The 144179-nt window shown below is 37.3% G+C and overlaps 3 protein-coding genes across 5 annotated transcripts; 2 read left to right on the top strand and 1 right to left on the bottom strand.

Annotated features, from left to right (window-relative positions):
• Nucleotides 1–7692: 7692 nt before the first annotated feature.
• On the bottom strand, nucleotides 7693–27692 carry frs2b (fibroblast growth factor receptor substrate 2b). The gene is made up of 7 exons (XM_073832292.1): nucleotides 27372–27692; nucleotides 24309–24416; nucleotides 23738–23826; nucleotides 18749–18935; nucleotides 13343–13501; nucleotides 11052–11221; nucleotides 7693–9132 (listed from the first exon to the last, which is right to left on the bottom strand). Exons 2-7 carry the CDS (start codon nucleotides 24337–24339, stop codon nucleotides 8158–8160), a joined length of 1611 nt encoding a protein of 536 aa, XP_073688393.1. The 5' UTR covers nucleotides 24340–24416; nucleotides 27372–27692; the 3' UTR covers nucleotides 7693–8157.
• Nucleotides 27693–45525: 17833 nt separating this feature from the next.
• On the top strand, nucleotides 45526–109112 carry wwp2 (WW domain containing E3 ubiquitin protein ligase 2). 3 transcript variants are annotated; one of them, XM_073832288.1, is made up of 24 exons: nucleotides 45526–45600; nucleotides 46247–46341; nucleotides 51956–52112; nucleotides 52313–52434; nucleotides 55540–55677; nucleotides 63748–63826; nucleotides 66352–66500; nucleotides 69064–69259; nucleotides 69339–69428; nucleotides 73063–73237; nucleotides 87136–87190; nucleotides 89711–89792; nucleotides 90595–90723; nucleotides 93155–93233; nucleotides 93319–93390; nucleotides 94789–94877; nucleotides 100355–100514; nucleotides 102409–102542; nucleotides 102891–103031; nucleotides 104647–104767; nucleotides 104958–105062; nucleotides 105146–105242; nucleotides 108072–108144; nucleotides 108232–109112. In XM_073832288.1, the coding sequence occupies exons 2-24, from the start codon at nucleotides 46269–46271 to the stop codon at nucleotides 108329–108331; spliced, it is 2616 nt and encodes an 871-aa protein (XP_073688389.1). In that variant the 5' UTR covers nucleotides 45526–45600; nucleotides 46247–46268; the 3' UTR covers nucleotides 108332–109112. The 3 variants fall into 3 exon arrangements, with proteins under 3 accessions (XP_073688389.1, XP_073688390.1, XP_073688391.1); XM_073832289.1 differs by lacking the exon at nucleotides 90595–90723; XM_073832290.1 differs by lacking the exons at nucleotides 45526–45600; nucleotides 46247–46341; nucleotides 51956–52112; ... (5 more) ...; nucleotides 69339–69428; nucleotides 73063–73237 and adding an exon at nucleotides 86963–87041.
• A 6430-nt stretch (nucleotides 109113–115542) lies between these two features.
• adat1 (adenosine deaminase tRNA specific 1) lies at nucleotides 115543–143825 on the top strand. Its single transcript, XM_073831689.1, has 9 exons — nucleotides 115543–115890; nucleotides 115985–116053; nucleotides 116143–116197; nucleotides 120482–120612; nucleotides 122072–122618; nucleotides 131256–131401; nucleotides 134523–134622; nucleotides 134802–134888; nucleotides 143693–143825. The coding sequence occupies exons 1-9, from the start codon at nucleotides 115749–115751 to the stop codon at nucleotides 143823–143825; spliced, it is 1410 nt and encodes a 469-aa protein (XP_073687790.1). The 5' UTR covers nucleotides 115543–115748.
• Nucleotides 143826–144179: the final 354 nt, after the last annotated feature.

Below are 144179 nucleotides of genomic sequence, written 5' to 3'. Positions count from 1 at the left end.
AAAAGTTGGTAGCATATGTGACTTTGAGGTTAATAAAGTTCCCTTTCAGTTATCAGGTTTTCATAGACAGGCTCTTTTATGTTGGTTTCTTATATACCGTACAAACATAATTATTCCTCCCACAAACAGCTATAAAATGTTAAATATAAAAATAAATCGATTTTGAGTTAAAATTATATTCTAACATTTTCACAATTGATAAACAGTGAAGGATATTTAATAACATCTACTGAATTTTTATTACACTTTACAATAAGGTTCATTGGTTGACATGAACTAAGAATGAACAATACTTATACAGCATTTTTAGTTAATGTTAATTTCAGCATACTAAATGCATTATTAAAACAATAAATGCATTGTCCACTGTTTGTTAGTTAATACATTAGCTAATGATGACAAATGCATCTTATTGTAAAGTGTTACAATGCCAGCAGGTTTTCTGAGACTTTTGCAAAGCACCAGTGAATCTTTATTAAATGGTGTTGATATTAAAAAGACACAGCAGGCAAAAACGCTTTTTCAAGGTTGCTTTTTGGTTTTTCATGAAGTGTTTTTTCAGACTAGTGAAAAGGAAACACCCAAAAGACACTGTTAAGTGTTTCTTTTATAGCACTTTATCTATTTGTGTCAATAGATTTCAATTATAATGCATATTTTTAAAGGCCGTTTTCTCAAAATGAGTTTTTTCTCCTAGACTGAGCCATAAATCTCCACTTCAGCAGCACTTACACACACCAAACTTGACATTTTTATTCCTGTCTATATCCTGCTGGTTTTTACTGAGGGATTTGTTCATATATAATTTGCTTGATTTTATACATTTTATTGATTTTTGTCTGTTCTGTCATTATTTTGTTCCTTTAAATGTTTAGAAATTAAATCAAATAGTAATCAGTTGTTAAACAAGACAAAAAAAAAAAAAAAACAGAAGCATGTTCTTTATTTATTTGTCTAACTTGCCTACAAGACAACCTGATGAGTCTAATCATTTAACTTTGCACAGTAATGTGATTTTTATTATTCAAAATTGCATGAGAATTAAAATGATCTATAATATATGTTTTTTGTTTCTATTGCATTTCACTCCTTTCTCTAACCAATCCTGAAGTTCCTATAGCATCGCACCTACACTTTTAAAGGTTCTTCACAGCAATGCCATAGAAGAACCATTTTTGGTTCCACAAAGAATAATTCAGTCAAAGTTTCTTTAAAGAACCATCTTTTCTTAGGTTTATATAATCTGAAGAACCTTCAGAACCTTTTCTGAAACAGAAAGCTTCTTCAAATGTTAAAGGTTCTTTAAAGAACAATCTCTTTCTTACCTTTTTCTAATCTGAAGAACCTTCTTTCGCCACAAAGAACCTTTTCTGAAACAGAAAGCTTCTTCGATTGTTAAAGGTTCTTTATGGAACCATTCAGACCAAAAAGGTTCTTCTATGGCATCGTGAAGCACCTTTATTTTTAAGAGTGTATTTACATATTGTTTCTTGGTGTGTCTTTTTATCTTACACCTTTAACCCTACAAAAGCATTAACCATGACTGCTGGTTGAAGTTCTTTTACCAACATCCAATCTTTTGAAGTGTTTATGTGTCTGACTTGGATGTGCCACCACAGAGATTTACCATGCTTGCCTTCTTTACTTCCTCCACCACAACAGAGTAGAAGGACAGGTGTGATCAGACACAATGCCAAGTGAGTTGAAATCGAAAGGGAATGTCTCTGGTTATGCAGCTTTGGTTTCCTGAGATAAAGATTTGAAGGATCAGAAAAGCCTGGAAAGTCCATGACATTAAAATTATGTTTTCAGTCAAAAATTTGAGATAAATAAAATGTTCAATGATTTTTACTGACACTGAACCATAGAATAATAAAAAAATTAATACTGCTTTGCAAAACAAAATACCACCGTCAATTATTCCTTATGTTGTATAACATTTTTAGTAGAGAGCAGTGGTGACTTTCTGTGTGCAAATGAGAAAGTGCTTTCCATAGATATTCCATAGTGATTTCAGAATAAATAAACATATTACCTGAGGTGCTTGGCCAGTTTTCTGTTTCTATTGCTATGAAAAACTGAAATAATTTAAGTTGGAACTGTAATGCATTAATTCAAAGACGTTTGTATGATGCTTTTCAAACCTTCTGCTTTTGTGTTCCACAGAAGAATGACAATCATACGAGCAATGGAGTAAATGTTAACTATTTTAACTATTCCTTTAAGATATTCTAAACGCAACATATCATTGTCCTCACTAACTTCCACTTGGGCAACAATAAAAAAAGCCTGCTCGTTTATAAAACAATTTAAAAACCATTAGGCATTTTGGCAGCACTTACACTCTTAAAAATAAAGGTGCTTCACAATGCCATAGAAGAACCTTTTATATCTAACGGTTCCATAAAGAACCTTTCTGTTTCACAGAAGGTTCTTTGTGGCAAGTAAATGTTCTTCAGATTATAAAAAGGTAAGAAAGAGATGGTTTGAAAAAATGATTCTTTGTGGAACCAAAACTCTTCTATGGCATCGCTGTGAAGTACCTTTTGAAACACCTTTATTTTTAAGAGTGTACCAGTAAATGGTAAGAAACTAATAATTATCCATCGCATTCTTTGTGCAGGAGTTTTAAAACTCTCTTTTTTACTGTAATGTCTCTGATTAACATAAAAACCTAAGTTATGAAACATGCTGTCTGTTTCTCGAACATATAAGATCATACTTTCATGGCTTCAAGATTAAACAAGATAAAAAAGGTTTGTCAAGACAAGCTTTGAAAGTTTGAAAAAGATTTCCAAGTTTTAGAAGTTTTAAGTTTGAGGGTTTTCAGTCTGAAATAGTTTAAAGTAGTTTTACAAGCTTAATTTTGATAGATAGAGACAGCTAGATAGATAGCATGTTGCTAGCATGAATGGAAGCAGACAGACTGGCTAAACCGACCGTCTGCTAGCCGCCTCACGTCACAGAAATCAGTTAATTCTCAGCACATAGAGACCCTTTCACCTAGATATCACACTATAGAGACTGTGTCTGTCCCCCGAGCTAGAAAATACAAAAAACGCCTGAACCAAATCAAGACTAACAATTTAATTGATGTTCAACAAATAAAAAATATATATAATACAGAAACAATTGATAAAGCTTGGCCTATTGAATATCAGGTCCTTTTCTACGAAAGCACTTTTTGTAAATGATATGATCACTGATCATAAGCTAGATGTGCTCTGTTTGACAGAAACCTGGCTAAAACCAGACGATTACATTATTTTAAACGAGTCCACCCCCCAAGATTACTGTTATAAACATGAACCGCGTCTGAAAGGTAAAGGGGGAGGTGTTTCTACTGTTTATAGCAATATTCTCAATGTCTCTCAGAGAACGGGCTTCAAATATAACTCGTTTGAAGTTATGGTGCTTCATATAGCATTATCCAGAGAAACAAGTGCTAATGATAAATCCGCCGTGACGTTTGTACTGGCTACTGTATACAGGCCACCAAGGCACCATACAGACTTTATTAAGGAATTTGCTGATTTTCTATCCGAGTTAGTGTTGGCCGCAGATAAAGTCTTAATAGTGGGTGATTTTAACATCCATGTTGATAATGAAAAAGATGCATTAGGAACAGCATTTATAGATATTTTGAACTCTATCGGGGTTAAACAACATGTGTCAGGTCCTACTCATTGCCGAAATCATACTCTAGATTTAATACTGTCACATGGAATTGATGTTAATGGCGTTGAAATTCTGCAGCAAAGCGATGATATCTCAGATCATTATCTAGTCTCTTGTATACTCCAGATAGCTAAAACTGTAAATTCAACTCCTTGCTACAAGTACAGTAGAACCATCACTTCTACTACAAAAGACTGCTTTGTAAGTAATCTTCCTGAATTATCTGAATTCCTCAGCATATCCAATAGCTCAGTAAAACTTGATGATGTAATAGAAACTATGGAATCTCTCTTTTCTAGCACTTTAGATACAGTTGCTCCAGTGCGCTTAAAAAAAGATTAAGAAAAACAGTGTAACACCGTGGTATAACGATCACACTCGCGCCCTAAAGAGAAAAGCACGAAAAATGGAATGCAGCTGGAGGAAAACAAAACTAGAGGTTTTTCGTACTGCTTGGTGTGAATGCAACTTATCTTATAGAAAAGCATTAAAAACTGCCAGATCGGATTACTTTTCGTCTCTCTTAGAAGAAAACAAACATAACCCTAGGTATTTGTTCAATACTGTGGTTAAATTAATGAAAAATATAGCAGCAACAGGTTTAGACATTTCCCAACAGCACAGCAGTGATGACTTTATGAAGTACTTTACCTCCAAGATAGACACTATTAGAGATAAAATTGTAACCATACAGCCGCCCGCTACAGTATTGCATCAGATAATGCGTTGTAGATCTCCTGAGGAACAATTCCACTCATTCTCTATTATAGGAGAGGAAGAATTGTATAAAATTGTTAAATCATCTAAACCCACAACATGTATGTTAGACCCTATTCCATCTAAGCTACTAAAGGAGGTACTTCCAGAAGTCATAGATCCTCTTCTGAATATTATTAATTCGTCACTATCATTAGGATATGTCCCCAAAACCTTCAAACTGGCTGTTATTAAGCCACTCATTAAAAAAACACAACTTGACCCCAATGAATTAATTAACTACAGACCAATTTCGAATCTCCCTTTTCTGTCAAAAATACTAGAAAAGGTAGTATCCTCACAATTATGCTCCTTCTTAGAGAAAAATGGTATCTGTGAGGATTTCCAGTCAGGTTTTAGACCATATCATAGTACTGAGACTGCTCTTATTAGATTTACAAATGACCTGCTCTTGTCAACCGATCGTGATTGTATCTCTCTATTAGTGCTACTGGATCTTAGTGCTGCATTTGATACTATTGACCACAACATTCTTTTAAATAGACTTGAAAATTATGTAGGCATTAATGGTAGTGCACTGGCTTGGTTCGAATCGTACTTATCTGACCGTCATCAGTTTGTGGCAATAAATGAAGAGGTATCATTTAGATCGCAAGTGCAGTATGGAGTACCTCAAGGCTCAGTACTATAGGGCCATTACTTTTTACGCTTTACATGTTAACCTTGGGAGATATCATCAGGAAACATGGTGTTAACTTTCATTGTTATGCTGATGAAACTCAGCTCTATATTTCTTCACGGCCCGGCGAAACATACCAATTTGAAAAACTAACAGAATGCATAGCTGATATTAAAAACTGGATGGCGAATAACTTCTTACTGTTAAATTCTGAAAAAACAGAGGTGTTAATTATTGGACCTAAAACCTCGACAAGTAATGACCTAAAACACAGTCTAATACTAGATGGCTGCTCTGTAAATTCGTCATCATCAGTTAGGAACCTAGGCGTCCTATTCGATAGCAATCTCTCCTTTGAAAGCCACATTTCTAGCATTTGCAAAACTGCATTTTTCCATCTTAAAAATATATCGAAATTACGACCTATGCTATCAATGTCAAATGCTGAAACATTAATTCATGTGTTCATGACCTCAAGGATAGATTATTGTAATGCTTTATTGGGTGGTTGTTCTGCACGCTTAATAAACAAACTCCAGCTGGTCCAAAATGCAGCAGCTAGAGTTCTTACTAGAACCAGAAAGTATGACCATATTAGCCCGGTTCTGTCAACACTGCACTGGCTCCCTATTAAACATTGTATAGATTTTAAAATCTTGCTAATTACTTATAAAGCCCTCAATGGTTTAGCTCCTCAGTACTTGAGCGAGCTTCTATCGCATTATAGTCCCTCGCGTCCGCTGCATTCTCTGGCAATTTGATAATATCTAGAATATCAAAATCAACTGCAGGCGGCAGATCATTTTCTTATCTTGCGGCTAAACTCTGGAACAATCTAGCTAACACTGTTCGGGAGGCAGACACACTCTGTCAGTTTAAATCTAGATTAAAGACACATCTCTTTAACCTGGCTTACACATAAAACATTAACACATTCCTATAATTCAAATCCGTTAAAGGATTGTTAGGCTGCATTAATTAGGTCAACCGGAACCGAAAACACCTCCCATAACACCTGATGCACTCGTTGCATCGTAAAAAGAATGGCATCTACGCTAATATTAGTCTGTTTCATTCTTATTCCGAGGTCACCGTAGCCACCAGACCCAGCCTGTATCCGGATCAGATGGTCACTGCAGTCCCCCGGATCCAGTCCGTACCCAGCTTAGATCATGGATCACCACCTGGAGATGACTTCAATAGCCATGGATGTCAACCAGATGAGCTCCAGAGACGGATCATCACTAAAGACCTCGCCAACCTAGACGGCCATCGGTACTACACCACAGGAACCTGATGAGTTCTCAACAATCTGACATTGGTACAAACTGCTGGTTTCGTCTGGCCAGAGGAGAACTGGTCCCCCGACTGAGCCTGGTTTCTCCCAAGGTTTTTTTCTCCATTTCTGTCACCTGTGGAGTTTGTTCCTTGCCGCTGTCGCCTCTGGCTTGCTTAGTTGGGGACACTTTCCAGCGATATCGTATACTATTTGAACTGAACTGGATGATGATATCACTGAATTCATTGATGAACTGCCTTTAACTTAAAATTGACTGTTTACAATAATGCGTTACTTACACACTATTGTGCTGTTTAAATAGTGTGCAGTTGCTTTGACACAATCTGAATTGTTGAAAGCGCTATATAAATAAAGGTGACTTTGACTTGAATGGATTAGAAATACATAGAAGGGAAGTTTAATTGAGTCTCAAAGGATTCTGGGTGTTTTGACAGTTGGAGTTTGAATAGTTTTGACTCATTTGAACATTGTCAATGTCTATGGGATTTCCCCCAGTTTATTCGTCATTTTTAGGAAAACCGTAAGTCCGATCATTTAGAAAAGATACAGCAACTGGACTCAGATCAGTCTAAAGATCTGGGCTGAGTTTGGAGTTTGTAGAGTTAAAGCTCTAGGATGAGGAGCAGTCAGAAATGCTAGTCTCAGAATAATAATAACTAAGTTTCTCAAGCCAACTTATTTATTGTAATACATTACTAGTGGGATATCATATAATGATGATGCACATTGTGGTCCAGGAACACTAATCTTATTAACCCAATTTTATCATTACTATGTTGGCTACCTAAATCTCATAAGAACTCCCCAAGAAGAGTTTATGTCATAGTCATAGAAACCATTTAGGATTTTTCTGTCAATGTAAGATTGGATGAAACACTTCTTTTGATGAACAGAACCTCTGATATAATATGCAAGTAGTGTTTTCCATTTTTGTGGATAACTAAGAGGATCTCCATCTGAGGACACTAGAGACATACACTCTTAAAAATAAAGGTGCTTTAAAAGGTTCTTCACAGCGATGCCATAGAAGAGCCATTTTCAGTCAAACCATCTCTTTCTCACCTTTTTATAATCTGCCACAAAGAACCTTTTGTGAAACAGAAAGGTTCTTCAGATGTCAAAGGTTCTTTATGGAACCATTTAGACAAAAAAAGTTCTTCGATTCTTCTTTAGCATCGTGAAGAACCTTTATTTTTAAGAGTGTAACGGACACAAGATGGAAATGCAATCCAGCTCAACAGCAACCAGATAATATCAGGATATAAAAAGCATGTTTATGGCAGGTCACAGTGCAATCTGCTGAACTAAAAACCTCCAATGAAACAAAATAGACTTTTATTGTGCCAGGTATTGAAATCTACTATATGAAGCCAAAAATTCAAAATGTAGTGTGTGAAGTTATCTTTAGATACAGGTTTTAAAACAACTTAGTCACTTGATAAAGGGTAAATAAAGGCAAAAAAGCAAACAAACATATGATCAGTAATACTGATTTGTACCGTACGGAACGGACCTGTGGAATGTTGTCCAACCTTGTTATTAACATAATAAAACAAAAATAAACAGGCACTGAAAAACGAGTGTAAGAAAAGTAGTAGTATATTACCATAGGAATAAAATGAAGGTATATGGCGAGCTCCTCTGTTAATTTTCTCAAGCCAACATGAGACAGAGCGACACTCTTTTAACTACATGAAATCCCTACAAGTGTTACAAAAGGAAACGACTTTTGTGATATTCAGTCCGCCTGCCTTTGGAATCGATTGGCAAAGTTTCAGGAGTGTCACATGGGCAGATCAACACTGTTGTGGCGGGTTTTCCTGGAGGTGCCGTCGTAACGGGGCAGTGCTTTCTGCAGGCTGGACATGGCGGCCGTGCGCTCCACGTCGATGACGGCGTAGAGCTCTGTCCTGCGGGTGGGCGTCTGGGGCAGCGGTGAAGTGGGCGTCTTTGGGGTCTGAGGGTTGCTAGAGTTCTCCGTCTCTGTCTCCACCTCAATGTAGTTCAGTCTGTGAGACTCGAAACAGGGGCGGCGGAAATCGAAGTTAAAGAAGGTCGGCGCGGAGCGGTCCCGCCAGCGGGCCGACTCCACCTTGTTAGCGCTGAGGGGGGCCGTCACGTTCTCGGTGTTGATGTAGTAGTGAGTGGGGTCGGGGCTGTACTGCCGATGGTTGTGGAAACCGTTGATGGGCTGCGACTGAAGCTCCTCCGCATCCTCATCTTCAGAGCCGCCCTTCGGATGCTCTCGCAAAGGAGGTAGGGCGGGGAGGTTCTCATAGTCCAGCAAAGCCGTTCTCCGCTGGGCCGAGTTGTTGATGTTGGCATCGGGAGTGAGAGGCGGCGGTCGAGTCCGGCGGCGAGAGACAGCCGAGAGCGAACCGTTGAAGCTCTCCGAAACGACCGAGACTCCGGGAGAGGTTTCCTCGGATCTGCCGCTGTCGGTCGCATCTGTGTTTTTCGGGTGTGAAACGACACTCCCGTTTGAGTTCTGGGTTGAGCTACTCGCCCCTCCCTCCGCCCCAGCGTACTGCTGTCCTGACAAATTGGCCTCTTTCTGCCTCTGTCTCTGCACAGGAGTTGGGCCCAACACAAAGCGAGCACCTTCAGGCTCCAGCTGCACTCGAGGACCAGGATCAGGGGCCTCTTGAGGAATGGCTTCCTCCCCATCAGCTAATGAGACGTTCAGTTCTGCGGGAACCTCTATAGCACTTGGGCTGTGCTGCTCCAGCAGACCAGTGGTGTTCACATATGTGTGCCCCTGAGGAGACATAAGATGTGCTTTAGTGACTATGGTGACATTACATATATATTAATTTTTCCTATATAGAATTTGCTCCTATGTAGAATTTCAGGATTAATTCAAAACAGAAAGTACTGGTAGTAGGTGCTCTGAGTTTGAACGGTGAGATTCAAAATTTACAGATAATTTACTCACCCCCTTGTCATCCAAGATGTTCATGTCTTTCTTTCTTCAGTCGTAAAGAAATTATGTTTCTTGAGGAAAACATTTGAGGATTTCTCTCCATATAGTGGACTTCTATGGTGCCCCCAAGTTTGAACTTCCAAAATGCAGTTTAAATGCAGCTTTAAATAGCTCTAAATGATCCCAGATGAGGAAGAAGGGTCTTATCTAGCGAAACGATCGGTCAAAATTGACAAATTGACAGTCTATATACTTTTTAACCTCAAATGCTCATCTTATCTCAGCTCTGCGCTGCGCATATGTCTGTGTAAAAAAAACTCCCATCTTGTTTTCTTCTTCAACTTCAAAATCATCCTACATTGCTGTTTTACCTTTCTTTTTTTTTTTTTTGTAAAAGGAATTTGATGATCTTTGCATGTTCACTTTGTAAACACTGTCGGTATTTCAGCAAACGATTTTGAAGTTGGGGAAGAAAATGTGATGGGAGTTTTGACATACCCTATTTGTCTTAAACCGGAAAAAATTGTTCACACAGACATAGGCAAGACAAGTGTTTGAGGGTAGAAAGTACACGAATAGTGAGTTTGTTGACCAATTGTTTCGCTAGATAAGACTCTTCTTCCTCGGCTGGGATCTTTAAAGCCCTTTGAAGCTGCGTTTAAACTGCATTTTGGAAGTTCAAACTCGGGGGCACCATAGAAGTCCACTATATGGAGAGAAATCCTGAAATGTTTTCCTCAAGAAACAATTTCTTATCGACTGAATAAAGAAAGACATAACCATCCTGGATGACAAGGATTTTTGACCAATGCTGATCGAGGTGCTGGGAACATTTGCACCTGGACTGCAGATACACTCAGTAATGTTTTTTTGAAGACATCTTTTCTGCTCATCAAAGCTGCATTTATTTGATTAAAAACTGTAAAATATTATTGCAATTTAAAATAATAGTTTTCTATTTTAATATATTTTAAAACATAATTTATTCCTGTCATGCAAAGCTGAATTTTTAGCATCATTACTTGAGTCTTCAGTGTCACGTGATCCTTCAGAATTCATTCTAAAATGCTGATTTATTATCAATGTTGGAAACAGTTTTGCTCCCTAATATTTTTTGGGGGGAATGTGTGATATATTTTTTAGGATTCTTTGATGAATAAAACATTAAAAAGAACAGCATTTATTTAAATAGAAATCTGAAACAATATACACTACTGTTTCAAAGTTTGGGGTGAGTAATTTTTTTCTTTCTGTCTCTCTTTGAAAGAAATTAATACTTTTATTAAGCAAGGATGTGTTAAATTAAAAAAAAAGTGATAGTACAGACTTATATTGTTATAAAAGAATAAATCCTGTTCTTTTTTAACATTTTATTAATCTAGAGAAACCTAAGAAAAAAATATTACAGGTTCCAAAAAATACTAAGCAGCACAACTGTTCCCAACATTGATTATAAATCAGCATATTAGGATGATTTCTGAAGGATCATGTGACACTGAAGATTGGAATAATGGCTGATGATAAATTCAGCTTTGCACCACAGAAATAAACTCTGTTTTAATGTACATAATGTACAAATGAGAAAATATTTTAAAATGCAATAATATTACTGTTTTTTGTATTTTTAATCAAATAAACACTTCTTTAAAAACATTTAAAAAATCGTAGTGAATCCAAACTTTTGAGTGGCAGTGTATGTGTGAAAACCACCTTAATCACCATTAAGGTTTGAGACTGATTGCATTTTCACTCACCCTCACAGCCTCCTCCGCAGCTAAGAGAGGGTGTGTGGACTCCTCGCCCAATGATGGAAGGCACGTGCTCCCAACAGATGGGTGCCGACTAGAGGGGTGAGAGGACGCATCCCCCAATGAGGGATACCGTAAGCTGCCATTTGGTAAAGTAGGGAGGATGTTGCCAGGAGCTAAAGCAATGAAAAAAAAAAATCTCATCACTCTTTTACAATGATTATGCATTTGAATCACCATAAATGAAAGACAATACCATGACATTCTTTATAATTAAATTTTTTTTTTAAGATTTATTTTTAGGCATTTTTGCCTTTATTTTGATAGAACAGATCAGAATTGACCGAAGGCGAAGTGGGAGAGAGATATGGGGCGGGATCAGGAAATGTCCTTGAGTTGGGATTCGAACACGGGACGCACGGAGCACAACGGTGTGCCGACTTAAATAGTAATTTAAATAAAACTTAAATAATTTTTTACACATTGCTGTAATAACTACATTTTTACATTTACATTTTACACTAATGAGAACTGTTTCAATGTAATTTTTGGAGTGGGGAATATGATCTACATTTGTCTCCATAAGATCATCAAAAGGTCACTAAAGGTTACCATTGCTACTTTGCAATATCTCAGCACTATTGTGAAATGTGACTGGGTTTTTCTATGAAAATGTCAACCTTTTCAGAAATATTGCACTTAAAAACACTTTAAGGTTGCAATTTCTTTATATTTTAAAACGAAACAATACGTTATTTAAACAATTACACCTTCTTGAGCCATCAATGTGGCAATATTAATTTAATTATATCGAATTCCAAGCACCACAAAACTGCTTTATTTTTGAGGGTCAAAAAGTTTTTTCTACCATTTCCAATACAATAATGTATCATAACTTTCAAATATATGATGTGAATGGCATAAAAAATGCTGAATAAATATTAATTAAATATATAATGAAGGTAGTGGTGCTACCATTTACCAAAAATCATTTATTTTGAAATAAAAATCACACTGATGACGTTATTTGATCTCCTTCTTCCTGTTTACTGAAGATCTATGAAGAAAGGTCCATGATAAGTCCACCATCTCTTTTTTTAGTTCAAAAATTTTCTCATTTATTTCCTGATTTCACATGAAGCTGTTAGTTGAACTCACTGGTATGACCTACTTTGTTGTTAGGGAATTGTAAAAACACTTGAATACAAATGGATTAAACCACCTAATTTAGTAAGTATACCATGATTTGATACCATGTGGTTTGATACCTTGCAGTAACCATTTTATAAAATGCATTTTTTCATGAAAATTGTGAGTGGTGTCACATTCCTTAAGGGGAGACACTGCAGGCAAAAACACAGTTTTTTCATTCACTGGTCAAGTTTGAGATTTTGGGCTTTTTGGTTTTTCATAGTGTTTATTCAGGCTAGTGGAAAGAAAACATCCAAAAGACACAGTTAAGTGTTTCTTTTATAGCACTTTATCTATTTGTGTCAATAGATTTCAATTACAACATATATTTTTAAAGGCCATTTTCTCAAAATGAGTTTTTTCTCCTAGACTGAGCCATAAATCTCCACTTCAGCAGCACTTACACACACCACACTTTACATTTTTATTCCTGTCTATATCCTGAAGGTTTTTACAGAGGGATTTGTTCATATAAAATTTGCTTGATTTTATACATTTTATTCCCCCAAAATCTATCGTTTTCTGCCTGTTCTAAGTATTTTCTGAATTATAGGCCCGGTTTCACAGACAGGGCTTAGACTAAACCAGGATTAGGTCATAGTTCAATTAGGACATTTAAGTAATTTTTATAAACATACAGAGACAAAACAAAGGCACTGATATATTTTAAGATCAATCAGTGCAATTTTATTTCAGTTGAAACAGCTCAGACTTACATTTTAGTGTAGGACTAGGCTTAAGCCTTGTCTGTGAAACTGGGGGATAGAGTGACAAAATGAGATTGTCTGTAAAAACATTTGACTCTAATGTGTCAAAAAAAAAAATAATTTGAAACTGACTTTATCCAGTGTTTAGATTTCTGTACTAGAAATGTATGCAAATTAGCACAAATTTGCAATTATCGGAATTAAAATGTTCGCAATTATCAATGTAATCAATCAACTGAGTAAGTAAAATGATACCTATTAGTTAATTTTTTTACCCTATTCACCTGCAGTGTCTCACTTTGAGATAAAAAAATCTTTGTGTATTTATAAGGTTAAAAGGTAATCTAATAACGTGGTCTGAGTTTCTATCTTAGAATCTTATTAGTGTTGATGACGTACTGGTTGGTGTGTGCGGTGTGAGGGGAAGGTCTGGTTCAGCTTGCGCGAGGGTGGGCTCGAACACCGGCTCCTCTACTACGCTGATGCTGTTATTATGCATGATGTCCTGCAGCATGTTGAAGATCTCCTCGGCACGTGAACACTTGAAGGCAAATATCCCTGCAGAACGTGAAAACAAACGGTTAACCAAACCCGCTTGCAGCTCCAACGACAAAAAAATGACCAAAAGTGGACACTAACTATTGCAAACAGTGGCAAATAATAATACTAAAAACAAACAAACATAAATCAATATTCTAGTTAACCGACTACTGATGGACAAACACACACAACAGAAAACATGTAGCATAATTCTGATTCTTATCAGGGAAGCAAAAATGTTTGCTAAACCTGCAAGGGGCTGCAGTGTTGAATCTAATAGTTTGGAGCACATCAAGCTGGACTTACCTGATCAAGCATGCAAACGCTCTCGAGCTCATCCTTTCGAAAGCATGGGTTCAAATGTTAACAGTCGTACATTAATAACTGTTCAAATCACCAAATGGCCTTAAAGCATTAGTAAAAAAAACTACAGAATGTTATGTTGTCTAATACACGCACTAATTGTATTTATTCTGACAGCGCTGCAGGAGCTCCTTATCCAGGGTTCAAAAGTCCAAAGCGCAAATCTGCGTAATGAGATTTATTCATAAATCTGCTGCTGTCAGCAAAAAGTAGTACTGAGGTCTTCTTGTGGGTTTCCGCCAAAATAAAAGTCAACATTCATAAATGTTAGTATTGTAATTTTACTGTTGTTCTGTAAAATAAAAAAGTAGGGCTGCTCGATTTTGGCAAAAATCATAATCACGATTATTTTGGTCAATATTGTAATTATGACAGGGTTATGACAGGGTCCAAAACTTCATATAGTGATTAACTTAAAGATAGCAATACAGCATGTAGGGATGCTCATGTTGACCGTTTAACCGTTAACCGACAGTAAGAATTTTAACCGATTATTACTATCAGTTAAACGGTTTAAAAGGGTTTTTTTCTATTCTTTTTTTTTACGTTTGCTGCATGGTGAAAGAAATAATGCTATTTGTAAGTTATCTGTTTACTCGCGCGCGTGTCGACAGGTGCAGTGTGGCTGTACAGACATATTTCGCTTCACCTTTACTTAGTAAACTGATGTAGTATATGCAACTCAGTGGCAAGTGGCGTTATTGGGTTATCAGAGAGTGAATCCGTGAGTGAATGTATTCAAATTCTGAATGAATTATAGTCTAGAACAGTGTTTCTCAACTGGTGGGTCGGGACCCAAAAGTGGGTCGCGGAGTGTGTGGTCAAAAAAACAACAAAAGTTTAATTTTTTACTTATTTTGCTTATACCGGACTTTTATTTTTAAATGCGCGCGCGACAACCATACCCGTTTGACATGTGAAATTTCATTTAATTATAGCAGCAAGTATGTCGAAACGCAAGTAATATTTCTATAATTTGAAACATTTTGTTAAATGACAGCAATAAAATATTGTTTATTTGTAAGTCTTGGTGATTTTCTTATGATTTATCTGTCAATACTTGTGTATGTTAACAAATAAATACAAATTAATTATAATTCCTAAAATTATATTATAGTTTCTTAAAAATTTGGGTCGCGGCTTGATGACCATGTGAAAATGTGGGTCCCATGGCCAAACCAGTTGAGAACCACTGGTCTAGAAAGTGCGCAATAGGCGCTCCCGTTACAGTCACTGGATATCATCCTAGAGTAGTTCATCGGAATCTAATAAAGTTATTAAAAAGTAATAAAATAACCTTTACACTGCACAATTAATCTCTTATTTATATAATGCCAACACTTTCTTTGTTTTAATAAGAGAGTTCACGAAAGTGTAGAAATCAGCAAAACTGAAACCGGCACTTTGGTTGGTGAGTGGATTGTAACATAGCCTCCTCTGATTGGCCACAGTGATAATCAAATCAACATACATGTCTGTGATTGGCTATTGCTGAACGCTGTAAAACACGCGCTTCTCCACACGCATATGACAGTGGATGGAAGTCCCGAACCGCAAATTGAAAGGGTTTTTGTGATGGTGTTTTTTTTCGCGGATCTAAGAGTTACAGTTTTTCTCAATTGCTAAAACACTATAACCAGTCTTTTGAACTAAAATTTCAAAACTATAACGCCATTTTTGAAAAAGCACACCCATTTCCCTAAACTATAAACACTATTCCCTGCTTTGACACATGAGTTATATTTGGTGAACTGTTACTTCAAAACTCTACACACAAATCCCTACATTTCTCAGTGCTTACACCATGTGCTCATTTAGAAAGCACAAGCATTCAATATTGTTCACTCAAGTCTGCGAAGTTTGAGCTCAATTAGCACACAATTACCCAAGTGGAAACACTAGGAGTCAAAATTTAGCACACACCAATCAGAACCTTCGATGGAGATAAAAGGATAAAAGTTTTTCTCAGTCACTTTGGTGCATTTCTCAGATCAGAAATGAAATATACATTTGTCTGCAGTTTCCTACATTATCAGTTGCTATTGTCATGTTGCTCAAAATGTATTATATACTGTAGTTCTCTGTGCAATAGTCTTACCCCTCAAAACATCAAGTCATTAGCTCATCGTATAAATTACCTAAATGCAAAATTTTTGATCTAGTTGTCCTAAACTGTCAATCATATATTCTACACATTTCTATTAGACTTTTTGTAAATTTGCCATGAATTATTCAAGTGAATCTTGACTTTCACTAATGAAGATAATATAGATCAACCAATGATAAAGCAGTTCTCTGAAATAGATCAAAGGTACATCCCATGAACCTTCCATTGGAAAGCATATAGACAGAGGACAACACAGGAGTTACAAATTCTGACAGTGGACATTCTTATTTTTATTTTCACCTTTGTGCCCATATTTCCTTTTTTTTTTCTGTTTCACAATGACGCTGTGTGCTTTTAGTTTATTTTTTTATTTTTTGTCAGACCACTAGTACAAGTGTAACTGTGAATCCTATCCAGTCTTTTTCAATCAATATCCCACATACAGTAATGTGTAATTTTGAAGAGGAAGAGTAGGAGGTGAAAGAAGAAGAGGAGGAGGAGAAGGAGGACGATGACGACAACAACATGGAAGAGACAGAGGAAGAGCAAGGGCAAGAAGACAAGCAGTCTCATATATTTTAGTTGATGAGTGCCAGGGTTGGATCAGGCATACAAGAGGATTTTACCCCTGCTGCCTGGCCAGGGCTAATTTAGCCTGTGATGCTGAAGAGGTTCTTTGGCCTGTCCCAGACCAAAGACAGGATGCTGGGCAGAATAATTATTTTGTTGTTTTTTGCTGTTTTGTACTGTACTCTACAGTACATTAAATTAAGGAATAAAACACTTGCAAAGGAATAGATTTGTTGTGTTCATCATGTGAAAAGTTTTTTATTTGTATTGTTTTTGTAGTATTGTTTTGAATTTATCTCATCAGTGTGTAAAACTGTGTTGTAGTGTGTTTGTTTTTGAGGATTTGTGTGTCATGTCTGAAAGCAAAGTTTGGTTTTTCAGCAAGATTGAGTTGTTTTGAGTGGAGAGCTTCATTTTGACCTCAATATAGGAAGTTTGGGGAAATGAGTTAGGAGTTGTGGATTTGTGTTTAGAGTTTCGCAAATAAGAGGCATAATTTCAAGAAATGTGTTTAAGCAATTGAGAAAAACTGTAACAGGCAGCGGTCCTGCCTATCTGTACAGCATGTGGACATGTTAAAAACTAGGCACACTGAGGTATTGGCTGGCCTGCTATATATTTTTATGTCCAATGAGAAGAATAAGACCGGTACAGTTCTTCAAAGCGCATAAAAGGATTCAGTGTGTTTTAGTTTTGTCATCTTAATTAGCTAGTTATTTAATTTATACATATTTAGTGTAGGCCTATTTATATTATCCTTTTTTTTTTTCCATTCAGAACCGCTGCTGATGCGTGAAAATTTAAGTATATGTCAATACAGTTTTTGTTGTTGCTCTGTATGCTGCTGTTTGCACGTTAAAATAAAACATTTTCTTGTATTTTTAATGTATCATCACAGATACTCGTGCATTCTATTTTTATTTTAAACTAATTTATTATTCTAATTTTATCAGTTAACGGTTAATGTTCGGATAACGAGCAGCGGTTGTCGGTCAGGAAAATTAACCGAAATGAGCATCCCTAACAGCAAGAAAAAAAAAAAAAAAAAAAAAAAAAAAACAGTGCTTTAAAAAAAATACAGTCTAACAATACTACAGAAATTGAATGTAATTATTTGAATGTAAAATAAAACAGCGTCTTCACTGTAATAGTTAAACATGCTTTGTTTCTTATTAAAACAAATTCAAGAGCAGTAAGTGATTTTTCTGTTTGTATTTTTACATTATTCATATTAGGCACAGAGACGGCAGAAAGAATATTATGTGTTGTAGCTTTAACAGCCACACGGATCCAATATACTGTTACACACGTATTGTCATTCTCAACTGTTTATGATCATTTACGACATAACTGACAGGGGTTTATATGAATAATCACCAAGACCGTTTAGGCGCACACCTTGAGCTAAAAGATAACTTCACATGTCCGTGTTCTGCTCCGTCTCTGAGCGCATACACAGAACAGCATAAGTTTTCTTATGCGCTATTACAAACACAACATCAAAGAAACATTAATAAATCGAGCACGTCCCATTTTATGAAAGTCATGTTACATGATTTTGCTGATTGCATGTGAAATTAGGCTTTTATGGAGGAGTGCAAGCGCACCACTGGTAAGGGGGTGAAATGGGGCACAATAATCGTTTCATCTCCATTACTGCATTTTCATGATCGTTTGAAGCAGAAATCGAAATCGAAACCGAATTTCAATTAATTGCACAGCCCTAATAGTAAAATAATGATAACAATCATTACAACAGCTCTATTAATACATTTATTCTAACATTCTCCTTTGCTCAGCAAGACTGCATTTATTTGTACATTAAAAACACATGCCTGATTCAAGAAGGGGGTCTTAAAAATAGCCAAAAAATATTTTTTTACTAACTTTTAAATTAAATTAAAGTTAAATTGTGGTTTGTTGGCAGGCTATAATGTCTACTAGGATGTTTTCAAATTGTTGTTTTGTAATTGATTTTTTTTCTTTGAAAAGCAAGACAAAACTATAAAAAGCACATTTTGGCTATGTAATTTATGCAATGATGAAAAAAATGGCAAAATACATGGGGAAAAAACTCGAAAAAAACTGATTCGGTAATTGGCCTTCGGACCAGTGTTTAATTTTGTTCAGTTTCAGTCCAGAATTTTCATTTCGGTGCATCCCTAGTGTGTACATTCATTCACGTCGATGTGCAAAAGCGTATGAGATGGAGATTTTAACCTTACCTTGACCTGTCTGGCAGCGACGGCCGCTCTCAAATGAGAAGAGGTTTGAATCGTAGCCATAGCGTCGCAGACACAGGTAAGGCCACTTGACAGCATCACATTTCCGCGTGCGGAGGACCAGCTCATCCTCCGTCAGCTCCATGACACCTGCTCCCAGCTCATTTCCATCATCATCCACGTTCACCACCTGCACACATCAAACAATCCAAACCTGACTCAATACAAATCAAATTAACTCAACTAGGGGTGAGCAATATGACGATTTTTGATTGTGGACGTCTCAGTATGCTTTACATTCACTTACGGGACACTGCACTGATTAGCAATCACAATACGCAGTTAAATAACGTGTGCTGTTCTGGCATGTGCTTCATAAGTGAAGCGTGTGCACTAAAAGCCTGTCAAACTGATTACTGGACTAAGGCTGCGTTTACACTGTAAGTCTTAATGCACAGATCTGATCTTTTCCACATATCCGTTTGTTTGACCCGTCTGTTTACATTCACTTTAGACATGCTTAGTATCCAATATCCGTGTTTACATTAATCTCTAAATTAAAATCATTCCACTGGCTTTCATGACAATGAGCGCAACGACTGACCCTCAAATTCTGGATGGACTTTTGCTTATTCATCTTTTCCAAAGTCTGCAAAAATACCCGACAGCACATAACTGAAACAAACAAAGAAAGCGAAGGCGGCTGTTAATGCTGCCATCATAAGGATGGCGTTAATGCTTTTTCTACATCAGTGTCACAGCTACAGTGGGAAAGACCAATGAGACAGGAGTGCTGGAATCAAGTTGACTCATTTTATGAAAAGGAATGCGTACAAATTTTTTGCGTAAACAAGACTAGCTTCGAGTTTCTATGGACTGGCAGTCTCTGTCATAAGAAAAGTGATCCCAGTGCACAAACGTGTCGCCCCTGCCTTTTGCCACGAGGACCGGCAATCACTTTCAAGCTTAAAAGTGCCATGCGCATTTTACTTTCACGTTCAAAGTAGCGGCAACTCGACGTAAAGCAAGTGTTCGATTTGAACTTTCCCTCTTTTCCTTCGCTTTTAATGCAATTGAAACAACAAAATACAGCGCCAAAATCACTTAGCCTATATATAAATCATATAACTATTATTAACAAAACGATTGCTATAGGCTATGCATAATATAAAATAAATAATTACTTTCAAAGTGTAAACAGGTACAAAACTAAGTAAATACTGTGGCTCCAAATAAGAAACGTACAAAGTTTATTAGCAAAACGAAAAAAAAAAAAGAAGCTTGGAGACCTTGATGTCAAATAAAATAAATTAAAGTAAAAACCTGCAAAAACTGGGAAACCAATGCAGGTGAATAGGGTAAAACTCTGACAGTTTCTTACTTTTCCAGTTGATTGATTACATTGATAATTACAACAACATTTTTTGTATTACAAGTTCTCTAAATGTTTGGTTTAAATATGCAACTGAGGCAATATTTAATGAAATATGTGCTAATTTGCATACATTTCTAGTACAAAAATCTAAACACTGGATAAAGTCAGTTTCAAAATTCTTGTTTAATTTTTTGACACATTAGAATAAAAAAAAATGTACAGAGGGAATTTTACCATTTTTTGGGGAATAAAATGTTTTTGCCTGCAGTGTCTCCCCTTTAACGAATGTTTAAAAAAAAACATTCCAGTATCCCCTTAGATAAACAGCAAACTCAACAGGCTTTTTAAAATCCAAAATATTGCCAAACAGGCGCTTTTGCATTTCGTTTTGAAACTAAATCATCTATCGTCTATTCTTTCTCACCTCTGTCTTCTTGTCAGTCAGCTCGACTCATTCCCCTCAAGTGTTAAATCTGATCAGTGATGCGACTGTTTTTAATTGTACTGTCTGTTCTCTAACTGAACTAAATTATTTTTATTACTATAAAAAAAATCTGGAGAGAGAGAGAGATACTTCAAAATGTGATCAGCTTGTTCTACGCTACCTAGGGTTTCCATCAATGTCGTGGAACAGTTATGTGATCAGATATGCGTGTTTAGACGTAGGTCGGATGTCCAGATATCGGATATGTATCTGATTTAACACCACATTTGGAAACGGCTCAGATTGGATACTAAAAAGTCGGATCTTGTGCGGATTTTTGTGTTTACGTGCGTGCCAGTGTAAACGCAGCCTAAGCTATCTTTGGCGTCTGATTCGCTAATACTGTCAAAAACACACAAGGATTACATATAAACACAATTGGTTATGTCTAAAGTGAAAGTAAACAGTTGACAGAAAAGCAGCTGTATATTAGATGCGTGCAGCTCTTAAAGCGACAGAACTAAACAAGCTGCCGATTGTCATTAAAGAGACAGTTCACCCAAAAAAAAAATTACTCACTCACATGTTGTCCCAAACCTCTATTCATTTTTTTCTTGCGCTGAGCACAAAAGAAGATATTTTGAAGAATGTGGATAACAGTACAGTATCTGGTCCCCACTGGACCCAGCAACTGTTTGGTTACCCACATTCTTCAAAATAAGTTATGTTCAATATGTTTTTTAAAGGTGCCATAGAATGCATTGAGAGAATATTTTAAATTGTTCTCTGATATCTACATAGAAGGTATTTGGCATAGGAAAGGGCAAAAAATCTCCAGAAATGGTTTTACAGGTCCATTTACAACCCTAGGATTTGCCCCTAGAATGAAATGCTCTGTTATTGCCTTATTTGGAAGCTTCGTGAATATTAATGAGCTCTGCTCTGATTGGCTTCACAGAGCTCAATAGCTCGCACATGGATAAAAATATATATTTAATTAGGAGCTCTAGCCGCTTTTAATATGCGGTTTGTTGAATCTGCCGTTTTGAATCGCGGACATTTTAGTCTGATTACTGTGATCGCATGTGCTCTGTGTAAAGTTACAATGCAGAGGGAGTGCTTCTTACCACACAAGTTGAGCAGCTCGTCAGTGATTCTCAAGATCTGTAAATCAGTCGCCATCATCAGGCAGTTATTTCTCTGTTTATGTGGTAAGTGAAATCCTATGAATTAACAGGCTAGCGCTAGCATTAAGCTAACCGTGTCCCTTGAGTGGTTTGCCTTGTTTAACTGATGTGCTGACGTTAGTGATGATTGGGCGATGCAAATATTGGAGGCGTAACTATTAACGATCTCGGGAAAGTTTCGTAATAGTCGGTGTTATGTTGGAATTGACCTATTTTTCGGTGGTCTTTTGCAAACACTAGATTTATATAAGAAGGAGGAAACGATGGTGTTTGAGACTCATGGTATGTCATGTCCATGTACTGAACTGTTATTATTTAACTATGCCAAGGTAAATTCAGTTTTCCATTCTATGCACCTTTAAAAAAATTCATTTTTGGGTGATATTACGCTAATAGAACAAAGCACAAATTAAAATCACTGACTGCTCTTGACTAAAGAACTTCTAATACAGTTGCTTTTGTACAGAGTCAATGTATATTTTATGTATATAGTGTTTTATTTTTATATTTGTTAATTAAATTTCTTGAACGCTACTGATAAATACACCTACTATACCAGAAAGTTAAAGCACTGTTTGTTTTATTTGTATATTATTAGGGATGCACCGAAATGGAAATTCTTGGCCGAAACAGAAAACCGAAAAAGAGGAAACCAAGGCCGAAAACCCGAAAGAATTATGGCAATTATTAGTACCATTGAATTTATAACTATGATTACTATGTGTACTAATCTTACTAAAATCAAGGCATTGCAATTGCATAAATTAATATTAAAGTTATAAAGAATAAACCAATTATATTAATTTAAACAATTATTATCAATCAAGTATTATATTACTTAAATAACATACATATATTTTACAGCCTTTGTTTAAATTGTTAAAATTTTTAAAACATTATCTTGTGGATCCATCAGTTCACATTTACAACTCTATGCGTTTCTCTTCCAGCAGGAGGCGCTGTCATAATGGTACACAAAGCAGCGCAGCATATGACTTTGAAACGTGCAGCGCTCATATTTATTCAATGGATAGCATTTTGAAGTTTCATCGCAATTCTTGTCTTTCAGTCGCCACATTTAAGACCACCTGAAATCATAATTAAGACTTTATTAACCCCTAATAACACTGCAGTCATCAATGAAAATGAAGAGCTTTATTTCAAGAACCGACTTTCAAAAACAAACCTTACACAAAATATGTTTCTTTTTATTTTTTCCCCACCATGTTCAGGGCACAAGAAAAATATTAGGGGGCTTTAATATCAGCATATTAAATATAATCGTCTCTCATTGTATCTGAGAGAAAGCACATTAGATGCTGAAAGAACGGTCAGTTTTTACTTTGTCTGCGTGCAATGCGCCGATCTCTGTTGTCATCACTGGCTGCCCGCACGACAGCAGACACACCCCCTCTTGAAATTTCGGCATTACATGTTTTGCAAATCGCTATCCGTGGGTCTTTCTCTCAGATATACTGAAATACGTCCACACCGTAGACGTGGAGCTTCAGACAGGCACGTGCAGGCCGCGGTTTCTGTTTGCATCAACATACTTGTTTCGGTGATAAAAGTCTTTTTGGCCGAAAACCGAAAATGCCCTTTTGGGCCATTTTCGGCCGAATATTTTCGGTGGCCGAATATTCAGGGCATCCCATAGTGTATTGTAAATATGTAGCCTATCTTTGTTCTTATTTTTGAATAAAAAATAAGAACAAAGATTTAATGACAAAGATTTTTATCTTCGCCCACTTTGGCCTGAACATCTGCCATTCTTTTTATTTTTTATTTTGTTACCTCGTAATGCCTTGGTTTTAAAATAAGGAAATAAGTTTGGCTGTACTGCTTAGACAACTTGCAAAATAGTAAAACCAACATGAGAAAAAATCGTGATAAAATCATGATATGATATTTTTGCCATATCGCCCACCCCTAAACTCAACTAACAAAGGCGACCCACCACCAACAAGATCATCACAATCTAATGCATGCACGCTGAAAAAACTAACCTTAAATTTACTCTGGTGATTGTCAGGGATCGATTCTTTATCTGGACAGCTAAAACAGCTTCCCATGGCTTCTTCAGACCATTTGATACCTAGAGCACAAAGACAAAATTCAACACTGTACAACTGGATGCAAATAACTATACCTTTTTTACATATGCATCTAGTAAACAATAGTTTCAATTTTAAAAATAAAGTTTTCATTTCATTAATGGTCATTGTGACTGATAATAATACTAATAATGTAACAATAAAACCACTATATTCCTGTTACAACTGTAGTGCTCTATTAGATCAGACAGTAATGCTTCACCACACAAGGATGAGTAACCATGTTAATTCCAATGCTTTATCTGTTATAGCTTGTTCGATATTTCCTATTCAAAGTTGTTACGCAAGCATAGAAGTGGGCGTTTACACTATAGTCTGAAATGAGATATGATCCTATAAAATGTTTAAATCAGAAGGCTAAAAACAAAGTAGAAAATGTGCAATTATTCTAAATTATAGAATGGTTTCTGATGTAAAATACAATGCAACACCCCTTAAAAAGGTAAAAAATGACAGTTCTTACCCAGATCCAGCCACCAGGGTTCCTGGTTCATTCCCCAGCCCAAAGCAAACAGTCATTCTCTACATGTAGAAAGGGTTTACAGATATGATAGCGGCGTCTAAAGCAATTCTATAATGTAAAAAAAACAGAACAAAAAAACAAATAAGAAACATTTCATATGAATAGCACTGGCAAAACAAACACGGTTCTTGGGTTTTGTTGGTCAGTGTGTTCGCACTGTTGGAGTTTGTTCAACCAGTGATGTTTTCCAACATTTTAAACCCAACGATCAACTCAAAACTGTTTTAAATGATTTAAAACATGGCCCTAAAAACACATCACATGTTCATCAAAACACTACGTCAACCCAGCATCTTCCTAATACAATAAATCCTTCAGAGGCCAAGTTCGACTGTACATGATGCCTACAAACATCCCTCATCTTAAAGTAATTTTTATGAAAATGAAACATTCCTAGAATATTTTTATAAAGCAATCCTGTTGTCACACTCAAGCATGCATGGCAACTGATTATAAATATATATATTAAAAAAATATAAAAAAAATTTAACAGCCTTTAAAATAGTCCTCTATGAGAAGGTGTGAAAAACAATGTAATTTAAATTAATGCCTTGTTCTTCCAGGTTTACCTTCACAATTACAATGTTACAAAAAATTGAGTGAGCATTACAGTCATTATTTTAGTTAAAAATTAATGGTACAGACTGGTGTGTATATTCATTTTAACTAGGGATGTAACGATATTTCGTGGTACGATATTTCGCGATACAAAAATGTTACGATATGTATCGTAGAGTGATGACGATACATTTACGATATGACGACAGTCTATTCCTATTGGTTGAGCTGCCGACGGTTCCTACTCTGCTACAGCTGCTTGTGCTTGCAGAATCAGATGCAGAAATCATTTGAACTGGATATTAGTAGAGCAACATGAGTTCGGCTGAAATTGAAATTAAAGGTACTCCGTCTTCACGTCCGACAGCATTTTGGTTTTACAGTCACGCGACAGTACGACGGTAGAAAAAAAAATTACAAACAAAACATTATTACAGTCACGATGCATGTTAACACGGAGTGGGAAATGAAAAGTTTCGTGCTTCAGACTCACCCGCTTTTCGAGTCACACATTGGAACAAACATATTAAAGCTTTTATGGCTCTTAGCGACAGGAACCTCCGAAGATGTATTGTAATCGTTTTATAAGCAGCAGCCACGATTTAAGCAGTTACCGCACAGATTATTAACAACCAAAAGAACATTTCACTGAGCGCATGTCAGAGTGTTGAAAATATGATCAAGATAATTTAAAATAGCCTATAATGTAGATGTATGATGATCCATAAAATACGGAGAAAGGCTATAAATAAAGGTGAAAAAAAATCCAGAAAATGCGTGTAGACTGTGTCTGATATGAAAACTACGCTAGTCATTGTCCCATAAAATGACAAATAGCAAATAACACAGTATTTTCATTAAGTTTCATTTATTTTCTTTTTGTAAAGTAAAATGAGACCTTGTTGTTTGCAACTACGTCTACCCCGAGACCGCGCGTCGCGAACACCAGCTCGACCGCAAAACACTTTCACTATGAAAGAAAGCTGCAGCCGCGCAGCGAGTCCACCGCTTTACGCGTCCCATGTGAAAGGGCTTTTAAACTGTCTTCAGACAGAGCGTGAACACAAGAACGGGACCGTTTGAGAGCAGCGTCAGCGTGTACCGGATTGAGTCCAAAGAGCAAATACCCGTGCCTGTCACCCGCACTGTACCTGACAGATAAACATTATTCCACCCGTTACGTCAATTTTAGCGGGTCACCCGTCGGGTAGGACTCTGTTTCGCACACACATAGAATCTTGCATCGCTAGCAGGTTTAAAGAATTCGACATCTTGACAATTTTATCACTATCATGTTACATTTAAAAAAAAAAAAAATAATTCAGTGACAGACAGAACTATTCAGTTGTTAATTTTAATACAGAAGGTTTTTATTAAACCTTAAAATGTGACCTTGTATGTAAAACTAAGAATGCTATAGAAATTTGTTTATTTTTTTAAAATAAATCTGTTGTTTGATTTTCAGTTTCATGTTTTAATTTTTGTTCAAAATATCGTGATACGTATCGTATCGTGAAGCCAATATCGGGATACGTACCGTATCGTGACCTAGGCATATCGTTACACCCCTAACAGACCCACACCACACTGTATCATAGAAATAAAAAGTCATTTCACATAACCATGTTCCCTATATAGAAATGAAATATTTGTATGTAAAGTATGATTGCATTTCTGTTACTCAAACATGGCCTGCAGTTCCCAGACAATTCATGAACTGACCAAATGTATATCTTGAATGCAATCTAAGTCACTTCGGATAACCACATGCATAAACTTGGTTTTCAAGAAATGTACATTGCATTTTTAAGAAAAGTTTTCATTTAATGACTTATGCATTATAACATATTTCCCTTAAACCTTAGACATTTGAGTGCACACACCTTTATCATTATTTACAAACAAACGTTTTTAAATATATATATACATATACATATATATATATATATATATATATATATGCAACCTGAACTATTTTTTTCTTGCCTTGTCATAAAAATGATATTTAATCGACTCTGACACACAGGCATTAGGGGCCACAGGGGTCTTCTATGTATGACATATATTCCTGTTTGTGTTTTGCATGTTGGTCACACCAAATAACCTTCATTAGGCAAACGAAGTGTTTTTAAATATTAACAAGAGTGATAAAGCAAACTGTTTATTTAAGATGGGATGGTTTTAAATGAGTACATTAACTCATCTACATCGAAACATCTATCAAATGACAAGACTCAACCTGAAAACAAACTAGAATTGATTGTTACTCAATCAAATCCTAGTAAACCAATTAAAGTAACAAATAAAGTTTGTACTCGCACTTTTTTGTTGTTCATTTCACACAGCAGTTTGACTCCTAAATTCTGGATTAACGTAACCCAGCTAACATATACAGATGATAAAATTAGTTTAGCTGTTAAATAGATAAGAGAAAAAAATACTTACGACAAGCTTTTGAATAAGTCAGGATGAGTATTTTTTCATCGCTTAATATTCCACATATTATCACGCGTTTATAAGTTAACTTTCTGAAAAGTAAGAATCATTAGCCGAACTAGCACAGGTCCGCCCGAGCGCCAAAATAATCTACCCTCTTTCACTTAGTAACCGAACATTAACTACATAAAGCGCGTTTAACTGACCGCCGTAGCGCATTATGGTGTAAAGTAAAAGTTCACATTAAAGAGTAACTTCGGAATTAAAGTTATTTGCTCATTTATTTCGTTGCTATCTAGGGCCGCTACAAACCAGTGTGTGCTAGCGTTAGCATTTAGCTAGGGGGTCCTGCGCATGCGCGAGTGTTAGTCATTTTACGTGGGTTGCATTGGGCGAGTGTTTGCGGCTCTGCTGCGCGGAATGGGTGGTCTGTCTGAACTCTGAAGTGGCCCAGAAACTATCCTGGCATTATTGGATGTTTCTTAAACTATGGCCAGTTTAAGCCCTGTGGACTTTTAGGTAACAAACTCTTTTAAACACACTTTCTTACCGCCACTAGTTCAGTTTCAGACAAATTAATTTAAATAGGCGAATGCCCAACAGATAAACTGTACATTCAGGGAAATTCTGTAATTTTATTGAAACGACATTTTTAATGTACACCATTTATCAAGTTATAGAATAGCATTATGTGGTGAAAAACGAATATGTTGCCTATAAATACACACAATTAGGAAATATTTTCGTTTTTGCTGAATTTAACAGAATTACAGCTCTGCTGGAAGTTATGCATAATAAAAATATCCATAAGTAATATTTACCTTGATATTTCTTTGTTTTCTTCAAACATCACACAGCTATCACTGTAGTCTTCAAGTACAATTTGGTGGAGAACTTAATTATCTTTAAATATAGTAAACACTTGCGATCTAAAAAGCAGTACAGTGTATCTGTACATATTTATTTTGCATATTAATGTGCTGTTGGGAATAATAAGTAAAAATAGGAGTAATAATTGGCCAGATTTTCATAATAAAAATAATGATAAAATAATAATAAAAAAAATGTGCCTTTTTAGACCTACACTCTATTCATTGACTTAAAAAAAACACTAGCTTCTCTGTTCTTGTTGTATTCTATCTATCTATTTTTAGGCCTCTAACACTAGCTTGCTTTTTCTTTTTTTATTCTATCTATTTTCTAAATGACTAAATGAGACTTGTCATAGCACTTGCATGTTATTGCTCTTTTGTTGATTTTGATTGCTTCCATTGTCCTCTTTTGTAAGTCGCTTTTGCATAAAAGCGTCTGCTAAATGTCTAAATGTAAATGTAAATAATAATATTTCATAAGAATACTGATACATGCTTTTTTTCTAATTAAATTGTTTTGTCTTTCAAAATGCATAATAAACATGCTTTTAGTTTTGCTGTCCTCTACAGTGGACGTGTATGAATTTATGTCCTGTTTCATAACAGGAAGTCATATTTTAATTTAAAACCCTATAACAGTTTCCTGAGATATTGATTTATGACAAACAATTTGAAAATGAATCAGATTTAAATTATAATTATAATATTATCATATTTCCATTAGGATGCAATTTTATTACCAAATTATTGTCAGACATATTTAAAAACCAAGGCGAGGGAGTGGTCACAGTGAAATATCCAAGCATTTGGTATCTCTGAAAAGCCCTGAATGTGCTCTTTATAGGACATCCAGATCCTTACAACTGTGACATGTGAGTTCTCAGAGAAATTCACTAAAATATAATGTCATCTACAGAGGCAAAAACTTCATAGCTTGGTTTCAGGAGGTTAAAACCGGTTAAAACAAACCTTAAAAACTAGTATTTAATATTTAGTATTTGAGGAAAGTATTCATTTATTTCAAAAAAAGTTTGTGTGTGTGTGTGTGCATGTGTGTGTGTGTGTGTGTGTGTGTGTTTAATAACATTGGGTTCATAACATCTGCCTGTGTGTGGCATTTATAGGATTTGAAAACATGTGCTATGGGATTTGAAAACAAGGGTTAATATGTGTTCATTATCCAAAAGAGGCACAGTCTCTGTTGTATAGAATTTGAAAAATTCTCTGTTGTATAAAATCAGTAAGCCACCTTTGCAAGAAGCAAATTTGATCAAATCAAATAAAAATGACATGATATGAAAAATGCAGCCTGTATCTCCAAATGAGAGGTCAGAAACAGATCATGTGTTGTCCAATATATAAAAACTGTTTAGCAGTTTTTGCAGTGCTACATTACATTTTTATTTTATCTCATGCACATTAAATATGGTAAACAGAAGAGAATTAATATAATTAGTCACAAATAATTATTTATCAATATCTGCTGAGGAAAAAAAACTCTAAATGCCCCAATTATACAATTAAAAGATTAATTATCCTTTTAGACAGTGACGTTGACTCAACAAGAGTGGCCTTTCAAAATGTTAATGTTGTATGTTTTAATTCTATGAGTCTTCTCATTAATTCAACACATGCATCGCATGCAATGCATCACATCTTGCTCTTCAAAGGGATAGTTCACCCAAAAATGAAAATTCTCCCATCATTTACTAAACCTCTGTCATCCCAGATGTTTATAACTTTCTTTCTTCAGACAACAAGCTTCAACACAAGATTTTTAGTCTAAATAATCCAAGGGGACAGGACCACTTCAGAAACCACACAAAGTGAACACAACGGTCAAGTTTAATATATTAGCATTTGTATTCTTCTTACATATGCCTATCGTTTCACTTAAGAAGACCCTGATTGATTAACAGGGATTGCATGAGTAACTGTCTGTCATATTCATTTGTGTGTAGTTTTTGAAGTGTAATTTTTGGATGCCCTATATACAGGTATGTGCCAAAAAAATTTAATATCGGGGGAAAGTCCATTTATTTCAATAATTTGTTTAAAAAAGTGAAACTTGTATGTTATATTAGTTCACTACACTCAAAGTGAAATATTTCAAGCCTTTATTTGTTTCAATTTTTATGATTATGGATTAAAGAATAAAAAAAAAATAAAAAATCCAGTATTTCACAAAATTAGAATATCATGACAAAGTTCAACATTGTAGGCTCCCTGTGTCCCGATCTAGTCAGCTAAATAATGCAAAACACCTGCAAAGGTTTCCTCAGCCTTTAAATTGTCTCAGTCTAGCTTTAGGCTTCAGAATCATGGGGAAGACTGCTGACTTGACGCTTGTGCAGAAGACCATCATTGACACCCTCCATAAGGAGGAAAAGTCTCAAAAGGCAATTGCAAAATAAGCTGGATGCTCACAGAGTGCAGTATCAAAGTATATTACAGTTTTTCTCAATTGCTTAAACACATTTCTTGAAATTATGCCTCTTATTTGCGAAACTCTAAACACAAATCCACAACTCCTAACTCATTTCCCCAAACTTCCTATATTGAGGTCAAAATGAAGCTCTCCACTCAAAACAATTCAATCTTGCTGAAAAACCAAACTTTGCTTTCAGACATGACACACAAATCCTCAAAAACAAACACACTAAAAAACAGTTTTACACACTGATGAGATAAATTCAAAACAATACTACAAAAACAATACAAATAAAAAACTTTTCACATGATGAACACAACAAATCTATTCCTTTGCTTTTTGTTTTATTCCTTAATTTAAGTGTTTTATTCCTTAATTTAATGTACTGTAGAGTACAGTACAAAACAGCAAACAACAACAAAATATAATTTTTCTGCCCAGCATCCTGTCTTTGGTCTGGGACAGGCCAAAGAACCTCTTCAGCATCACAGGCTAAATTAGCCCTGGCCAGGCAGCAGGGGTCAAATCCTCTTGCATGCCTGATCCAACCCTGGCACTCATCAACTAAAATATATGAGACTGCTTGTCTGCTTGCCCTTGCTCTTCCTCTGTCTCTTCCACGTTGTCGTTGTCATCCACCTTCTTCTCCTCCTCTTCCTCTTTCACCTCCTACTCTTCCTCTTCAAAATTACACATTACTGTATGTGGGATACTGATTGAAAAAGACTGGATAGGATTCACAGTTACACTTGTACTGTACTAGTGGTCTAAGAAAAAAAATAAAAATGCATTACAGTGTCATTGTGAAACAGCAAAGAAAAAGAAATATGGGCACAAAGGTAAAAATAAAAATTAGAAAGTCTACTGTCAGATTTTGTAACTCCTGCGTTGTCCTCTGTCTATATACAGTATGCTTTCCAATTGAAGGTTCAAGAGATGTACCTTTGAGCTATTTCAGAGAACTGCTTTATCATTGGTTGATATACATTATCTTCATTAGTGAAAGTCAAGATTCACTTGAATAATTCATGGCAAATTTACAAAAAGTCTAATAGAAATTTGTAGAATATATGATTGACAGTTTAGGACAACTAGATCAAAAATTTTGCATTTAGGTAATGACTTATACGATGAGCTAATGACTTGATGTTTTGAGGGGTCAAACTATTGCACAGAGAACTATATCATACATTTTGAGCAACATGACAATAGCAACTGATGATGTGGGAAACCGCAGACAAATGTATCTAATCAGTTGTATGAATGTACCAAAGCAATCACAACTTGATCAGAAGAATGAGAAGCTTTTTATGATGTGCACAAGAGACTAGATGATGTGGATGTTGAACAAGTAGTTTTGACAATTTCATTTCTGATCTGAGAAATGCACCAAAGTGACTGAGAAAAACTGTAAGCTGACTTTGGCTTCTTTTAGGTTCTGATTGGTGTGTGCTAAATTTTGACTCCTAGTGTTTCCACTTGGATTATTGTGTGCTACTTGAGCTCAAACTTCACAGATTGAGTGAACAATGTTGAATGCTTGTGCTTTCTAAATGACCACATGGTGTAAGCACTGAGAAATGTAGGGGTTTGTGTGTGAGGTTTTGCAGTAACAGTTCACCAAATATAACTCATGTGTCAAAGCAGGGAATAGTGTTTATTGTTTAGGGAAATGGGTGTGCTTTTTCAAAAATGGCGTTATAGTTTTGAAATTTTAGTTCAAAAGACTGGTTATAGTGTTTTAGCAATTGAGAAAAACTGTAACAGAGTGTTAAGAGGAAGGGAAAAATGTGGCTGGAAAAGGTGCACAAGTGACAAGGATGACCGTAGCCTTGAGAGGTTTGTCAAGCAAGGGAGGTTCAGAAATCTGGTGGAGCTTTATAAAGAGTGGACTGAGGCTGGTGTCAGTGCATCAAGAACCACCACATACAGATTTCTGCATGACAGCGGCTACAGCTGGAGAATTACATGCGTCAAGCCACTCCTGAACAAAAAAACAACGTTAGAAGCGTCTGTGCTGGGCTAAGGAGAAAATGTCCCAAGTCCTGTTTTCAGATGAAAGCAAATTTTGCATTTCATTTGGAAATCAAGGTCCCAGAGTCTGGAGGAAGACCGGAGAGGCACCAAAGTCAAGCTGCTTAAAGTCCAGTGTGAAGTTTCCACAGTCAGTGATGGTTTTGGGAGCATGTCATCTGCTGGTGTGGGTCCATTGTCTTTTATCAAGTCCACAGTCAATGCATCTGTCTACCAGGAAATTTTAGAGCACTTCATGCTTCCTGTTGCCGACAAGCTTTTTGGAGATGATGATTTTATTTTCCAGGAGGATTTGGCACCTGCCCACAAAGCCAAAACTACCAGTACTTGTACTTTTTACCAGTACTTTTTCCGTACTTGATTGGCCGGCAAACTCGCCTGACTTAAACCCCATTGAAAATCTGTGGGGTTTTGTCAAAAGGAAGATGAGGGAACAGAGACCCCGAAATGCAGACGAGCTGAAGGCCAATATCAAAGTAACTTGGGCTCCATAACACCTCAACTGTGTCAAAGGCTGATCGCCTCCATGCCACGCCGCCTTGATGCTGGAATTAGTACAAAAGGAGGCCCAACAAAGTACTGAGGACATAATACAGTACATTAACACACTTTTCAGAAGGCCAACGTGTTTAAGATCCTTTTATATTGGTCACATGAAATATTAAATACATTTTGTGAAATACTGGATTTTTTTTTTGTCTTTAATCCATAATCATCAAAATTGAAACAAATAAAGGCTTGAAATATTTCACTTTGTGTGTAGTGAACTAATATAACATACAAGTTTCACTATTTGAAACAAATTATTGAAATAAATGGACTTTCCCTCGATATTCTAATTTTTGTCACATACCTGTATGTAACACCCCTGTCATTCTGTCTATGTTGGTATGTTACATATGCCCTTATTTGGAGTTCCTGTCTCGTTAAGTGTATTCACATCACCGTTTGTGTCTGTTCATTCTTTCCTTGTCCGGCTTTGAAGTTACCTGTGTGTACGTGTGTTCCTGGCCTGCCTTCTACCTGTGAATTAACTGTCTTGTGGAAAAAATATTAAAAGAACTTTACTTCATTTCATCTTCGTGTTCGCTCTTCAATATGTGCACTGTGACAGAAAGCCAGACCAAAACAGTTATACGGTGATTTACCCTGCGTTTATTTTTCCCCAGTGTTTGTTTTTTCTGTTTGATCCTTGCGCCCATGACGCACTACCCGGACAGCTGCCTTTGCACATTCTATCGTGCTGGACTAAACACCGCCACCAAAGTACAGCTGTCCGGGGATGGTCCTCGGGAGAGCATCACTGATTATATTAAGTGGGTGCTGGTGTCCAGCAGAGCTTTGTTGACCACGAAGGATGACACCAGCCCCACTCAAGACCCAGTCAACCATCACCCCGACATGCGAAGCATGAGCCCGAGCCTAAGCCCACCGCGGACGGAGAGCCAGAGCCACGAGCGACAGAGCTGTCATCGCACGGAGCGACAGCAAGAAGAATCGCCCATCACGTCCGACCAGGTGCGAGAGCCGGCTACAGCGCCCGCGACAGTGGGAAGCCAACGTGGAACGAGAGGAGGCTATGGAAGGCCCCGTCCACTGCACCACCACTGAGGGTGAGCAAAACTGCATCTGGGACATTTAAAAATGGATTACAATACTGAACGATCTACCTGTTATGAATTACCTGCCTGGATAAAAATTTGACTTTCACAGAGGATATATATGCAGACATGCCTCTTCTACCACTATCTGATGAACTGACTGTCTGCCCTAAACTACCTGCCTGCCTGAGTTTCCTACCCACCCTCCCTCTTCTGCCCATTTCTGTCTGCCATGCTGTATCTGCCATGCTTCCTCCACCATGGCTCCTCCCTGCATCGGCTCCACCATGGGTTACCATCATGGCTGCGGCCTGGGTCTTACCTGGCTCCTCCTGCTCCGGATCCCTCCTGTCTCCTCCCTGGCTCCTTCCTCCGTCATCACCACCTTGGACTCTGTTTTCGTCGTCCTCCCGGGAGTCGGTCCTCTGCTGAAACCTCCTCCCATATGGACTTTGTGTTATCCAACCAGTATCCATCTCTATGTTTCCTTCCTCCTTGTCTTCCATCTATCTATGGAGCGGAGCCATCCGGGAGGGGGGAGTAATGTAACACCCCTGTCATTCTGTCTATGTTGGATTGTTCCATATGCCCTTATTTAGAGTTCCTGTCTCGTTAAATGTATTCACGTCACCTGTTTGTAATTTGATTAGTGTCTTTGTAAGTTTGTGTCTGTTCATTATTTCCTTGTCCGACTTTGAAGTTACCTGTGTGTTCCTGCTTTCTACCTGTGAATTACTTGTCTTGTGGAAAAATTATTAAAAGAACTTTACTTTATTTCAGCTTCGTGTTTGATCGTCAGTACGTGCACCGTGACGATATACTTGCGTTATATGAAGAGAGATGATTTTTTTTTTCTAAAACTCTTAGTTTGTGTTCATCTGATAAATTCTTGTGGCACTACTAGATATACCTGTTTGACCTGTGCCATTGCATTTTGCATCTTTCCCTCCTTTTAACCATAATTCTTAATGTCTGTCAGAAAAAAAGTACTTCTACTTTTTTAAATACTTGAGTACAGCATGGTGGGGGAAGCATTATGGCAAAATGGATGGTGCCAACTACATCCAAATTCTTAAGGAAAAACCTGCGTCCAACAAATAACAAAGTAATGGCTTAAAGATATGGAGGTGAATGTCCTTGAGTGGCACAGTCAGAGCCCTGACTTATATACGATAGACTTGTGGATGGACTGGAAGAAAGCAGTCCATTGCTGCTCACCATGGAATTTGAGTGAACTTGAGCAATTCCGTAAGGAAGATTGAGCAAATATTCTCCAAACCAGATGTGCATACAGACATATCCAAAAAATATGAATGGCTGTAATTAATATTAATGTAGCTCTACAAAGTATTATCTCAGAGGACTGATGACTGTTGCCACATTATTTAAAATCAATCCATGGAGTATCTCTGTTGGGATCTCTTCATGGCGATGAGTATGCATTCTGCGTTTGATAGGCCTGGGGTTTATCTGCTGTAACGTACCAGTATTAGTGAGAACTAACCTAAGCTACTTAGCTGATAACAAAAGCATGATGTACTCAAGTGCTGAAAAAGGACTGATGACAATTCGAATAAATGTAACCCGGTGAAAAGCTTTGTCTTCTTGAAAAAACAAACTAATAAAATCTGAAGATGGCACAACCAAACCAAGTCAATGGTCTTGAGAATAAAGTGTTGTGTCCACTGGCTTGGAGTGAGCTTAGCTGAGGGGGCATTTCAATTCACCCCTAGGGATGCCACACTTGCACATTGTGGATTTGTGAAAGTTTAAAGGCCTTTTCACATGGAGCGTGAAAAAGTAAATCGAATATAGCACACAATGACGCGCTGAAATAAAACAACATATTCCCAGGGAAGCTTTCACATAGCCCGCAAACATTCGCGCCCCAAAAAAGCAAATGTTTTTTTAAACAACCAGTCCGACAAATCTTTTATGTTTCGCAAAGCGAAAACACAGCCGTTTAATAAGTTTAATATTTGAGCTTTACATCACGTGCCCAGAGCAGCTGCTGCTGCACAAAAGGACGAGAGTGGTGACGCTGTTTCGAAAACCAGTGTAAACAAACACAGAAGAGGAGTATTCCTAGAGAGAAGAGAATGCACTCTTGTAATCATTGCATCTGTTTTTAATATAATTTATATTAATTCTCCACTGAATTATGTGATCTGGAGGAGAACACTGTCCGTTTTCTATAACGTGCACGAGTGTTATGTGAGTCAGAACGCGTTCACTCTCTAGATCTTTTGTATTTAAAAAAATGATTTAAACATTTTTCTGTCAAGCCCAAAATTATTCACACCCCTGGCAAATTCTGACTTAAAGTTTATTCAACCAGCAAGTTTTTTTTTGACCGGAAATGACACAGGCTTCTCCCAAAAGATAATAAGACGATGTACAAGAAGCATCATTGTGGAAAAAAATATTTCTCAGCTTTTATTTACATTTGAACAAAAAGTGGCGTGTCCAAAATTATTCATACCCTTCTCAATAATCAATATAAGCTTTTATTGGCTATTACAGCAATCAAACGCTTCCTATAATTGCTGACCAGCTTTTTGCATGTCTCCACTGGTATTTTTGCCCATTCATCTTTAGTGATGCGCTCCAACTCTTTCAGGTTGGAGGGTCTCCTTGCCATCACCCTGATCTTTAGCTCCCTCCACAGATTCTCAATTGGATTTAGGTCAGGACTCTGGCTGGGCCACTTCAAAACGTTAATGTTTTTGTCTGCTAACCATTGCTTCACCACTTTTGCTGTGTGTTTTGGGTCGTTGTCGTGCTGAAATGTCCACTGGTGCCCAAGGCCAAGTTTTGTCTGCAGACTGCCTGATGTTGTTGTGGAGAATTTTTGATGTATTGCTTCTTTTTCATGATGTTGTTTACTGTGATTAGGTTCCCTGGTCCACCGGCTGAAAAACACCCCTAAAACATTAGGTTCCCACCACCATGTTTGACAGTGGGGATGGTGTTGAAGGCTTCGCCTTTTTTACGCCAAATGAAGGCTACATCATTGTGGCCAAACAATTCAATTTTTGTTTCACCTGTTTTGTTGATTAAAACAGCTGTTCCCAATGAATCAGGGTAGTTAGGATGCTTTAGAACAGCTTGGACTATTTGGAATGGTATAGAACTTTGGATTTTCCCATAGACTGTGACAGTTTGCAAGTATGAATAATTTTGGACATGCCACTTTTTGTTCGAATGTAAATAAAAGCTGAGAAATATTTTTTTTTCCACAAATGATGCCTCTTGTACATCGTCTTGTTATCTTTTGGGAGAAGCCTGTGTCATTTCCGGTCAAAAAAAATCTTGCTTGGTTACAGTTTTTCTCAATTGCTTAAACACATTTCTTGGAATTATGCCTCTTATTTGCGAAACTCTAAACACAAATCCACAACTCCTAACTCAATTCCCCAAACTTCCTATATTGAGGTCAAAATGAAGCTCTCTACTCAAAACAACTCAATCTTGCTGAAAAACCAAACTTTGCTCTCAGACATGACACACAAATCCTCAAAAACACACTCACAAAAACACAGTTTTACACACTGATAAGATAAATTCAAAACAATACTACGAAAACAATACAAATAAAAAACTTTTCACATAATTAACACAACAAATGTATGCATTTGCAAGTGTTTTATTCCTTAATTTAATGTACTGTAGAGTACAGTACAAAACAGCAAACAACAACAAAAATAGTTATTTTTCCCAGCATCCTGTCTTTGGTCTGGGACAGGCCAAAGAACCTCTTCAGCATCACAGGCTAAATTGTTTGCTTGTTTTCTTGCCCTTTCTCTTCCTCTGTCTCTTCCACATTGTCATCGTCGTCCTCCTTCTTCTTCTCCTCTTCTTCTTTCACCTCCTACTCTTCCTCTTCAAAATTACACATTACTGTATGTGGGATATTGATTGAAAAAGACTGGATAGGAATCACAGTGACACTTGTACTAGTGGTCTGACAAAAAATAAATAAATAAATAAAATAAAAACTAATTACAACATCATTGTGAAATAGAAAAGAAAAATAAACATGGGCACAAAGGTGAAAATAAAACTTAGAAAGTCCACTGTCAGAATTTGAAACTCCTGTGTTGTCCTCTGTCTATATATGCTTTCTAATTGAAGGTTCATGAGATGTACCTTTGAGCTATTTCAGAGAACTGCTTTGCTAGCATTGGTTGATCTATATTATCTTCATTAGTGGAAGTCAAGATTCACTTGAATAATTCATGGCAAATTTACAAAAAGTCTAATAGAAATGTGTAGAATATATGATTGACAGTTTATGACAACTAGATCAAAAATTTTGCATTTAGGTAATGACTTATATGATGACCGATGAGCTAATGTCTTGTTTTGAGGGGTAAGACTATTGCACAGGGAACTATATAATACATTTTGAGCAACATGACAGTAGCAACTGATAATGTAGGAAAATGCAGACAAATGTATAAAATCAGTTGTATGAATGTACCAAAGCAATCGCAACTTGATCAGAAGAATGAGAAGCTTTTTATGATGTGCACAAGAGACTAGATGATGTTGATGTTGAACAAGTAGTTTTGACAATTTCATTTCCGATCTGAGAAATGCACCAAAGTGACTGAGAAAAACTGTAAGCTGACTTTGGCCCTTTTATCTCCATCAAAGATTCTGATTGGTGTGTGCTAAATTTTGACTCCTAGTGTTTCCACTTGGGTAATTGTGTGCTAACTGAGCTCAAACTTCACAGACTTGAGTGAACAATATTGAATGCTTGTGCTTTCCACATGGTGTAAGCACTGAGAAATGAAGGAATTTGTGTGTAGAGTTTTGCAGTAACAGTTCACCAAATATAACTCATGTGTCAAAGCTAGGAATAGTGTTTATAGTTTAGGGAAATGGGTGTGCTTTTTCAAAAATGGCGTTATAGTTTTGAAATTTTAGTTCAAAAGACTGGTTGTAGTGTTTTAGCAATTGAGAAAAACTCTAATAAAAGTAATAAAAGTTTATAATAATAAGCAGTGTGGCATTATTAAACATACAACGAGTGCATGTCTGCCTATTATAGAATTAAAATCAACTGCAGATCACAATCAGAAGTTATTACAAGCACTCAATGGATGATGTTAAATCCATATACAAGATACACATCTGAGGTAAAATGCATTGTAGTTCGCGCTTGGTGTGAAAGTACCATTCGTCAGCGATTCGCCTCGCGTTTTCTACAAAAGTTGAAAAATACAAATCTACAGATTGTGCTTAAGTTTCTGTCAGATTATATATTATATACAGTGCTGCTTGAAAGTTTGTGAACCCTTTAGAATTTTCTATATTTCTGCATAAATATGACCCAAAACATCATCAGATTTTCATATGAGTCCTGAAAATAGACAAAGAGAACCCAATCAAACAAGTGAGAGAAAAATATTTCTTGGTCATTCATTTATTGAGAAAAAAATGATTCAGTGTTACATATCTGTGCATTGCAAAAGTATAAGAATCTTTGCTTTCAGTATCTGGTGTGACCCCGTTTTGCTGCAGTACATGAAGGTAAAGTTTCTTGTAAATGCTGATCAGTCCTGCACAATAACATGCAGGAGTTCTAGCCCATTCCTTAGTGCAGAACCACTTAAACTCTGTGATATTGGTGGGTTTCCTCCTATGAACTGCTTGCTTAGGTCCTTCCACAACATTTTAATTGGATTAAGGTCTGGACTTTGACTCAACTATTCCAAAACATTAACTTCGGTAGAATGACTTGTGTGCTTGGGGTTGTTGTCTTGCTGCATGATCCGCGTTCTCTCGAGACTGTTCTTAAACAGATGTCCTGATGTTTTCCTTTATAATTTGCTGATATAATTCAGAATTCATTGTTCCATCAATGATGGCAGGCTGTCCTGGCCAAGATGCAGCAAAACAGGCCCAAGCCATGATACTACCACCACCATATTTCAGATGGGATAAGATTCTTAAGGTAAAATGCAGTGTGTTCTTTTCTCTGAACATAATAGCTTCTCATTTAAACCAATACATTTTGGTTTCATCCATCCATTATACCATTCTCCAATAGTCTGGCTTGTCTACATGATCTTTAGCAAGCAATTTTCTTTTTTAAGAACAGTGGCTTTCTTCTTGCAATTCTGCCATGCACACAATTGGTTGCTCAGTGTTCTCCTGATGGTGGGCTCATGAACATAAACATTAGCCAATGTGAGACAGGCCTTTAGTTGTATAGAAGTTACCCTGGGAACTTTTGCAACCTCACAGTCTATTACACGTTCTGCTTTGGAGTGATCTTTGTTGGTCGACCACTTCTCGGGAAGGTAACAGTGGTCTTGAATTTCCTCCATTTGTACACAATCTGTCTGACTGTGGATTTGTGTCCAAACTCTTTAGAGATGGTTTTGTAACCTAGCCAGATGAGCAACATCAACTCTTTTTCCGAGGTCCTCAGTAAACTCCTTTGTTCATGCCATGATTCACTTCCACAAACATGATCAGACTTTGATAGATTCCTGTTCTTTGACTAAAACAGGTCATGTACTGACATTTGATAGTCATTGCACTGACTGAAAACACATCTCACAATTCGATAGACTCCAATTTCACCTTTAAATTAACTGCTAATCCAATATATTCACATACTTTTGCAACGCACAGATATATAACACTGGATCATTTTTCTCAATAAATAAATGACAAAGAAAATATTTTTCTCTCAATTGTTTTATTGGGTTCTCTTTGTCTACTTTTAGGATTTATATGAAAATCTGAGGATGTTTTGGGTCATATTTATGCAGAAATATAGAAAATTCTAAAGGGTTCACAAACTTTTGAAGCAGCACTGTATATTCTGCATATATTATATTGTTTAAATATTATTATATTTATTCAAAAATCAAATCCAGTTTGGACACTTTCATTGTGATTATACTGCCTTAAAAATAAAGGTGCTTCACAATGCCATAGGAGAACTTGACTAGAGGAGCTGCATTCAACTGCATTCAATCATCTAGATGAAGGAGCTGGCTACGAGTTAGATCTGATGAGCAGTACTAGACATTGAAAAAGAGTTGAAGGCTATATCATGCTCTCATTGTCTTTGCCCTTGGGATTGGCCATCTTCTCCATAACAAAAGAGTGAAACTACACTTTGTGGAACCTGGTGAAGGGAAGATGCTGCGTGCTTCTGCAGATACGTGTTCCAAATTACCAGAGATGTTAATAATGTCCATAATCACCTCAGACCCTCAAAATCTTGTGAGAGTTGTTTTCACATTATGGACTGCCAGAAAAGATGTTCAAGGATAATGATGCTTTGTTTGAGTCTCAGGCAAAAAATGCACAAAAACATATATACTTTCCACCCATACATCTTTCCAATAATAGACTGGCAGAACATGTGATGAAAACCATGAAACATTCACTGAAGACATCTAAAAGGTTGAAGGCTACTTTAACAAATATTAACCATCTTCTTACTCCATCACCGGAATGCATTTTTCAGTATTTACTGTCACACTGATATTTTAAGATAAATCAAGAAGGTTGTTATAGTATACCTCTGGAGGGTGTTTGAAAGAACAGAGTGGTGCTAAGGGGGAGACATTTGTTTCATCTAAAGAGAAAGAGGCCCAATTGTTGGGACAAAATGGACTGCAAGAAATCACTGAATTCTCTGACCAGCCAAGGGGAGGATTGTGCCCTGCAAGTTGAGGATGTCCCAACACAATAGGCTTAAAAAAGTGACTTCATAAGTAACTACTAAATTTTCATGTCATTTCCAGAAAGAAGAATGCGGTGACCAGACATTTATCCAGCGGTGTGACCCTCAGCAGTAGTCTCCTTCCTATTGGCGAGTGTAGAGTAGAGCTGTAGTAATTGGAATTTTGCCTCTTCTTAGGGAGCCGGATCATTTGGCTCAGCTCAGCAATAAGAACTGGCACTTTCGGCTTCCAAACTGGCTTTTAACAATGGCTGCAGCTTTCTTTATATGTTTATATGTTATATGTGTAAATTTTGCACTAATATCGTGTTTATTTCTTCAGTGGTTGTTGCCATTTCCTGGCTTTGCCTGTTATTGAATTTGTAGAATTGAACTCTCAAATCGCCTAGCCTCACTCTTTGACTATATCTGTTATAGATTGCTTTCTGGTTATTGATATTTGTCTTGCTCTCTGCTCTACCCCTAATGTTCTCTGGTAAGGTGTTGTGCTGATCATCTGTTGGCACTGTCCTAGACTATACTTTATTAATTTCTTCTTGTTTTTCTTTCTTTCTTTATTTTTTCATTAAAACTGACTGGCACAAATAGTAGTTACGAAGTGTAGAGTACTGAGTACAGTAGATGTCATGACAGATGGACCTGGTTATCCTGTGGTGAACGTTGCGACAGCACTGCTCTGACACCAACAATAGATGCGTCAGCCTCCGCCATGAATTGTCTAGTGGTGTCAGGAGTAATAAGAACAGGGGCGGAAGTAAATAATTCCTTTAGACGATCAAAAGCTTCTTGAGCGGTCAAAGACTAAGCAAAACGGGACTGGGTCGAGGTGAGGGAGGATTACGGATACAGCGCCAATAAAAATGTGCAAACCCTAAAACCCTTTGGAGAGCCGTGCGGGTATCAGGGATAGGCCAATCAATAACTGCGTGCACCTTGGCCGTATCCATACTGATGCCTTCGGCAGACACGACAGAACCCAAGAAGGTTACAGAACTGGTATGAAAACGCACTTTTTGGCTTTAACGAAAAGACAATTCTCTAACAGATGTTGCAGTACCCGACGCACATGCTGGACATGATCTTGGAGGGAGGACAAAAAAATAAGAATGTTGCTTAGGTAAACAAAAACGAAAATATTAAGCATGTCCGTAAAGATATCGTTCACAAGCGCTTGAAAGACAGCTGGCGCATTGACAAGCCCGAATGGAAGGACCCGGTATTCAAAGTGACCTAAGGGGGTATTGAAGGCCGTCTTCCACTCGTCTCCTTCCTTGATGCACACAAAGTGGTACGCATTGCGGAGGTCTAATTTAGTGAAAATCTTTGCTCCCTGCAAAACTTCGAAAGTTGATGACATAAGTGACAACGGGTACTGGTTCTTGACAGTTATGTTGTTCAAGACACAATATTCTATGCAGGGATGGAAAGAACCATCCTTCTCTTTTACTGGACACCTTGTGGCGAAATGCCCCTTAGCGCCACAAATACATACAAAGGCTCGACATTCTGTAGGCTGTCCAGAATAACAGGGAGGGTTGTTAATTGGTGGTTCCGGGTGGTAACGAAATGGAGGCATAGCGGACATTCCTCCTGATGCTGCCCCGGCATAGCACCTTGGAGCTTGACTGTGGAGCGAATGGGAGTCTCCTTCGCTGGGTCCATGGTTTGGCCAGATTATTCTGTCATGACAGATGGACCCAGAGGCAAAGGCAAGTCAAAACAGAGGTTTTTATTGTCCTTCAAAAAAAACAACTAAGGCAGTCTACAGTCCACAGCTGTATAGGTTGCACAGATCTGGATAAAACTTGACTTGCATGGAACAATGTTATAAAATATGTCTATTTTTAAAGCACAGAGTAACGTTTGCAATGATATATGTTACGTTTAACAATCATAAAATAATAATAAGCTATTCATTGTAGAAGGAACATGGTGAAATTAAAATCTCACCTTGGAAAAAAAAAAAAAACTTTGTTGATGTCTTCTGAATGGAAAGACGCAAACATTTCAAATGTCCCACTATTAAAGAGAACACTAATACACATGTGGAGCAAAAATGATGGCTTGGGGTTCCTGTGTATGCAAGTTATTTAAGGTGTTTCAACTGTACACATGTCTCAAATGTACACCTGTGTCTACCTACATTTGGAAAAATATGTAAAATAAGCCATGAAAAGTAAAAAATAAATATACACCATAATTCCCATAAATACATTTCTGCATTTAGAAAGCTGAACGTTGTTACTGAAAGTGCCTGAATACTAAAATACTTAAACTGATTTCTTTACGATTGGTTTGAAATTATTAGTTATATTATTTGGACAAAAGTGTCTGAAATAAATACAACACTGTTTTTATTTTATTTGTATTACAGTAAAGGAATAAACATATTGTAGGTAAAAGTTTAACATTTTTAATTTGATTTACACGATTGCATTTAAGATCTTCTTCTGTTGAAAACAATAAAAAGGTTAAATAAAAACCTTTGAAATACTGCTGAATATGAAATGAATGCTGCAATAAACTGTGTATTTTAATGAACTAAAATTTTAAACTAAAAATGTTTGAGTGTTTTTTTTTTTTTTTTTTTTTTTTTTTACACTAAATTAAATGTTTTGATGACAAGCTACCATATGATTTAATTCCATTTGTGTATTTATGCAATGACTAATTCCAATCTGTGAACATTTCAACAAAAAAACATTTAGGTCTGAAACTTATAAAACCTCTGTAGGTCGATTAGTATATCACAATGCTAACATTTTGTCAACAACTTATGGGCAGTTCTGAACTTGTCTGATATAAAATATAGGATACCCAGGACTTTATTTGTATATAATGTGAAAATACCACATTCACAAAGTACTATGCCCAATGTATTTTTTGGTTTCTCTTTGAATTTCGACCCTTCTTTTTATTATTATTTTATTATAAATGTATTGTTTATTCCTTGCTAAATTTTACATTTATGTAAATTTACAAAGAAAACTTACTTTTTTATTTTCAGGAAAGATTTTGATATGTATGTGAACTCTTTAAGAAACTAATAATTCCATTGCATGTAAGAATCTTTCATGGTGTAAATCCTAATATAATATGCTTTGGATTAATGTATGTAACCAAATGTCTTTTTGTTAATTTTTATTTTTATTTTTGTAGTTGTAATTGTTGTTGTTTATTGCATTATAATAATAAAAAAGCACCATGCCCTTAACTTTAAAACGAATTGTAAAATATTCGCTTTTAATTTAATTTTACTTTTCTCATCATTTCAATGAATCTCCTCCAAAAGAAAAGCTTTAAAAACATTAATTCTTACAGAAAAAAAATCGAAATATGTTTTTATATTTAGCTATATATTTTTGTACTTACTTGTCTTTTAGATATATTTATTACTGTGTTCCCCACTTATTCAGATTCCTGTTTTGTTCTAATGTTACGTGTATCCTTATGACATTATTAATAATTATACAAAAAAAAAAAAAGTATCCGCACCCATGATCCACCGCGGCGCTGGTCACATGACCCTGACATTAAAGCGGAAATGACAGTTAGCGCTTCACAGTCTCACGGCAGATAAAAGGTAGAGATCAAAACATTTTTGTGTGTTATTATAAACAGAAAGCCGGTTAAATCACATATATGTCTGTCCGCTTTTATTAAGCGCTCTTCTTGACGATTTCAACTATACTGCGACTTTTGATCGTAAAAAGATGTGCAGCTAACGTTAGTCAAACAGCGTCACTGTCTCACCCATCATGAGAAATCAAACTTAACATTAGCAATGATTATAAACCTTTAATAACTGCAGAAATCATCTTCTGCTGAGTGTTTCTGGTGTCTAAATCCGAGGCGAATATAAATGTGATGTTATGATCAGCTGACCCTTCTGTATAGCGTACGTTTTAACACTTAGATTATTGCTGTTTGTTTGTGTCTGCTCATCAAAACCAGTTACTGACCTTTGAAGCTGTCAGACTGGGATATTCGCATATTTCCTGATGACACATTTTTATGAAGCGTATATTATGGCTTGCTCAGCATTCTTTCAGAGTTTGTGTAAAATCTTCCTGATTTGAACTGTATTGTGTGTCTGTGCTATTTCTGATCACTGAAGATCTCAGTGCACACACATGTGTGTGGTTTGTTGTCTGCTGGTTGTAATATACAGTGGCTGAGTAAATCTGAATGTTATTGAAGTTGATGGTGTATATGTGTGTTTGTTTCAGGGCTGTGATGTGATGTGATGTGATGATGGCAGCTGCCAGTGTGTCTCAGTCTGCCAACGTCCAGGCCACAGAGAAATCACAGTTGACCTTGAAAGGTAAGAAAACCTGTCTTTTCTCATCCAGTCCCATCAAACATCAGCGCTGTGTACTGTGATTGATTTATCAGGAATTGGTGAGAGAAAAAGCTGAAATGACGCATCAGCTTGCAGCATCAGTCCTGTGTTTTTGCACTGTGCTGTGTGTCCTCTAGAGGGGGATGTGTGCTGAATAATAACTTTAGAACTGCGAGCTGCTAGATCAGCTGGTGTTCATGTCCGGACACATTCGCTCACATTTCCTGTTTGACAGAATATTCTCTACAGGAATCCAAATCATATGTTTTTCCTGGCGTCTTGATTCTTTGATCTTGGCTTATTTAATTTTTGTTATAATGTAAATGCTATCCACACTAGCAGTAAGATGTCTTTCTGTATACTAAAACTATTCATGAAAGTTTTCTGCTTTTGAAAATAAGTCATTTCATGAAAGAAGCAGTTTGTGCTGTATATATTTTTGTAATGTTATCAGGGCCGGCCCTACTACAGTGCCTTGCAAAAGTATTCATACCCCTTCATTTTTTTTCACATTTTGTTTTGTTGCAGCATTATGATAAACTGCTTTAAATTAGTTTTTCCCCACATCAATTTACACTCCATACACCATAATAATGACAAAGCAAACACCAGATTTGCAGATTTTACAAATGTATTAAAAATAAAACACTGAAATAAGTACATTGCATAAGTATTCACACCCTTAACTCAGTCCATAGTTGAAGCACCTTTACAACCTCAAGTCTTTTTGGGTCTGATGTGACAAGCTTTGCACATCTGCATTTGGCAATGATCTGCCATTCTTTGCCTCACCTCTGTCAGCTTGGATGGGGGCTGGCAGACATTTTCTAGAGTCCTAGTTGTTCCAGTTGTCTTCCATTATGGAGAATGCTTCTGTCAACCTTCAATGCAGCAGATTTGTTTCTGAACTCTTCCCTAGATCATCGCCTTAACGCAAGTCTGTCACTGCCACAGTTTAACTCCACTCAAAGTGTAGTAACATCTAGAAAAAGGGTATGAATATTTATGCAAGGGGATCTTTTCAGTTTTTTATTTTTTTAAAATTTGCACAAATGTTAAAAACCTATTTTTTGCTTTGCCATTATGGAGTAGGGAGTGTAGATTGATGTGGGAAAAAAAGTCATTTAAAGTAGTTAAATTAAAGTAGTTAAAGTAGGCAGCAACATAAAATGTGAAAAAAATGAAGAGGTATGAATAATTTCGCAAGGCACTGTACATAAGCCACGTAAGTGGGTGCATAAGGCCCATGCCAGGGGTTCATACAGTAAAGCCGTGTCACTCACTTTGAAAATAACAAAAAAAAAGCGTGACTTGTGAGTGCACATTTTTACTGTGTGATGTAGCCTAGTAGAATGCAGTTAGAATGCCTAAAAAATTCAATATATGGGGCATAAATACTCCTGTAAAAGTTGTTGTCTTATATTTCTACATTATCCCCCGGTTTCACAGACCAGGCTTAAGCCTAGTCCCAGACTAAAATGTAAATCTGTGCTTTTTAAACTGAAAGAAACTTGCACTGACTGATCTTAAAATATATCAGTGCCATTGTTTTGTCTCAAGATGCACACCAGTAATATTTTATCATGGGCATGTTTAGAAAAATGACTTAAATATCCTAATTGAACTATGACCTAATCCTGGTTTAGTCTAAGCCCTGTCTGTGAAACCAGGCCTATATGTTTAATTTGAGACACTGCAGGCAAAAACACTTTTTTTATGTACCTGTCAAGCTTGAGATTTTGGGCTTTTTGGTTTTTCCTAAAGCATTTTTTTCAGACTAGTGGTAAGAAAACACCCCAAAAACACTGTTAAGTGTTTCTTTTTTGGCACTTTATCTATTTGTGTCAATAGATTCCAATTACAATACATATTTTTAAAGGCCGTTTTCTCAAAATGAGTTTTTTCTCCTAGACTGAGCCATAAATCTCCACTTCAGCAGCACTTACACACGCCAAACTTTACATTTTTATTCCTGTCTATATTCTGAAGGTTTTTACAGAGGGATTTGTTCATATATAATTTGCTTGATTGTATACAACATTTTATTCCCCCAAAATTGTAAAAATAAATAAATATATATATATATAATATATCTATCTATCTATATATATATATATATATATATAGTTTTCTGTCTGTTCTAAGTATTTTCTGAATTATGGAGTGACAAAATGAGACCTAAAATTCTCTCTGTAAAAACATTTGACTCTAATATGACTTTATCCAGTTTTTTTTATTTTTGTACTAGAAATGTATGCAAATTAGCGCATATTTCATTAAATAATGGCTCATTTGCATATTTAAACCTACAATTTTAGAAAACTTGTAATACAAAAAATGTGTACAATTATTAAGTAATCAATCAACTGAGTAAGGTCATAACTATTCATATATTTTTTTACCCTATTCACGTGCAGTGTCTCCCCCTTTTTTTTTTAACCTGGATATCAGGACGATTGTGAATGTGATATTGGTTTTATACAGTTTAATAAACTAATAAATTTAATAAATAAGTTAATATTGGGAGTTGTTTTTGCTCTGTTTCACCAAAATAGTTCCAAGCAAATCCACAATGGACCTATTGTTTGCCTCTGATCTGCATAGTTTAGTTTCTGAATTTTCGAACAGATCAACTATTTAATGATCCATTCATAAAGACAGTCAGACTTAATTAGTCCATAAATTAATCAGCTTTTGGAGCCAAGTATTTGTTTTTAATTTTTAAAAAGACATTTTTACATTTCATGATTTAAAATATTATCTCATAGCTGTATTTATGAATTTGCGATTGCAGTGTAAATGCTGCAGTACAAAAATGGATTTTGCTAATACTGATTCAGTTTGATTGGAAACAGCTTATAGTGTAGAGTTTTACATAAACAATGATGCATACATCTAATAAGGTTAGAAGAAATGCCCTTATGAAGGTAAAAATGCCCCTGCAAATCAATTTAAGGTTTCAGATTTTGCCACCGCATGGAATTTTAAATATAAAAAGCCTTTTCAGCTGTCCACGGCAGGCCTAAACCAACCAAGGTACCAGCACAAAAGCAAAAGCTTGAGATTCAGCATTTTTTTTTTTTTTTTTTGCCAGTTTGCACACCATTAGGAGGTAGTGCTATCGGTCTGGTGCAGAAAACAGGAAAAACACAAAAGAATAGGATGAAAGAAAGAAGCAAGATAGAAGTTAGGCAGTTGAATTATGTCAGTAAATCACTTTCACATTAAATGTACCTGCCCAACTCAATCCGAACGGCTGAGTTCTTAGCTATCTTCAAGAATCGGCTAAAAACACATCTTTCATCTTTATTTGACCCTCTAACTCTAGCACCCTCTATTCTAATTATATTCTAAAAAAAGAGACTTATTCTCTATTCATTTACTTACTGCTTGTTTTCTTGTTTTCTTGTTGTATTCTATCTATCTATGTTTAAGCCTCTAACACTAGCTTGCTTTTTCTTTTTTCTTTTATCTTTTTTCCTTTTATTTATTATATAATAAAAAAAACTTAATACGTGTACTGCAATGAGACTTGTCATAGCACTTGCATGTTATTGCTATTTTGTTGTTTTTGATTGCTTCCATTTGACCACTTTTGTAAGTCACTTTGGATAAAAACGTCTGCTAAATGTAAATGTCAGTATACATTTGTTGAAATGGCGGCTGCTGCATCATATATTGTCAGTGTAATTTAGCATTTGACAAACATTTCACTATGATTCAAAGATGCTGTGCCAATTAATAATCATGTGAACCATCAATAATTGTAAAATACCTTCTTATCTGAATTGTTTCTATTTTAAAACGTGCATTAGCTTCTTTTCCATCAACTGGTTAAAAGTTATAAAAGTTTATAAAATTATGCTTATTTTACATTTACATAGTTTTGCATTGGTCTGAACAAAAATGGTAGATGGGCTGAATGAAGATGCAAATTCACACTCTGATAGTAGGTGGCTCTTATAAAGCTGATATATATAAATACTACTAATAATACTACTACTCAAATGATTAAAACTTACCTTTTAAGGAATAACCACACAATGTTTCTTCCATGTTTTAATTCAAAATAAAATAAAATAAAGTGTGTTTAATTTTCAGTAATTAAAAGATAAATGAAATGATTGTTTTAGGCTTTCATTTGATAACCAGAAAATGCAAATAAACAATACAGATTTAATGAAAGGGAAAAAAATTCCAAAGGCTATTTTAAGAATAAATTGTAATAAATAAAGTTGTTTTTTATGCATTCAAATAATTAGACATGCTAAAACAAAGATTTTGGTAACAATAAAACATATGGTGGAAAAAAAAAAACATTCCAGAGCCCTAAACATGTCATTTTTGTTATACTTTTAATACATTGAAATTGTATAAATTTGATGATTTAAATTAATTAAACATTGCTTTTTTTTTTTTTACATAATATGTAATTTAGCCATTAAAAATGTAGTAAAGAAAAATTAAAACAGAAAAAAAATGAAATCCAGATAAAACAGACTTTATAGGGCCCTAAAGAGCTAGCGGCGACAAAAGCAGTGTCTGGACCAAAAAGCTGCACTTAAAAAAAAAACCTCAGACTACAGCCGACTACAAACTAACTTGTGCGGTCTTTATGAGCAGCTATCAATAGTCAATAGCAATAGTATATATCCCAGTTACCCCTAATATATGTTGCAGTGCTGCACAACTTAACATCCTCTTGGCACCCATTTAGATTGTTTTATTTGCTGTGGTGTTTATCAGACACTAAACACTTCAAGTTGCTATAGATTTTAACATAAAACAATATTTTTACATTTTAATCTGGACTAAAACATGCCAGCCTAGAAAAGATATCTTGAGTTGATAGTGTTTAAAAAAATTATGATTCTTTATTGTTCATTTGCACAATTTTTGTAACATTTATTACTTTATACTAGGGCTGTGCAATTAATTAAAATTCAGTTTCGATTTCGGCATCAAACGATTATGAAAATTTGCGCTGTTCTGTGTTTGTGTTCAGAGACGGAACAGAACACAGACAAGTAGAGTGAACGTTTAGCTTAAGATACGTACCTGAACGGTCAAATACATGCAAATATATGTCAAAATGCGTTTGGTGATTACTTGTGTTAAACTGTTTCATTTGTATCTTTTTTTTCTATTGTATTGCTATCTTTAAATTAATCATTCATATAAATTGCAATATTGACCAAAATAATTGTGATTATGATTTTTGCCATAATCGAGCAGCCCTACTTTATACATTTATATTAAGTAGACACATTTCTTTAAAAGTAGATTCTTTAAAATCTTATGTTATTTTGCTTCAGAAATAATAATATATCTATCTTTGAAGATAAATATACTATAACACTTTAAAATAAGGTGAAACAGCAACCCATTTAGAAAATTAGCTTTAAAGTCCTCTAAACGCTTGGGATGCTCTTACTGTTACTTTTTGTTGATTTTGATTGTAAATATTAGATGGAATGTAGAACTCTGTAATGGTTTGTTTTACAGTAACTTAGAACTTAACCAAAAATGTAATGTGTGATTTTGTACTTCTGTTTTATCTATTCAAGTTTTTTCCCCTGTTCTGCTCATTTGTCAGTGTTGTCTGCTAAGCCTCAGTCTCCTAAACTCCCCAATCGTCACTCGCGCTTGAGTTCATTTGTGGAAGTGACCGCTGATGGCCTGACCAGTGAAACGAAGAAAACAGGCAAACGCACTGGACACCTAGAGCTGCAGTGGAATGAAGACCTCACTCTGTAAGGCATTGTGTGATTGAGATTATATATTGATTACTTATTTCATTTCAATTGAGCTAAAACTACAGGCTGCCATCAGTAACCAATACCCAAGTGAAAAAGTGTCCGTTCTAGGGGACTTGATTAAATGACTGCATTTGTCCACATACTGTATGGGGTTCAGTTTCCTTTTTCCACATTTGTATTGTTTTTTCATACAGGAACGTGACTCCTCAGAGTCGTTTGGATCTAAAGTTGTGGAGTTGTCACACATTGAGGAAGGAACTTCTGGGCAGTGCCACCATTGACTTACTGGATACTCTACGAACACATGATGGCAAGAGTAAGTTAATCGCAATCAGACCTAACTCTATTAGAATGGCAATTTATGATAAGCAGGACTGAGGATACAGTTTACATTATTCAAGCCTGCTTGTTTCAGTTGAGAATACTGCCTCAACAGCACTGTTTATTCATATCACACGTAAGCTAAGCTTTTAGGAACTGGGTGTACACTACAGTCTCTGGGCACCAAATATTTCAGATGATTCACTGTTTGGCCATCAGAGATTCAGGTATGGAGATAAATGTTAGCATTATGATTTTTGGGTAGTATTACCGCACACTGTATATGAGCTTCATTTGTTGTTTAAAAACAAGGCTTTGAGGGATGAGCTGAGCCTTTACAATGACATGCACTGTACAAATATCTTAGGAAAAAGTCTCTGATTGAAAACATGTGACCTCCTGTAATTAATACTTTTGCATTGCTGGGTCTTTTGACAAGGGCTGTACAAACTTACCACATGTTCCTTTCAGCTCAGTGCGGCGTTTTTCCTGAAAGGTTTTGAGGTTTGACTTTCAGCAGCGTCACTCCACAATGTTAGTCCTAGTTTTTTTTTAGTCAAGTTGGTAAAGATGTTTCTGAGTCAGCTGTCTCCTTCACATTGTTTAAAGAATGTTTTGATTTTTTACAAGGCAGGATATGTCTTTTCGGAAATGTCCTTTTTTGTTCCACGAAGGAAATTTGTACAGGTTTGGGATGACATGAGTGTAAACTACGACAGATTTGTCTTAAGAAGATAAAGACGTAGTGTTTTCATGTTTGCTGTTCTTATGTAAGTTTTCAGCAGCAGTTATTATGTCAGCATTAGGCCTGTCATGATTATAAAATGACCATCTGATCGCAGTTATTTCATCTAACTGCGGTCAGTTCAAACAACCACGCTCCTTTAGCAACCCCAAAAAAGGCAGCACATTGATATAGGCCCTGTACACACTAAGTTCCAGGAGTGACAACAGCATTTAAATGCAGGAGTGAAATCCCCTAAAAGTCTCGAAACTGCAATGAGTGACAGCTTGGAAACCATAGCAACGTTTGGCCGTTTCATGCGTTTAGTATCTGTTATTATGACAGAAGTAATAGTGACAAAACGCTCATTATTTTCAACAGTTTAACCAAAGAACAGTGGATGGAGGCATTGTGTTTTGTTTATGCTTGCTCAGGCTGCTTTACAGAGTCTGTGCTTTTTGGGCTTAAGCTCGGATCAAAAAGCGATCAGGTTTATGGAGTTATCAAAGTGAGCAGACACGAATCGCTATATTTTTGTCTTATTTTTATCATAAAGCATTTGGATTTTGATTTTTATACAACTAGTTATTCAGTCCGACCCGAGCCCGTCTTTTTTTTCCCCCTTCTCCCAAAACAGCTTACTGTTTCAGCTATTAAAATACTTCAGTTTTATATGTAAAGACACAGTGATTATATTTTGTTTTTTTTAAGTTAATTTAGAAAAACATTTGGAGCTTTTTTTGTGTGTTAAGTATATGTTTTTGTTTTTTAAAGTAACAAACAGCAGCCAGCGGAAGACTGTTGTTTAATCAATTTGCCTTCTCAAATCATCATGACTTGCCTCAAATAAATCTATAGATATAAAAACAGTTCAAGTATAAAACAATGTTAGCTTAAACGTTAAACCTAGATAAATGTGCGCTATTAGGTGCTTATCCAAACGTTTTTGCGGAAAGTGGAAACTGAAGCGGGCTTTACAGGAACCAGTGTGCCAGTGCAAACACTTTTATTTTTTCAGTGGAAACAATTTAAAATTATCTGACATTTTTGCTCACAAAGGTAAGAGTAATGCATCATTCGGAAGTGTAAATGGTCTACTTATATTTGTGTGCACTCACAATATCAACAAAACATAACAAACAGAGCTTTTATAAAATAAAGAAAACAAACATGACGCGCGTGCTTTCAGCCTCCTCGTTCTTGAACAGGAGCGCTTCACAAAAATGAACCAAAACTCAGCGAATACATGCCTCACAGATGAGATATATATATAAAGCTGTAAAGTATTACTTAACGAAATAAAACTAATAAAAAAAAAACAATTTCATTATGTAATCTGCAAAGATGCATTTCTCTCTAAAGGCGTGTCCTAAGAGGAGATTGCGAGTCAGGATCTTTGCGACACTGACTCAGAATACACTAGTTTATTAATAAATAATTCAGATATCTCCTTACTATTTCCCCCGACACATTCTTTTGCCGGTGCTTCGTGGCAAGTTTTAGTCTATTGCGTGCGCTTGAACGCGGATCTCTTCCATAAAAACATAAAAAGGAGGAGGAACCTAAAACAGGCCCGATTCCCGGCCCTTGTCTGAACTATGATGTGAAAATTGGCCCAAAACCCGGCCCAATGGGCATATTTCTGTAAAAGCAGTTGTTACTAATGTTAGCTGTATTTTTCAGGAGTTAATGCGGTTGTCAAATGCAGTTGTCACTCCAGTATTTTAGTTGATAATGTGTGTACAGAACGCGATTAAAGAGTAAAAGGTGAACTGACAACTGAATTTAGCTGCAGTGTGTATGTGGCCAGAATGGATGCCATAGCAGAAAATACTGTATGGGCACACAGCAAATTCACTGTTCACGATTCTCAAAATATTCAAAAAATCTAAGTATTGGGGTGGGGGTTTATATGAATGTGTCTCTGAAGATAACTCTGGTTTTCAGAAACAATTCCATGTTATGTTGTCAATTTAATGAACAATGCGCATAATAATGTATGTCAAAGCCATAAAAAAGACAATTAATCGCCATAATCATCAATTCCCCAAAGCAGCCAATTAATCGACATAATCGCAATTATTTCTTAGACAATTAATCGTCAGCCAGATTTCATAATCGTGACAGCCCTAGTCAGTGCATAGATTGAAATGAACAGCTGAGCTCTCCCCCAAACCCTTTGAAACCAGTTTCACTTCTACCCTGCTATTTTAAAACACGGAATATGAACCGGCGAGTGTGTTGCCAAAACCAAGAATCAGCCAAATAAAATGTCATGAATGTAAATGAAATTTAGGTTTTAACAAACTAAAAAAAACGAATGTATTTGCTGACACTAACGCTCTCTCTCTCTCTCTGTTTCTTTTTGACTGGCAGTGGAGAATGTTCAGCTCAGTCTGGTTCTACAGACAGAGAACAAAGGCTCGGTTGTAGCAGGAGGTGAGCTCAACGTCTGTCTGGACGGCCTGGTTGTTGATCTAGGATCGCTGCCCAATGGCAGTGCTACCCCAGACAGTAAGTCCTGTTCACAGACACACATGCACACTTCATAGAAAACACTGGTAGAACACACAGAACACATGAACAAATGCACATTCATGAGTTCGCAAAGCCTTGGCTGTGACTCCACCTAAACTAAATGCAGGAGTCGAGGAGGTTGTGGTGAGAGGGGTTGGGATGGAAAGAGTCGGATTTGACCAGAGGAGGCCCGGCCAATGCTCACAAGAGAGCTTTTCTCCTCTGTGTACTCACAACTGACAAACAGAACCCAGTAGGTCATTGGGTTTTCTGACCACTCACAAACCTAATCTGTTCAGACTCATTTCTGATTGGGAATAAGTTGCTTTGGAAAGCAGCCTAGTCTTAGTTAGAAAGTGCAGTTACTGTAGGAGGAATTGTATCCTGAGTTTAGTTTGTGGTTAAATTCATATGACATTACTCTGTGATGCTCCAAATGTGTGTGTTGTGACATCAACATATAATCAGTCAACATATTAATGTTCATTTAAAGCCACAAGTGGAAAAATACAGAGAATGTGTGTTATTCTTGTGTCTTTCTAACATTTTCAGAATGTTTTTATATTTTGAAGGAAAAGATGGTAGAGGTTTTGCCTTCAAAATCTTGCTAAATTTCTCATTTTGTTCTCATTTTCTTATATAACTAGATAAGAGGGTTTGTCTGACTTATTGTAGGTTACCTTACTTGTTATACATCTAACTGTCATATAAATAAACATGCCAGCGTGACATATCGATTTAAGTTAAATGTATTATTATTACTGGTATATTATCATAAGTGGCTGTTGCAACTGCGATGATATTATAGTATTATTTAAGTTGACATGAAATTAACATTGTCCCAGTTTAAAAGATTAAAAGTCTGTCATCTTTTAAAACATTTCAAACATCATGAATGTCTGTTAAGGTCAGTAAGTCTCTAAAAAAATATTTATGTGTTAGGCAAGATTGATTCAGGATGTAAAATGCTATATGGTGTGACTGTTCAAAAACTTTAATTCCTAAATGATATTTGTACATTTATGTTTTATGATTGTAGTTGCTAGGCTTGGCTTATTTGAATAGATTAGAAATAGTACATAGAAGGTAAGCTTGATTTTGTCTCAAGGGATTTTGGGAGTTTAAATTAGAATTTTGACATTCCATCAATGTCTATGGGATTTTTATGATTTTTAATCTTCAATTTTATGAAAACTATGAGATAAGTCAGATCAGTCTGAAGAGCTGGGCTGAGTTTGGTGGTTCTAGCTTGAAAGCTCTAGGAATGTAGAAATAAAATGTAGTCTAATAATAATAATAATAAAAAGCTTAAGTAGCAGATCAGTAAGTTAGCTTTCTCAAGGCAACCTAATAATTGATTATGATGACCATAATAATACCCATTGTGTTACAGGCCATCTCAGATTACACTGGCGTTCTTGCAGCAGGCACAGAGTGTGCACAACTGAGTAGACTAATGCACTTTAAATGAAGACACTGACAGTTCTTATGCTCACTCCTATATTGCATTGCCTTCCATGCCATTTTGCTAAATTACACCACAGTGTTTCAGAATGATTGATTCTGATTAGCTTACAGTTTATTTTTTAATAACAGCAGTGCACAGCTCTGTTCCATGTCACTTTGCCAAATTATTTTGGTTAAAGAAGTACCTACCACAGCCAAAAAAGACAAAAAACTAAACAAATACAATAAATATCACTAAAAATCGGATGATTATCTATCAGAGCGTGTTCTCTTTCTCCTGCTGTCTCTCCCATGCACACACATATACATAGTTGTGCACATGCAGAAATTCAGGCAACAAAAACTTGTTAGTGCTGCCCAATGACTACAGTAAAGTGTCTTTGCTACTGAAAAAAAAGAACATGACATTTTTGTTAGTTTTTGAAGTAGCTTTCCCATTGTGGCTGCATTACCACCCTGAGTGTGTTGTCAATTTATTTCTTACATAAACGCACAACAGTGATATCTGTATCCTTGGTGAATGTGAACAAAACAGACTGTGGAAAATGTTCTTTTTACTGTTTATTCTCTTGGTTTTTCATTGGAAACATTCACAAGAATATAACCTTTGATGAAGAATATTTGTTTTCTTTCAATGATTTTACTTATCATAAGACACATTTGTTTACCCTCAAATCTAAATAAATGTCAGCACCCTTGCATTTAATACTTTGTGCAGGCTCTTTTGTGAATCTACCGGAATCTATTTAGTGCATAATTGCAAATAATCCATGCAGTTATTAGTAACTGGAACCCATTGTTTGGTCATTCAACACAGTGGAAGAGGAATTTGGCCTGTGTGTCACTTCACATTTATACCTCAGTAAATAAGGAAGTCATGTCACACCACTGAGATATTCAAAAGCACACAATTAATTGTGGAAAAAATATACAATTTTATTTCAATTAAAGTTAGATTGTGTGAGTATTCTGAACAAATGACCAAGAGCATAAACAGTGAAGACAAATTTTCACTAATACAGCCTGGAAACTAACAGCATTTTTCTCTTTAGAGATCATTTGTAAGCGCCACATGTTGGGGGTCAATACCGGACACAAGCAGTACATCAGTTATCAGAATCGTCAGTGAAGTCCATTCATCGCATGGCATCGGCAGCAGTCGTGTTGTATCTTAGTTCACGGATGTTTCTAGTTCTGTTTCAGCCACTTTCTCAAATAAATTAAACTGGTCTCAAATAAAAATATATTATTTGTCAGGTTGGATAGATGCTGAAATGAAAACAGTGTGAAAAAAGGAGTCTGGGTAAAAGATGAAAAGCATCATTCTATGTGACCTACATACAGTATCTTACAAAAGAGAGTACACCCCTCACATTTCAGCAACCATTTTAGTATATTTTCTCACGGGACAATACTATAGGGATGAAATTTGGATATATTTTAGAGTAGTCCATGTGCAGCTTGTATAGTAGCATAGATTTACTGTCTTCTGAAAATAACTCAACATACAGCTATTATTGTCAAAATAGCTGGCAACAAAAGTGAGTACACTCTTAAAAATAAAGGTGCTTTAAAAGGTTCTTTACAGCAGTGCCATAGAAGAACCATTTTTGGTTCCACAAAGAACCATTCAGTGAAAGGTTCTTTGAAGAACCATCTCTTTCTTGTCTTTTTATAATCTGAAGAACCTTCTTTCTTCTTTAGATGTTAAAGGTTCTTTATGGAACCATTTAGACAAAAAGGTTATTCTATGGCATCGTGAAGCACATTTATTTTTTAAGAGTGTACACCCTAAGTGAACTTGTCCAAAGTGTCAATATATTGTCTTGGCACCATTGTTATCTGGCACTGCCTTAATCCTCCTGGGCATGGAATTGACCAGAGCTGCACAGGTTGAGGCCGGGATCCTCTTCCTTTCCTCTATAATGACATCACAGAGCTGCTGGATGTTAGACACATGGTCAGGGATGAAAATTAACTTTTTTGTCCACTGGCCAGTGTGGCTGGTGGATTTTAAAATCTACCAGCCACTAAATGTTTTTACCAGCCACTTTATGTTTTTAACCGACAATGTGTAGCTGCATGTGAAAATTAATACTACAAGATCTACTATACTTGAGCAGTTTATTTAATCTCAAGCCTCAATAAAATACTGACATTTTCACCGAATTTTTCTGTCATGATACAGAGCTATCTTCACAACTACACAACTTATAGCCCACATACTATAACAGCCTAGATATTTTATGTAGCCTAATTTGCACGCATTGGGGAGTCGCTCTCTGAACGCAGGGTATTAAAGTTGCTTTTGAATGCGTGTGCGCGTTTAACTTTTGGTTTCGTTTTTACTATAGCGCGAAACTCTCGGCGGCGTAGAACGTGCATTCTAAAATACAAGAGATTACTTAACAAAACCATTTGGGAGGACACCAACGGGATTTTGAAAAGCGTGTCCCCAGTGGAAATTACGCCCCTGTGTGAGTGGAACTCTGCCGCCGAGTTATCATCTGATGTGAATGAATGCCGTGTTGTACAGTATTTTGAGAAAGACGCGCCATGAATTGCATCTGACAGAATGTGCGCTGTAGCACAAAATACAATATTTCTTCAAAAGCAGATTGTAAAGATATTTTAACAGACCTCTTAACGCCTGTGATGTATCGCCACATTTTTTTGAAGGTGTGCCTCCGCTAAAAGTGTCCGCCGTCGTCTTCTTCTTCGTGTATTTTAACGGCAGTTCGCAACCAATGTTAAGGTGCATTACCGCCTCACGCCGTCCGGTTGAAGTATGTTATTTTTATTTACCCGCCACGGTGGCCGGTGGGTGAAGCGAGTTTACCCGCCACAACACAAAATCACCCGCATTTGGCTGGTGGCGGGTGCTAATTTCCATCCCTGCACATGGTGCTTCTCCACCTTACACTTGAAGATGCCCCACAGGTGCTTGATAGGGTTCAGGTCTGAAAAAATACTTGGCCACCCCATCACCTTCACCTTCAGCTTCCTCAGCAAGGCAGTTGTCATCTTGGTGGTGTGTTTGGGGCCGTTATCATGTCGTTCGGCCTAGTTTCTGGAGGGAAGGCATCAGGTTCTTCTTCAGAATGTACAGCACATAATGGAATCCATGTTTCCCTCAATGAACTGCAGCTCCCCAGAACCAGCAGCACTCATGCAGCCCCAGACCATGATGCTACCACCACCATGCTGGACTGTAGACAAGACACAATTTTCTTGGTACTCCTCACCAGGGCATCTTCACATATGCTGGACACCATCTGAGCCAAACAAGCTTATCTTATAGTCTCATCAGACCACAGGACATGGTTCCAGTAATTCATGCTCTTGGTTGTCTTCAGCAAACTGTTTTCTGGCTTTCTTGTGTGCCAGCTTCAGATGAGGCTTCCTTCTGGGACGACTCCTATGCAAACCGACTTGTTGCAGTGTGTGGCGTATGGTCTGAGCACTGACAAGCTGACCTTCTACTTCTGCAACCTTTAAAGCAATGCTGGCAGCACTCATGCATCTGTTTTTGAAGCCAGGTTCTGCACCTGACACACAGAACGAGTGCTCAACTTTGATCGACCCTTGCGAGGCCTGTTTCGAATGAAACCCATCTTGGAAAGCCTCTGTATGACCCTGACCACTGTAGTGTAACTGGGTTTCAGGGTGTTACTGAACCTCTAATAGCCTTGGTCATCTTTGTGGAGCAACAATCCTAATTCTCCAATCCTCAGAGAGTTGTTTGCCATGAGATGCCATGTTGAACATCCAGTGGTCAGTATGAGAGAATTGTACTTAAAGCACCTAATTTTAACTGCTCTAATACAAGATACACAACTTTGTATGGTCCTGTCAAGCAGACAAAAACATAAACATGATGAATAGGACATGTGGCTTTGCATGGTTAAACAACATACTGCTGTTATCACTCAGAGGACAGTAAATCTATACTATAGCACAAGCTGCACATTGACTACTCTAAAATATATCCAAGTTTAATTTCTATGGTATTGTCTCTTGAGAAGATATACTAAAATGGTTTTGTGACATACTGTATGTATTAAATGTACAGTTTTACTGCTATTTAATGTTTCTTGTGCAAAGCTAGTTATTTATAGGGAAAAATAGCTATGAAATTAAATGATCAATATACCACGACTACAGATATCATCAGAATAATTGACAAGCAAAAAAGATTTAATATGCCATTCATGCAGTTTTAGTCATTCTGGGAGGTCTGTGACTTTTGGTCGATTGCATGTGTTGCATTTATTTGTGCAAATCTTCTTTAGTAAACACAGTTTAAAGATTTGGAAGTGTTTTTGTTTCCGGATTGGGTTGGAGCTGCTTAAACTATGAATGAGGTTGTAATAAACACCAACACAAGCTCAGAGTGTAAACGCTTCTTATGCTTGTGCCTGTGAAGGACTTTACTGTTATTCTGGAGATGAATAATCTGTTACTTTTAAATTTGGTTGAGTTTGTTTTTTCAGTGATTTTTCTGACTTTGTCATTCAGTTAGTCATTGTACACACATACTCAGGCTTAACACGTTGGCAGTTTGACTTAAATGTCTTTCACAACAACTGGCTTTGTGATGGGCTCTTTAAAATCCTGGTTTTAGCCACATATAGCATAAAGATGTAGAGTGTGTTTTAAGAGTGTTTGACCTTCAGTGGTGGATAAAGGTTGGAGTGTGTGTAGGTCTGTTAGGGTCCTCTGTTCACTCTGAAGTCGCTCTTGTTGGTATAATGTTTTCCCTCATTTCCCCTAGCAGTTTTTTTCTGAAACACACGCACTACATAAACAGGTCTTTGTGTACAGGCCTGGGGAAAGACAGAATGGCACACACACGTTCAGTAAACAGAAACTTGTGCTCAAACTTGCTAAGCTTCAAACTTTCTTACAGTAACTTGTGACTTTTGTAATAAAAGGTTTAATTCCACTCCATTAGAGTTTTACAACTGCAACTGCGAGCCTTTTATTAAGAGACACATTCATGCTAAACTACTTAAAATGCAACACATGATTAATTAAGAGCGACAGCGTAAGCAGTGTTGGAATGCATCTGAATGAATTTCAAATGTATCCCAGTATTAGAGGAATGGTTATCCAAACATTTTAATTTCCAAACTACGATTTTCACATTCATCTGTTTATGAATGTGCCTTATCCAGATGTGGTAGACAAAATTGTTGTCAAATGTCATTGTTTCTTGTGTCTTGTGCCCATATTCAACACAAGTTTGAGAGCTAACTAAGAGGAAAAGATTTTCTATGTGTGAGAAACTAACTAACCCCCGGTTTCACAGACAAGGCTTGAGCCTAGTTCCAGACTAAAATGTAAACCTAAACTGTTTCAACTGAAAGAAACTTGCACTGGCTGATCTTAAAATATATCAGTGCCGTTGTTTTGTCTCAAGATGCACACCAGTAATATTTTTTTCTAAGGCACATTTATAAAAATTGCTTTATAAACTAATCCTGGCTTAGTTTAAGCTCTGTCTGTGAATCCAGGCCTATGTGTTATGATTTGATCAAGCTTGTGGGATACCATTCAAGTCGTAAGGACTGTCATAATGACATTTATATGGAAAAACAGTGTGAACTTTTTGCTCAGCATCGTTTTTGTGCTGAAGGAACAACTTTTTTCATACACTCTTGGAAGGACATTTTGCTAAGATTATTGAAAACATGGATTAACAGATGTTAGACAGTGCAACATACAATAGACGACTACAGATTACATGATCTCTTCACAACATCTATTGACGTAAATGCAGTAAAAATTGGATATAACCAGAATTAAGCCAGTACAGAGCATCAACATATATGTGACCCTGGACCACAAAACCAGTCTTAAATCGCTGGGGTATATTTGTAGCAATAGTCAAAAATACATTGCATGGGTCAAAATTTTTGATTTTTCTTTTATGCCAAAAATCATTAAGAAATTAAGTAAAGTTCATGTTCCATGAAGATTTTTTGTAAAATTCCTACTGTAAATATATCAAAATGTAATTTTTGATTTGTAATATGCATTGTTAAGAACCTAATTTGGACAACTTTAAAGGTGATTTTCTCAGTCTTTTTGATTTTTTTTGCATCCTCAGATTTCTGATTTCAAATAGATGTATCTTGGCCAAATATTGTTCTATCCTAACAAACTATACATCAATAGAAAGCTTATTTATTGAGCTCTCATATGATGTATATATCTCAGTTTTGTCAAATTTAACCTTATGACTGGTTTTGTGGTCCAGGGTCACATATTGGCATATTAGTGTGTTTGTCAGTTCTCTTAGTATTTTCTATTGTACAGTATCTGTCACTTAACGCACAACACATTATAATACAAATTACTAATATTAGTGGCTCTTGCAGCATTTTAATCTCAGCACACGGATGACCGACACTTTCCAAGTTGTGCTTTGGTGTCTCTCTACCCTTTGGAGCATTACAGCATTACATGTCCCATGTTTTTTTATGCTTTTGTAATTGTTATATATATGTAATTATCAAACATTCAGTAATAGGTCATGAAATCTAGGTAGTATTCACTCCTCATACACTTATTTATGATGATTTTTTTTCTCTGCAGAGATAGTTCACTCGAGCAGGTCTAATCTGCACAGAGCTCACAGTGAAGACAGCCCCAGTACCAGCAGCCCCCGTGGAGGGTAAGCACAAATATCTTTATTTTTCCCCATTGTTTGTCACTGAGTATTCTTAATGTATGTTCTGCTTCTCCTGTTTCATGTCTTCTGTTCTTTCTCTCTCACGTACTAGTGAACACAGCCTTGTTTTTTTTAATGCATAATATCCTAAATGGGCTGAAGAATTGGTGTTAGGGGTTAGTGGTATGACCACTACTTTTGAATTGAATATAGTGAAAGGGTTTTGCATAATTTTTTTTGTTTAGAAGAGTTTGGAACTTATGTGGAACCAACTCCAGAAGCACATTTGTAGCGTTTGTAAAACAGTGTTAAATAAATAAATTAAAGGATTAGTTCACTTCCGGAACAAAAATTTACAGATAATGTACTCACCCCCTTGTCATCCAAGATGTTCCCAATTCCAGTCTTTTCGTGTCTTTCCTGTTCGTGTCTTTCTCTCTTTAGTCGTAAAGAATTCCCATATAATGGAGTTCAATGGTGCCCTCAAGTTTGAACTTCTAAAATGCATTTTAAACTCGGCTTCAAAGGGCTCTAAATGATCCCAGCCGAGGAAGAAGGGTCTTATCTAATGAAACGATTGTTTATTTTCGAAAAAAAAGTACAATTTGTCTTGTCTCATCTCTGCAATCTGCTTGTGTAGTCTGTGTAATTTGGGTAAATACAGTTAGGGTATGTCGAAAAACGCATGCTCATCGCAGAGACGAGACAAGGTGAGCATTTGAGGTTAAAAAGTATATAAATTGTCAATTTGTTTAGAAAATAACCAATCTTTTCACTGCTTGAAGCTGCATTTAAACTGCGTTTTGGAAGTTTAAACTTGGGGGCACCATAGAAGTCCACTATATGGAGAAAAATCCTAAAATGTTTTCCTCAAAAAACATCATTTCTGTACGACTGAAGAAAGAAAGACATTAACAGCTTGGATGACAAGGGGGTGATTACATTATTTGTAAATTTGTGTTCTGGAAGAGAACTAATCCGTTAATGAATTAAGAAAAGAGCATATCAGCTTTTTTGGTGCATACAGTTACTGTATATGGAACATTGCAAGCACATTTTTTTATTGTTGAATTGTGCAATAAAAAAGGGGATGTACTTGGGTGGATTGGCTAGCCTAGAATCTAGACGCGCCCCTAGCGGCAGCAAATTACATTTGCTTCCAAGGTCAGTCTAGTTACTCTCAATTCACTTAAATTTCCGAAAAATCCAAGATGTACCGGGCCAATCACGAGTCGGTGGGCGGGCTTAACATGATGACGCCTGACCTGCGACCATAAGTTCAGTCAGACATGAATTCCTGGTTCCGTGAATTAAGCGTGGAAAACTGAACAGTATTTATATAATTTTTTACTTTTGATACACAGCCACGTCCATGTGTCCTGAGCAGGAGCTCGTTACATCTGAACGCGCTGTGGTGTAGAATACGCAAACACCGGAAGCGATCTGTGGCGTGTATACGACACTCATTGTTTACACAGCACAAGAGATTGTGGATATAGCGGCTATTCAAAATGGTAATTACTTGCGCTTGTCCTGGTTGTTCAAACCCATTTAAAGCTGAAAAAGATTACGTTTGCTTGCGCAAACTCATCCTGGACTTTTTTTTTTACATATTTCCCCTTTCGGTGTTTGCGTATACTACATCAAAGCGCGTTCACATGTGACGAGTCGAATCATAGATATGCTAAACTCGTGCTCATGACAGATGGACGTGGCTGTGTATCAAAGGTAAAAAGAAAATTATATAAATACTGTTCATTTTCTTGCAAAAACCGACCGTTTCGTGTCTTAGGACATCAATGTATCGTCACGAGCCGCAGGGTGTAATTTGGATTTGTCTGTGCATGTTTTTGTTTACTTTTAAAGGTTTAGTGCCCATCTATGTCTATTATTTAGCTGACAGACTGCACAGTGCACTGATTTTTGTTAAAAATCTTCGTCGCTCTGACTACGTCACCTGACCGACTACGTCTCTGATTGGTTGTAGCGCTATCCTATTGCGTGGAGAGGAGTTTGAAAGACAACCGTTTATCCCACCCCTCCGGTTGAGCCCTGTCTATGGAGAGTGCCCAGACCCTACATTTATGTGGGTCTGGCTTGCCAGGCTATGGATTGGCAACATTTTTATAAAAATGTTTCTTTTTTACTCTGTTGCTTAGTCGTCCAATTAAAAGTTCTATCAGACCAGGAGCAGAGTTGTAAAACCCACCAGTATGTTGCAAATGTGTTGCTGGAAAATTTGGTGATAAACATTATCTAGTCAAGCTTAGGCCTGACTTACCAAGATCCCAAGTAAAAGAGTTTGCTTGGGCAATCTAGCAAATTGTGTGCACTCTTTGTGGGAGTATTACAGGATATTTACTAAAAATACTTGCCCTACGTACAGATAGGTTGGACACACCCATAATTAAACATATTCACAGTGTGTGGGTTTACAGAGGCATAACAGGAAATACACAGAAATAACCACATGCATACATGTAATAACAAAACTGTGTCTCTGATAGGAATCTCTCATATATTTTCAGAAGTTTAGCTCATTCATCTGTGGGCTCTTGTGGAGATTCTCCAGCTGATATCAGAGGAGCTGTTCTCACTAATGGTGAACTGAATGGAGAATCTGCAGACAACACACGCCGCAACTCAAAGACGGCCATCGGCAGCCCGAGCAGTGCTGGTCAGACATACACACACACACACATTTACAAACATAATGAAATATGATCATAACATAATGTGATGTAAGGTGATGGGTGCTCATCTTAATCTAATACTATAGTCTATTTGTTAATTCACAAGAGCTGCTTTTATTTTGACAAAGTGTGTAAGGAGTCATTTTTTGTGCTTTTAATAATAAGCAAATTCCTCTCTTTATTTTCTCATTCATCTGACTTTTTAGTAGCTTAATATTCCTGTCCACTGAAAGCTGGATATGCAAAATCTCAGTTGATTGACACCTAAATGGATAGTTCATCCAAAAACGAAAATTCTGTCATGAGTCACTCCTGTGTTGCTCCAAACCCTAGACTAGTGTCTATCTTCAAAACGCAAAATAGGATATTTTTTGTAAAACCTGCAAAAAAAATTTGTTTGTAAGTTGTAAAATTTAATTGTAAATGTAAATTAAACAAAGCTTATTGGATTACGTTTTACAAGAAAATACTATTTCAGTTCTTCTACTTCATAATTTCACATTTAATTACAATGTGTTGCCATTGTTTAAGTTTAAACCACAGCTTAAATTAAATCAGTTCATCATTTTAAGTGATCATATGTCTTGGATTATACTACTTAACTCTTTTGGATTTGTTTCACCATAACCTTTTGGGATCTTTTATGTTTTGGTTACCTGATTTATGATTTTGTAATGACATGAGGGAAGGTAAATGATGACAAATTGTAAATTTATCGCCATGCTTAGGCCTTAGTAAAGACTCTTTGAGTGGCCTGATTTAGTATGATGGTGTTAGTATGATGGTGTTAGCCAATCACTTCTTATCTTGTATCTGTTAGATTTCTTCTTCTTATTATTATTATTCTTCCTCCTTCTTCTGTTTATTCCGCTCTTGAGTCTATGGCAGCCCATAGAACCGCTTGCAGGAAAATTATGAAATTTGGCACGCTGATAGAGGACAGTCTCAAAATTAACCATAGCGAGTTTGGAGTCCTAAACTTAAACTCTTTGGCGCCACACAAAGTTTCACTCATGTTTATGATAATAACTAGAAAAAAAGAAGGTAATTTAATTTTAAAATCACAAGGTTTTTCGAACTTATCCTAGACGGTTTGTCGGATTTTCACCTAATTTGGCTCAGATCATCTTCAGACCATGATGGCAAAAAGTTGTGGAAAGTTGATTAGTCAAACCGTTCTCGAACAAAGCATGAACGAAAAAGCATGAACGAATTTGACGAAGAGCACACAAAAATGGATGTGAGGCCATATCTCTGCAACTTTTTAGGTGTATTGACACCAAACACATGTTCATGATAATAACTAGAAGGAAAGAAGAAGAAAAAAAATTCTCTGAATCTTTGGCTCATGTTTATTCGAATGAACACTGAAATTTTAAAATAACAAGGTTTAGTTTTTTTATTTTACTATTTTTAATCATTCAAGAAACCTACTTTTTCGAACTCATCCTACATGGTTTGTCTGATTTTCACCTAATTTGGATCAGATCATCTTCAGACCATGATGGCAAAAAGTTCTCGAATAACGCATGAATGAATTTGACGAAGAGCACACAAAAATGGATGTGAGGCTATATCTCCATAACTTTTTGGCGTATTGACACCAAACTTGGTGTATGTTACAACAAGCATGACCTAAGGCTACCTGCACTCTTTCGGAGCAGCGCCACCTAGTGGTCAGAAGACATTAAAAGATAGTTATTTTTGCTAATAACCTCTGAATGGTTTGGCCAAAAATCCCAAAACTGGTCTCTTTAGATTCGGTGCAGCATGCTGAGTCGAACCATACCCAATTATGCTAATAACATTTCATTAAATTGGCATTAAATTGTAATGAAAGTGTCCACCATTTTTATTCATGTTGAAAACCTATTTTTTAGTAGGCACCGCCTATTGCTTAAGAGTGATAAACCATTCATTAAACATTTAAACATTAACAATGAATTCCAGTGCTAATAACTTTTGATTGCATTAGCCTTTGAAACTCGTCTCTAAATATTTTTTAGGTCATGCCAACAATAGATACCAATTATGCCATAGTCAACCAAACTTTCTGTCTGCCATTTTGATTTACATTGAAAAACAACTTTTTCATACTCCTCCTCGGCTGTTAGTCCGACTTTTACCAAAATTGAGGCAGATCATCTTCAGACTGTGTTCTGACAAAAAGTTATGGATTTTGTGTTGATAGACAAAACTGTTTTTGTATAGCAACGCAACAAATTTTAGGCATGATGCCAGACTATGCCTGAGGCTGTATCTCCGCAAAGCTTTGACCTATTGACACCAAACTTTGTATGTGCTATTGTCTCCTTACACTAAACACACCACATCGATTTAATAACAGTGCCACCAATTGGTCAAAAGTGATATCCCATTAAATCATATTACTAGAGGTTGTATTTATGATTTTACAGCCATTTTGACTAAATTCATATTAAAATGGCTTTAATTACTCATTGGTGCAGTTGGTCTGCCAATCAATGCTTGGCCCCTTAATTGCTGCTTGCAGCTATATTTTGACATTTTTTGTTGGTCTTTGCTCAGGTAAAAGTGAGACGGCTGCTAATGGTATAGAGGGTGGTCATCTGCCACGTCCAGCTCTGTCTTCACCCTCACTGGGGTCAACCCCATCTGCTGGGATGGACAGTCCTGCACTGCCAGCAGCCACAGAGACCCCGTCCACCACCGACCAGACCAGTACAGCCACAGAGCCAAACACCACTGATGCACTGCCTGCTGGGTACGTCAAGAGAGCTGGGGCTGAATTTAAACATGAACACATGCCACATCATTTTGCTCAGTGATCTTATCTCTTGTAGTTGGGAACAGCGAATTCTTCCTCATGGACGAGTCTACTATGTGGATCATAACACAAAGACCACCACATGGGAGAGACCCCTCCCACCAGGGTGTGTATCTGTCTTTTTCACATGCTTTTAATGTTATGTTTATGGAAGGAGTTGCTAGATCAATGTCCATTCCTAAAAGTTAGCACATCAAATCTCACTTCAACACTCTCAAAGATTAATTCATTTTAGATTAGGGTTGTGTGGTTAGTGTCATTTATAACAAAATTGTAATTGTTGTTTTAAAGGGGTCATGTGATGTTGCTAAAAAGAACATTATTTAGTGTATTTGGTGCAGTTCAATGTGTTTAAGCGGTTTGAGGTTCAAAAAACTTTTTTTTTTTCACATTCTGTGCATTATTGTTTCTCTTCTGTGCGTAGATTTTTACAAAGCTCATTGCTCTGAAAAGCCAGGTATCTGGTGCATTGCGATTAGCCAAAAACCTCAAGCGTGTGACAGAAATGTTACGACCATTACCATGTTGTGATGACGTGTCCCAACACTACAAGTGAGAAAAAAAATATATAAAATGAGGCATTTGTTATATCCAGTGAGGACATTATTACTGATTATAATCTCATCCTGTCTTTTTATGTGTTGTGTTGCGTTGTGTAAACATAACACCATGTCTGCATTTGTGATTGTAGAAACTAGGGATGCACCGAATGAAAATGCACCGAATTTCGTGGCCGAAACCGTAGCCAAACTAAATTACACACTGGGTTGAAGGCCGATTACCGAACACGGTTTTTCATGTTTTTCCCCCATGTATTTTGCCTATATTTTTCACCACTGCATAAATTAAATAGCCAATATTAGCTTTTTACAATTGTGTCTTGCTTTTCAAAGAAAAAAATCAATTACAAAACAGCAATTTAAAAATATTTAACACTGAACATTTTTAACATTCTAGTAGACATTATAGCCTACCAACAAAGCACAATTTAAAGGAGAACTCCGGTGTGATATTGACCTAAAGTGTATTGAATCATGATACCGAGTGTGAACGTACCTTGCATATCTCATCTCGTCTTGTCCACTGCAGTCCGAAATCTGGGGTCAGTTAGCCGATGCTCACAACAGGTTGTCAATGAGAGTGAATCGGGCATCGGAGAAGCCATGTAAATAAATCACTGTTTTACGCCATTTACGAGGCACAAAGTAGCTCCACACTTCATTGGTAGACTTCCAAGGGCCCTGACATTTAAAACGAGACATTGAGAACTCAGAAAAAGCACCAGTAGTTTATTTACAAGAAGATTTATACAGACATTTTCCACCAGAAACAAACCGGTCGCCGCCATCTTGAATTTAGTCACGATAAGTCGAGTGTCGAGCACGAAGGAAACTACAACCTGATAAGTTGATAACCTGATAAATTCCTTGGTGCTCGACACTCGACTTATCGTGACTAAATTCAAGATGGCGGCGACCGGTTTGTTTCTGGTGGAAAATGTCTGTATAAATCTTCTTGTAAATAAACTACCGGTGCTTTTTCTGAGTTCTCAATGTCTCGTTTTAAATGTCAGGGCCCTTGGAAGTCTACCAATGAAGTGTGGAGCTACTTTGTGCCTCGTAAATGGCGTAAAACAGTGATTTATTTACATGGCTACTTCGATGCCCTATTGACTCTCATTGACAACCTGTTGTGAGCATCGGATAACTGACCCCAGATTTCGGACTGCAGTGGACAAGACGAGATGAGATATGCAAGGTACGTTCACACTCGGTATCATGATTCAATACACTTTAGGTCAAAATCACACCGGAGTTCTCCTTTAACTTAAAATGAATAAGTTAATTAGTAAAATAATATTCTTTGTCATTTTAAGACCCCTTTTTGAATCAGGCATGTGTTTTAAATATGCAAATAAATGCAGCCTTGCTGAGCAAAGGAGGATGTTATAATAAATTTATTAATAGAGCTGTTGTAATGATTATATCATTATTTTTTTATTTTATTTTACAGAACAACAGTAAAATTACAATACTAACATTTATGAATGTTGACTTTTATTTTGGCGGAAACACGCAAGAAGACCTCAGTACTACTTTTTGCTGACAGCAGCAGATTTATGAATGATTCGCATCACGCAGATTTTCCTCGCACTTTGGACTTTGAACCCTGGCTAAGGAGCTCATGCAGCGCTGTAGAATAAATACAATTGGTGCGTGTATTAGACAACATAACGTTCTGTAGTTTATTTACTAATGGTTTAAAGTCATTAGGTGATTTCAGTCATCATACAGTAACCAGCAACAACTACCTCTTTCTCTTTTCATGGAAGACATGCGATGCGATAAACAGTCTCTCGCTGTCGGTGCTTGTAATGATTTTTGCGTCGTTCTCGGACAGTTTTCAGTGCTTTCACACTGCCCACATGTTTGCTGCATATTGTGCGCCTCTATTTGATCACTTCACGTCATTATTCTGTATAATTTATTCTTTCTTTTCGTTTATTCGTCCGAACACCAGAAGCTTTTTTTTTTTGCTATTTTTGGCCGAATAATTTCAGTTGCCGAACATTTGGTGCATCCCTAGTAGAAACGTCAAACAAGCATTACTCTACACTGCTCAAAACTAGCGTTTGAGTAGCCAATAGCAAATTCTTCAAATATGAAAATTTACTTACAGGCTGTGAGTCAGACGCGCCAGACTGTCCTTGCAAAGTTGGAATTGCCCCACATTATAGTGTTCACAGCCACATTGTAGGCTACTCTCCCAGGTTCAGGAAACAGTCCTCCATAAAATAGGCTGCACACACTCGAATATTTGCATTGTACTGTTTTGGAACAGTGTTTTAAATACAACTTTACCACTGATTTCTAGTTGTGTACTCATTTAGAAGGATAATACAAAGTACTTTCGCTTTCGCAATGAAACACAGTGTCTCTACAACATGGCGGCGGCTGCAACAGTACTACAGAATAAAAGTTATGCCTTTTTCCTTTGCATATACATTTGGCCGGTGTTATGCAAATCTTCCCACATTGTGACATAGACATGTGGGGCATGTTTAAATGAGCCATTTAAGGAAGGCGTGGCTAAGTCTTAACTTTTATAAAGAATATCTCTTTAACCTTTGCAACTTGACAGATCTTATATATGCACAAAAAGCTTCTAACACTCTAAAGACAAAGAAAAATATGAAATCGCACCGTATGACCCCTTTAACAATGTGGAAGCTTACTTTATCAAGTTTGTCACTTACCTTGCTAAAAACAAACAAATCTATGTGTAAACAAATCTAAATGTTTAATATGAGTCCATACATACGGATGTACATTTATTTTCATTAACAAAAACCGTAACATCTCTAAAAATCCTGGCAGCCTAATTTTTATAGGGTGAAGTTTAAATATTAGTTAGGTAACTTGATAGTGGCACCTGTGTGACTGCTAACAAAATTTAGTTGCAACGACAGGAGAAAAGGTCACAAAATTTGACTATTTAGTCACAGTCTGGAACTCGGTATTCACACAGAATGGAGGCTCTTGAGGCACATTTTTAAAAGCTGAACTGCTTTTAGTCTAATCACAAGATTTTGAAAAATATTTGTTTGTTTGCTTTTGAAAAAACAAAAAGATGCGCCATACAAGAACAGCCCTTGAGAGTATTTACAGTTCGTATTTGTGCATGGCCACATACACGCTTATGCAGGGCTGGTGCTAATCCACAATTCATGTCTGTTGTAGTTGGGAGAAGCGTGTGGATCAGCGTGGCAGGTTCTACTATGTGGATCACAACACCAGAACCACCACGTGGCAGCGGCCCACAGCGGAGTCTGTGCGCAACTATGAGCAGTGGCAGTCTCAGCGCAGCCAACTGCAGGGAGCCATGCAGCAGTTCAACCAGAGATACCTCTACCAGGTAAACACAGCACTACCTCAGTCATGCTTCATTATCCTCATGAGCAAAGTGGCTCTGAGTTAAACATGTCTTTTACTTGTCTTTGACAGTTAAGGGCTAAAAACATGACAGGACTGTGTCCAACCTAGAGGTTGCACTACAGATAATCTATTATTTAATCTGTGATTTTAACATCCATGTTGATAATGAAAAAGATGCACTGGGATCAGCATTTATAGACATTCTGAACTCTATTGGGGTTAGACAAGACGTGTCAGGACCTACTCATTGTCGAAATCATACTCTAGAATTAATACTGTCACATGGAATTGATGGCGTTGAAATTCTGCAACAAAGCGATGACATCTCGGCTCATTTCCTAGTCTCATGTATAATCCAGCTAAAACTGTTAATTCAACTCCTGTTACAAGTATGGTAGAACCATCACTTCTACTACAAAAGACTGCTTTGTAAGTAATCTTCCTAACTTATCTGAATTTCTCAGCATATCCAAAAGCTCAGAAAAACTTGATGATGTAACAGAAACTATGGACTCTATCTTTTCTAGCACTTTAGATACGGTTGCTCCTTTACACTTAAGGAAGATTAAGGAAAACAGTCAGACACCGTGGTATAACGAGCACACTCGCACCCTAAAGAGAGCAGCCCGGAAAATGGAGCACAGCTGGAGAAAAACAAAACTACAGGTTTTTTGCACCGCCTGGCGTGAACATACTCTATTATATAGAAAAGCATTAAAAACTGCTAGATCGAATTACTTTTCATCTCTATTAGAAGAAAACAAACATAACCCAATATATTTATTCAATACAGTGGCTAAATTAACGAAAAATAAAGCACAAACATAGATCCTTTTCTGAATATTATTAATTCGTCATTGTCATTAGGATATCTCCCCAAAACCATTCAAACTAGCTGTAATTAAGCTTCTCATTCTCATTCTCATTCTCATCAACTTCTACTAGCCAAAAAGTTAAATAAATAAATGGATAAATACATAGCAAAAAAGGCCTGGAGGCAGTGGCGGTTATAGGGTCAGCAGATATCCAGGGCTTAACCTAGAAAAAAATTAAATTAAAAAAAAAAAAAGATGAAAAAGTGAGATTAATGTATGATGCAATCTGGGAAAACCCGTTGGATGTCACGCTTTTTGAGGAAATTCTGAAAAAAAGGGTTAAAAAAATTAGGTTTTCATTAAATTATTCTAGCCTGTCATCTCTGAAAATATGAAAGGAGGAGTCTGATGACGGTCTGACAGTTGCGCTGCACTCGCTTTTATGAATGTAAACTACAAGGTACACTATTCATGCTATCTAAACATACTAGTGCTGATCAAAAGTTCAAAGACTATGCCCATGATAAACAACGGAAAGCAGACTCTCCTGACTTGACAGACAGCTCTCGTTAAACCCGTGAAGTGAAAGTAAAACCCGTCTCACTTTAAACCCATTTTTCATTCTTGAAAATCATAGCTATCAGCCAACTTACGATAGTCATAACTTTTGTTAAGTTCAAGCTATGGACAAAATAGTTTTGGAAAGGGTTTAAACCCATTTCATATGGTATCAAAATCTAAAAAGGGTAAAATTTCACCATGTGTTCGGTTTTCCTAGATCGCATCACATAAAAACTGGAATATAGGAATATAAAATGATAGGGAAAAAATAGAATGATATCTTTAAATATGAAACTGAAATTAGGCCTTAATAAGCGAGTCATTGAGTCAGTTATTATTTTCAATCGATTCTTTAAAAACAAATGATTCATTCACAAAGTAGTAAACAGTTTTTATGAATAGATCAAAGAAATCATTGACTCACCGGATTTGTTCAAAATGCAAATTCATTTGGGAAGGAAACACCGTTGTGTTTTGCTGCAGAGACGTACAACATGGCTTTGTTTGGAACCGTTTTCTTTAGCGAAAAAGAGCAAAAAAACAAACCTTTCATTTACTCGCTCTAAATGCATGTGCGTGTCCTAGAAAGACTGCATATTATATTATGATTAAATACATTTGTTTCTTCACAGTCACAGGGCTCAGTAAAAAATAACCTAATTTCACAAATGGCAAGATCTGTATAATAGCGATCAGTTATACAAGTTACATGATGGCTAACTTTTTATCAATATTTGAACAGTTCTTGTCTGGAGTGAATGACAATGTAGGTAGACACTGTTTGATGTACAAAGAACAAACCTGTGGTTCTAGAAAAAAAATTATTTGATGCTTAATAATTTTTCGGTGTTGCTTCAATGCAAAGGAAACCAGCGCGCCTGCCACACCGTAGTAACGGGTATGTTCAAGTAAGCTAGATATATACAGATGCTGCGTAATTAGGCTGTATTTAATATATCATATCATCAGTATTTGCGCTAAATATTTGCAGATTTGGCTTACATGATCTTCTCCAAGAATTTAATTACTGAACTAGTGATTTGACAGCATTACCGAAGTTTTTACCCCCGGCTCTTAATGCATGTTTTTTCTTTCTGGCGCATTAGTGAGCATCTGAACCTTCTGTAATAGTTGCATATGAGTCCCTCAGTTGTCCTCAGTGTGAAAAGATGGATCTCAAAATCATGCAGTCATTGTTGGAAAGGGTTCAAATACACAAAAATGCTTGAAAACCAAAGAATTTATGGGCCTGAAGGATTTTTCTGAAGAACAGCAGGCAATTTAACTGTTCAGGACAAACAAGGGACTAAGAATTATCACTAAACAAAAAAAAAAAAACAGCTGTGAATCATTCAGGCCTCCTGGATGTTTATCTATGCAGTAGCTTTGCTATTGAAACAATGCTATTATCAGCAGTGAGGTGGCAACATTGTTTTTTTTTGTAATTATCAAACTCACAGCTTGACTATTAGTAGGTATATGCTACACAGGCTTATGCACTATCTCTATTTCTCTCCACTGATTACTCTGTGCTGGGAGTAATCCTTTGGAAAAACATCAAAATTCAGCTTTGGCTTCATTCTTGTATAGAACCCCCTCTGTTTCAGCTTTAGGGTGTATTCTGCAAACTGCTCGATTTTATAAACAAAGATAAAATTGGACCAAGATGTTTTGAGCTTTGTTAACTTTAGAATACACAGCAGTGTCATTTATGTACACAAAACAGCACTTCTCTGTAGGTTCTGTACAACACACTCAATAAGCCTTTGCAGCAGCACTTTGAAGGCCCGTGGAATAGATGAAGGGACTCGCTGTGCTCTCAGGATCCATACTATCTAGCCAGGACCCACCCTTTGAGTTCAGAGTGCTTGAATACCACAGCTCCATGTGAAGACTCGAATCCAATGAATCTGAGGCATAGGATTGTCCACCAAGTGTGTCTTGGCTAACAGATGATAATAATTTATGTAAAATTGTGCCTTTTCCCTACTTTAGACTTGATCTGAAACAATACAGTGCTTGCATACCTTGGAAAAGTTTCAGAAGAGCATTTTGGATGAGGAAAGACTCGTTTTCAATTTGTGTGTACTGCAATTGCCTCATTATAAGTGGTTTAGTGTGTGTGTATCACCACTATATCTTTATAGTATACTGATAATTTGCAGTTTAGGCATCCTAAATGGCTTTTAAATATGATGATAAAATGACTGATTCTATCCTCATAAGTTTTAATATTGATATTTTGATATCATTCTTGATGCTTGTTAAAAGATGATTGCATTAAAAATATTTAAAATACTTGCTATGTTAGATTTAAATTAAGTTGAGGATTCACAAATGACAATGCTAGGTGCAATATAGCAGTTGTCAGCAGATGCAATATGGGAAATATTGAACATGTGTATCTATTTATGCTTATCTTATACAGTATCTCACAAAAGTGAGTACACCCCTCACATTTCAGCAACTTGAAATGAAATGAAATGAAATGAAACTTGGATATATATTTAGAGTAGTCAATGTGCAGCTTGTATAGCAGTATAGATTTACTGTCCTCTGAAAATAACTCAACACACAGCCATTATTGTCAAGTCAAGTCAAGTCACCTTTATTTATATAGCGCCTTTTACAATACAGATTGTGTCAAAGCAACTGCACAGTATTTAAACAGCACAATAGTGTGTAAGTAACGCATTATTGTAACAATCAATTTTCAGTTAAAGGCAGTTCATCAATGAATTCAGTGATATCATCATCCAGTTCAGTTGAAATAGTATACAATATCGCTGGAAAATGTCCCCAACTAAGCAAGCCAGAGGCGACAGCGGCAAGGAACCAAAACTCCACAGGTGACAGAGATGGAGAAAAAAACCTTGGGAGAAACCAGGCTCACTCGGGGGACCAGTTCTCCTCTGGCCAGACCAAACAACAGTTTGTACCAATGTCTGATTGTAGAGAACTCATCAGGATCCTGTGGTGTAGTGCCGATGGCCATCTAGGTTGGCGAGGTCTTTATTGATGATCCGCCTTGGAGCTCATCTGGTTGACATCCACGGCTATTGAAGTCATCTCCAGGTGGTGATCCATGATCTAAGCTGGGTACGGACTGGATCCGGGGGACTGCAGTGACCATCTGATCTGGATACAGGCTGGGTCTGGAGGCTACGGTGACCTCGGAATAAGAATGAAACAGACTAATATTAGCGTAGATGCCATTCTTTTTACGATGCAACGAGTGCATCAGGTGTTATGGGAGGTGTTTTCGGTTCCGGTTGACCTAATTAATGCAGCCTAACAATCCTTTAACGGATTTGAATTATAGAAATGTGTTAATGTTTTATGTGTAAGCCAGGTTAAAGAGATGTGTCTTTAATCTAAACTGACAGAGTGTGTCTGCCTCCCGAACAGTGTTAGGTAGATTGTTCCAGAGTTTAGGCGCTAGATAAGAAAATGATCTGCCGCCCGCAGTTGATTTTGATATTCTAGGTATTATCAAATTGCCAGAATTTTGAGAACGCAGCGGACGTGAGGGACTATAATACGATAGGAGCTCGTTCAAGTACTGAGGAGCTAAACCATTGAGGGCTTTATAAGTAATTAGCAAGATTTTAAAATCTATACGATGTTTTATAGGGAGCCAATGCAGTGCTGACAGAACCGGGCTAATATGGTCATACTTTCTGATTCTAGTAAGAACTCTAGCTGCTGCATTTTGGACCAGCTGGAGTTTGTTTATTAAGCGTGCAGAACAACCACCCAATAAAGCATTACAATAATCTATCCTTGAGGTCATGAACGCATGAATTAATGTTTCAGCATTTGACATTGATAGCATAGGTCGTGATTTCGATATATTTTTAAGATGGAAAAATGCGGTTTTGCAGATGCTAGAAATGTGGCTTTCAAATGAGAGATTGCTATCGAATAGGACGCCTAGGTTCCTAACTGATGACGACGAATTTACAGAGCAGCCATCTAGTATTAGACTGTGTTTTAGGTTATTACTTGTGGAGGTTTTAGGTCCAATAATTAGTACCTCTGTTTTTTCAGAATTTAACAGTAAGAAGTTATTCGCCATCCAGTTTTTAATATCAGCTATGCATTCTGTTAGTTTTTCGAATGGATGTGTTTTGCCGGGCTGCGAAGAAATATAGAGCTGAGTATCATCAGCGTAACAGTGAAAGCTAACACCATGTTTCCTGATGATATCTCCCAAGGGTGACATGTAAAGCGTAAAAAGTAATGGCCCTAGCACTGAGCCTTGAGGTACTCCATACTGCACTTGCGATCTAAATGATACCTCTTCATTTATTGCCACAAACTGATGACGGTCTGATAAGTACGATTCGAACCATGCCAGTGCACTACCATTAATGCCTACATAATTTTCAAGTCTATTTAAAAGAATGTTGTGGTCAATAGTATCAAATGCAGCACTAAGATCCAGTAGCACTAATAGAGAGATACAACCACGATCGGTTGACAAGAGCAGGTCATTTGTTACTCTAATTAGAGCAGTCTCAGTACTATGATATGGTCTAAAACCTGACTGGAAATCCTCACAGATACCATTTTTCTCTAAGAAGGAGCATAATTGTGAGGATACTACCTTTTCTAGTATCTTTGACAGAAAAGGGAGATTCGAAATTGGTCTGTAGTTAATTAGTTCATTGGGGTCAAGTTGTGGTTTTTTAATGAGTGGCTTAATAACAGCTATTTTGAAGGTTTTGGGGACATATCCTAATGATAATGACGAATTAATAATATTCAGAAGAGGATCTATGACTTCTGGAAGTACCTCCTTTAGTAGCTTAGATGGAATAGGGTCTAACATACATGTTGTGGGTTTAGATGATTTAACAAGTTTATACAATTCCTCCTCTCCTATAATAGAGAATGAATGGAATTGTTCCTCAGGAGATCTACAACTTACTATCTGATGCGATACTGTAGCGGGCGGCTGTATGGTTACAATTTTATCTCTAATAGTGTCTATCTTGGAGGTAAAGTACGTCATAAAGTCATTACTGCTGTGCTTTTGGGAAATGTCTAAACCTGTTGCTGCTATATTTTTAGTTAATTTAACCACAGTATTGAACAAATACCTAGGGTTATGTTTGTTTTCTTCTAAGAGAGACGAAAAGTAATCCGATCTGGCAGTTTTTAATGCTTTCCTATAAGATAAATTACATTCACGCCAAGCAGTACGAAAAACCTCTAGTTTTGTTTTCCTCCAGCTGCGTTCCATTTTTCGTGCTTTTCTCTTTAGGGCGCGAGTGTGATCGTTATACCACGGTGTTACACTGTTTTTCTTAATCTTTTTTAGGCGCACTGGAGCAACTGTATCTAAAGTGCTAGAAAAGAGAGAGTCCATAGTTTCTATTACATCATCAAGTTTTTCTGAGCTATTGGATATGCTGAGGAATTCAGATAAGTCAGGAAGATTACTTACAAAGCAGTCTTTTGTAGTAGAAGTGATGGTTCTACTGTACTTGTAGCAAGGAATTGAATTAACAGTTTTAGCTATCTGGATTATACAAGAGACTAGATAATGATCTGAGATATCATCGCTTTGCTGCAGAATTTCAACGCCATTAACATCAATTCCATGTGACAGTATTAAATCTAGAGTATGATTTCGGCAATGAGTAGGTCCTGACACATGTTGTTTAACCCCAATAGAGTTCAAAATATCTATAAATGCTGTTCCTAATGCATCTTTTTCATTATCAACATGGATGTTAAAATCACCCACTATTAAGACTTTATCTGCGGCCAGCACTAATTCGGATAGAAAATCAGCAAATTCTTTAATAAAGTCTGTATGGTGCCCTGGTGGCCTGTATACAGTAGCCAGTACAAACGTCACAGGGGATTTAGTACTTGTTTCTCTGGATAATGCTATATGAAGCACCATAACTTCAAACGAGTTATAATTGAAGCCCGTTCTCTGAGAGACATTGAGAATACTGCTATAAATAGTAGAAACACCTCCTCCTTTACCTTTTAGACGCGGTTCATGTTTATAACAGTAATCTTGGGGGGGTGGACTCGTTTAAAATAATGTAATCGTATGGTTTTAGCCAGGTTTCTGTCAAACAGAGCACATCTAGGTTATGATCAGTGATCATATCATTTACAAAAAGTGCTTTCGTAGAAAGGGACCTGATATTCAATAAGCCAAGCTTTATCAATTGTTTATCTGTATTATATATATATTTTTTATTTGTTGAACATCAATTAAATTGTTAGTCTTGATTTGATTCAGGCGTAGTTGAGTAGTTGGCAACAAAAGTGAGTACACCCTAAGTGATAACAGCAGTATGTTGTTTAACCGTGCAAAGCCACATGTCCTATTCATCATGTTTATGTTTTTGTCTGCTTGACAGGACCATACAAAGTTGTGTATCTTGTATTAGAGCAGTTAAAATTAGGTGCTTTAAGTGCATTTCTCTCATACTGACCACTGGATGTTCAACATGGCATCTCATGGCAAAGAACTCTCTGAGGATTTGAGAATTAGGATTGTTGCTCTCCACAAAGATGGCCAAGGCTATTAGAGGTTCAGTAACACCCTGAAACAGAGTTACACTACAGTGGTCAAGGTCATACAGAGGCTTTCCAAGATGGGTTTCATTCGGAACAGGCCTCGCAAGGGTCGATCAACAAAGTTGAGCACTCGTTCTGTGCGTCAGGTGCAGAACCTGGCTTCAAAAAACAAATGTATGAGTGCTGCCAACATTGCTTTAAAGGTTGCAGAAGTAGAAGGTCAGCTTGTCAGTGCTCAGACCATACGCCGCACACTGCAACCAGTCAGTTTGCATAGGAGTCGTCCCAGAAGGAAGCCTCATCTGAAGCTGGCTCACAAGAAAGCCAGAAAACAGTTTGCTGAAGACAACCAAGAGCATGAATTACTGGAACCATGTCCTGTGGTCTGATGAGAATTTTCAGGGGACAATAAATCTATACTGCTATACAAGCTGCACATTGACTAATCTAAAATATATTTAGGTTTCATTTCTTTAGTATTGTCTGTTGAGAAGATATACTAAAATGGTTGCTGAAATGGCTGCTGAGGGTGTACTTACTTTTGTGGGATACTGTACTTGTTTAGCTTGTACAATTTCAGATTTGTCTTTTTGTAACATTTGTGGCTCACATCAGTAACATAAAAGCATCTTTACACTAAAAGCCAGACTAAATTATGCTTGCTCTGACCCACCCCAGACTGTAAAATCAAAGTATGCAGTCGTATTTGCTGTGTACATACCTCTGAGCAGCATTTTGTGTAAAGACACCTAAATTCTACTTTAGAAGTGCTTCCGTCCCTTTCTTGCAGTGTACGTTTGGCAGTAAATGATCATGTTACAAAGTTTAGATGGTAGTTTGCTGTGTTTGTTTGGGAGACCTTTGGTTTAATTCTCACATGAGTGTCAAATGTGACAGCTGATTCCAACATTACATGCCTGCTGCAGTAGTTTGAGAGCGCAGGACGCTGCCATTGACACAACAAAGCTCACTCTATTGGCCTTGGTTCACGTCACACAACACACTGGGCTTTTTGTGCGCTAATTGCAGCTCATTAGGATCTCCTGAGAGAATTGTGTGTCATTAACAGTCGCTTCCGGCCCTAAGTGAAAATAAAACTCTCTCACTGTTGTTCTCTTATATATATATATATATATATATATATATATATATATATATATATATATATATACAAATCTTCTCAGTCGTACACAGTAATCATGTCTTTAAAGCTTGAAAAATGAGCTTTCGTAGAGGCGAAGCTAAATAATGAATTAAATTTGGTTCAGTTAAAAGCTACAGTAATATATTGAATATAGACTACTATAAGTAAATTTAATTAATTTTTATTGCACGCATGTTTTTTAAGTAAAATTTTAATTTGGAATTAAGTAAAATCTACTTAACTAAGTTAAATAAAATTAGCAAAAAAAAAAAAAAAGTAAATTTAACGTGTACAGTTAGAGTTTAATGAGTAATTTCCACTTTAAGTTTACCCTCAAGTACAATTCACTCCACGGCTTGTAAACTTTACTCAAACATCATAGCACTAAAAAAAAAAATGCCATTAAAGCATGTGGTTCACTTACAAACATGTACGTAAGCGAGTAGACGGCTCTTTATTGTTTTTAAGGTTACTCAATGTAGTTACTAACCCAAATGAACAGAGACCTCAACACTTGGCACATAATGCACAAAACAATCAGTGAATAGTTTTTGAGTATGAATGAGTAGAAAATGAACTCTAAATGTTACAAAACAGCAAGTTACTTAACCTAACCACAAAAGCAACCATAAAACAGTGTAAATAGATCTTGAAAACAACAAAAAATCTCACCTTATTTATTAATTCATCCCCAAGTGCATGATGGGAACAACAGGATCATGACTTTGATATTTACCTAAACAATCTTTGTAAAAATAACAAACAATTCCAAGTAAAATATACTTATAAGCTCTATTTTTAAATTCTACAAGCTTAAATTGAGTACTAATATTGAATTTACTCTTTTTTTTTTTTTTTTTTAATTCTTGCCTGAACTAAATAATTTAATGTAGAAATTACATTTGTTTTTCTGTATTATTTACTTCACCACAAAATAATTTAAGTGTAGATACTGGGATGAAAGCGAGGCTGTGAGGGATAGACTTTGGCCTTTACAATGGTGCATATCCCATAAAGCTACTAGATCATGTGAAAGTTTTAAAGTTTGTTTGGTGAAGTTTTGACTGTTTAAGACATTTTGACAGCTTGAACATTGACATGTTGTTAAACTACAATACGTCAAGTCACACTTATGTAGCGTTTTACACAGTACAGATTATTGCAAAGCAGCTTCACACAATAAACAAGAAAAAGTTATTTAATTATAAAACAAATACAATTGCAGCTGTAAAACGGCTCTAATAAGATAATAGTGTAATGTTTCAGCTCAATTTACTTGTTTTAATCCAATAACAGTACAACTCATTGAACACACTGTACTGTCTCTCACAGCCTCGTCTTCATTGCTGTCAAACATTAAAAATGTTGCTTCCTGACTCATAGCAGAGATAATTTGGGGATGAACTTCTCCTAAGTAAAAAAGGAAAGTTTTTATTCTCTTGCCAGTTAAATGGACAATCGAGTCTTCTATATCTTACTTAGTAATTCTGTTTTCTTTTGTCTCTCTTCTTTTTTTTAATTTTTGTTCATGTATTCGCTCACTCACCCTCTCTCTCTCTAAAGCTTTTCTTTTCTCTTCTCTCTCTGTTTCTTTGAGGCTAGGTTTGGGTCTAATGGCTGTGTGGAGGGAGTGAAGATGATGTCATGGTTCTCTTTCATTTTTTTCCTACCTTTTTTAGTCATAGAAACTGCTGAGGGTGGGGCAAACTGACACACGCACACTAGTTTTTAACATCCCCCTCATTTTTGACCATCTTTAGCCCAGCTAAGGCGTACAACTGCTAATGCTTCATAAATGAAGATGTGAGATATCAGATACGCCTCACACACAAGCACCACTGATATAATGGCCTGCTGGAAAAAGCACAAAACTGTGGTAAAATGGCCATTGTGAGATGCCAGTTTAAAGTTCGCTTAGTCAGAGCTCTTGGCTGTAAGCGTAGGAACGCCTCTTGAGTTACGGACGAATGCTGTGACACGGTAAAGGCCCATAGGAAAATGGCAAACACTCAGTGCATTTCAGTGCTTTCCTCTTCCGTTAGAATGCTTGCTCTTTTACCAGCTTAATATACAGAGACAACTATAATAAAGCCTTTATGCGTCGATTACCGTAAAGAGTAATTACTGTGACTCTATGACAACATTGCTATGTTTGTTAGAGCATCCCGACTTGCCCAACACAAAAACATTGACTCATTGGTGTGAGTTTGGGGCAGGATGACCTGCTTGATGGGGAAGATGGCAGAAGAGGGCCGTGCTTAGGAAACCCAAGTATAAGTCCTTTTAATGATACTTGGGTCGTAGAAATCACAGACGTACAAATTACACCTTTAAATAATAAGTAGGGATGCACCAAAAGTTTTTAGTGTTTTTTCCCCCAATGTATTTTGCCAGTTTTTTTCACCGTTGCATGAATGGAATAGCCAAAATGTGCTCTTTACAGTTTTGTCTTGCTTTTCTAAATAAATAAATAAAAATTACAAAACAACAATTTAAAAATATTTACTTAACACTGAACATATTTAACATTCTAGTAGACATTATAGCCTAACTAACAAAGCACAATTTAACTTAAAATTAATAAGTTAGTAAAATAATATTCTTTGGCCACTTCTAAGACCCCCTTCTTGAATCAGGCATGTGTTTTAATGTACAAATGATTGTTATCATTATTTTAGTCTTTTTTATTTTATTTTACAGAACAACAGTAAAATTACAATGCTAACATTTATAAATGTTGACTTTTATTTTGGTGGAAACCCGCAAGAAGACCTCAGTACTACTTTTTGCTGACAGCAGCAGATTTATGAATGATTCGCATCACGCAGATTTTCCTCGCGCTTTGGACTTTGAACCCTGGCTAAGGAGCTCCTGCAGCGCTGTCAGAATAAATACAATTGGTGCGTGTATTAGACAACATAACATTCTGTAGTTTATTTACTAATGGTTTAAAGTCATTAGGTGATTTCAGTCATCATACAGTAACCAGCAACAACCAGCCCTTTCTCTTCTCATCGAAGGCATTTAATGTGGTTCTAAACAGTCTCTCGCTGTCGGCGCTTGTAATGATTTTTGCGTCTTTCTCAGACGGCTTTAAATGCTTCCAAACTGCCCACATGTTTGCTGCATTATTAATAATTTCAGTTGCCAAACATTCGGTGCATCCCTAACAGTGTTGGGGAAAGTTACTTTTAAAAGTAATTCATTACAATATTGAGTTACTCCCAAAAAAAGTAACTAATTACATTACTTAGTTACTTTTTATGAAAAGTAATGCATTATGTTTACTTTTGCGTTACTTTTTAAATCTGGGCAGGGCTTGCTTGTTTGTTTTTAATATAAAAAGTTCTATTTTTGGCAAAAGCCTTTTTACACCAAAAGCCTAAGGCTTAGAGAAAAGTAAATTGACGTCTGTACAGTAGACCTGAGTAGACAAAATGTCAACTCTTCAGCAATAAAAAAGGGAAACAAATGTTAGATTATCTTGAGTAATTTTTGCTTATTAGTATGGATGAATTGGATCATCGAAGGTCGGCAGCAAAGACATCGGTTAATAAAAAGGGATTAAATACTTAAAGGATATTTGTATTATTCAACATATTTACATAATTATTGCAGCTTTGTGTTGAATTTCATTGTTTTTATTCATTTTGAAGAACACTGTGTCTGTTTTTTTAGTGAGTGAGATGAATTAATGCAAGTTCACATTTATTCTAGAACTAAAGTACCAAAGTAACATCTTACTCACAATTTCTCTCAAAATGAGGCAAGGAGAGCTTTTAATCAATAAATGGGGGGGAAGTACTGGTGTTACTTATTTGAAAACTTAAATTAAATCTTGTCAATTAAAAAGTAATGTGTTACTTTACTGGTTATTATTACATAACTTGCATTGCTTGTAATGCGTTACCCCCAACACTGATCCCTAATAATAAGTATACTAGATAATAGAAAATGGAATTAAATGTCGATTCGTAATGTCGTGCTGAAGGTGCTTTCTAAAAGTATATTTATATCCAAGCATAGATTAAAAAAGTTGAATGTAGCCTGTGCTCTAAGAAGTCATTTTTAAGTAAAAGAGCTGTTTTAGAATCTACTCCATACATTTTTTTCTAGGGGTATAAATGCACAAAACATGCCCACAGAGTTGCGTTTGACTGTTTTTCGTATATAATTATGCCCATCTAAAGCACACACACTGGGTGGATGTTTTTGGTGTACAAATAAATGAAATTTCCGTGCACTAACACACACACACACGTGCGCACAGAGTAAACACAGCCATGGTGGGTGAATAAAGGTGCTTTTGTCCGGTGGGGGGCTGGGCCATCTGGAGCGCTCATGAATGTTCGCTTCAGTCCGCTCAGACATCGCGCCTCCCTGTGTACTTTCACAGCTCCGCTAGAAGAGGACGGAGGCATGGGTGGGGTCGGGATTGGGCGGATGGAGACAGGGTGGGGCTTTCTAGCAGCCAGTGAGATCATTGGAACACTGCATGCATATGTGTGTCAGTGTGTGTGTCTTTTTCTGCCCGTGGCAGGCATGTAGTATTTGGACGACGCTGGCTAGGCACTCGAACACCTCCGTCAGTCTCTGTTCTGAGAGCGGGAGGCAAACTCTGATCCTTCCAGAAACATCCACAGGGTTTATTGCAGTGCAGCTGTAGGTGGAAGCCCACCGGCAGCTGTAGTTTGTACGTTCCCGCTGTTTTTTGGGTCGGTAGTTTATTTGAACACGTTTCTGTGGGTTCTGCTGTGAGGGGAAAGGTTCTAACTACAGTCTGTGTGTGTCTCTGTTTGTCTCTCACAGTCGTCTGGAGGTCCGGTGGAGAATGACCCGCTCGGGGCTCTTCCTCCAGGCTGGGGTAAGTCCTCCTTCAAGCTTTATCTTCAGGTCAGGTGTCTTTTGTGAGCTCACCGAGTTCAGGAGTGGAGGGAGGCCTATAATCGGAGTTAGGCCAAAGTTGGCTGAAAAAGTCATAAACTTTAGTAGATTTTGGTGGCACCCAGCAGCACCATTGAACAGGAAGCCAAAACAGAGTCTCAAAGTAGCGATAATTAATAGTAACATGTAATAGTAAGGGGAAAAAAATCTCTAAATGGAGTGATCAGGACCACAAAGTGAAGCAGAGAGAGAATTATATATACAAACGAAATATTGTTTGGAGATAAATGTATTGCTTCACGACAAAAAATGCTTTTCTTACTTTGATTTTTTTGTCTTGTTTCCGGCCAAAATATCAGAATATTCTTAAATCAAGAAGGATTTTCTAGACAAGTAAACATTATTCTCTTGTTTTCAGAAAAAATAAGTAAAAATTAAGTGAAACAAGCAAAATATGCCAATGGGGTAAGCAAAATAATCTAGTCGTCTGCTTGAAATCAGATTATTTTTCTTACCCCCATTGGCAGATTATTTTACTTCTGTTTTCTGAAAACAAGACAATAATTTTTACTTCTTGATTTGAGAATTTGTAGATATTTTGGCTAGAAACAAGACAAAAAAATCAAAGTAAGAAAAGCATTTTTCGCAGTGTTGTGACTGTGAAGTGATACGCAAGACATGATAGCAGGGTGTGTTAATCAAATGTGTTTGCGTATTAACTATTGCAGCTTATGTTTATATTGTCAACTAATTTATATCACACCTTAATGACACTTAAAATTAAAAATGTGTATCTATCAGTATAATATAAAAACAAATATTGGTTAAGAATAATTCAGATTTAAATCAGGTAAAGCTGCGTCAGTGTTTTCTTTCTTGAGTTGTACAGTACATTAAGTTCAGCAACATAACATTGCGAAATGGAGCTGGGAAATCTCTGCGATGAGAGGGTTAAAGGGGGGGGGGGGGGAAGAAAGAGAGAGTGTTGTGTGAGCAGTAATGTGAGGGCTACTGTGTGCTCCGCAAACGACTCTTAATGAAAACAAGATGTTAGTCGTCGAGTGAATGAGGGGGTGAGGGGGTTTCATGCATAGGGCTGCGTCTTTCTCTGTGGAAAACCAATTGGCCAGCAGATTTTCTCTTTTCTTTTTCAATTGTTTGGGTTTCTTTCATCTTTTAAAACCAATTGAAAAGTTGAAAAGTGAATTTTGAGAATGCATGTTGGAGCAGTTTTCAGTCAGCGCTGTCAGATTTGACAAAAGAGAAAAAAGAAGAGGATCAGTTTTACCAATTGTAACATTTACCAATAAGGCCGATCGTTGCGATTTTAAATGTTATATTTTTTTACATCAAAATAGGGAAGAGTCAGTGAAAACCAACTTAAATTTGTCAAATAGTAATAAGGTAATTATTGACAGCGATTGAATTTTTGGGTGAGCCGTTCCTTTAATGACGGGTTTAATTTGAACGCTGAAAACTCTAAAAAGTAGCACCCAATAACAGCAATGCTGTGCATTTATCTAGAAACAACAGGGTTTACAAATAAAGTTTAATGTATGCGTATTTATTGCATAACACTTTTGGGCTATAACTATAACAACTTAGGGTAAAACCTGTTAAAATTCGTTAACTACACTGCAAAAAAGTCTTTTCCTGCCAAAATATCTAAAAATTCTTAAGGGGAGACAGTTTTTTCATGCAGCTGTCAAGTTTGAGATTTTAGGCTTTTTGGTTTTTCATAAAGTGTTTTTTTTTCAGGCTAGTAGAAAGAAAACATTTAAAATAGACTGTTAAGTGTTTCATTTATAGCACTTTATCTATTTGTGTCAATAGATTTCAATTATAATACATATTTTTAAAGGCCGTTTTCTCAAAATGAGTTTTTTTCTCCTACACTGAGCCATAAATCTCCACTTCAGCAGCACTTACACACACCAAACTTTACATTTTTATTTTTGTCTATATCCTGAACGTTTTTACAAAGGGATTTGTTCATATATAATTTGCTTGATTTTTATACATTTTAACTTTTTTTTTTTAATATGGTGTTTTCTGTCTGTGAGAACAAGCAAAAAACAAAAACAAAACAGAAAACAAGATTATTTTTCTTAGCCCATTGGCAGATTATTTAGCTTGTTTCAAGCGAAAACGCACTTTATTTTTTTACCCGTCTAGAAAATGTTTCTTGATTTAAGAATTTGTATATATTTTGGCTAAAAACAAGACAAAAAGAAAAGTGTTTTTTGCAGTGTGTGCAGTGTACATTTGTACATGTGTTTCTCAAAGCATTTATCAAATTTTGTCTGTTAATTTCTACATTTAAACTCTAAAGATGTACCTGTTAATAGTAGTAATAGAACATGAACAAACAACATTAACAAAGGTGAAAATAAATGCAGTAAATGCGGTAAAAAATGCGTTACCCTGTTTAGCTTAAAATACATTTCTGACCATTCTGCTTAATAATGTGTATTCTGAAACTTGTTTATCTTTTCTTCAGAGAAACGTCAGGACAACGGAAGAGTGTACTATGTCAATCACAACACACGAACAACGCAGTGGGAGGACCCTCGAACCCAAGGGTAATCAAGTCCTCCAGTCACATGACCCAAGCGGTCACATCCATAGCAAATGATCTGTGTGCTTTGTTGGGAAAGCTACTTTGAAAGTTGAGTTACTTTTTGGAAAATATAGTTACTAAAGAAAATACAGCGAACAACCTTAAAGCAGTGCTACGTGGCTTGAGTCGAGCAGCGTTTTTCATCTGGCACACATGACGTATCTCCAATATTTAATTGTATTTTCAACTGCCGCTGGATAATGTCATGCCATGTAACTTGCCAAAAACAGCTGCAGTGCAACTTGACGTAAAAGTGGGCAAGAGTTGGCTAAAATTGGCAGTTGTAATCTGATTGGCTGATGGGCCTGCTACCCCAAAACACGCGTTTCACCGCCCACTTGGAAACCAAGTCCTGTTTGCTGTCAAAATAAGCGCTTCTGAGGAAGTTAGAATCTAGCCACTGGATATCCACAAGAATACATTTGTTTTCTGACGTCAGATTTGCGCAAACATCACATAACTGAACTGCGCTTAACAGCTTTAGTCAGCCGAAGGCCCTCTTCCTCTCTAAGAGGGTGTTTTTTTTTTTCCACACACTTTTTAAAAGCTGTTATTTTTAAGCTAGATGCATTAGTTCAACCAAAATGAATACCCCGCATTATCAAGCTCATCCACTTAAGCTGCAAAACATTCTTTGTTTGCTCATTTTTCATTTTGGCATTGTTTTTGTTCATTGCGTTTTAGATGTTACTGAAAACGTCATGTTATATAGTGTTAAGCGTCCAGCAGGGTGCGCTGCTCTCACTGCCCTCCTCCATTTGCAGGATGATCCAGGAGCCGCCCCTGCCGCCCGGCTGGGAGATGAAGTACACGGCAGAGGGGGTGCGATACTTTGTGGACCACAATTCTCGCACCACCACCTTTAAAGATCCTCGGCCAGGCTTTGAGTCAGGGTAAACATCACACACGCTGTAGCTCAGATTGCATGTTCTGATTGTTCGTTCACTGCGGCACAGAGACAGACAGATACGGTCCAGTTCTTCCGTTTGTGAAAGCTTCAGACCCGCTTACAAGGGTTTTTCAGTATCTAGACAGCAGTGTAGGTGTATGACACATGAGAAAGTTTAAAATGCATGTATAAAATATATCTACACTGCCGGTCTTTATTCCCAGTTTGGAATAATTTCGATTTTAGGTGTTTTTGAACACCTCTTTTGCACATTACTGCATTTATTTGATCAAATATATAGTAATATCAGTTATATTGTGCAATATTATTATAATTTAAAATAACTGCATTGTATTTTAAAATATTTTAAAATGTAATTGTTTGCTGTGATCCTTACTTCAGTCTTTAGTGTCACATGAACCTTCAAAAATCATTTTAATATGTTGATTTGCTGCTCAACATGTGAGTCTTACGGAGCACAGGTATATTTGTAGCAATAGCCAAAAATACACTGTATGGGTCAAAATTATAGATTTTTCTTTTATGCCAAAAATCATTAGGATATTAAATAAAGACAAAAGATATTTTGTAAATGTCCTACTGTAAATGTATTAAAATGCAATTTTTGATTAGTAATATGCATTGCAAAGAACTTCATTTAGACCTTTTTAAAGGCAATTTTAAAATATATATATATTTTTTTTTTTTTGCACAGATTTCAGATTTTAAAATAGTGCATCTCGGCCAAATATTGTCCTGTCCTAGCAAACCATACGTGCAAAATTATAATTTGTGCTCACTTATTAAAAATGCCTGAAAGCACAATAATTGACCCTTTTAATCAGTTTAATACATCTTTGCTCAATAAAAGTAAATTTCCTTTCTTTTTTGTCTTATCCCAATTGGTATCCACAAAATGTTATGGAGCAAATATATTAAAAATTAATTTTTGATTAGCAATATGCATCGCAAAGAACTTCATTTGGACAATTTTAAAGGCGATTTTCTTAATATTTTATATTTTTAATAAAATTTTGCACCCTCAGATTTCAGATTTTCAAATAGGTCATCTCGGCCAAATATTGTCCTGTCCTAGCAAACCATACATACAAAATTATGGTTTTGTGGTCCAAGGTCACAATTATTATTTGTTCTCAGTTATTAAAAATGCTTTCATGAGATTTTATATCTTTTGTAGCACAATAATTGACACTTTTAATCACTTTAATCTTTGCTGAATAAAAGTATTTTTCCTTTTTTTTTTTTGTCTTATCCCAATTGGTATCCACAAAATGTTATGCAGCAAATATATTAAAACTTAATTTTTTATTAGCAATATGCATTGCAAAGAACTTCATTTAGGCAATTTTCTCAATATTTTATATCTCTTGTAGTATTTTGCACCCTCAGATTTCAGATTTTCAAATAGTGCATCTCGGCCAAACCATACGTACAAAATAGTTTTTTGGTCCAAGGTCACAATTATTATTTGTGCTCAGTTATTAAAAATGCCTGATAGCATTGTTGTGTCATCCTTTCTAAAATCGTTGTAAAAATGTTTCTTTTTTTTGGTGGTTGTTGTTGTCTGTTTTGTTTTGTTTTGTTTAAAGTCTACCAGGGGTGGGGTGGGTTCTTAATTTGCACAATTGATTTTTGCTTTATATTACTGTTATTTGAAGAAAATTCAATAAACAGTTGTTAACAAAAAAAAAAAAAAAAAAATGCTTGATAGCACAATAATTGACACTTTTAGTCTTTGCCGAATAAAAGTATTTTTCCTTTCTATTTGTGTCTTATCCCAATTGGTATCCACAAAATGTTACGCAGCAATAACGGTTTTCAACATAATCATAAATGTTAGAATGATTTCTAAAGGATCATGTCACACTAAAGACTGAAGTAGTGGTGCAATGGCAATTTAGCTTTAATCGCAGAAGTAAATGGCATTTTACACTTTTTTGAATCACAGTATTACTGTTTTTACTGTGAGCACAAGAGACTTTTTCAAGAACACTGAACAATGTATCATTTGTATATCCTCACACAGAATATTAGTGTTCTTTTTTTCCTTTTTCTCTCTCAGTATCTTCTTTGTTTCTTTCATACATCTTTTTGTTGTCTTAAATGTCTCATTCCTCAGAGTTTCCCTCTTTTTAAAGTGGAGTGAACTGTCGAGACAACCTTTTAAATTACAATCCTTTCCCGAAACGGAATCACGCACTCTGCCTTCAAGCGATGCGTCACTTTGATCTGTTTATGGAAGTTGTGTCATGGCTGACTTTTTTCTGCCATTTGTAAAGTTTGTCCAGTTTGCATTGCTCATGTCCACTGATCTGACGTCAGCACCGGCGTCTGAAGCGCCACACTCCTGGAATAAATGACATCAGTATGCTCTCGTAACGCTTCGTCTTCATGTTCCCTGTCTTCCTGTTCAGCTCACGGCAAGGTGGCTCCCCGGGTGCATACGACCGCAGCTTCAGGTGGAAATATCACCAGTTCCGCTTCTTGTGTCATGTGAGTTGTTCAGAAGTCTTGAGCTCTAGTGCATTTTGTGTCATTTAACATCAGCAAATTAATGTTTTTTTACTCTTTACTTTAGTCCAACGCGCTGCCCAGTCATGTGAAGATCTCCGTATCCCGACAGACTCTGTTTGAGGACTCATTTCAACAGGTGAGTATCTGTTTAAGGCCAGTTCACACCAGGAATGATAACGGAGCGTTCTTTAGAACTTCCGAATAATGATAAGCCAGCTTGTAAACTTCAGCTGAAGCTCATTTTATATGTGCTGTATATAGGTGGACACCCTTGAGAGTCCTCTGCTGCCTCGTCCTTATCAGAAACTGAGAAAAAATAATAATTGCAACATTGTAAATAATGATAGCGGCATGAACATTCAGTTTCATATTATTTAATAACTTATAATTTAAATGCCAAGCCTGGTAAACATTTTTAAAATCTTGTAATATTTTAAAGCCTTTATTATTTTTCATCTCTACAGCTGTGCAATAAAATTAACTTCAAAGATTCACTTTTCATTCATACAGAGGATATGGAAAAATGTCTTTTCACTGAAAACAACGTCTTTTTAAGATGAAAATGACATGAAATTACCCATATAACCAGAAGATGGCAGCAGAGGATCAATCATTGGCTGCTGCCTTTTTCAGTTTTTTTAAGTCTTGCTTTTCGATTTATTATAAAATGACTAGTATAGCAAATCTTAGTACTTTTACCACACTGAAGTATATAGTATAGCAAGTGCAGAAAGTCATTAAAATAAAATAAGCTCGGACACAAAATTTAAATACTTGTATACAGTGGCCTAGAGAAGTGGGTCTACGCATAATTTGTAATCGCTATATACATATATATGCTGTACTCGTGCTTTTTATATACATTCTTAAATCATCATGCTTTTAAGCCAAAATACACACTGAAAAGAATTTAATTATTTTAAGTTTTATGTTAAACCTAAAAAAAATTATAATAAATAGCCTATATTAACACAAACTTGTTACTGCTGTAGTTTTGTTACTTTGAATTTAGTCTGAATCATTAAATGCACAGCTTTTTTTGACATCAGCTTGTCAGGTGTTTCGTCCGGTTATTACCATCAATCAATGACTCGCACATATTTAGCTGATTACTTTAGCCAAACTCGCGTTTGTCATTCTCGAAACGGTATACATGGACGTTTGGTCCTCTTAGACAAACTAAACTTTTCTTCGATTGTGAATTAATTATGTAGAGAAAACGAGCAAAGGACAGTCCTATTACGGCACAGTACAGTTTGACTGGAAATGACTGAGCTGGCTTGTCTAAAACAAGGACGTAATCCATGCATATGGTCAATTAAATGTGTTTGAATTGTATCATACACATTTTCAAAAGTCAGTTGGACAATTTTGCCTTTAGTCTGGATGCTAATATAGTTGTAGTTAAAGTTATCTTTGTAGTTATCGTTCTTGGTGTGAACGGGCCTTATTTTTACCTCCTAAGGTAAAGCTTTTTTGTTAAAAAAAGAAGAAAAAACCTTTATAATGACAATGCCACCACGTTTCCTCTCAGATCATGAACATGAAGCCGTATGACCTCCGCCGGAGGCTCTACATCATCATGAGAGGCGAGGAGGGACTGGATTACGGAGGAATAGCCAGGCAAGTTCATTATGAGCACCTGTGACGTCTCGCTCTTCGTCATCCTCATGTTCCTGCTTGTGTGCTGAGTGTTTCTTGTTTCGGGGAGGCTGTGGTGTACCTTTGCTCGTTGGTGTCTGGACCTCATAGTTGTCTTCCTGTGTCTGTGTCTGTCTCCTGTGTCCTGTCAGTGGTTTTACCCTATGGTAGGTTACGTCATGCTGTTCTACCACAGGGTAGAACCACGGACGGGATGTCTGGAGGTGTCTGCGTCGTCCTGTGGTGTGACCAAACCACCCCCATCCCCCAATCATGGTCCCCCTTTTTGCCCCTAATCCTTGGGCTTGGGTTCTGTTGTACTTCTTATGATTTGATGTGTGTGTGTTCGTGCTGTTGAACCTGTCTTCATCTTCATCACTTTATGTGGCACCTGCACTGTTTTTATTTTACATGCCCAGTAAGCTGAAACTTTGGTATTTTCTTATCTGGGAAATTCTTTCATTCTTATATAGTAGATGTGAACCCTGTCCATTAAATTGTTTTACATTTTGAATAATGGTTACTTTGGAATAATTGTTTTGATTCCTTTTTTTAGTTTTATTCTAATAAATGTTCCCTTTATTATTATATGTTTTATTGTAAAAAAATTTTTTTTTTTTTTTGTGTGGTTTTGTTAGCATCCCTTCAGAGATGGGCACTCGAGTCGCATTTTTATAGACTTCAGACTTGACTTCAGACTCGACCTGAAATGACTCCAGAGTTGACTCAACTCGAGGAAAATACTCCAGAATTTTTAAATAGCAACTCGAGTCTTTTATCCTTAAATACTTATATAACAGATATTGAAAAAAAGGCTGACCGCATCCACACCCCGGCATCTATCCGGATCCTGAGCCGTAATCAGCGCGTCAAAACAAAATCTAAAGCCAAACATGCTTTATTTGAGCCCTTTCAGCTCCATGCGCTTTCATTTTTAAAAAATTATTAATAATAGTTTTGATTCCTTTTTTTGTTTTATTTTACTAAATGTTCCCTTTATTATTATATGTGTGTTTTATTTTAAATTTGTTTTACTTCAGACTTGATTTCAGACTTGATCTGAGATGACTCCAGAGTTGACTCGACTCAATGAAAAGGACTCGAGTATATATTTTAAAAGCAACTTGAGTCTTTTATCCTTAGATACTTATATAACTGATATTAAAAATGCTGACCGCATCCGCACCCCGGCATCTATCCTGATCATGATATACATGAGGATTCTGAATGGGATTTTTTTTTAGCAAGCCATTAAATTACTTGAGACTCGACTCTGACTCCAAGTTAAAAACTTAACTTCAGACTTGACTCGGACTTCAGGTTAAAGACTCCAGACTTGACTCGGACTCCAAGTTAAAGACTTGAGACTTGACTTGGACTTGTGACCAAAGACTCAAGGCTTGACTCGGACTCCAGGTTAAAGACTCAAGACTTGACTCGGACTACAGGTTAAAGACTCAAGACTTGACTCGGACTCCAGGTTAAAGACTCGACTTGACTCGGACTCCAAGTTAAAGACTCGACTTGACTCGGACTCCAGGTTAAAGACTCAAGACTTGACTCGGACTCCAGGTTAAAGACTCAAGACTTGACTCGGACTCCAAGTTAAAGACTCAAGACTTGACTCGGACTCCAGGTTAAAGACTCAAGACTTGACTCGGACTCCAAGTTAAAGACTCGACTTGACTCGGACTCCAGGTTAAAGACTCAAGACTTGACTCGGACTCCAGGTTAAAGACTCAAGACTTGACTCGGACTCCAGGTTAAAGACTCAAGACTTGACTCGGACTCCAGGTTAAAGACTCAAGACTTGACTCGGACTCCAGGTTAAAGACTCAAGACTTGACTCGGACTCCAGGTTAAAGTCTCGACTTGACTCGGACTCCAGGTTAAAGACTACAGACTTGACTCGGACTACAGGTTAAAGACTCAAGACTTGACTCTGACTCCAAGTTAAACACTCAAGACTTGACTCTGACTCCAGGTTAAAGACTCGACTTAACTCGGACTCCAGGTTAAAGACTCGACTTGACTCGGACTCCAGGTTAAAGAATCAAGACTTGACTCGGACTCCAGGTTAAAGAATCAAGACTTGACTCGGACTCCAGGTTAAAGACTCGACTCAGACTCCAGGTTAAAGACTCAAGACTTGACTCGGACTCCAGGTGAAAGACTCAAGACTTGACTCGGACTCTAGGTTAAAGACTCGACTCAGACTCCAGGTTAAATAATCAAGACTTGACTCGGACTCCAGGTTAAAGAATCAAGACTTGACTCGGACTCTAGGTTAAAGACTCGACTTGACTCTGACTCCAGGTTAAAGACTCGACTTGACTCAGACTCCAGGTTTAAGACTCAAGACTTGACTCGGACTCCAGGTGAAAGACTCAAGACTTGACTCGGACTCCAGGTTAAAGACTCGACTTGACTCGGACTCCAGGTTAAAGACTCGACTTGACTCTGACTCCAGGTTAAAGACTCGACTTGACTCAGACTCCAGGTTTAAGACTCAAGACTTGACTCGGACTCCAGGTGAAAGACTCAAGACTTGACTCGGACTCCAGGTGAAAGACTCAAGACTTGACTCTGACTCCAGGTTAAAGACTCAAGACTTGACTCGGACTCCAAGTTAAAGACTCGACTTGACTCGGACTCCAGGTTAAAGACTCAAGACTTGACTCGGACTCCAGGTTAAAGACTCAAGACTTGACTCTGACTCCAGGTTAAAGACTCAAGACTTGACTCTGACTCCAGGTTAAAGACTCAAGACTTGACTCGGACTCCAGGTTAAAGACGCAAGACTTGACTCGGACTCCAGGTTAAAGACTCAAGACTTGACTCGGACTCCAGGTTAAAGTCTCGACTTGACTCGGACTCCAGGTTAAAGACTACAGACTTGACTCGGACTACAGGTTAAAGACTCAAGACTTGACTCTGACTCCAGGTTAAAGACTCAAGACTTGACTCTGACTCCAGTTTAAAGACTCGACTTGACTCGGACTCCAGGTTAAAGAATCAAGACTTGACTCGGACTCCAGGTTAAAGACTCAAGACTTGACTCGGACTCCAGGTTAAAGACTCGACTTGACTCTGACTCCAGTTTAAAGACTCGACTTGACTCGGACTCCAGGTTAAAGAATCAAGACTTGACTCGGACTCCAGGTTAAAGACTCAAGACTTGACTCTGACTCCAGGTTAAAGACTCGACTTGACTCAGACTCCAGGTTAAAGACTCAAGACTTGACTCGGACTCCAGGTGAAAGACTCAAGACTTGACTCGGACTCTAGGTTAAAGACTCAAGACTTGACACGGACTCCAGGTTAAAGACTCAAGACTTGACTCGGACTCCAGGTTAAAGACTCAAGACTTGACTCGGACTCCAGGTTAAAGACTCGACTTGACTCTGACTCCAAGTTAAACACTCAAGACTTGACTCTGACTCCAGGTTAAAGACTCGACTTAACTCGGACTCCAGGTTAAAGACTCGACTTGACTCGGACTCCAGGTTAAAGAATCAAGACTTGACTCGGACTCCAGGTTAAAGAATCAAGACTTGACTCGGACTCCAGGTTAAAGACTCGACTCAGACTCCAGGTTAAATAATCAAGACTTGACTCGGACTCCAGGTTAAAGAATCAAGACTTGACTCGGACTCTAGGTTAAAGACTCGACTTGACTCTGACTCCAGGTTAAAGACTCGACTTGACTCAGACTCCAGGTTTAAGACTCAAGACTTGACTCGGACTCCAGGTGAAAGACTCAAGACTTGACTCGGACTCCAGGTTAAAGACTCGACTTGACTCGGTCTCCAGGTTAAAGACTCGACTTGACTCTGACTCCAGGTTAAAGACTCGACTTGACTCAGACTCCAGGTTAAAGACTCGACTTGACTCAGACTCCAGGTTAAAGACTCAAGACTTGACTCGGACTCCAGGTTAAAGACTCGACTTGACTCTGACTCCAGGTTAAAGACTCAAGACTTGACTCTGACTCCAGGTTAAAGACTCGACTTGACTCGGACTCCAGGTTAAAGACTCAAGACTTGACTCGGACTCCAGGTTAAAGACTCAAGACTTGACTCGGACTCCAGGTTAAAGACTCGACTTGACTCGGACTCCAGGTTAAAGACTTAAGACTTGACTTGGACTTGTGACCAAAGACTCGAGACTTGACTTGTGCTGAGTTCAGACTGCACGATTTTCAAAGCAATCGTGTCACAGATCTTTTCACACTGCATGACTATCTGGGGTAGCATTCCGTTGCTGCTGTGTTCACACTGCAGGATGGATCGGCGACAGGGGGTTTCATACTGCATGACTTTACAATAGGAAGAATCGCCGACAACTTTTATAAATTATTATAAAAAATTGGTAGCCCGCAAGAAGCTTGTCTTACAAATTGCACGTGCACTCATTTGCAGCGAAAAGAAGCCGAAACTATGCTTGTTGATATTGTGGTCTATACCTTCGTAACTCCTCCCCCAACTTCCCACTGGCCTGGATGTTGCTGTCTCATTGGCTGTAGGTAATCGCCGATGTTATTTTCAGTTAGATCACCTTTCACACGGCATGATTTTGAATCGCCGGCAGGTCCAGATATTTAGCATGCCAAATATCTCACGGGTGTCGGCGATTCTCTCAGATAGCGTCTTTAATAGTTCACACTGTGTGATAGTCACTCGCGTGAACGAGCACCGATTTGCCTGTGATTTCGGCATTTGTCGGCGATTTTTCAAAACCTGTCAAAATTGGGGCTAAAATCATACAGTCTGAACTCGGCATTAGACTCCAGTGACAAAGACTTCAGACTTGACTTGGACTCGAGGTTAAGGACTTATGAATATCTCTGTGTCCCTCACAAGTGGCTCAGAGAATGATTGTGCCTGCTTACCATTTTCTTTACAAAACCGACATTTGTAAAAACATTTTTTTTTCTTAGTGAATGAGTTGGAGTGAATAGTAAAGGATAATGAGCCAAAATGTGTCCAGTGTACATTGATTCTGTGCTTTTTAAACAATACAGTGTTTTAAACGCTTCCTAGGATGCACCTGGAATCTATTTCAGAGATTTAATGACATTACTGCTGTTATAAAATTCTGTTAGGATAAAAAAGTTATGACAATGTGAATTAAATGTTTCTGAATTTGTATTTCTTTTGCCATTGTTAACAAGTTATGTGACTTTTCAACTACTCTCACAAGTAGTTGTTTCTTTTATAAAGAAACGCTTTGTGCAAGGCTTCTGTCAGGCCTCAAACAATTAAATGTTTTCTTTACTGAAGACATCTGTTGAAATTTGTAAGCGTTCAAAGGATTCCCCAAACTATCTTTATTTCTGTGAAATGTGCCAACACAGTTTGTCTCAGTGATATGGGGATATTTAAGTAGTGTTTGTACAGTCATCTTTAGCTTGTATTATGTTATGTTACTGATGTTATATTTTGTATTTCTGTCTGTAGGGAGTGGTTTTTCCTGCTGTCTCACGAGGTGTTGAACCCCATGTACTGTCTGTTCGAGTATGCCGGTAAAAACAACTACTGTCTGCAGATTAACCCTGCTTCTTCCATCAACCCCGACCACCTCACCTACTTCCGCTTCATCGGACGCTTCATTGCCATGGTGAGAACGCCTTTAGACTAGTAGTTTCACTCTGCAATAAATTTAGCTGTGTCTTACATTTTTCTCAGCCCTTGTGTTTCTCCTATTTTGTGCTTGTTCTGAACAGACTGTCTGACTCAGAGTGTCTGTGTTTTTTTTGGAGATCATTCCCACAGCTCTGTGCTGTTACATTAAACAGTTAGCCGTCCCTTTACAATATAATCACATTTCTGTGTGTTTTTGAAGTCTGTATATAGAAAAGATAAGATAATGTAAGATAAAGCAAAACTGGAGTGTTAGATAATGTAACTCAAATGTGCATTTAAGTGTTCAATGTTTTTATTTGTACACCCGGAGTCTAGATAAACCTAGTGCTATATTTATAATAAAATTCATGATTTCTTAACTCTTCAGAGGAGAGTTTCTGGGAAGGTCTGAGTTTACACATATTTATGAACATTTCATGATTTTAACATTACGATTGAAGGATACAATCACCAACATGTTTTTTTATACAGATATTTTATACAGAAGCAAGACCGTTTCGAAAACTGCTCCAGTCAGAAATCATTGTTTTTGATTTGTTCAATCTCTTTAGTGTTATCTAACAGGTCACTAATAGTAATGCACCATTTATAAGACAATGTTTTCATTACTAAAGGTTAAACTGTTATTGCAGCCATTTATGTTATCATGACAAACATTTATTTATGGTGACCTTTAAGATGAGTTCCAACGATATGGCAAAATTACACTAATAACTCTCGAAAATGGGCTTGATACAACACATTTAATAGGACATGAATGCTCATAATAGTCAATAATTCACCCTCCAGTCATGAGGTCATTCTGTATTTCAAGCACTGAGAACAGATTAATTCTGCGGAGTTGGACAGGGTCACCGCTGGTCCTTAAAATGTCCTAAATAGTTTCCCAATAAAAGGCCTTAAAAAGTCTTATTCAGATTCGATTGGTCTTAAATATTTTTGGTTACATGTAAATTTCCTACCAGAAATATATTAATCCTATTCTTTTTATTAGTAATATGCATTGCTAATAATTTGGACAGCTTTATAGGCGATTTTCTTAATATTTTGATTTTTATTGCACCCTCAGATTCCAGATTTTCAGAATAAATTGATTTGGGGATATTTAGTGTGTGAAATATTGCCTGCTATTATGAAAAGTTCACTGTATATTGTAGTAATAAATATCATTAATGACAGTAATGAAGTTTTGTTTTCTTTTTGCATTAAACACATTAAATATTACATATATGTATGTAATATAATGTGTATTTCCATTAGAGGTTGGGTTAAAGGTGGTCTTAAAAAGTCTTAAATTTCACTTGTTAATATCTGTAGAAACCCTGGTTGGAGCATGTGTGTAAAGGGTTAGATAGGATTAGAAATTAATATTAGTTATCTGTTAGTTATCAGTTGATGCATAACTTTTTCATGAATGCATTTTTTAAATCAATTTTAAAAACAGAAATATGCATTGTGGTCTGAATTAACATGAGCTCATAAAAGCTGCATTTATTAAAAAGAATAAAAGAATAATCATAAGACCAATAATCAGAATTCTAAACATTTAACAAATATTTAGCAAAAAAAAAAAAAAAAAAAAGATTTAGGTCACATTTGACATCATAGGACAAGTCAAATTCCCAGAAGTATTAAAATAAATCATGTTTTTGTTTTTTGGAGTATTGCAGTGGTTATTATAAATTATTTATCTATGAACATTATTATAATTTTTTTTGTAAATATGTGCACATATTTATGCACTATTCAGTGCTGTTTTGTAGTGTAAATGGTGCGAAAATTGCATTCACACTCAAAATGCAAAAGTGCAAAGTGAAGTTCACTTTCATTTGTTTTATGACGTTTGTCCTGTGATTGGCTCTTTGCAGGCTCTGTATCACGGGAAGTTCATTGACACGGGCTTCACTCTGCCCTTCTACAAGCGCATGCTTAACAAGAAACCCACCCTGAAAGACCTGGAGTCCATCGACCCTGAGTTTTACAACTCCATCATGTGGGTCAAGTGAGTATCAAGACTGCAGCTGCGTCCATCGACCAAATGAGGACGTCCGTCAGAACAGTTCTGTGACATTCATGCTGTTTATTTATTTCACAAAAGGGACTGTATTTCAACATTCGTGAATGTAAATGTACCCAAATTAGCCCAAAGGCTAGTTTTCATTAGTAGTTCCTTTGGCAGATGGTATTAGGCCAAAAAAACTAGAGAAAGAAAAGAAAAAAAATGAGAAGCAAAAAGAGACAACTCTCTAAAATACAGTTAAATTATGCAAAATAACAATATAAAAAGCAGTTTATCAGGATAAATAAACAGCATTAATGTTTCCATTGTTGATTACGTGTCTGTTCACAGAGAGAACGATTTAGAAGAGTGTGGCGTGGAGCTGTACTTCGCTCAGGACATGGAGATTTTGGGCAAGGTGACGACACACCAGCTGAAGAACGATGGAGAAAATGAGCTGGTCACACAGGACAACAAGGAGGAGTATATAAGGTACAGCTGCCCCATGTTTAGAAGACAACAGTATTGCTGGCGTTAATCAGACTCCTTTTATCCAGTGAGCTGTTTCATTAGAGATTTCTTATGTTAGAATACGCATCCTGTTCAATTTTAATATGCAACCCCACTGTATGAGTCTGTTGAGTGCTTGAAAGAGTCATTAAGTTGACTTGAGAAAGCCAGCTTACTGAAATGCTGTTTAAACTTAGTTATTATTTTGCTGAGACTAAAATTTCTGGTTGCTACTCCTCCTAGAGTAACGATCATATCTAACTGAGCCTAGCAACTAGAATCATGTCAGTGACATGCTAATCAGACTAGAAACATGCTAATAACATGCTAGAAACATGTTAGAAACAGGCTAATCGTGTTAACAACAGGCTACTAATATTAACATCATGCTAGCGACATTCTAATCATGCTAGCAGTATGCTAGTAACAGGCTTATGTTAGAAACAGGCTAACGACATGATAATCATTCTAGTAACATGCTAATAGCATGCTAATCATGCTAGAAACATGTTAACATGTTAATCATGCTAGTAACTTGTTAATCATGTTAGTAATGCTAACAATGCATGTAACATGTTAATCATGCTAGCAACATGCTAGTAACTTGTTAATCATGTTAGCTACATGCTAGTAAAAGGCTAATCATGTTAGAAACATGTTAGAAACAGGCTAATCGTGTTAACAACAGGCTACTAATGCTAACGTCTTGCCAGCAACAGTCTAATCTTGTTAGTTACAGGCTAATCATGTTAGAAACATGCTAGAAACAGGCTAACAACATGCTAATCATGTTAGAAACATGCTAACAACATGCTAATTAGGCTAGAAACATGTTAACAACATGCTAATCAGGCTAGAAACAGGCTAACGACATTCTAATCATGCTAGAAACATGTTAACAACGTGCTAATCTTGTTAGAAACACGCTAACAGCATGCTAATCATGTTAAAAACATGGTAACAACATGCTAATCATGTTAGAAGCATGTTAACAACATGCTAATCATGCTAGAAACATGCTAGTGCCTTTCTCATCATGATAAAAACATGTTAGCAACCTGTTAATAATGCTAACAGGCTAGCAACACGCTATTGACATGTTAATCACGTTACAAACATGCTAGAAACATGTTAATCATGCTAGAAACATGTTAGCAACATGCTAGTAACTCATTAATCATGCTAGCTACATGCTAGTAACATAGTTAACATAGTTAAATAAGTTAAATAAGTTAGAAACGTGCTAGCAACATGATAAAACATGCTATCTATCCATTTATCCATCCATCAAAACATGAAAGCTTTAAGCTTTAAAACTACTTTAAACTTCAATCTTTTTCAGACTGAAAAACATAAAATTTCTACAATTTCCAAAACTTTTACAACTTTTTAAAACTATTTAAAACTTAATATTTTTTTAACTTTTTCACACTTTCTGATCAGGCTTTTTCTTATCTAGTTATTTTTTGCAATTCTGTCTGGTGCTGCTAGCGGTGCAGAAACCAGCCGCAAAACCTTTTAAACCTTTTTTTGTCTTTTACAAAAGCCTGTTGCTTTCGCACCGTGATTTGAAACTCATTGCATGTTTTTCCTTTAGTCTGCTCACGGACTGGCGCTTCACTCGCGGAGTGGAGGAACAAACTAAAGCCTTCCTGGATGGCTTCAATGAAGTTGTGCCTCTGGAGTGGTTGCGTTATTTCGACGAGAAAGAACTAGAGGTGGGCGTTTTGGTATATTTAGCGAGGAATTGACACACAATGTCATTAAACAAACCCTCGTCTATACAGACACAAACATTAGTGGCATCACTAAGAAAACAGATGTGGTTAATTTTGGATTTGTTTTAGGTGTATTGATGTTATCTTTATCAGATGGTGGTTAATGGTGTGTGGTTGTTTCTTTCTCCAGCTCATGTTGTGTGGGATGCAGGAAATAGATCTGAACGACTGGCAGAAGAACACCATTTATCGGCATTATACCAAAAACAGCAAGCAAATCCACTGGTTCTGGCAGGTAATTCACTCACTCGGTCTCTGTGTTTTTATGCCGTCACAGCTACTGTTTGTACTATGTATATTTCATTATGTGTCAAACAGGTCGTAAAGGAAATGGACAATGAAAAGAGAATTCGCCTCCTGCAGTTCGTCACAGGAACATGTCGACTGCCGGTTGGAGGCTTTGCAGAGCTGATAGGTACTGTTTTAATATCCAGGGCTGTACGTTAAAATTTGTTGCATATAGCACTGGTGCTACAGAGGTTGAAAGTTTTGTAGCACAGGCCAAACAGTTGGTGAACTGCAAAAAATGCTTTTCTAGCTTAGATTTTTTTTTTTTCAGAAAAAACAAGTCAAAATGAAGTGAGTTTTTGCTTAGAACAAGCAAAATAATCTGCCAATGGGGTAAACAAAAAAATCTTATTTTAAACAGAAAGCAAGATTATTTTTCTTACTCCATTGGCTGATTATTTAGCTTGTTTCAAGCAAAAATGCACTTAATTTTAACTTTTTTTTTCTGAAAACAAGAAAATAATTTTTACTTGTCTAGAAAATCCTTCTTGATTTAAGAATTTTTAGATATTTTGGCTGGAAACAAGAGAAAAATCTAAGCTAGAAAAGCATTTTTTGCAGTGTGGGGTGGAAGATATGGCAAAAATATCATGATTATCACAATTTATGATTTTATCATGATTCTTTGTCATGTTGCATGATTTGCAACTTTTAGATCAGTATGCTTAACAAAACTGATGAAAGGAAAAGTTTGATTTATTTTTGAAGTTTTTAGTTTTATTGGTGGCACTCTCCATGAATAGGTTACAAAATAAGGCCTTACACTTTTTAAAAGAGCTTTGTTTTAAGAGGAGATCAAACTAAATATCATACACTGCAAAAAATGCTTTTCGTAATTGGATTGTTTTGTCTTGTTTCCAACTAAAATATGTAAAGAAGGATTTTCTAGACAAGTAAATATTATTGTCAAAGTAAAAAACTAGTCAAAATTAAGTGTGTTTTTGCTTGAAATCTGCCATTGGGGTAAGAAAAATAATCTTGTTTTCTGTTTGAAATGAGATTTTTTTTGCTTACCCCATTGGCAGATTGCTTGTTCTAAGCAAAAACTCACCTAATTTTGATTTGTTTTTTTCTGAAAACAAAACAATAATTTGATGGCTGGAAACAAGACAAAAAATCTTTTGCAGTGTATGAGCTAAATACGGTAACAGAACAGTTTAAATGTGTTTAAATGTAGAAAATAAAGTGAGTATTCCAGGGTTTCCGCGGGGTCTTAAAAAGTCTTAAAAAGTCTAAAATTTAAAAATCAAAATTTTAGGCCTTAAAAAGTCTTAAATTCGCTGTTCTAGGTCTTAAATAATTTTACACAGGTCTTATTTTTCCGATGTCCATGTAACACTACCTCTAATGCTCATTTAAATTCTCTTTTTGTTGTTTCCGTGGTGTTGTAGTTCTTTATTTCACTAGTCCAAATATAATTTGCTGTATTTAAACTACAAATGAGACCAGCATGCAATAGCCAATCAGCTTTCTGTTATCTGCGTGAGTCTCTCTCGGATTGTACCGCAGAAGTAAAATGGATTTAACTTTTTAGCTATGGGGAAGTGCAAGTTTAGCGATACTTAGCTTGAAAAAACTGAATATAGGGCTTGGCTAAGGCCAGTTGCTAACAACTAGATTTTTTTCTCCCTCTGTGGAAGTTACTGCGTCTTCAGAATCGCAGTAGCAGAATACAGGTCAAACGACCTTTTTCTGTATATAATGTTATCAATAATAATTAGAAATATAGGTCGAGCTAGCTGACTGCCAGCATTCGAGATACTTTTAAAATGTTTTTTTTTTACTTGCCCGACCGAACAAACCGCCTGATTAAAACTGAAGTGACAAAAACAACTAGCGAAGCATCGAAAGGCAAGAAAGATTCCTATTTTAATACATTCAACGTAAACAGAAATTGATAATGGATAGTGTATTTCTGGTCTATTTGTGACATACTTTAAAACAAATGAATGTAACAGCACTCTAAAGAAACACACTGAGGTAAAAAATTCAAATGTATAGTTTATTTATAACATGATATAGTTCAGTAATATACCAAGTGAGCTTTTTGCTGAAAATTCTCACAATTACAAATGTTACATTAATTTTAGCTCAATTAAAAATTAGTTAGTCAAGTAGTTACTTACATATTAGACAATATGCAACATTAGCAGAAGCATTCTCCTAGCAACGTTTTGCTATAATTCAGCGTTTTGATTGAATCAGTTGAAATAACTCGCTCATGAAGTGACTTACCGCCACCTGCTGGTAATTTAGTGTGTTTAAAAGTATGCCTCCACACCCAACATTTCTAATGTACATATTTATAAATCAATAAATGTATTTAAAACATTAATCTCACTTTTAATTTTGCAGTGTAAATTATGTAATCTCACTGCTAACAGCCATTTAGAATTTATTGATAAATTCATAAAATACATTTCAAAGGTAATGCATACATTTCAAAAGTAAAAAAGGCCTTTATAAAGGTAAATCAAATATGCAGATTTAAGATGTAAAAGCTAATAGAGCACTGATGAAAATATTGCTTCAGAATTTTTTTTTTTTTTACGTCAGATATTTCTAGTGGTACTTTTATGGGGATATTTTGTGTGGAATAGTATCTGCTGATATGAAAAGTTCACAGTATATCGTAGTAATAAATTTAATTTATGACAGCCATGAAATTGTGTTTACTTTTTACATTAAACACATTAAATATTACATGTATGCATGTAATATAATATTTATTTCCATTACAGGTTTCGGTCTTAAATTTCATATAAGATGGTATTAAAAAGGTCTTAAAAAGTCTTAAATTTCACTTGTTCATATCTGCAGAAACCCTGGTATTCACACCGTGCAGCTTTGAGCTCTTTACATATGACTTCAGTTCTGTCTTGACTGCACATATTCAGTGTTTAGAAGTGTATAAATAGTTTAAATAATTCATCTTTTTTATGATCCTGTTGTTTAGGAAGTAACGGGCCACAAAAATTCTGCATAGACAAAGTGGGAAAGGAAACCTGGCTGCCTAGAAGTCACACCTGGTGAGACTGAATCTGAAAGACAATAGAGAATAACTGCTCATAGAAGTGTTTTAGTGCTTATTTGTCCCTCTTGTCTTACCATTTCAGCTTTAATCGTCTGGATCTGCCACCTTATAAGAACCTGGAACAGCTCCGAGAAAAACTTCTGTTTGCCATCGAGGAAACTGAGGGCTTCGGACAAGAGTGATGGGATTAATGGGAAGGACAGGATCAACAAAATCATTTCTTTTGCATAGGCCAATAATGTGGACTGAATGGACCGACAGTTCACCTAAAAATGAAAACTCACCTGATTTATTAACCCTCGCGTCATTCCAAACCGACATGCTGTTATGTTTCTGTGCAACACAAAAGATGCTTCAGACTAGAATGTTTGTCTTTCACAGAATAAATAACAGCATGCCCGTGTGTAATGACAATAGGAGGAGCTTCATTTTTGGGTTAACTGTACTTTTAAACCACAGAGATGAGACCCTGATGGACCAGCAGCAGATACATGATTTGTCTGAATGTAATGTTTCATTTGGTAAATTCAGGGAATGATGATTTCACCTTACATTTCTATGCAGAGAAAGCAATGCAAATTGTGAGACAGTTCACAGCATAATGTCATTAACCAGATTTGTAAATCAGATTAAAATGAATTCCCTGATTTGCCCTTCATCAAAATGTAATCAATCCTGATTTTCTCAAACTCCCTCCGTATAATGCAGCATCCAATACAGAAATAATACTACAACTAATAAAACAAAATAAACGGCAGCGAGTCTTCAGTTGCGGATGTCGTGGGCCGCAGAGCGGAGGCTCAAGTGTCATATCAGTGTGTGTATATGGACTAGGAGACCACTGAGATGATAGAGAAAATAATTGTTTTAAAGAGATTGACCAGACGTGATTTCATTATTTTGTGACATGCCATGCTACACTGTATATAGTTGAAATAAATCCAGTCATGGACTGTAAACACATTATCTGTGGCAGAAAAATCCTTTTTACACAAAGTGAGAATATTAGGTAAAGAAGCAAAACTATGTACATCTTAAGGTTCGCTTTTCTGCAGGACGACCAATAGTTGTGGCCCACTTTACATTTTAGACCTTTGTGAATCAATATGAATTTGAATGCTTACAAAAAAATGAATGCTTACTTTATTCAGTAATCACAAACAACAACAAGGCGTCATGGAAAATCATGGGTCAAAAAATGTGGGAAGCCCAATATAACGCACTGATTGTTGAGACAGAAAGAGAAGATGGAAAAACATTAAAACGGCTATAACTACGCAAGCGTTAGTCCGATTGACCTGAAAATTGGTGTGCAGTGTTTTTCTCCAATGTGCCATAAGGGTCTATGAGGACATTGATGTATCTCAAAAAACATGACCGTTATAGGCCAATGATGTTTGAACACCTATTAGACAAGGTTAACGGAGGCTGGTCGGAATGAAACTCGGTGGGCACGATCGACTCATGACACTAAAGGTCTGCAAGAATTGTGAAAGAAATCGGCCACTAGTTGGTGCTAATGGGATCTTATGGCTCTGTAATCACATGGTGTTTCACACATCCACACAATATGCATGTTTCTTGATAGATCTCCTCATGCTAAACAACTTTGCCTCAAGAACCAATTAATTATTCTCAATTACCTACCTTTGCTAACTATTCCTAGGTTTTTTGCCGGACCAGAGCCAAAACACTGCAGAAATGTTCTCTGGACAGTGACCATCAATAATTATCAAAAAAAAGTTTAAATCTCTACTCGCCATCACGAAGAGGCCCCAAAATCATTAATTTACTAATTCTTGGTACACATGTGCATAAGCTCATTCTTTGGCCAAATAAAAAAAACCCGCAGCTCTGCCACTTGGTGGTGCTATGAGTTGGAAAAACATAAAAACAGCTTTAACTATGCAAGCGTTAGTCCAATATCACCTGACAATTTGTATGCAGTGTCTTTGTCCAATGTGCCATAATCTATGATCTATGAGGATATTGGCGTATCTTAAAAAACATGGCCACCATTGGCCAATGAAATTTGAACACCTATTAGACAAGGTTAACGGAGTCCGTTACTGAATCATACTGAATCTTTATTCAGCAATCAAACATGTAGTGCTGAAACCCTATTGTATCTGTTAGGATTTTTATAGGGTTTTATGAAGGCCTAGAGACTTCAAACTTGGGCAGAAGGTAGAGCTCCCCGATGAACGAACCTGGCAAAGTCTCGCCCCAATCCGTCTATAGGTGGCGCCACAGTGATCATAAACGCAAAATCACTCATAACTCTTAAACTGTGTGTTACATTTTTGGAATCCTGGGATCAATACAAATCTAAAACCCTCTTGTGATTTTGGGTCTTGGGGGTCACTTTTTTCCGCAAATTTGAATAATGTCCAAAATCTACTTTTGCAAATTAGTCCTAGCTTTTTCGCCCGAAACAGCACCAAACCACTGCAGAAATGTTCTCTGGACAGTGACCATCAATAATTATTAAAGAAAGTTGACAATTCTACTTACCGTCACAAAGGGGCCCCAAAATATTCGTCAGGCGGGGGGCCATTTTTACTAATACTTGGTACACATGTGTATGAGCTCATTCTTTGGTCAAATGTGCAGAACAACATAAGACAAAAATAAAACCAGCTATAACTACGCAAGCGTTAGTCCAATTGACTTGGAAATTGGTGTGCAGTGTCTTTGTCCAATGTGCCATAAGGGTCTATGACAGGGTTCCTCAAATCTTACCCTGGAGGTCCAATGCGCTGCAGAGTTTAGCTCCAACCCTGATCAAACTCACCTACCTGTGATTCTCTAATGATCCTGAAGACCTTGATTAGCATTCTCAGGTGTGTTTGATTAGGGTTAGAGCTAAACTCTGCAGCGCATTGGAAATCTCAAAAAACATGAGCATGAAGTTTGAACACCTATTAAACAAGGTGAACGGAGGTCGATCGGAATGAAACTCAGTGGGCATGTTCGACTCATGGCCCCAAAGGTCTGTAAGAATTTTGAAAGAAATTGGCCACTAGTTGGCGCTAACAAGTTTTATGCCTCTGTAATCAGGTGGTGTTTCACACATCCACACAATATGCATATCATTGCTGAACCATTGCTGTCAATCAAATCATTCATGAAAAACCTACTTTTGCGAACTAGTGCTAAGTTTTTCGCCCGACCAGAACCAAACCACTGCAGAAATGTTCTCTGGATAGTGACCATCAATAATTATTTTTAAAAAGTTTAAATTTCTACTCACCGTTGCAAAGGGACCCCAAAATATTTGTCATATGGGAAGCCATTTTTACTAATACTTGGTACACGTGTATGAGCTCATTCTTCGGTTAAATAAAAAAAAAAGCGCAGCTCTGCCACTTGGTGGCTCTATAAGACGTAAAATTATAAAAACAGCTATAACTATGCAAGCATTAGTCCAATTGGCCTGACAATTGGTATGCAGTGTCTTTGTCCAATGTGCCATAAGGCTCTATGAGGACATTGGCATATCTCAAAAAACATGGCCGCCTTTGGTCAATGAAATTTGAACAATTCTCTGAACTCTCTAAATCAATAATTATACAAAAAAGTTGAACATTTGCATTTGGAGAGTTATAACATGGTTATTTAATAATATGGTCATGATCTAGTATACCCAAAACCTATACATCCTAAAAGAAAACTCAAAACTTAACAAATCTAAGTAAACTCATGCATCATTTATCTCATGTTGCTCTACACCCTAACAGCATAAAAGCCATGAAGGCCTTATTTGCTTGAACCCCGGTAACTGCTGCTAGTTTTAATCGTAAATGTTATGAGGGATTAATAATAGAATTACTTAGACACTTACTCTCCTCACTAGATCAAAAACAGTGTTTCCACAGAGAAGGGTTCAATCGTTCACAAGCAATAAAATGGATATAAATGTTTTTTAATGATGAAAAAGCTTGTTTTATCAAAAGCAACACTTTATAATATCTATTAGCAAAGCAAGGTTGTTTTTCAAGGACACATCCGTGTTTCATAAGGTTTCAAAGTTGTGTCCCTACTTTTTGTCAACACCGTCAGACATTCATCAAAATGTAAAAAAAAAAAAAAGTCAGACAGGCTCTGGTAAGTTTAATAGTTTTAGAATATTTTAAATCCTAATGTTAACAACCATGATATGTCAACACCATCTTCCAGTTTCTGAGGAAATTATTTGAAATGTTTAGATCATTTTATTCTCCTGAAGCAAATTCTAATGGCATCAACAGAGACCATAGCAGATGCACAGCAGACATAATGTTCTACGATGACGCTTTATAAACCATAACAAACATAGAGTAACAGTAATTGATTGATTCAATGTATTTGATTAAAATGACTACAAATTTAGGTTTTCGTCACCACAAATAATTTGATTACTTTTGAATATGATATTTTATATTTGTTGAGGGAATGTTGGTCACGTGTAAAAATGTAATCTGTCTGCTAAACCGAGAATGTGTCTTGATTGCTTGATTGCATAATAAGCGATGGCAAGGTAAAAAGCACATTTTGATAAAAATAAAAAAGAAAAGTTGGGAGATAAAATCAAAGCATAGCTTTATAGTACATGTAAGATAGAAATGTAGTTTCATTTGTCTGAGTACAAGGTTTTATTTTTCAATTTTGCACTCTGTTTTGTCCCACTTCACAGAGCTTTATGAGAATACGAGACATCTGTTCCTGCAGTTCAGCTCACAGCTTCATCAGTCAGTGCTGCTTCATCTGTTAGATGTGAAGAAATTTATAAACTTAATGTTAGCTGAACTATGTTTATGTAGTCTTTATGTAAATCTTATCATTTCAGTGCTCTATGATTTATGTTAAAATTAACAAGTTTAAACCTTAAAGTTTTTACATATACATATATTTATATAAATATAGCTGTATGAAACTATTGTCAATAAAATAACATACAGATAAATCTCTGAATTTTACTTAAAATGTAAAATCGTATGCAGTATACAGTAGTCAACATTTGAAGAGGATCAAAAGCAAAGTTTTCCTAAGACAAGAACAGGTATTGTTTTGTTTTTGATGAAAAGTTTTGATCCACTTCAAATGTTGACTACTATATAGGCCTATATATATATATATATATATATATATATATACACACAGTCAAGCCCAAAATTATTCATACCCCTGGCAAATTCTGACTTTAAGTTACTTTTATTCAACCAGCAAGTATTTTTTTCACTGGAAATGGCACAGGCTTCTCCCAAAAGATAATAAGACGATGTACAAGAGGCATCATTGTGGGAAAAAAAAGTATTTCTCAGCTTTTATTTACATTTGAACAAAAAGTGTCATGTCCAAAATTATTCATACCCTTTGCAAACTGTCACAGTCTATGGGAAAATCCAAAGTTCTATACCATTCCAAATAGTCCAAGCTGTTCTAAAGCATCCTAATTACCCTGATTCATTGGGAACAGCTGTTTTAATCTACTCAACAGGTGAAAAACAGAAGCTCTCTGCTGTTGGTTTGTGGACAGTCATGGCTAAGACAAAGGACCTCACTGGAAGACCTGTGGCAGCGCATTGTGGCTGCTCACAAGTCAATAAAGGGCTATAAGACCATATCTAAATGTTTTGAAGCTCCAGTGGCTACAGTGCAAAGTATTATAAAAAAAAAAAGAGGTGCCGCACTGTGAAAAATCTCAGAGGACGTGGTCAGGAGACAAAAGTGAGACCTAGGTGAGAGAGGTAAAAAAGAATCCAAGGATCAGCACCAAGGCCATCCTGATGAATCTGGGCTCTGATGGTGACAACGTCTCAAGACAGACAGTCCAACGGCCACTGAACACCGCTGGGTTCCACGGACGCAGACTGAGGACACCACTTCTCCAGATAAGACACACAAAAGCCCACTTGGCCTTTGCAAATGCTCATCTGGACAAAGAAGAAGACTTCTGGTCTTCTGTTTTATGGTCAGATGAAACAAAAATTGAATTGTTTGGCCACAATGATTTAGCCTTCATTTGGCGTAAAAAAGGAGAAGCCTTCAACACCATCCCCACTGTCAAACATGGTGGTGAGAACCTAATGTTTTGGGGGTGTTTTTCAGCCGGTGGACCAGGAAACCTAATCACAGTAAACAACATCATGAAAAAGGAGCAATACATCAAAAATTCTCAACAACAACATCAGGCAGTCTGCAGAGAAACTTGGCTTTGGGCACCAGTGGACATTTCAGCACGACAACGACCCAAAACAAAAGAAATGGTTAGCAAACAAAAACATTAACGTTTTGCAGTGGCCCATCCAGAGTCCTGACCTAAATCCAATTGAGAATCTGTGGAGGAGCTAAAGATCAGGGTGATGGCAAGGAGACCCTCCAACCTGAAAGAGCTGGAGCTCATTGCTAAAGATGAATGGGCAAAAATACCAGTGGAGACATGCGCAAAGCTATTATAGGAAGTGTTTGATTGCTGTAATAGCCAATAAAGGCTTTTCTATTCATTATTGAGAAGGGTATGAATAATTTTGGACTTGCCACTTTTTGTTCAAATGTAAATAAAAGATAAGTTATATTTTTTTCCACAAAGATGCCTCTTGTAAATCGTCTTATTATCTTTTGGGAGAAGCCTGTGTCATTTCCGGTCCAAAAAAAAATTACTGGTTGAATAAAAGTAACTTTAAGTCAGAATTTGCCAGGGGTATGAATAATTTTGGGCTAGACTATGTATATATCCTGGTGAAAAAACTGCATATGCTGGTTAGGTATGTTTTGATGCTGGTTTAAGCTGGTCAAAGGATCAGCTTAAACCAGCCTCAAAACCTACCTAACCAGCATATGCAGTTTTTTCCAACAGGGTATATATATAGGGAACATTTTCAGGAAACATACAGATTTGTAACCTAATCATTTCTATATCTGATGCAAAATTCGTGTGATATACTGCCAAAGACACGAGAAAGCACATGAAAACATATTTATGACTCCATTTATACTGGAATCCTATATATATATATAATTTTTTGTCCAGGAAACATAAATATTAGTAACTAAATCATTGTTTGATGCAAAATTCGTCTGAAATTAAAGTAATAGATAAAATGTTTATTAAATTTATCAACAATAGTTGTGAAAAAATCAACAGTTTTCATTTGTCTGAGAACAAATGCTGTCCTTAAAGAAGACAAATCACATACAGAGCAAATAAAAAAAAAAATCCTTTACTGAATGACCGCCTAATTGTTCGCTACTATCGATTATATACTATGAGTACTGCTTTACGTACATTTAAAAATGTATTTACAAAAAAAAAGTTTCAAATGAGCTGCACTGTCAATATATTATTTCGACACTATGTCCTGTAATGATGCGCCCTCTGTCGAGTCGAGTGTGAAGAAGACTCTTATTTTGAAATCGGTGTACTCTACTCCTGCTCTGGGCGCAGACTCCTGCCAAAGACACGAGAAAGCACATGTAAACACATTTATGACTGCATTTACACTGGAATCCAAAACTCGCATAAGCGTTTAACCAGGTTATCTAAGTGTGAGTAACGTTATATCAACAATGCGTTAAACACGTGGTCTCATCGTACATGTATACTGTTGGTGCATAATCATGTGGAGTCCTGATGAAATAGCCAGCTTGTGTTATAATCACTTCAATAAACTGCCTAAAAGAGGAAAGCCAGAGGCGGGCAGAGAGTGGACTTTACTGGCTGCTGTAATTCTACTGACTGACAGTTCAGACCAGAAGACAGGTCAGAAACACTGATCAGTTAATTGATTCATCTCATAAACATGATGATATGAAAACTTCAACTTCAACTTCAAAATGCCCTTTTAAACCCACAGTAAACAAGCAGGTTGTGTCTTTGGGGACCGGTACCAAATGCATCGGCCAGTCTGCCATGAGTATGAAGGGTAAATGTAAAATACACATTAACAATTGCTCAAATGCAAACCTAAATGTGCATCCCCATATATCTAAAAATTGTGTTGTTTTTTTGCAGGTGACATTCTGAATGACAGTCATGCAGAGGTTGTTGCTCGGAGGGGATGTGTCAGGTAATTTCTCTTTAATGTGACGGAATTTAATTTCATGAGTAATATATAATCACAGACCAAACCCCAACTACGTCTGAGATCCTGCTTTTCAGTCCTTTATACACACTGTAAACATACCTTATGAGCAGATTTGATGGATTTACGTTTACCCACCTATATTTGTCTATGGGTTTCACACAGTTAAGCGGATGTTATGTCCTGTAGCCTGTGCTCTAGATCAGCGGTTCCCAATTCCAGTCCTCACGCCCCACCGCTCTGCACATTTTGCATGTCTCTCCAAAATACAGAATAAACAATGTAATACTGTGAAATATTATTTCAAGTTAAAATAACTTTTTTTATGTGAATATATTTTAAAATGTAATTTATTCCTGTGATGCAAAGCTGAATTTTCAGCATCATTACTCCAGTCTTCAGGGTCACATGATCCTTCAGAAATCATTCTAATATGCTGATTTATTATCATTAATTTTAGTAATTTAGGATTCTTTAACAAATAAAAAGTTGAAAAGAACAGTGTTTATTTAAAATAGAATTCTTTGTAACAATGTAAACTGCCATCTAAAAGTTTGCCGTCAGTGAATTTGTATTCTTTCTTTTTTTGAAAGAAATTTATACTTTTATTCACCAATAAAATTCCAGCAAAGACTTATATGGTTAGAAAAGATTTGTATTTTGAATAAATACTGTTCTTTTAAACTTTTTATTCATCAAGAATCCTGAAGAAAGAATCACAGATTCCAATATATATATATATATATACATGGGCGACATTAGGGGGGGGCAAGGGGGGGCAGTTGCCCCCCCTGTGGTTAGTCATGGAATCCTCGACAGCCCCGCTGCAACTGCTTTAGCCAAGCTTAGGCTCGGTTGTAATAGGGAACTAGACGGTGCTATGTAACCCTCAAACGAAAGCAAAGCAATTGAAGATCTGGCAAACTATCCAACGTGTTTTTGCAGCGTTGAGCAATGTAGCCAATCACAGACATATCTGTTGTTTCCGAACAATTAGAAACACTTGTCAGAATTCACTCACTGCTGAAAGCGCCTGATCGGTTTTTATTAAGTGCAGTTTTGTGCGCTCGTGAATCATCTTATGAGTGTAGACGCGATGTAAATAAAATATTAATTGTGTAGTATTATAGTAATAGTTATAGTAATATTAATTAGAGAGCTTTATTAATTATAACGGAATTTTGTGAGATCTCTATGAATTTTTAGTGATAATAAGGGGAGCGTGCTTTGCACTTTCCAGGCTATAATCCATTTAGAATTTGTATGAAACTTTCGTTTTTCGGCACATGTAAGCTGATGTGTTTTGGGAGTGACATTTGCATATTTACACTGGGTTTATTCTCGAAATAACGGTGAAGCAATAGACGGGATAAAAATATATTTTCCCCTTCTCCCAAAACAACTTACTGTTTCAGCTATAAAATAGTTCAGTTTTGTATGTAATGGTAAAATGTTTATATTTAGTTTCGTTTTTTATTTAGCTAATTTAGAAAAACGCTTGGAGCATTTTTTATTCGTTAAAAATATATATATTTACCGAACAGCGCCCAGCGGAAGACTGATCATAGTCTGTTTGATCAGTTTGCCTTCTCAAATCATCACGACTTGCCTAAAATGAAATCTATAGATATAAAACAGTTCAAGTATAAAACAATGGTAGTTTAAACGTTACAGATACATGTGAGCTATATGCGCATAGTTTGTGCAGAAAGTGGAAGCTAAAGCTTGCAGGACATCGAGGCACCAGCGCAATCACTTGCATTTTTTTCATTGGAAGCAATTTAAAATTATCCGTCATTTTTGCTCACAAAGTACGAGTAATACATCGAAAAAAACGTTACAGCATTTTTATAAAATAAAGAAAACAAAAATTATGTGCTTTCTGCCGTCTGGTTCTTGAACAGGAGTGCTTAACAAAATGAAGCGAAATGCATGCCTCACAGACATAATAAATACATTTATAGAAAGCTTTAAATAATTACTTAACGAAATAAAACAAATCAAAAGCACAAACTCTTTCATGTAATCCGTAAAGATGAATTTCTCTCTGAAGGCGCGTCCAAAAAGGAGATTGCGACACTGACTCAGAATACACAAATTAATTAATAAATAATTCATTTATGTCCTTACTCTTTCCTCGACACATTCATTGTTATTTATTTTTTGCCGGTGCTTGGGGTGAGTTTTAGCCTATTGTGTGCGCTTGAACGCGGATTCAGCTGCGCTAAAGCACACTAAACGGTGTCTGAGTCGGTCTCAAAAGTGAAAGCGAAAGTGAAGTTTCGTGTTGTTTCCACCAGCGCGGCATTTTTTTTCTTCACCATAATTGATGGTTGTCTAAATTATGAAAATAAGGAGAAGCCTAAAACAGGCCCGATGCCGGCCCGGGTCTGAACTATGACGTGAAAATTGGCCCGAAGCCGTAGCCCTGGGGTGTAAAAAAAAGTCAGGGCCCATCGGCCCGGGCTGAAGTGCAGCGCTTTAATTGACTGCTTTGATGTGCTGCAATACCGTAGGCAGTGTTGGGGTTAGTTACTCAAAAAAGTAATATATTACATATTACATATTACTCTCAAAAATAGTAATCCCTTACTTTACTTTATTACTCCCTGGAGAAAGTAACTAGTTATATTACTAGTTATATTACTAGTTACTTTTTTTCTTACACAAACCACTGTTATTCTTAACAAAAAAGCAAACATGACCTACTGCTTGCATCCACGGCAGAATGCAAACAAACAAAGCTCCTTTAAAGCTGACATCTCAGTGCATACGCGATCTCATAAAGCTCTTATAACACAATGGATATTATGCACAATTCGTCTTTCATAAATGTCTACACTTTGTGTGTTGTGATTCGTAAGCACGCAATATTCAGCACTGTTCAAAACTTTTGAGCAGTGAGTGAATTCTATCTTAAACACCATTGATTGGCGATGCGTTCCATAAATCAGCAGATGGCTACATTTTAAAACATTCGATTTTAAATCGAAACTGCCTATTCTTGCGCTTACTAATCATATATGTTGTTCTTGCTGCTTTTGTGCAATAGATGAATAACATTTTTTTGTTTTTTAGATATTTTATGTTTAGATATTTCTATATTGCGGAAGTCCCGCGAATCATTTTAATTTCCCGTATCCCGCACACACACACACACACACACACACACACACACACACACACACACACACACACACACACACACACACACACACACACACACACGAGTCTCTTTTGTCCCGCGCCGCACTCTGTTGCGTTGGGTCCCGCGGGTTTACAGGTCTCTATTTGCAAGTGCCGCTCTGCTGCTGGCTGCCGGGTGTCGACCAATCGGTGATGGTAATTTAATGATACCTCGTGCCAAACCCAGACCAATCACTGTTCCATTCACGCCCCCCTCCCCTTCCCTTCTGTTCTCTGTGTTGTCGTGTGCCTTGTGTGTGATGAAGGTGCTACTGGCAAATGTAACGCAAGTAACTAGCTCGGGAAAACTGTAATAATATTACTTTTTTCAGACGAGTAATGCCTTACACTACTAGTTACTGAAAAAAGTAATATTATTACAGTAACGCGTTACTTTGTAACGCGTTACACCCAACACTGACCGTAGGGCACTGTTTTAATGCTTACATCTGATTTTTTTTCTTGCCCCCCCTGACTCAAGAGTCAAATGTCGCCCATGTATATATATATATATAAGCAGCACAACTGTTTCCATCATTGATAATAACAGTAATTACCTGCATATTAGAATGATTTCTGAAGAATCATATGACACTGAACACTAAAGTTATGGCTGATAAAAATTTTGCTTTGCATCACAGGAATAAATTATATTTTAAACATATTAATATAGAACACCATTATTTTAAACTGTAATACTATTTCACAATATTAATTTTTTCTGTAATTTTGATCAAAATCTTACTGATCCCAAACTTTAAAGCGGCAGTGTATATATATATATATATATATATATATATATATATATATATATATATATATATATATATAGATATATAAATATTTAGATATATGTTTTAATTCATTATATAATTTCAGTCTTTATCTTACACAGTTTTAAATATGTCTTAAGTTTTATATTTCATTTAATGCAACAGTACGTTGAAATCTATAACAATTTTCTAAAATGAATTATAAACAGACGTCAGTTGTTGGGCCCAAAAAATAGTTTTAGAGAATAACAGAATGAATTCTGTGTATTTGAGTCTTTGCTCAGCCAATCCCGATGGTTTCCATCCTCAGGTATCTGACGGAGCAGCTGTACAGAGCTGTAAGCGGCCAGAGCTCTGATGTTTTCTGTCCAGGATCTGAAGAGGGAAAATGGACAGTTAAACCAGGAGTTTCTTTCCTTTTTTTCACCAGTCAAACACCCTGTGAGTCCAACTACAGCTTAAATATTCAATACTAAATATCTATGTTAAATGCGCCGTACACTACTGGTCAAATGTTTGAAAAGTTTGAAAAGTTTTAGAAATTGTGTAGTTTTCAGTCTGAAAAAGATTGAAGTTTAAAGTAGTTTTAAATCTTGAGCCTTGAATGTTTTGAAGGCAATACAGTCTGTCAGATAAATGGATAGATAGCTGTTTTAGCATGTTGCTAGCATGTTTCTAACTCATTAAACATGTTACTAGCATCCGGCTAGCACGATTAACAAGTTACTAGCATGTTTCTAGCGTGTTAGCATGTTTCTAGCATGTTTGTAACATGGTTAACATATCAATAGTGTGTTGCTATCATGTTGTTAGCATCATTAACATGTTGCTAGCATGTTTCTAGCATGATTAGCAAGGCACTAACTTGTTTCTAACATGATTAGCATGTTACTAGCGTGTAGCTAGCATTATTAGAATGTCGCTAGCATGATATTAGCATTACTGACATGATTAGCAAGTAACTCGCATGATTACCATGTTGTTAACATGTTTCTAGCCAGATTAGTATGTTGTTAGCATGTTTAGCTAGTTATTATCATGTTACTAGCATGATTAGCATGTCGTTAGCATGTTTCTAACATGATTAGCGTGTTACTTGCATGTTGCTAGCATGATTCGAATGTCGTTAGCATGATGTTAGCATTAACACCCTGTTGTTAGCATGATTAGCAAGTTACTAGCATGTTTCTAGCATGATTAGTATGTTGTTAACATGTTTCTAGCCTGATTAGCATGTCACTAACATGATTCTAGTTGCTGGGCTTGAATAGATAGATAGATAGATAGAAAGATAGATAGATGAGTTTGAATGAGTTTAAATGGATTAGAAATATAGTATATAGAAAGTAAGTTTGATTGAGTCTCAAAGGATTGTGGGAGTTTTGTCAGTTGGAGTTTGAATAGTTTTGGCTCATTTGAACATTCTGTCAATGTAAGTCTATGGGATTTTTCCCAGTTTTAATCGTCATTTCTAAGAAAACCGTAAGTCCGATCAGTTAGAAAAGATATAGCAACTGGAGCCAGATCAGTCTGAAGATCTGGGCTGAGTTTGGAGTTTGTAGAGTTAAAGCTGTAGGAGGAGCAGCAGTCAGAAATTTTAGTCTCAGAAGTATAATAATAAATGTAAGTTTCAAGCCAACTTAATTATCAGTCAGTAAATTTCATTACAGTTGAAGAACATGAGAAAATTTGAAAATTGTACACATCATTTTTGGAATCTGATCACGTAATCCACATGTAATCCGTTAAAACCCAGCACTTTTTAACAGTTAGTAGCAGTCCTAAATGACCAATAGACTTACATTCAGTCCAACAGTACACAACAACAGCAGTCTTGCTTGTGTGGTATTGCTTATATATTTATGTCTTGTCAGTAAGTGCTTTGCTAATGAATCCTTAGGTGGTGATGCCTCCATCTTTCCTATGACTGGCGGTCAAGCGCAGCCCTGCGAGCCAGTGAAAGCAATCCAGAGTGAAGAATCAGAGAGACGAGGCCTGAAACGACACGCTGAGAGTGATCTGGAAGAGACCAAGCAGGGTCAAAGAATAAAGACAAGTGACAGCCATTCATCTCACAGAAAATCAGGAGATACTGAAGAAAACAAAGAAAGTAATCCATTAAATGAAGTCCTGCACCGTCATCCAGTAGAGAAAGTCCAAACGCCTGACCTCCATCGCACAGGGGCAAAGTGTGTCCCCGATGGCCCAGCCGACCCACTCCAGCCTGGGTTACTCTATCACAGCCTTGGGGCTTTGCGGGTGAAGCCTGGACGCGGGGAGCGCACGCTTTCTCTCTCGTGCAGTGATAAACTGGCCCGATGGGGCGTTCTGGGCTTCCAGGGCGCCCTGCTGTCTCATTACCTGCAAGCGCCGGTCTATTTCAAAGCTGTGGTGGTTGGGAAGTGTTTGTACAGCCATCAGGCAATGCAGAGAGCACTGAAAACACGGTAAGTCAATATATCACTTTGATTAAACACCGTGCAGAATGGACAAAGTTTGTAGGTTTGTAAAAAGTGTTTGCTGATTTTCACACCTGGGTTAGTCCATCTCAAGTTTAGTACAGTACTTTTCAAACCTGTCCTGCGAGCTCTTTAATCACTGCATATTTTCTTATTTAGCACACCTGATTCAACTCATCAACTGTCATGATCTGGGCTGTGGGGTTTCCCTCAGCCACCTGAGGTCGCTGTTCCCCTTGCACTGCACTTCCCTGATTGTTCACTCCTGTCTTGTCATTAGCACTGATTACACTCACATAGGGCTGCAACAACTAATCGATAAAATCGATTATTATCGATAATGAAATTTGTCGACGACGATTCTCATTATCGATTAGTCGGGTCCGCCCACAGTGCACGTCACTTCAGAGGATCACGTCAGATTACGGCACTAAATGACGCATTTCTACAGAAACAATGCATCTAGAGAATAGTGGAGGAAACAGACTGAGATGCTGCAGGAGAGTTACGTGATCCAATCTCCCCAAAACATGAGAATTCCTTATTTTAAACTTGAAGCTTATAGCGTAATGGCTTGCCCTGTGAGGCGCTTTGAGATCTGTTTGCATCCTCAGTATGAAAACTTTCAGTTTACGGTCATATCCTTATGTGTAAATGTCACAAATTCACACGAGCATTTCTATTTATGCCTAGAATCCATTCTGGCAGTCTGTGTTAAGTTTAAATCTTTAGGCTACTGAATGAGCGTCAGACAGGAACACAGAACAGAGGGAGACAATTAATACTCAGCGCAAAAACATTCATTGTGCTGAAACATCTGTCGTTGAATGTTAAATTTAGATTTAAATACAACATATAGTGCGTGTATTTATGGAGGGTAGGCTGTGACGGTGGCAGATTTGTACCACCGCCAGTGGCGCGGTGTTTTATATATAAATAAATGAGGCACAAACATTATTAACAAACGTGGGTGTTTAGCAATTCCGTCGGTGAACAAGTAGCCTACAAAAGCTCAAATAAATCAACGAAATAATACATTTAAATAAGAAAGTAGCCTAAATAAGTGTTAAATAGGCTATTAAACAAACATTAATAATTCCTAACAACCTCAACAGCGCATCAGAATTACTGGCCGATCTCTTCCCCATTGCACAGCTGCTGTTTTAAATAGCAAAGTAATTACATTTATTTTTGTTTCTTAAGTTTATAAAGTTAATTTAGAAATATATTTGAAACACGTTTTATTTGTGAAATGCAAGTTTTTGTTTTTTAAAGTAACGAAGCGGCCAGCGGCAGCCAGATCAATTTAGCCTTTTAAAATCAACAAGATTTAAATTAAAATCCTTAGATATTAAAACAAAAAAAAAAATCTTAAAGCATATCACAATATTAGTTTAATCGTTTAACCTAAATAAATGTGTACAAATAGGCGCATATCCAATCGTTTGGGCGGAGAGTGAAAGCTTTGCAGGACATGGAGATGCAAGCGCTATGTGAAACTTCATTTTTGCTCATAAATGTAAAAGAAATAAATTTACTTTAAATTATTACTTCACTACTATAAAACGAAATAATACAAATCGAAAACAAAACTCTTTTATTAGCTATAGGCCTAATCCATAAAGATGCATTTAGGCTTTAAAAGCGCGTCCTGAGCAGATGGATCGCCAACTTCATCTTTGCGACACTGACTCAGAAAATACTAGTTTATTAATAAGTAATTCAATACCTCCTTACTTTTTCCGCGCCACATTCATGGTAATTACTTTAGCTAGGGCTTTGCGGCCAGCTTCAGATTACTGCGTGTGTTTGAAGGCGGAACTCTGCTGAAGGCACTTGCGCTCCCTGCTGCTGCTGCTGGCGCCACGGCAGAATAAATTGCAGAAACACTGTATTTTATGCTTGTTAGTGTGTTTTTCTTCAGATATTTGTCTTTTCTCTTTATTATGACAGGTGAATTGTTGTAAATTGTTAAGCACTGTGTTTTCATAGCATTCAGAATGTAGAATAGTGTGATTTAAAAAATAAATAAATAATTGAACATTTTAAGCCAACTAATCGATTAATCGAAAAATTAATCGGCGAACTAATCGATTATCAAATTAATCGTTAGTTGCAGCCCTACACTCACACCTGCTCACTATTATCTGGTCTATAAGAACTCTCATGTCTCACTGCTCATTCTGGCTGCATTGTCTTCGTGTGTCAACTAGTCTGTCTGTGTGTTCCTGGATCCTGCTCTTGACCGTGTTTTCAGTTCTGTTTATTTTGCATTATATTCAATTTGTGTTGTGCCGTGTTGGCCTTTTGTTTGTTTGTTTGTTTATTTGTTTATTGTTTAATTAAAATTCCCTTCCCTGCATTTGGACCCAGATCTCCTCCTTCTCGAACGTGACAGAATGCAGCCAGCACAAATGGGTCCAGCGGGGAGGAATTTTTTTTTCAAGGAGGCGGCGTCCCCCCGTTCTGTTCCCGAGACGGCGGGGATGTCCTTCGAGGCGGCATCAGCCGCTATCTCCGTTCCTGATGCGGCGGCGACCGCTATCTCCGTTCCTGATGCGGCGGCGACCGCTATCTCCGTTCCTGATGCGGCGGCGACCGCTATCTCCGTTCCTGATGCGGCGGCGACCGCTATCTCCGTTCCTGATGCGGCGGCGACCGCTATCTCTGTTCCTGACGCGGCAGCGACCGATATCTCTGTTCCCGAAGTGCCGGCGACCGCTATCTCTGTTCCGGATGCGGCGGCGACCACTATCTCTGTTCCTGACGCGGCAGCGACCGCTATCTCCGTTCCTGATGCGGCGGCGACCGCTATCTCCGTTCCTGATGCGGCGGCGACCGCTATCTCCGTTCCTGATGCGGCGGCGACCGCTATCTCCGTTCCTGATGCGGCGGCGACCGCTATCTCCGTTCCTGATGCGGCGGCGACCGCTATCTCCGTTCCTGATGCGGCGGCGACCGCTATCTCTGTCCTGATGCGGCGGCGACCGCTATCTCTGTTCCCCAAGTGGCGGCGACTGCTATCTCTGTTTTGGATGCAGCGGCGACCGCTATCTCCGTTCCTGATGCGGCTGCGACCGCTATCTCCGTTCCTGATGCGGCGGTGACCGCTATCTCCGTTCCGGACGTGGCGGTGACCGCTCTCTCCGTTTCTGACGCGGCGGTGACCGCTCTCTCCGTTTCTGACGCGGCGGTGACCGCTCTCTCCGTTCCTGACGCGGCGGTGACCGCTCTCTCCGTTTCTGACGCGGCGGTGACCGCTCTCTCCGTTTCTGACGCGGCGGTGACCGCTCTCTCCGTTCCTGACGCGGCGGTGACCGCTCTCTCCGTTTCTGACGCGGCGGTGACCGCTCTCTCCGTTTCTGACGCGGCGGTGACCGCTCTCTCCGTTTCTGACGCGGCGGTGACCGCTCTCTCCGTTCCTGACGCGGCGGTGACCGCTCTCTCCGTTTCTGACGCGGCGGTGACCGCTCTCTCCGTTCCTGACGCGGCGGTGACCGCTCTCTCCATTTCTGACGCGGCGGTGACCGCTCTCTCCGTTCCTGACGCGGCGGTGACCGCTCTCTCCGTTTCTGACGCGGCGGTGACCGCTCTCTCTGTTCCTGACGCGGCGGTGACCGCTCTCTCCGTTTCTGACGCGGCGGTGACCGCTCTCTCTGTTCCTGACGCGGCGGTGACCGCTCTCTCTGTTTCTGACGCGGCGGTGACCGCTCTCTCCGTTCCGGACGCGGCAGCGACCGCTATCTCTGTTCCCGAAGTGCCGGTGACCGCTCTCTCTGTTCCTGACGTGGCGGTGACCGCTCTCTCTGTTCCTGACGCGGCAGCGACCGCTATCTCTGTTCCCGAAGTGCCGGCGACCGCTATCTCTGTTCCGGATGCGGCGGCGACCACTATCTCTGTTCCTGACGCGGCAGCGACCGCTATCTCCGTTCCTGATGCGGCGGCGACCGCTATCTCCGTTCCTGATGCGGCGGCGACCGCTATCTCCGTTCCTGATGCGGCGGCGACCGCTATCTCCGTTCCTGATGCGGCGGCGACCGCTATCTCTGTCCTGATGCGGCGGCGACCGCTATCTCTGTTCCCCAAGTGGCGGCGACTGCTATCTCCGTTTTGGATGCGGCGGCGACCGCTATCTCCGTTCCTGATGCGGCTGCGACCGCTATCTCCGTTCCTGATGCGGCGGCGACCGCTATCTCCGTTCCGGACGTGGCGGTGACCGCTCTCTCCGTTCCGGACGTGGCGGTGACCGCTCTCTCCGTTCCGGACGCGGCGGTGACCGCTCTCTCTGTTTCTGACGCGGCGGTGACCGCTCTCTCTGTTCCTGACGCGGCGGTGACCGCTCTCTCTGTTTCTGACGCGGCGGTGACCGCTCTCTCGGTTCCTGACGCGGCGGTGACCGCTCTCTCCGTTCCGGACGCGGCGGTGACCGCTCTCTCTGTTCCTGACGTGGCGGTGACCGCTCTCTCTGTTCCTGACGCGGCAGCGACCGCTATCTCTGTTCCCGAAGTGCCGGCGACCGCTATCTCTGTTCCGGATGCGGCGGCGACCACTATCTCTGTTCCTGACGCGGCAGCGACCGCTATCTCCGTTCCTGATGCGGCGGCGACCGCTATCTCCGTTCCTGATGCGGCGGCGACCGCTATCTCCGTTCCTGATGCGGCGGCGACCGCTATCTCCGTTCCTGATGCGGCGGCGACCGCTATCTCTGTCCTGATGCGGCGGCGACCGCTATCTCTGTTCCCCAAGTGGCGGCGACTGCTATCTCCGTTTTGGATGCGGCGGCGACCGCTATCTCCGTTCCTGATGCGGCTGCGACCGCTATCTCCGTTCCTGATGCGGCGGCGACCGCTATCTCCGTTCCGGACGTGGCGGTGACCGCTCTCTCCGTTCCGGACGTGGCGGTGACCGCTCTCTCTGTTTCTGACGCGGCGGTGACCGCTCTCTCTGTTCCTGACGCGGCGGTGACCGCTCTCTCTGTTTCTGACGCGGCGGTGACCGCTCTCTCCGTTCCGGACGCGGCGGTGACCGCTCTCTCCGTTCCTGACGTGGCGGTGGCCGCTCTCTCCGTTCCGGACGCGGCGGTGACCGCTCTCTCTGTTCCGGACGCGGCGGTGACCGCTGAGGTTCCTCTGGCGGCGAGTCCAGCTCGCGTTCCTCTGGCGGCAGTGTCCGCTGATGTTCCTCTGTCGGCGAGGCCAGCTCACGTTCCTCTGGCGGCGAGGCCAGCTCACGTTCCTCTGGCGGCGGCGTCCGCTGACGGTCCTCTGGCGGCAAGGCCAGCTCACGTTCCTCAGGCGGCGAGGCCAGCTCACGTTCCTCTGGCGGCGAGGCCAGCTCACGTTCCTCTGGCGGCGGCGTCCGCTGACGGTCCTCTGTCGGCGAGGCCAGCTCACGTTCCTCTGGCGGCGGCGTCCGCTGACGGTCCTCTGTCGGCGAGGCCAGCTCACGTTCCTCTGGCGGCGAGGCCAGCTCACGTTCCTCTGGCGGCGAGGCCAGCTCACGTTCCTCTGGCGGCGGCGTCCGCTGACGGTCCTCTGGCGGCAAGGCCAGCTCACGTTCCTCAGGCGGCGGCGTCAGCTCACGTTCCTCAGGCGGCGGCGTCAGCTCACGTTCCTCAGGCGGCGGCGTCCGCTGACGTTCCTCTGGCGGCGAGGCCAGCTCACGTTCCCAGATCTCCTCCTTCTCGAACGTGACATCAACTCATCAATTCTTCGAGACTTGAACTGGGTGTGGCCTATGAGGGAGACATAAAACCACCAGTCTTTATTTTCATTTTTCGTGGTTTATTAAAAGAGGCTGTCTCTTTTTGTAATTGCACACAACAAATCTAGGGTATTCAGGTATTTACAGAAACCTCACTAAGTTTATAGCTCAGGATGATCTGAGCTACAGAGAACAAATAACTGATGTCTAGTACACATTTACAAGGTACATTAATTTATATATATTGTATTTGTGTGTGTGTATATATACAGTATGTCTCAAAAGTGAGTACACCCTTCACAGTTCACCAACCATTTTAGAATATCTTCTCAAGGGACAATACTATAGAAATGAAAGATACAGCCATTATTGTCAAAATAGCTGGCAACAAAAGTGAGTACACCCTAAGTGAACTTGTCCAAAGTGTCAGTATGTTGTTATCTGCGCTGCCTTAATCATCCTGGGCAAAGAATTAACCAGAGCTGCACAGGTTGTTGCTGGGATCCTCTTCCACTCATCACAGAGCTGCTGGACATTAGACACATGGTGCTTCACCTTCCGCTTCAGGATACCCCACAGGTGCTTAATAGAGTTCAGGTCTGGAGGCATACTTGGCCACCCCATCACCTTCACCTTCAGCTTCCTCAGCAAGGCAGTTGTCATCTTGGTGGTGTGTTTGGGATCATTATCATGTTGGAAAACTGTCGTTCGGCCTAGTTTCTGGAGGGAAGGCATCATGTTCTTCTTCAGAATGTATAGTACATAATGGAATCGATGTTTCCCTCAATGAACTGCAGCTCCCCAGAACCAGCAGCACTCATGCAGCCCCAGACCATGACGCCACCACCACCATGCTGGACTGTAGACAAGACACAATTTTCTTGGTACTCCTCACCAGGGCATTGCCACACATGCTGGACACCATCTGAGCCAAACAAGTTTATCTTATAGTCTCATCAGACCATTGGACATGGTTCCAGTAATTCATGCTCTTGGTTGTCTTCAGCAAACTGTTTGCGGGCTGTCTTGTGATCCTATGCAAACCGACTTGTTGCAGTGTGTGGTGTATGGTCTGAGCACTGACAAGCTGACCTTCTACTTCTGCAACCTTTAAAGCAATGCTGGCAGCACTCATGCATCTGTTTTTAAAGCACAGAACGAGTGCTCAACTTTGTTGATCGACCCTTGCGAGGCCTGTTCTGAATGAAACCCATCTTGGAAAGCCTCTGTATGATCCTGACCACTGTAGAGTAACTCGGTTTCAGGGTGTTACTGAACCTCTAATAGTCTTGGCCATCTTTGTGGAGACCAACAATCCTAATCCTCAAATCCTCAGAGAGTTGTTTGCCATGAGATGCCATGTTGAACATCCAGTGGTCAGTATGAGAGAAATGCACTTAAAGCACCTAATTTTAACTGCTCTAATACAAGATACACAACTTCGTATGATCCTGTCAAGCAGACAAAAACATAAACATGATGAATAGGACATGTGGCTTTGCATGGATACAAAATAAATATAAAGGCCTATATTGGGTTTGGACATGTATTATACATATCTAAAATACAAATTTAAATGAGAGTTTCCTGCACACTGCTCTAATAACACTTGTGCTGTAATAGCCATGTGTTTGGTCAAATTTCAGTCCACTAGACATACAGGATACAGGTTGTATGTAAATGCTTAACCAGAGATCTCTGTATTTTTTGGAAGGCTGTCAGTTCAGCAGTTCAGATGTTGTGGTTTTCCAGATTGATGTCAGCTTGATCTTTGTCCAGATTTTGTTATTTTTTCCACTTTTCTTTTTATGCTGACCTCACCAATGACCACTTTTATTAGGAGTTTCTGCCCAAAAGCCAGAAACAACCTTATAAACCATTCATTTCATAGCGCAAGATGTTTTCCACATGCTCAAGCTCCATAGGGTCTGGAACTGGGTTCTTTTTGTTTTTCTTACCAACATTCTGAACAGGGGCGGAGCGGGGGGGTGGCTAATTGGGCTTAAGCCCCGAATGTTTTGTCAAAAGCCCCGAATCTTTTAGGTTTTTAGCGCAATTTTCCACCGGACAAAATTGCGATTGTTAACTCATGATTTCTGTTCTGTCTGTGCGCACCAATCTTGCACTTCTATCTACTCCTCAACCAGACCACCTAGAGACTTCAGGTTTTCGGCATTATGTTAAGGAAGGTCTAATCTCGGGAACGCACAAAAAAAATCCAGGAAAACATTTACTATCTCTTAGTGTTGTGATCCCATGACGTGAGAAAATTGCGCTAAAACACTCACTGAGTTTTTATTACTTGTTTAAAATAACTTCAACTTTGTTTCATTTCCTCTTGTAGGCTCTACTGGGTGAATTTTTTTTTTGTTTTTGTTTTTTTACTGAGTACCCTAACTATCATCATTTTCCCAGATAGTGTATAGATTTTTAGGCATTCTATTATCTCAAACAGCCTGAAAAATAGTGCATTTAGCTGACGTAATTGGGAAAAAATCGACACGGGGGAGCATGCCCCCGGACCCCCCTAGGTTTGGGCTAAGCCTCGAATGTTTACATCGTCTGGCTCCGCCCCTGATTCTGAATTTCGGAGAACAAAATTGTTGTTTCTTAGATGTTGCTAAATTTGTATTAATATATGTTTTCTTTGTGGTGTTTATTTAGCAATAGTATATTAGTTTTGCATATGCACACATTACACAGGGGAATGGGCTTACGAATGATTAATTTACTAATGTCTCAATATATTAAGCTGAGGTAGAAGGAAAAATTCAGGGGCTGATTTTTTTTGTTGAAAAAAATCTGGAAAAAAACAAGAAAACAGGTAAAGAGGAAGTCTGGAACATAAAAACAGCCCTGTAATTGATGAATTATATGTTAAATTGTTCCATTAAAATAAAACTCACTTTTCATCTCTCACAGATGTTCTGAAGTGAAGGATTTGCCGTCAGGTTTCTCCGTACACGATCTGGAGATTCTGCAGTCCGGTCTGGAATTTCCTCACAACCACACACACACCGAGTGCAAACACACACACACTCAGGGCAGAATATCTCCGTGTGGGGCAGGTGAGCGCACAGAAATTTATTCATGTGGAATTTTTTTCCTGTGCTTGTGTAACTCCTCAAAATGAGTTTGTGTTTGAGTCAGTTTCAGGCGAGTGTCATGTTGCGTCAAAAGCAAATAGAAGCAGTGATGCAGGTCTGCGTCAACAGACACACCCGCTGTAGACGAGAGTTCTACCAATGTGGGATTTCCAAACAGTAATCTTAAATCTAAAGTGTACACAATCCCAAAGCCTTGTCCTAATACCTTGTCTACATCGAACAGTTGATGTGTTTCCTCTGTCTTGTCTCCATTACAATGTGTCTTTGCTTTTGACGCAATGGTGTAATCTGTTTTAGCAGCTGATGTTTGGTTAGGTTCCATTCAGATGTGTCATGGATTGTTCTTAGGGCTGTGTTGCTTTGCTCTGTGTACAGTTGAAGTCAAAAGTTTACATATACCTTGCAGAATCTGCAAAATAAGAGGGATCATACAAAATATGTGTTATTTTTAATTTAGTACGGACCTCAATAAGATATTTCACATAAAAGATGTTTACATATAGTCTACATAAGAAAATAATAGTCCAAAACTGTTTTTTTTTGTTTAGTGATAGTTGTTTATGAGTCCCTTGTTTGTCCTGAACAGTTAAACAGCCTGCTGTTCTTCAGAAAAATCCTTCAGGTCCCACAAATTATTTGGTTTTCCAGCATTTTTGTGCATTTGAACCCTTTCCAGCAATGACTGTATGATTTTGAGATCCAGGGACTCATATGCAACTATTACAGAAGGTTCAAACACTCACTGATGCTCCAGAAGAAAAAAAACATACATTAAGAGCCAGGGGTGAAAACTTTCTGAGTTTGAAGATCAGGGTAAATTTGACTTATTTTGTCTTCTGGGAAACATTTAAGCATTTGTAGCTTCTGAAGGTATTAAATAAATAAATAAAGATATTTAGGCACAATAAGAAAAATGTATACATCTTTATTCTGTTCAAAAGTTTTCACCCTCTGGCTCTTAGTGCATGGTTTTTCCTTCTGGAGCATCAGTGAGTGTTTGATCCTTCTGTAATAGTTGCATATGAGTCCCTCAGTTGTCCTCAGTGTGAAAAGATGGATCTCAAAATCATACAGTCATTGTTGGAAAGGGTTCAGATACACAAAAATGCTGGAAAACCAAAGAATTTGTGGGACCTGAAGGATTTTTTTTCTGAAGAACAGCAGGCAGTTTAACTGTTCAGGACGAACAAGGCACTTATGAACCAGACTTGTGCACAATTCAGAATTGAATTGAGAATGACTCCTAAATTCCAATTCAGTTCTTGAATTTGAATTGAATTTGAATTTATGTCAAAAACAGGATCTAGAATTACAATTCGAATTTGAATTAAAAGAAGCAGAATTGCAATTCAATACAAATTCAAAGAAATTCATATACATAAATGAAGTGTTTAACAATGAAGCTTTTAAATAAATGTCAGATATGATTTCATTACATATTCTACAAATGATATTAGTTTGAACTACTTTACATTGTGCTATTTGATTACTTTGAAAATGAAAATAATTTTTTAACAAAACTAATCAAACATTGAGGGTGTAATTTAATTCAAGAAGTTGATCATTGTCCATATGTTGGAACAAAATGTATGCAGGGTTGAGGAGTGACTAGTTATGTGTAATGAAATTATGCTATTAAATTACTAAATTAATGTAATTGTATGAGAGATTCAACACATTTTTTCCTGTTGTATGACTGTGTGGAATGTCTTTGAATTGCCATGAATTTAATTCCACTTCCTGTCATTCCAACTCCAATTCAAATTCAACTTCCTTCCAACTCATGAATTGAATGGCGGCCAATTCTGAAATTCTGAATTGTGCACAAGCCTGTTATGAACAAATATCACTAAATAAAGCTGTGGATAATTCAGGTAACAACACAGTATTAAGAATCAAGTGAATGTAAACTTTTCTATAAATTCAACTATTATTTTCTCATGTGGATTATATGTAAACATCCTTTATGTGAAATATCTTAATCAGGTCAGTACTAAATAAAAAATAACATGCATTTTGTATGATATCCCTTATTTTGATAAAATAATTAACATTTTGCAGATTCTGCAAGGTGTACATAAACATTTGACTTCAACTGTATATGGTTGACTTTTTTGGAAGAGTCAGAAATGTAATTTAAAATGTATTTTAAAGTTTGAAATTAAGTTTGAAATTATGAGTTTAAAGTTGCTGCAGTGATGTAGTATTTTAATAGGCCAACCCATAAGTTAACATTACCCTGGATCCCTTAACAGAAACCCAATGAGATTGGTCTGCTTGATAGTGAGTTAGGATCGTTTGCAAAAGCATGATTACAACTACCTTTTTTTAAAAATCACAAAGGTGTATTCTTGATTTCTTTCATTTTGTAGAGTAAAATGTGAACATATCTTGAGCTTATGTTAAACACAGACCTTATTTTAGCCATTTAAGCAAAAACCCATTGGAAAAACGGTTTTGGCCTACAAAAATACGTCATGCCTGCAGCAATCTGTTGACTCTGTAGACAACTTGCCTAAGGCTTTGTAAGAAAGTGAAAAATTATTCATTTATCAAAAATCAATACTTTTGTACTAAATATCAAGTGGTTCAGCAGAAGGTTCATTTTTCAAGGTGACATACTGTTAAAAGTGCCCCTAACTGAGGAATCGAACCACATAGAGTATAGTCATTGGCTTTCTTTGAGCTGGCATAATTCAAATTGACAATCGGTTTCATTTATTGTCTTTGCAGATATTGTATACACTCTTAAAAATAAAGGTGCTTCACGATGCCATAGAAGAACCTTTTTTGGTTCCATAAAGAACTTTAAACATCGGAAGAACCTTTCTGTTTCACAAAAGGTTCTTTGTGGCAAAAGAAGGTTCTTCAGATTATAAAAAAGGTAAGAAAGAGATGGTTCTTTAAAGAACCTTTGACTGAATGGTTCTTAATGGAACCAAAACTGGTTCTTCTATGGCATTGCTTGAGGAACCTTTTAAAGCACTTTTATTTTTAAGAGTGTAGTACAGTCCTGTTTAGTTGTTCTGTTAATGTTTTCTCTTGTTTTCCTGAACTAACAGTAATATGAATATCCTTACAGCTATCAGCTGGTGTGCCGTATCCCAGCAGCCTCTAGATGTCACTGCCAACGGTTACAAACAGGGAGTGACTAAAAAAGCTCTGGGCACTTCGCAAGCAAGGTGATCACCTGATAACAAATAATTTGCATTCTGACAATAATATATTTGTGACTCACACAGGCCTGCTGTATACATTCAGAATGAATCATGGTTAATGTTGCTTTGTAATCTGACAGTGTCACCACAATAACAAACTAATGAGCTTGTGTTTTTGATGTTTCACATTTGTCCATGTGCAGATCTTTGATCAGTAAAGTGGAGCTCTTTCATTCGTTTCTGAAACTGGTGGCTGCAACTGAAGACTCTCAGCTTCCAGAGTCCCTCCGGTGAGTGCTTTAAAAAAGAGGAGACCTACAATAGTTTGACTCCAGTAAACATTCTTGCTTTTGAAAATCCATTCTGTTTCCTTACCTTGTATTGACACTATCTGATGAGAACTGAATTAAGCTAGATAATGGCACTAACATTGCAACATTTTCATTATTCAGCTCAAATTACTTAAGTGTTGATTCAATTCAGTTCAGTCAGAGGTGTAGTGTCTGGGTATGCAGGGTATGCAGGTGCATATGGGCCCGGGCAGATTGGGGGCCCACCGAGCCTAAAATAAAATCTATAGACATAAAACACTTGATGCATTTCACAATATTAATTTAAACATTTAACCTAGATAAATGGGCGCTGTTAGACGCATATCCAATTGTTTGTGCGGATAGTGGAAGCTAAAGCGCGCTTTGCAGGACAAACACTTTTTTTCTTAATAACAGTGGAAACCTAAAATACGCCATCATTTTTGCTCATAAAGTCAGAGTAATACATCATTTGGAAATGCAAAAGGTCTACTTTTATTATGAAAGAATTCATGTAATAAAATCATGTTATATTGCGTAAGTTAATGTGAAAATTAATGTGAAACGGCTGTCTGTGTGTTTGTCGAGAAGGTGTAGTCTTATTTAGATAAAAACAGTTATGTTGCGGCTGTTTTTGTTGACTTTAAACGTGCGTTTGATACTGTGAACCACCTTATGCTCCTGTCTAGACTGTCAACATTTAACTTTAGCAATCAAACCGTTAAATGGATACAGCCTTATCTATCAGATAGAAAACAATGTGTGCAAATAAAGTATAGTAAGTCACCCTATCTTCACTATACGCAAGGTGTCCCTCAGGGATCAGTTTTAGGCCCCCTGCTATTTTCACTGTATGTAAATAATTTGCCCAATGTGTGTAAAAATGTGGACATGATTATATATGCAGACGATATGGTAATTTTTACACAAGCTAAAAGTGCTGATGATGCAGCCCATCAGCTTTCATTAGCCTTAAATGACTTACAAAAATGGCTGAATGGTTCATGCTTGTGCCTTAATGTTAAAAAGACCGTATCAATGTTTTTTAGTAAACCTAAAACAACCGTGAGCGGAGTAAAAGTTTGCATGGGTGGACAAGAATTAATTAATGTTGAGGAATTTAAGTATTTGGGAGTGCTAATAGACTCGAAATTATCCTTTAAAAAACACGTTAAAAAAGTATACAGAATTTTAGACACATTCGTACATCATTAACGGATACAGCAGCGATTACATTCCTGCACTCTATGATACTGGCTCATATTGAGTACTGTATCACAAGTTGGTCCTATACGAGTCATGCTGCTATTGGGCCAATCGAAGTATGCTACAAAAGAGCATTGAAAATATTAGATAAGAAACCTTTGTCATATCACCATTGTCAAATTTTAGATAAATATAAGTTATTAAATTTTGCTAATTTCAAATTATTTAAATCAGCCTGTCTAATCTACAAGGTTATACATGGTCTGGCGCCTCCACCATTGAGTGATTTTATTAAACAAAAGTCTAGCAGTGTTGCCGGGTCTCGAGTGACTAGAGCCACTATGAGAGGTGATTGTGAATTGGCATTTAGGCGGACCGCCTTTTCACAGAATGTCCTGTCATATCAGGGAGTGAGCTTCTGGAACAGTATTCCACTGTCAGTGAGGGAAAGCACAAGTCTTCCTACCTTTAGGAGTCAGTTAAAACTGTGGCTGAGGGACATACAAACATGTGATCATGTTTAGTTAATCATTATATATAAGACGTAAAACAAAGTTAGTGCATTACAAAAAGGAATACAATTATTAGTGCAATACGGGTTGTGCGATAAGAGACAGTATAACATGGGTTGTTCAATAGGGGTCAGTGTAATGTGGGTTAGTGCAATATAGAATGGTGTAATATGGGTCAGTGCAAAATTGGTGCGTGTAATACAGTCGATGCTTTTTGGTTTTCTATTTTGTCCTTTGTTGTTCACTCTTGTTGTTATTGTTTGTTCTAACATGATGTGATCACTGTTTTTGTCCTTGTCTCTCTGTATATAGTTTGTATATATGGCTCTGTATGTATTTATTAATTTGTGTGTAACACCAACCTGCCAGGGGGTCTGCAGATGGAAATTAGCCTAAGGCTATAATCTGACATATTTACATTTGTGAAAATGTTCATTAATATGTATTGTCCCCTTTTTCTCAAATAAATTAAAACAAAAAAAAAATCCACCTATTCTGCCCCCAAAAAAACTCTGTGGCATCAAACCTGTCTTTACATTTAACATGAAAAACAGCAATAAAAACATAGGCTTCAACTCAGTTAACTGGCATATCCAATCGTTTGCGCGGAGAGTGAAAGCTAAAGCGCGCTTTGCAGAACATTGCACACATTTTTCTTAATAACAGTGGAAACCTAAAATACGCCATCATTTTTACTCATAAAGGTAAGAGTAATACATCATTCGGAATGGCAAAAGGTCTACTTTTATTTGTGTGCACTCACAATATCAACAAAACGTTGTGCTTTTGTAAAATAGCTAAAGAAAACAAAACTTGCGCTTTCTGCCATCTCTGTCTCGAGGAGCGATTCACAAAAATGATCCGAAACTCAGCGAATATTTGCCTCACAGACATAAATAGAATGCTTTAAATGCCTACTTTAATTTACTAAAACGAAATAATTCATGTAATAAAATCATGTTATATTGCCTAAGTTAATGTGAAAAATCTGCCTACTCCGCCAAAAAAAAAAAACTCCTGTGCCATCAAACCTGTCTTTACCTTTAACATGAAAAACAGCAATAAAAACGATTTACGATTTATGAGAAAAATAAAACAACATTGGCAAAGTTATAGGCTTGTTGGCTTTTCTGAGGTAGGCTAAATGTTATGTTACTATTATTATGACTTATTCACAAGATGTTTTATTGACGATTTTTGAAAAACTCATGAGACATCGTGTTTATACATTTTTTTAACATGCATTCAAATATTTTTTTCATGTTTATTTCGTGCTGCAAATATTAAAAATATCATTGATTCACATGCCGCTTGATCTGAGGCGAATATAGTTATCTCACTACAAATTAAAGAGCGTAAAAGCATTTATTGTTAGTATTTTATCATAAAATTGACAGAATTTATAGGCTGAGACTTGCGTGCTACAAATAATGAATGGGCTTGAAAACGTTAAATAGTATTTCCAAGCATTTATACCGTAATAAAACAGCTTGTGAATACTCACGTAATGTTATGTACTTTAGAAAAATCAAAAATCAAGCCTGTAATAATAAAAATTTTTTGCATATGGGCCCGGGGCTGACTTGCTACGCCACTGAGTTCAATAAAGATGTGACTGGTGCCATCTGTAGAGCTGCTAATAGCTGAAATTGATTTACTTTCATAGCTGCTGAATTTTGCAGCATTAACACTGTTTTGAAACAACCTGTATTATATAAAGTGCTAACGTATAAATGCATACGACTAGACTTTTTGCCATTTTTAGTCATTCAACACCAATGGCCTAAAGAAATGCATGTTGTCACACTGTGAGGTTAGGGATGATTAATCAGGTTTAAAGTATAGAATGTGTACCATTTAATTTCCCCAACCTGACATTTATGGACAATACACTTGTCTTTGTGGTTGTACTACTTTATAATTTAAAGCTGTGGATCACTAAAGTATGACAGCAATTACGTCAACACACAAACCGCTCTAGAGAACATATGTGTGGAAAAAACAAGTGCATGTGTGTAATTAGATTCTTGACTGGTAATATAGAGCAGTTTCCCATGAAAACTGGTCATAGGTATATTTACATAAATCCCTGTCTTGGTAATCAGACTACTGAACTGCTGAATCGCGGTGTAAAATGTCAAAGTGTTTTTGTAAATTTGTATTATGTCAAACGAGATGTTTAATTCTTGTAAAGCAGCATGATTATTGAACAGTAGATCTTTGTTAGTTTGTGACCCGAGGGAACAGTGTTTTTCTGTTCTTGTGTTCTTGTATCTTTGAGGTGATCCTGCCCAGCGTCCAGCTCTAGTTACACCGCTGACAGGCTCACACAAGAGCAAATAACAATCCACAGAGACCCTAAAACACTGGCTTCGATATGCACTCCGTGCACAAATGAATCTATCAGCCTGTGTCTGCTCTCACAATCTTATTAGATTTCGGTATTATTCAGACAATAAGACTTTACTGTGTGACTGATGGCTGCATTTCCATGTGACCTGCAGCATTAGGGCCCAAAACGCAAACACTTCTACCTCAGTTTTGTGCGTTGTTGTGCTCTAAAATGTGTCAAGTGTACAACGCTGCAATGGGTGATATACAGGCTTTTTCTAAGGTGAATAATCTGCACTTGCCTTAAAGGAGAGGAACAAAAATTTACAGATAATTTACTCACCCCCTTGTCATCCAAGATGTTCATGTCTTCTTTTCTTCAAATGTAAAGAAATAGTTTTTTTGAGGAAAACATTTCAGGATATCTCTCCATGTAGTGGACTTCTATGGTGCCCCAAAGTTTGAACTTCCAAAATGCAGTTTAAATGCAGCTTCAAAGGGCTCTAAACGATCCCAGCCGAGGAAAAACGGTCTTATCTGGTGAAATGATTGGTTATTTTCATTAAAAATTTACAATTTCTAAACTTTTTAATCTGAAACACTCATATTGTCTAGCTCTGCCTGTACTCTGTGTATTCCAGTTCAGAACAGTTAGGGTATATTAAAAAACTCCCAACTCATTTTCTTCTCCAACTTCAAAATTGTCATGCATTGCTGTTTTACCTTTTTTCTTTGTAAAGGATGTTTGATCTTCTTTGCACGTTCACTTTGTAAACACTTGGTCAGTACTTCTGCAGCGATGTAGGACGATTTTGAAGTCGGAGGAGAAAATAAGATGGGAGTTTTTTGACACACCCTAACTGTCTTGAGTACACAGAGTACACACAGAGGTAGACAAGACGAGGCATATGTCAAAACTTTATTGACATAATTATCAGGCGTTAACAAAATATTAAAAATAACATTGATTCACATGCCGCTTGATCTGAGGCGAATATAGTTATCTCACTACAAATTAATTAGTGTAAAAGCATTTATTGTTTGTATTTTGTCATAAAATTTACCGAATTTATAGGCTGAGACTTGCGTGCTACAAATACTGAATGGGCTTGAAAACGTTAAATATTATTTCCAAGCATTTATACCGTAAATAAAACAGCTTGTGAATACTCACGTAATGTTATGTACATGTGGGACTACCAACAGATCCTGATCGCAGGATATTAGGCTTCTAGATGGAGTGTAAGGATGAAGGAGTTCAGAGCGGAAGAGCGGAGCAAGGTTATGAAGAGATTTGTAAACAAAGAAGAGAATTTTAAAGTCTACACTGCAAAAATGCTTTTCTTACTTAGATTTTTTGTCTTGTTTCCAGCCAAAATATCTGAAAATTATGTGAGTTTTTGCTTAGAACAAGCAAAATAATATTCCAATGGGGTAAGAAAAATAATCTTATTTCAAACGGAAAACAAGATGATTTTTCTTACCCCATTGGCAGATTATTTAGCTTGTTTCAAGCAAAAACACACTTAATTTTGGCATGTTTTTTCTGAAAACAAGACAATCATTTTTACTCGTCTAGAAAATCCTTCATGATTTAAGAATTTTTAGATATTTTGGCTGGAAACAAGACAAAAAAATCAAAAAAATTTAGATAAGAAAAGCATTTTTTGCAGTGTATTCTCTGAGAAACTGGCAACCCTAACTGTCTTGAGCACCCTAACTCTCTTGAACCGGAGTACACAGAGTACACGCAGAGGTAGACAAGACGAGTATTTGAGGTTAAAAAGTATAGAAATTGCACATTTTTAAAGAAAATAACTGATCGTTTGCGTTAGTTCTTCCTTGGCTGGGAAGCCCTTTTATGGGTTGACTTAATTTTATCGTGGCTAGTTTAATGAATAAACAAACCTGCATGACCTTATCAGAGATGGATTTATTAATATTTTAAATTAAGAAATTATTAAATTATTACAGAAACGTATACATTATTAAATGATTATATTAACAATAGGCGATGCTGTCTTTGTGAATGCGGTCCATGTGCGATGTAGACAGCATTCGAAAGAATTTTATCATTAATAAATATTACATAAAGTACATCACAGTTGTGTAAATCTAATAACTGATCGTCTTTTTTCCGTATTTGTTGTATTATTATTATTATTATTATTATTAGCCTATTATTATTGGTTATATTTTTATTTTAGTTTATATTCATTTTCTTTCTCTTAATTTCGATCTCTTTACTTAACGTTCTACATGTAAATGTTTCTGTAAATGCTCAACATATGCTATATGACTGGGATTTTTACTGGAAGGCGGTTGAATTTAACTTTTTTTTTTTTGCTTACATAAATACTATAGTGTTTCACTGAGGAATGAATCATGCACATAGTTTCATTTGTAAATATTTATCGTCACATACGAGTAAACAAGTTCACCTGGAAACTCGTTACAAAGGTGCTTATAATTTATTAAAGGTCCCATATTGTACACATTTCTGGAGGTTTATTTTAGTTGTTGATGTCCTTAAGAATATATATTTGCGGTATAAGTACCAAAATCCTTCTCAATATATTTTTACAGCTCCTTTTTTAGGAGCTCTGTCAAAAACAGGTAGATTTTGGCCCATCTAATTAATATTCATGAGCCTCTCTTCTGATTGGCCTGTTGTTTTCTGAGTGACGCACAGCCAGGCCAACCACAGGTAACTACGGTCATGTATCGTTGTTATGGACACGATATAGTCTGGGTTTGACAAAAGGAGGGTGGGACGGTGGTTGGTGCTCGGGGTGGTGACTGAAGGCGGTGACTGAGTAGATCGGACGTCACATCGTTACGGAAGTCACAGCGGCTCGTGAAAATGAACAGCTACTTTAACTTTTACTTTTTCAGGCTGTGTGCAGTTTACTGTGGATTGACTGTTTTGAAACTCGTATGGTAGTTACATAGCCCCTAGACCTCAGTTATCATGAAAAAAGCCAGGAAATTTCGATTTTGACAATATGGGACCTTTAAAAACAATTTTCTTGTTTGATAATACTATAGCGAAATAAGCCCCTTCAAGACCATCCGCTTAACATCCTGACCACACGGCTTAATCTGCGATAAAAACCTGTTGACTTATTCCTTACCTAATATGCATAATAGCCTATTATAGGCTATTTTCACTCAAACAAAACAGAACTCCAGATAGTTATGATTTTAAATTTAAGGCATAAAAGTAAAAGAAAACGTAATGCATTGTAACATTATAAAACAACAACAGATTTTTTTTTTTTTTTTTTTACATTTAACACAACAGATCAACAACTTAAATTATAATATACCAAATAGGCTACTGGAAAAACTGGATGGGCTTCAGCAAAATATTTTATAAAAAAAAAAGTCAATCTATAGCCTACTTAAAGTCCATATACTGTGGGTTTAAACATACAAAGAGAATGTCCTCTAGGACTGGATAGGCTTCAGCAAAATTAATAATTTATATATATAAAAAAAAATGCAGTCATTCTATGGCCTATTTAAAGTCCATACTTTTTTGTTTAATCGTACAAAGAGAATGTCCTCTAGGACCTGTGCATTCATTGACGACCTCAGAGCGGAAAGAATGTACTTGAGGCATGAAAATGCACGCTCAACACTTTCTTGCATTATTGCGGAATTATGTAAGTTTTAATTAGGCTACAATAACTTAAACCTAAACATACCTTTGCACATGAAACAGCCAGGTGCTTGGTAACCTTAAGCTCGTCGCATCAGAAAGGGCTCTGCTTATGACGTCTGCTTGGCGGGCATTTCACGTTGTATGCATCACCGTCGCATTTGCACACAATTTGAATTCATGTTTTTGGTCTGCCAAATTGATATAATAAAGAGAACGATAAAAATACCGTTATTAACCGGTTAATTTGGAATTTCTGTTTCCGTTTCTGTTCAGAACGATTAAAATTGATTTTGTTTTAGTTTTTGTTCCTGTTCAGTGTCATTTGTTTTCGTTTTTCGTTTTCGTTCCTTGAACCGGTTCAGAGCCCTGGCTTAAGTTAAGTTAAATCAACTTAAGCCATTTAAATTTACAAGTTATATCAACTAATTTTTATTGTATTAAGTTCAAATGACTTGTAGTTTTAAACTGATTTAACTTAAAAACTTAAGGCAACTGCTGAACTTAGGTTTTTAAGTTGAATCTGGTGAAAACTTTTTACAGTGTAGAGTAATAGGTGTTTATATTGGGAAGGGCCCTTTCTTTCGGGTGGAGCAAATGTTTGAAGAGAATCTCGCAAAGCAAGTTAGAGTACTGCAGAGCAAGAAAGCCAAACAAAAGAATAGTCAAAAAATATGGCTCTGATTAAATTAATTCTATGTTTGACACTTGTCCTGGAGGCATGTCTCCCTCATCAAACACACCTGATTCAAATCAACAGCTCATTAGTAGAGACTACAAGACCTGAATTGGGTGTCTCTAATAAGGAAGACATACGAAATGTGCAGGACAGGTTTGAAAATCCCTTGTTTAAAGTTGTAGCATAGTTTCCAGTCTAAATGCTGTAGAGTACAGTATGTTTCTCGCCTTAGGTTGTGTGTTTGAGGCAGAAACGTGACGCCATGCATGCCTGTCCTTAAGGCCACGTTGACCCCTGACCTCTCTCGCATGCTCCCTACAGTGTGCAGGTGTTGTTTGTGTATCTGTTGTGTCTGATCGACGTGTTTGTTTCTTCTCTGCGCTTGCTAAAGTGGAAAAGATTTGAAGACGTACTGGGACTACAAGCAGGCTGCAGGGCCGTATCAGCAGGCCTGGACACAGCTGCGTCTGCAGGCCTTCCCGCTGTGGCCCCGCGGCCCTCGAGAACTGCTGCTGTTTTCCTAAAGGACCGGATCGGTATCCCAAATGAATCACATGAATAAAAGCAGTATCTTGTGGTAAAGGCTCCAGTGCATGTGTAAAATACTAAGTGCCACTTAAAAACAGAACTGTAAAAGCAGCTTTGTAGGGTTTGGACAATTTACTTAGTCTTTTATTCTCTGTTGGCAGGCTGTTCTTTTCCATACAGCAAAAGCATATATTGACCAGGGGCTAGAAACCAAAAATGGCCATATGACTATACAGGAGCTGTGTCTGCGTGTGAGAAACATTTGAGCTGAAATTGAAGATTTTTTACTGCTGTCGCTCTCAAATCTCACTGACATCATTGATGCCAAACAGCGATGTTTTTCAAATATC

The sequence above is a fragment of the Garra rufa genome, chromosome 25, assembly GCF_049309525.1.
Source record: "Garra rufa chromosome 25, GarRuf1.0, whole genome shotgun sequence".
Taxonomy (NCBI): Eukaryota; Metazoa; Chordata; class Actinopteri; order Cypriniformes; family Cyprinidae; genus Garra; species Garra rufa.
This window is presented reverse-complemented; position numbering and strand designations above follow the sequence as displayed.

Bases quoted from the DNA above. Each gene is read 5' to 3' on its own strand.
- wwp2 (XM_073832288.1), top strand. From the start codon at position 46,269: ATGATGGCAGCTGCCAGTGTGTCTCAGTCTGCCAACGTCCAGGCCACA. The intron at 66,501-69,063 runs GTCAGACATACA...GTCTTTGCTCAG, and splicing joins CGGCAGCCCGAGCAGTGCTG to GTAAAAGTGAGACGGCTGCT. The intron at 89,793-90,594 runs GTAATCAAGTCC...CTCCATTTGCAG, and splicing joins GAGGACCCTCGAACCCAAGG to GATGATCCAGGAGCCGCCCC.
- frs2b (XM_073832292.1), bottom strand. From the start codon at position 24,339: ATGAACCAGGAACCCTGGTGGCTGGATCTGG. The intron at 23,827-24,308 runs GTAAGAACTGTC...TTTGTGCTCTAG, and splicing joins ACCCTGGTGGCTGGATCTGG to GTATCAAATGGTCTGAAGAA. The intron at 13,502-18,748 runs GTAAGGTTAAAA...CACGTTCTGCAG, and splicing joins TCGCTGCCAGACAGGTCAAG to GGATATTTGCCTTCAAGTGT.
- adat1 (XM_073831689.1), top strand. From the start codon at position 115,749: ATGTGGAGTCCTGATGAAATAGCCAGCTTGTGTTATAATCACTTCAAT. The intron at 131,402-134,522 runs GTGAGCGCACAG...ATATCCTTACAG, and splicing joins AATATCTCCGTGTGGGGCAG to CTATCAGCTGGTGTGCCGTA. The intron at 134,623-134,801 runs GTGATCACCTGA...GTCCATGTGCAG, and splicing joins CTGGGCACTTCGCAAGCAAG to ATCTTTGATCAGTAAAGTGG.